This window comes from Motacilla alba, chromosome 24 (assembly GCF_015832195.1).
Source record: "Motacilla alba alba isolate MOTALB_02 chromosome 24, Motacilla_alba_V1.0_pri, whole genome shotgun sequence".
Taxonomy (NCBI): domain Eukaryota; kingdom Metazoa; phylum Chordata; class Aves; order Passeriformes; family Motacillidae; genus Motacilla; species Motacilla alba.
The window spans coordinates 904,884-1,045,661 of NC_052039.1; the positions used below are offsets into that span (position 1 = coordinate 904,884).

General features: G+C 53.1%; 1 protein-coding gene across 2 annotated transcripts; it reads left to right on the plus strand.

Moving 5' to 3' along the window:
* The first annotated feature begins 3,565 nt into the window (after positions 1–3,565).
* On the plus strand, positions 3,566–80,617 carry ETS1 (ETS proto-oncogene 1, transcription factor). 2 transcript variants are annotated; one of them, XM_038161676.1, is made up of 10 exons: positions 3,566–3,711; positions 10,599–10,681; positions 12,912–13,056; positions 56,062–56,181; positions 56,692–56,892; positions 60,203–60,280; positions 61,329–61,574; positions 65,409–65,669; positions 74,871–74,989; positions 75,946–76,161. In XM_038161676.1, the coding sequence occupies exons 2-10, from the start codon at positions 10,610–10,612 to the stop codon at positions 76,159–76,161; spliced, it is 1,458 nt and encodes a 485-aa protein (XP_038017604.1). In that variant the 5' UTR covers positions 3,566–3,711; positions 10,599–10,609. The 2 variants fall into 2 exon arrangements, with proteins under 2 accessions (XP_038017604.1, XP_038017603.1); XM_038161675.1 differs by lacking the exons at positions 3,566–3,711; positions 10,599–10,681; positions 12,912–13,056 and adding an exon at positions 33,347–33,638 and having other exon boundaries at positions 75,946–80,617.
* The last annotated feature ends 60,161 nt before the right edge of the window (positions 80,618–140,778 follow it).

The window sequence follows — 140,778 nt, forward strand, 5'->3', positions numbered from 1 at the left end:
TAAAGCCTGTTTCTACACAGAGCTGATCTCCCTTAGAAAAGTGGGAGAAGCCATGGATGAGCCAGCTCATCACAATTATCTTGGTTGATGTGGAGCAGATCCCTGTGCAGCAGCTCCCGGCCTAAGAGAGCATCACAAAAGTCACTTTTGGGGCAGTTGAAGCATTCAGGATATTCCTGTGCACCCCAAATTTTTCTGTTTTAGTGCATATCCTGCATCTTCACATCCAAGGTAATGGCCATGCGAGATCTGAGCTCCTGTCTGATCCAAGGGTAGAAAAAGCTCCTTTTCCTGCTTCGAGGGCAGAATTTTCCCCCTACCTCTGACATTCAGCATCCTTGGGCTCCATAAAGGAGGGAATTTCATGGGGGTTGGTCCAGAGGGATGAGCCCTGGTGCTGTCCCCATTGGCCTTTGAGGCCAGGCAGCTCCAGAGGGTGTCAGCACCTGGGTCCCAGATGTGCCCAGCTCTGGGAACATCTGGGCACAGGCTGTGAATCACGCCTGGGTTCTGAGCAGGGGCAGAGGGAACATCTCCCCAGGCAAAGCTGCCATGGATTTCCAGGCACAGGCAGCTCCTGATCCAGCTGTGTCACCTTCTCCCAGGACAAGCACTGGTAAGGTTCCTCCAGCTCAGGAATTCTCATTTCACTCTTTCCTGTGGGGTATCACCAAAAGCAGAGATTCAGGCGCTCAGGATAATTTTGTCAGTTCCTTCTCTGCTTTCCCAGAGTAAGATGGAAATGATCCATCAAGGGCTCCATGAAGGGCTCTGGAAGCTGAGCCATGAAGGGCTCTGGAAGCTCATTACATGCAGCTTCTCCCCTTTAGTGCTTTATGATCCACAGGCAGGAGCACAGGGATCTCTCCCTGGAGAGGAACCTGGGGCTGCAAGGGAGTGGAGCTGGGGTAGGTGACAGTGGGTGACACTCAGGACTGGGCTGAATTTTGCCCAGATGATCCACGGTCCCTGCCCAGCTCCAGCAGACAAACCAGGAGCATCTCCAGGTGCAGCCTCCCTCCCAGAGCTGCCGCTCTGAGCTCCACCCCAAGTGGTGATGAGGATTTCTCAGGTTATTGGGAAAGGGGCTGTTTCTGCCGGCACCGGTGTGCTGCTCCTTTCAACAGGAGCCTGAGGGCCCAAATTTAAGCAGCCTACGAGTGCAGAACCTGTGCAACATCCCCAGGACATCCCCAATTTGGTGAAGCCATCAATAACTGCTGCAGGGAAACATTAAGGGATCGCTTTATTTTTTTATGAGCACGGAGCAAACCCAAAGCAGCTGCCATGGAAAGTGCAATGACTTTATGATCAATTCCATGAGCTGCCCGAAATTTAACCCTACTTTTTGTTGGGAGCTGAAGCAACTGCTTTGGGTGACTGATGTGACAGCAGTGACCCTGAAACCAGGCAACCACGTGGAACCCGGTGATCTTCACGGTCCCTTCCCACCCAAAGCATTCCATGACTCTGTGATTCCACGTCCCAGCCTCCCAGCTGGCTGCACAGCCACTCCACAGAGCTGTTAATGTCTGGATTCTGCATCCCAGCACCCTCCAGAGCAGAGCATCCAGGCAAGGACATCTTGCTCACAGCTGCCAGCAGGGTTATCCCAGGAAGAGTTGCCCAGATAAAAATTGATTGCTGAACACATTCCACTCCTTTGGAGCTCAGATGTGACAGAGCCTTTGTAGCAAAGCCCAGGAGGCTGGAAACCTTCCTGGGGAGATGGAGCCCTGTAAATCATTTCCTGTGTTAAAACAGCTACAAGAGGGAGCCGTGCCTGGCCAGTCCAGCAGGTAACTGATTTGGGCCACCTGGAGCTGTGTCTTTCTAAATTCAGGGCTAAAGGAGAGATTCATTCATCATTTGGCAGCTCCTGAAGGACTTGGGAATAGTTTTATGTGCGTAAATAATGGGGTTTTTGCTATTTGTCACTTTGTGCATTTTAGCAACCTCCTGGTCTGGGAGAGGGGGACAGGAGGGACTTTTATCGTGTGAACACTTGTTCAGCACATCTGATTTCTCTGGGGAACATTTGGCAGCAGGAGATGCTACAGGAGCCCTGTGCAGGCAGAAATAATCCACGTGGGAGCAAACACAGCTTTGGTTTGTACTTTGCAAATGCCCACTGTGCTAAGAGTACTCAAAATACCCTGGGTTGTGCTGGGGAAGGAGTCTCCAGGAGTTGTTCCTCTCCCCACACACCGACCCTTCAGCAGTGACAGATGTACAGGCTGCTTGGGTTTTTTGTGAAGGTGCTGCTAAATTCCCTGGAAATCACCCCCTCCTGCAGATACTCTGCAAGCAGGACGTCCCAGGGTCAGTGCAGGGGGCAGCGAGGGCTGAGCCCCACTGGGGCTGGGGACTCTTTGCTGCTCTTCCGTTCCAGTCACTGTTAGGATCTCCAGGGAAATCCCAGCAGCTGCTCCCAGCGCCCCATTTGGTCCTGGAGCAGCACACATGGAGCCCTTGGGGCCTGGGCTTTGTCCCTGGCAGGGGTTGCTCCAGGGCTGCTCATGGAGACAGCGGGATGGGATCCCGCTGCAGCTGGAGGAATTCCAGCCTGGAGCCCTCTCCTGGAGGAAAAGACGGTTCTGCTGCCCCGAGAGCGAGAGGGGGAGAGGCGGGATGGGCACGTCCTCCTCCACCCGGGATTTGGGGTGCCACTGGCGTTTGGAGCTCCCTGGCCAGGCTGTGAAGAGGGAGACAGGGGTGCTCGGCAAAGATCCCGCTCTTCCAGAGCCTCGGGATAATTCCCAGGGGCGTTAGAGGACTGAGATCACTGCACGAGGTGTTTCTGTCCCTCTGCTGGTCCTGGACACCCGGGAATGTGCTCTGCTGCCCTTCTCCTGCCTGGAGAGGCCCCGCACACCTTGAGCACCTGCCTTGGGGCTGGGCTTTGGGGAGATGCGGGTCGGGTCCACCCAGCCCTGGCAGAGCTGGTCCGGTGGCTCCCAGCGCTGCCCAGTGAGCAAATTCCCTCTGCAGTTCCTCGGAGGGGGGCTTCCCTCAGCCTTTAGGGTTTCTAAAGCAAGCAGCGGCCACCAGGGCCCGTCGTTGGTTCCGGGGGTACGTGCCGAGAGCGGGCAGGATTCGCAGCAGGCTGGACCCCTCCAGGGCTGGGGCTGAGGCAGGAAGCAGAGCCTCGGGACCCGCACGGAGCAGGGACAGCAGCGGCGCCAGGGCCCTTCAGGGGAAGGGACTTCTGCCACGGGGCACCTCGGCAGCTGCTGGGCTGGGGTTTGGGGCCAGGGCTGCCACAGCCTCACCTGGCCGTGCTCTGCCGGCCTTCACGTGGTCCCTGGGCAGGAATAAACTCCGCTCACGGGCCCTGGGGCTGCAGCAGCACTGGGAGGGCAGGCTGGAGCCTCGGGTGGGCTTCCAGGGCACGGGAGCCAAAGGCCACCGACGGCGGGGCTGGCAGGGGCTGTCCCCATCCCCACCTCCAAGCAGCGGCTGTTTTGTTTCCCCAGCGCCGTGACAGCGGCCAGAGGTGGCTCTTTCCTGGCTGGCGGCGTTCGCAGCGCCCTGGGTGCGGGGCTGACCACTCCCCCTCTCTTTGAATAGCAGCCCTGCCTCGAACACTATGGTATTTCCATCCTCCCCGGCTCCAGCGCGGAGAGCACCAGGTAGCTGGGAGGAGAGCGGACACGAGTGTGGGAAGCCGTGGAGGATATCAAGCAATTCTCCGGGTCCCTCAGCTGAGCCGTAAGTGGTGGGGGAAGAGGCGCTTTGAACTCTTTCGGGGGCTGGAGGTACCTGGGGACATTTTCAGGACACCTCAGATTTGGGTTGTGGTGATTTACTTTTCCTCTCTCAATTTCCAGTTTCACCCAGTAACTAATTTGTGTATTTGCTACTACAGGATCTTCTGCAAATGTCTCAGATGATGCCTCCCTTTAAAAATTTATATATATATATATATTTGGTACATAAATTTTGTATGGAGATATAGGAGAACATTATTATTTTCCTCATAGAGGTGGAAGGCTATGCACTGGCATTAGTACAGTGAATTAAATTTGCAGTTCCTTTGCTGTTCTGCATTGTAATTCAGTTTTGGTGTAATTCGGTTTGGTTTTGCTGTGAGGGAGGGGAGCTCCAAAGTGCCCAGGAAGGGACAGGCAGACCTGGGGCTGATTCCTGCTTTGCAGGGATGATTGGAAGGATTTGCTATGACCCCTCCAGGTGTTTTCCACGGTGATGCCATCCTCTAAAGGGTCCAGAGTGCCACAGGTGCCAGCATTTGCCTTTGGGAGAAGCTGCAGTGTGTCAACTGCAGGGATGTGCTGCCATTCCTTGGGAAGAGCAGAATCCTGCCCCCCGGCCCAGGCAGTGGGAATTGTGAGTCCCTGAGGAGCCCAGCAAGGCCTTCCCCTTCCCGTTAGTCTGTAAATCACTGCTGTGCATGTGGCCACTCACTGGTGTTGGAGGCACCGCCAGCTTCCCCTCCTGCGCTGCCAGCTGCCACCTCTGGGGCTGCGGGCTGGGGCCGCGCTGCTTTCCTGCCGCAGCCTGTTCCTGCTGCCTCCTGCTCTGCTGGGTGTGCAGCCTCCCCTGCCTGCCGTGGCAATAACGTCCTGGCAGGCCTGCTCTTCTTGGGTATTTTCTGCTCGCCCAGGGGCTGGGGGTATGTGGAAGCCCGAGGTGCTTTTTGTACCCCAGCACTGGGATGTGCGTGTGTCCCTTGTCCTCAGGTTCACCACAGAGCTTTGGGGGAGGGACCGTGTGCCCCTCCAGATCACAAACCTCTTTCCCAAGCTGAGGGACAAAGAAACAGAAGGTGACCCCACGTTCCCCCAGGTTTGGGGCCCTGTGGAAGAGCAGGGTTTGGTGGGAATTTCAGAGTGGGTTGGGGCAGGCTGCTCCAGGTGTCCTGCTGGAGGTCCCACAGGGATCTTGGGGGACTCCCAGCTGGGCTGTCCAGCCCTGCCCAAGGCGCTGTGCCAGGGAGAGGCTGGGCTCTGTGAGATGGGGAAGGTGTGAGAGGGCAGGGATCCCTCTCTGAACAGTGGGACACCGATCCCCTTCATTCCCCTTGTGCTCTGCCCCAGCTGAGGGCCTGTCCCATGGCACTGTGCTGCGAGTCTGCTGCTTCACAGAGGCAAATTCTTGAGTGAAACAACAGCTGACCTAATTAACCCTCCCTTCACATCCTCCTGCAGTTCCAGTGGCTGCTGTGAGCGGGGCAGAGCCGGGTGATTTAATGGCAACAGCTCTGGCATCCCACCTAAACCCTCTCCTGCCTGACCCGCGCTGTCAGCTCGCCGTGCATCTGCTGGGGCTGCTGATGGGGCATTATCTTAGCTTAATTAGCAGCTGAGTAATCGATGGGTGAGCAGAGAGCAGGAGAAATGTAGAGAAAAGCCGTTTACTCCGAGCACAGAGAGCCAGGGCTTTGTGAGACCGGGCCAAACTTTAGCCCCCCTGGCACTCTGCCACGGCCGCTGTCACCCACCCCAGGCAGGGCTTGTCCAGCCAAACGGGAAGGCTCTTGAGATGCCCTCGTCTCTCGCTCAGATCTGACAGGCCCCGGGGGAGGGAGGACCCCGCGCTGGAGCGGCCGGGGATGCGCTGCCAGGCGGCCCCTGCCCCATCCTCTCCAGAGCGCTGGGCCCCGGCACTCAGCGGCCCGGGGGCTCACCTCCTCGGCCTCGCCCCCTCACTTTCCCCGGGTGCCCTTCTCCCGGCCCTTCACCGTCCCGGAGTGTTCCCGGCGGCTGCAGAAGGGCCATTGCTGCTCCATTGTTTACCGCGGCACCTCCTGCTGCCTCGCCCGCCTGCCCCGCAGGAAACGGGTGCGAACGCTCTGAAGTTATAAAATCATAAGAAATGTGGGATTTAGTGCGGCCGATCTGGTCAAACCGTGGTTGTAAGTGTAGAAAGCACGCTCCTGTCCGCTGCTCCTGCCTTAGGGATGCTCCTCTTGTGCGCAGCGGTGCCGGGGGCTGATGAACGGGAGGAGGTTTCCGAGATGCCAGCAGATCAACAACACCTTCTTCCCCTGGGAACGGGCTGGCAGGCGGCCTGGAAAGCGCCCGCATCCCAAGGGTTAAAGCCTGGCGGAAGGATGTCATTTCCACCGGCTCTTTGCCCCACCCCCTCAAAGATGATGAATTATTGCTCGATGCAAAAATGAAGTGGTTATCACTGGGCAGCTCCGGGTCAGCAGGCAGCCCGGGGACGGCGGGGGTGTGGCAGGGGCTGCTGCAGGATCTTAAAGCCTTGATTCGCCTTCGTTAAGCCAGAAATATTTTGGTGGGGCCTCTAATGCTGCCCCATCCTCCTGGCTTCTCGTCAGACCCCATGGAAAAGGAATTTTCTTGGTTATTTGGGATGGAGGAAAGAACTTGAGCAGTGTTTGGTGGCTGTCCCAGGTGTGCCACCCTGCAGTGTCACCTTCCCTGGAGCCCAGCTGGGGCTGAGGGATGTGGGACAGAGCTGAGTGTGGTGCTGCAGCTCAGAAACTGGGGAACAGTCTGAGCGAGCCTCAGGACTTTGCAGCAGAGCCATGGATGGAGCATTAAACTGGGAAACTGAGATGGGACTTGACTCTGCCACTGGGAAGTCACTGTGGCATCGCTTGACTTCCCTCTGCCTATCCTTAAAAAAATATAAAATCAAAACATTGCATGAAAATACTGTGAAGTGTCTTCATATATCCAACAGACAAAGCTCACTTTATTCTAATATTCATTTTTAACTCCTTCCCAACTTCTGCGAGGGGGTGTGTGTTAATCATGAACACAAAAAGCTTTTCTCTTTTTAAACCAATCTTGGTAATTGACTTAAAATTTAAAAAAACCCCAACCTTGTAAAAGAGGAGGGATGGATGTTGAAATTAAATTTAAATTTTAATTTAGTTTAGAAATGACCCAAGAGTATAATAGCTTTGGCTGGTACTTGATCAAGTCCCAAAATAAATGCTGTTTCTCCTACACATGTTTTCTCAATAGGACAGGAATAATAAGAGCAAACAATAAGTCTGAAGTCAAGCTGTTAAATCATTAAGGATTTTACCAAATGGTTCAGATTCCCCTCTATTTACTAGCAGCTCTCAGCAAGCTGTGGCTCTGGATTATCTTGATGCAAATCTGCAGTGATTTCCTCAGTATCAGCCAAATTACCTGCCTGGAGAGCTCCAGCCTAGAATGGAGCTCAACCTTGCTCCCTGACAGCATCCAGGGGAGGGGAGGAACTCCTTGGGCTCTTATTAGAGGAAGCTGAAGAGAAGCAAAATATCGCTCACCATCAGGGAAACTTGCTGACAGTGAGAGACGTTTTGGGCTGTGAAGTAGTTTCCTCCGGGAAGTGGTGGAAGTTCTGTTAAAATTAGCCTGGACAAAGCACAGCAGAGCTCCCTCTGTGCTGTCCCTGTCTCCTTTTCCAGAGCACAATTATTCCATGCCCAGGATCTGCTCACCTGCCTTTCCAGCAGGGTGTGTCACCTACTGGGTGCCATCCCTGCCATCCATAGTGGGGCCTAGGGATGGTCTCTTCTGGGGTTCCTTCTTCAGGGATTCCATGATTCTAGGTCCTTTTCCCAGCCTCCAGCTTGTGTTTCTCTGCCCTTTAACCATTGTCACCCACAAAGCCTGCATCAGGTTGGGGAACTGGTTTAATTTGTGTTTAACCAGGACTTCTCTTGAACCCACAAAGATGGGGATGCAAATTGTTGCTGAGTTTTGTGTTGTGTTCCTGCCCCTCTCTTGTGCTTTTTGACAGCTCAGTTTGGAGGGGAAGAGAAACCAGAAAGCAAACCGGCTCTAAATGTCTCTGAGCTGCTGTCTAGAGATGCTAATTCACCTCTTGCAGGCTGGTGAGGGAGCTGCTGGGGCTGCTTTGCAGCTCTGGTTGCATCCTATTGCTATTCCTTGTTGCATGAAGCCTGTCCCGGGTGTCAGGATGGGTTTGGTGCTGCTGAGCTCAGCGCACACCCACGGCCTCGAGCAGCAGCGTGCGGTGCCTTGCTGGAAGGTTCAGCCTGAGAAAGATGCAAAGGACAGCCAGCGAGGCGTGAAGGCGCTCTCGAGAGCTGCTGCCAGCGAGCTGCCTCCAGCAAAGGGGAGAAAACCCCAAAGCAAGCCCAGCTGCTGCTGCACGAGCTGCAAAGCAGAGAGCAGGGGCTGCTCTTTGACTGCTCCTGGGGCTGCTCTTTGACTGCTCCTGGGCTGAGAGCCCTCACCCCCGGACACGTGGGTGTCACCGCGGCAGGTGAACAGCCCCCGCTCTCTCTGTGCCTCCACCCTGTCTGTCTCGCTTTGTTTGGCAGCATCAACCTTTGCTTTAGGGCAAGGCCAGCCCGTGTTTGCCTGAGACGGTTTCCACGTGCTGAAGGTCGGGGTCAGGTGTGTGGTGGGCTGGGATGGACCGCCTTGCCCGGCGTTAGGGGATGCCCTTCACGCCAGGGGTGCTCCATCCTGGAAGCGCTCGAGGCCGGGTTGGACGGGGCTTAAAGCACCCTTGTCTCGTGGAAGGTGTCCCTGCCCACGGCACGGACTGAGCTTTAAGGTCCCCGGAGCCCAAACGCTGTGTGCTCAGCCAGGCTGCAACAATGGGCTGCACGCACGTTGTCTGCCCCAGCTGCAGGAGACTGAAGCCGAGGCGTTTTAACGCCTCGTTAGGGCGGGCTGGCAGGGCGTGCACAGATGCCGAGATTAGTTAAGGCTTCTCAGCCACACTAACTCGCACTCGGTGTGGTTTTGGGTACAGCGCAAAGAGAAACAGGTTGGTTGTTCTTCCACCACGTAGGGGTAGTTTTCAGTCTTGTGAATTAAAAAAGAGAAGTTTGAAAAAAACAAAAAATCTGCTGGTGTTCGAGGCAGAGTTAGTAATAACCGGCAGGAAATGATGATGATAATTTAATACCGTGCACATGCAGGTGTTTTGTGTTGGGCCATTACTCACAGGGCACGGGGGAGATGCTCTGGGGGTCCCTGTTTGCTGAGGTGCTGAGTGAGAGCCAAAGCAGCTCTGCCGTTCCCCGGGGGTGGAGAACTGCAGAGAGCTCTGGCAGCAGCAAAGCCCCCGGGCAAGGACCAGGGGGAAGGCTGGGACAGGATCCCAGGGCCTCCAGGAGGTGTTCAAGGGTCCAGGGTAGAAGTGGAGGCTGGAGGTGATGTGGGTGTGCTGGTTCTGCTGAGAAGAGCTGAGCACAAAACACGTGGAGCACGAGTCTGACAAGGGAGCTGGGAAAGGGGCCCAGCTTGAGCAAAAGCAGGCTTGTGGGGGCCCTCTTTAATACAAGCCTGGATGTGGCACTGGATGCCATGGCTTAGCTGAAGTGTTGGGGCTGGGCTGGACTCGATGATCTTGAAGGTCTCTTCCAACTCAGTGATTCTGTGAATTCTGGCTCTGTATAACTCCCTGTGAGGAGGGCATCCAGGGGGAGTTCCTTGTTCTCCCAGGAAACAAGGGATAGGAGTAAAGGAAACAGCCTCAGGTTGCACCAGGGGAGGTTTAGGTTGGATATTAGGAAATCTTTTTCAATCAAAGGTTTGCCAAGCACTGGCACAGCTGCCCAGGGCATGGTGCAGTCCCCTTCCCTGGAAGTGTTCCAAACATGTGTAAAGTGGCCCTTGGGATAACCTGGCAGTGCCAGGTTAAGGGTCAGACCGGATGGTTCTGGGATTTTGTTGTAAGATAACTCAGCCAGGTGTTTGCAGCTGCAGTGGCCACAGCCCAAGGCTCTGCAGGAGGAGGGGCTGTGTCCTTAGGGAGGTTACAGCAGCTCCTCTGCATCACCAGGCTGGGAACAGCCCAAGGCTCCAGGGCCCACCCTGCCCGAGCCAGCCCTGCCCAGCCCAGGCTATTCCCCTTCTCTCTGTCCTCCCAGCACCTTGGGGTCACATCCCCAAAACACAGACAGTGCCTTGGCCCTGCGTTCCCATTGGCATTGCAAGGAGAGAGGGAGAAACACCCACAGCTCTGCTAACAGAGCCACAGTGCAGCTCCTCCGCCTCAGCCACACAAATGGGTTCAGTGATGATGGAAAATCCAGCTAATGAGCAGCTCTGGCAGGAGGACTTGCTCAGGAGAGTGAATCCCGAGTGAGGAATGCCATGTGGGACTGCAAGGCAGCCATTCAGCGAGGGGAACCTAAGCTCAAGTGCAAAACCAGAGGATGTGTCCTGAAAGCTGCAAAGTTCTTTGTGAGACAGACTGGACCTGACAAAGTTTTCACAGGAAAGGTGTTGATCTCAACAAACTGCCTTTTTTTTGTTTTCTCTCTCAAAAGAAAAAAATTGGCAACAATTTCCCACCAATTCTCCAGCAAAGGAAATATGATCTCATCTTCCCTCAGAGCAGCTCCCTCAGCTTGCAGGTGATCATTCATGAATTCATTCCCCATTGTCAGGCTCTCCCCTGGTTACACTCCTGCATCTGGGTGCTGCATTGTTGGTACGACCCCTCTAATCACAATATTTCCTATTAATCCAAGTGTTTTTCCTCTTAACTTTTCCAGCCTAAACTCATGAAAGTGACTCCAAGCTCATTAAGTCTGCTCCAAGCTTTATACAGCTGTGGAAAGCATGGATTGAGCTGGTGCTGTCAGTTTTTATGGCACGGAATCTAATGCCTCTCAATTCCTGCAGGCATCTCCGAGATGATGAGTTATTATATGGACACAACCATCGGCAACGCAGCTCCTTATGCTTTGGCTCGGCCTGGAATGATGGTAAGGAATGGACAGGACAAGGGGAATGGCCTTCCACTGAATAAGGGTGGGCAGAGATGAGATTTTAGTAAGAAATTCACCCCTGTGAGGGTGGGCAGGCCCTGGCCCAGGGTGCCCAGAGAAGCTGTGGCTGCCCTTGAATCCCTGGCAGTGTCCAAGGCCAGGCCGGACAGGGCTTGGAGCAGCCTGGGATAGTGGAAGGTGTCCCTGCCCATGGCAGTGCTTGGAGTGAGACAGTCTTTAAGGTCCCTTCCAATCCAAACCTTTCCATGCCTCTGTAAAAGACAGGAACTGGGGCTGATTTCCTACCCCAGCAGTTTGCTCTCAGGTTGCTGTGATTCTCCAGCCCCGACCCAGCTCGGTGCCATCTCCTGAGGATCCAAGGTTTGAGGTAGCTCAGTCCTGAATTCCAAGTGTTTACCCAGAGCTTCTCTGACCCTCTGGAGCCTGCAAACCTCCCCTGGAAATGGGATCCTGGGTTGGATTTCCTGCGCTGGTGTTGGGAGGAGTGTCAGGGGAAGCATTGTCCCGTTGCCTGCTCCCCCTGCTGCCCTTCACCTGGGACCGCTGGGACCAGCACCGAGCAGGGCAGCGACTGGGAGAGGTTCCCGTGGTTTTCTGGAGTTTTGAGACTACTCCAGTGCTCCCTGTCCCGAGCCAGCTCTGGTCTGTTTGCAGCTGATGGGTGGTTGTGTGTAGTAAAGGTTGCAGTGTGATCCTGGGACAGGTTGGTGTGATCCTGGGATTTGAGCCTTTTTTAGGAAAATCAGATCCATATTTCAATAAATCAGAGAAATATATTCAGAGAAATCAGATCTCTACCTAGAGAAGTGGCATTTCTAACCATTTGTCCAAAGAACTGCTGAGCGTTAGAGGTCAGATAAGCTCTGGGCTGACACCTCAGGCTGCACAGCACTTGTGCTAAAACCCAACATTTTCCCCAAACTGGGAAAAAAAGCCCATCCCGAGCCATGGAATATTCCCAAGGCAGCTTCACAGCTTTCCTTTAAATGGTTCCGAGCAAGCATTTGGCTTTTAAATATTGATTTGCCATCAAGGAAATCTATTCCCCCGCAGGGAAATGGTAACAATGATAAAAAATTCAAACATCCTGCATTTATTTATAGGTATGTGCATGGTATTGTCCTCTTCTAGGGAGACAAACATTTAAATGTAATGTATTTATTGTATGGTATATATGTATATGTGTGTATGTCCATGGTAAATATATATATATATATATATATATATATATATATATATATATGTATATACAGATGCACATAATAAATATACATATATGCACACACCACATATATGCATAAATATAAATGTATAAAATAAGTGTGTGCAAAATAAAAGGAAAATTATATCCTAGGATCATTTGTTAAAGCTTTGTTGCCAATCTAAACAAATCTGTTTCTAAATACCTCTACATTTATGTGTAGTAAGTGTATTTTCTTTATAAAGTATAAATTTAGCTTCATATATAATAAAAAGAAATGTGTAATTTATATAGAGTTATAAGCTAGGATTAGATAGGTGTGCATGTATAAATTCTTGTATCACCCATATAATCAGTACATCTATAGTGCATTGTGTGTTAACACATAATAATATGTATATTATGTAATCTTTGGTAATGATACATTATGGTATATAAATGATGTATGCATCTGTGCATTTCATATGAGGTGTATAAGTCATATACCCATGTGTGCACACCACATGTATAAACATCTCTGTGGACACACCAATAAAACCAACATAACCCAAATATAAAGAAAATAATCCCAAATAATATCCCTATAAATAGGAAGAGGAACATAAATATGAGAGCTGGGTCCAGGCTACCCCTCAGTGCCTGGGCAGGGCTGTGGCTCTGCACCCCCTGGTGACCCCCCCAGGTTCTGGGGGGCTTTGGGGCCTCCTGCTGCCTGAAAGTGACATTCCCAGTTGTGGGGAGTGGAACAAACCCCTGCCACAGAGGGTGTCCCCATGGGAGACCCCCAAGCTGCAATCCTGCCAAGCTCAGCCTCACTCTGACCTTCACTTTTCTCCTCATCTTGGTTTAAAAGCGGCCCTTTTTGGCCCCATCCCAACACTCCTCAGCCAGATGAGCTGGGATCTGCCAGAGCAGGACTCGCTGCCTGATTTTGGGGGCAGCCCCCCTGCCCCCCGCACATTTTGGGGTCCCGCTCCCCTGACAGTTCTCCTCTGCTCCTTCCAGAAACAAAGCGTCCCCGGCGCCTGCGAGGATCCCTGGGTGACCTGTGGCTTCCAGGCCTCCTGCTGCCAGCCCCGGCCCTGCTGCCTGCTGTGGGACGAGCCCGCCACGCAGGAGGTGCCCACCGGGCTGGAGCACTACGGCACGGGTAGGACATTTATGGTGGCACGGGTAGGACACGGGGTGGCACGAGGAGGACACGGCGGGGGCACGGGTAGGATACGGGGTGGCATGGGTAGGACATTTGTGGTGGCACAGTAGGACACAGGAGTGGTACGGGTAGGACACGGGGGTGGCGCCTTCCCTGTGCTGGGGGGCTCAGAGCAGCCTCAGCTGGAAAAAGGAGCCTGAATCCTCACCAGGCTCTGTTTGTCGTGTCCCCCCCAAGTGTTGTTCCAGATTTGCTTTGTGCCCCAGTCCTGCCTTCATTTACTGGGGTTTTTGCCCTTAGTGCCACCCTCAGGCACAGCATCACCAGGTTGGTACCTGCCTGGGTGGTGTTAAGGGGCTCCCTCAGTGAAGACTGGCCCAGAAAGCAGAAAAAAACCTTAAATATGGGGGTTTTATATCTACTGTCCACCTATTGAATTGATGCTTAAGGGTGGGAGCTTCCTTCTTCTCTGCCGTGGTATGGGAGGGCTCCTCTCCCCTTTCAGCTGGTGATTTTGCTGGTTTTTGGAATTTTGGAGTTCTGTGTGCACCTCTCTTGCATGTGGGGGCAGCAGCCCTGCTTGCTGCTCCTGGGGTCTCTGGGAGGATCCTGTGGGCAGGGTGCACCCCAAGCTGCTGGCTGCGCCCTCTGCATTTCTCCTGTATTTGCAGGACTGGTGTTGTGGCTCCTGGTTAGTGACTTTGCAAAGTGGCATACATGGAAGCTTGCAAGGAAACAGGGATTCCTAAATTCCCATTCCACTCTGCTGGTAATTTTGGGTCTCTTGTAACTCAATGCTTTGCACTGGCACAGGGTGCCCGGAGCAGCTGAGGCTGCCCCAGCCCTGGGAGTGTCTGAGGTTGGGACACTTGGAGCAACCTGGAATAGGGGAAGGTGTCACTGCCCATGGCAGGGGGTGGCACTGGATGGGCTTTAAGGTCTCTTCCAACCCAGTTCTGGGATTTTTTGATTTCTTGGGAGGTTGGTAGTCACCAGAGCTGGAGAGGAGAGGCTGTGCTGGGCCACCAGCTAAAGCAACTCCCTGCCTGGGGCTAGGGAATGCCTTCCCTGCCTGGGCCTAGCTGATGTCTCCTCCCACACTTTCGTAGTTCGGAAATTGTTAGAAAAGCACCAGTATCTGATTCCTGCCCCAACAGATGAATTTTTATGCTGAGCTTGCACTTTGGGCCGTTTCTTGTGGTGTGGAAGGTGGGGTGGAACGAGATGAGCTTTAAGGTCCCATGCAAGCCAGCCCAGCCTGGGATTGCAGGCCTCCGGGAGCAGCAGCTGGCAGGGCAGATGTTCTCTGGCCTGGGCTGGGTGAGGAGGGAGCAGCCCAGGGCTCAGGTACCCCCGGCACAGCCCGGCCGCAGAACCAAGAGAAAGAGCTCAAGTTTCACAACATGACCTTTGCCAAGGGCCAAGGTGAAGTTTATGTTTCCCTTCAGTCCCACATGAGCCTGTCCTGAAGCACTTAAATCCTGTGCAAGCTCCCCTGTGGCATGTGCCACTCTCCTGTGAGCGTTCCTGCTCCTCAGTGGTGCTCGCTGATGGGGAGGGAGAGCCCTGATGTTCAGAGACTTTCTGCAGCTGAAGGCTCAGCAGAATAGTGACTGCTGGGTCAAATGTACAGTTTGAAATCTCTCCTTGGCAAAGGTTCAGGCATTTGGGTTTTTTCCTTTCTGCTTTGGTGAGCACTTGAGTGTGAGCAGGAGATGGACGCAGAGAGCTGTGCCTGTGGCTGGAGCAAAGCTCCTCTGCTATTCCCAGGCATCCTTACTCCAGCTATTTGCTCAACTCCTGTGAGTGACCTCTCTCAGCATGATGTCAGCTCTGCTCTGATGAAATCTGCCCTGGCAGCATTTGGATTTGCTCAAACATTTTGCAAGTCAGTGCCTGGAAAGTTTTTTTAGGGTTTTTTTCCCCAACCCTCTCCCATTTTCTATGAAAGTGCTCTCTCCAGGGACCAACATATCTGCAGCCCAGATCTTCCTTATTCCACCATGGCTCTGTGAACTTTCTTGTGGCAGAGGCTGGAGCCTGCCTCAAACATTAGTGAAGCCAAGGAAAGAAATCCAAGCTGTTGCTGTCTTCCACAGGTTTTGATCCAGTTTTTAGAGAGTTGGGATGAGCAGGACAGGCCCCTGGATCTCTTGCAATACCTAAAAATTGCTTTTTAGTTCTTCCTGTTGCAATGCAAGGTGTTCTTTCTCTGATTTGTTTTTTCATGTTGCTGGTTCTTCAGTCTAGAGCCGTTTCTAATTTTAAATGAGAGGAAACTCTTATTTGTATATGGGGCCAGGAACAGCCTTTCATTTCTCCTTTGTGTCTCAGCTGCACATGAAAACCATTTGTCATCTATTCTTCTGCTGCACCAGAGGCTATTTTGGTTTTCATGGTCTTGATGATGGTGAAAGAAACAAGTCAACAAGGAAAATGCAAGTGTGAATATATCCTCCTGCAATAGAAACCCACAACATTTCTAAGAGTTTGAGGGCTGCTTGCATTTAGGGAAGATGCTTTGCCTTTGAAGCTTGAACAAGTTTATTTACACTGTGCTTGAAGCTGATAAGATTATTCTGTGATATGGATAAATGAAAGCCTGATGTGGGTTTAGCTCATAGATAAAGCAAGAAGGGGTGAAGTTTTTTGTCTTGAAAGGCCAACATTTGAAAATGGACTGAAGTCAGTTTTATTTGTCAGCTTGTACCACAATGTGTGGTGCACGTGTTGGGAATGTCAGTGCCCAGGGATCACCACAGGAGGGAAAGGCCCAGCCCAGAGGTGACAGAACAAGGCCATCCAGAGGGGAGCTGCCGGCTGCTCTGCTGGGCTGGGGTAACTGGCCACAGGTTTAGGAATTTTTTTTCAAACTAATTTTGCTTTAAAATTTAGCTCTTATCATTTCAAGTGTGTCTTTAATAAAGCAATCAGCTCTTTCTTACCTGTACCACAATGAAGAACAATCAACAGTGGCTGAGCATGCCACCACAATTCCAAGAAGAAGAATGGTCTGAGCCCCCAGTGTAGCACAGGGAGTCTGTCATCAAGGCAGAGTCCTGCAGGCATTTTCTCAGCCTGGAGAAGAGCAGACTCTGGGCAAATGTCAGAGCAGCCCTCCGGTATCTGAAGGCAGCCTACAGAAGGAGGGAGATGAGCTACACCAGGGCACGTAGCTCTGCTCCTTTGCATCAGGTCTGTAAAGGCACCTTGACTGCTCCATCTGCCACCCAGCTGCCCTGTGCCTGCCCAAAGGGCTGCTGAAAGGATGCTGAAAGCCACACTTAGCACCTTACAGTGAATTCATAAGGAAATAGGATCCTAATAATCCTCCCTGGGAATATTTTCTGGATTATACAACATTAGGTGTAAAACTGGAGTGGAAGAAAATATTTGCTAGTGGAATTATCAAAGTGTTGTGGGGCTCTGAGCAACCTGATCTAGGGGGTGGCATCCTGCCCTGGTGCAAGGGTTGGAATGAGATGATCTTTAAGGACCCTTCCCGCCCGCACCACTCTGGGATTCTGTGATTCCATGACAATTTCAGCATGGACTCAGGGCTGGCTGTGCTGCCTTTAGGAGCCAAGGCCACTTTAACAGCCCCTTCCACTCAGAGTGGGTTTGTTTTCCTTACTGATAGGGGAGATAAAACTGTTGTTAATGGCAAGTGAGGGACGGAACCACTCCGACTCCAGCGGAAGAGCTTCCTACACTGTTGTGCTGAATTAGCATCCTTGGACTGAAGGCATTCCCAGCCTTTTGGATACTTCCGAAGCATTTGGGGGAGTGCTCCTGGCTTCACTGAGAAATGGATCACAGAATCCTGGGATGGCTTGGGTTGGAAGGAACCTTAAGGGTCATCTCATCCCAACGCCTTGCCACTGGCAGGAACACCTCCACCAGAGCAGGCTGCTTTGAGCCGTGTCCAGGCTGGCCTTGAACCATCCCAGAGATCTTTTGGAGGGCAAAAAGCAGAGCTGGTGCTTCATGGGCATCAAGTCCTCACAGCCTGGGCTGCCCTGGTGTTGAGCTGCTTTGGCCAGGAGAGCCAAGGCCTTGCAGCTGGAGAAACACCTCGGTGTGCTCTGTCCCCACACCAAGCAAGGGTGGACCCTGTGATCCTCCTCCCAGCCCGGCTCCCAGCCCAGCCAGGGCCACGGGCCAGGGTCCCACGGGGCCGCCCACATCCGTGGCCAAGCCTCCCTGCTTTTCCCCACGTGTCCCCTCCTTTGCCTGCTCTTCTCCCGGTGGAGAACCCCACAGGAAAACGTTTTCTGTGAGCGCTTTCCGAGCCGTCTTCCAGGCCCACGCTCAGAGGAAGGGGGCTTGGGGAGGAGGAGGAGGAGAAGGGGGGAAAGTAAAGCTGACCAGGCCCGGCCCGATGGCTTCTCCAGCTGCAGAGCATTTTCTGAGCGAAGCTTTTTTTTTTCTAAATCTGCTGCTTTTTTTTTTTTTTCATGTCCTTTTATCCTATTTTTAACTGCGGCCTCCTTCCTTTTCTCAGCCTCCTCCAACACTTCCCCCTCCCCTGTGCTGCGCTGCCTCCCCCGCACGCTCTCGCTGAGATGAATGGGAGCCTTCTCACAGGGCATGCACAGCTGCTGCTCCTGCCTGCAGGACAGCCAGCCCTTCCCCGGGCCAGCCAGGCCTTCCCTGGGCCGGCCAGCCCTTCCCCGGGCCAGCCAGCCCTTCCCCGGGCCAGCCAGCCCTTCCCTGGGCCGGCCAGCCCTTCCCTGGGCCAGCCAGGCTCACCCCCGGGCCAGCCAGCCCTTCCCTGGGCCAGCCAGGCCTTCTCAGGGCCAGCCAGGCTCACCCCCAGGCCAGCCAGGCTCTCCTCACCCTCTTTAACAAACATGAACAGGCAAAGGAGGATGTGCAGGAAGGTGAAGGGAAGCAGGATGGGGGGAAATCGGGGTGAGCCCCACAGGGAGGGATGCACTGGATGGGAAATTATGCCATGGCTCAGAGAAAGCCCTGCACAAGATCCTGCCCTTCCCAACCTGCTGCCTGATTCCCTGACCCACAGCTCCCACAGGCCCAGGGGAGGCTCAGGGCTCTGGTGTCACCCTCTGGCCACTGAGGTGACAAGGCCTCTCTGGCTCTGGGACTGTTTAGGGCCTGGCTGGAATGGGGGTCTTTCACTTTTCCTTTGTGGATCCATGGGCTCCAGTTGAAGGTCAGTTCCAGCTGCTGTGCTAGGACACTCTGGGCTGCTGAAGAACACACATCATTTTGTCTGTTAAGGGCACTTTCCAGTCTGTTGGTGGAGAGAGGAGATCCCTCCATGCCTTGGGAATGAATTGCAGGGCTGTGGGATGCCCGTGGTGTATTTGAATCTGCTGGAAGCATGAGCAGCCTCTGCTTTGCTCTCAGGCCAGTGGGAGCTGGAGTGCCTGGCTCCTGTGGATCCTGTTGTTTCCAGGTGAGGAAAACACACCCAGGGGTTCCCATGACACGTAGTGGTGCTGGGACCTGCTGCAGCTCAGCACTTGGAGAGGATTATTTGCACTGAGGCAACAGAATGACAAAAATCCAGGTTTTCAGTTTTCCATTTGTTTCCTGCCTGACTCTGGAAAATTCCCTGTGCTGCCTGTCCAAGACAAAACCCCAGGGAGCTCCCTGTGCCTTGGTCATCAGCAGAGAATGAGCTCAGAGCTCTTTTCCCACTTGAGCTGCAGAGTCAGCTGGGGATGAGGGACTGCGCTCAGAACAGGGCCTTGGGCCCTGGGATGAGGCTGGGGCAAAGCTGGTGTGTGGGTTTTGGGAGAAGCCTGGAGATTTGTTGTGATTCCCAGGTATAACAGGGGGGTGGGAGCTCAGCAAGAGGCAAAACTCAAGTTTGGGAGCTGCAAAAATGAGCAGCAGCACCGAGAGCTCCAGAGTGCCTTGGGGAAGGGACAATGGGATGTCCAGGAAGAAGGGACCTGAGCCACAACCTGGCCAAGGTTTCTGTGATGCCTTGAGGCTGCCTGCAGAAGAGGTCTTGTTTTGGGGTGCCCTTGGAGCAGGACTGACTCCTCTATAGGGATGGAGTGAGCTGGATGTACCTGCTGGATTTTCCAGAGGAGGAAACCATCCTGCACTGCCAAACACTTCAGACAGACCACACAAAGCAAAACTGGGGGGTGGGAGATGTGGTGTTTGAGCTTTCTCAAGAAAATTCCTCAGAACTGTGACCTGTGGGCACACTGGGCAGCAGAGCACCCTCTCCAGAGGGTTTGGTCGCCCGTGGCCAGCCCTTGTGGCAGCACTAAGTGGGGCTTTGCTGGGCTGGTGAGGAGCAGGGAAGGCAGCAGAAGTGAGCAGAGATACTTGGAACAGGCTTCCCAGAGAAGTGGTGGAATCCCTGTCCCTTGAAATGTACAAAAAATGTGTCAATGTGGCACTGGGGGACACAGTTTACTGGTGAACCTGGCAGTGCTGGGGGAATGGTTGGACTGAATGATCTTAGAGGGTTTCTCCAGTCTCTAGGATTGTCTGTTTGTGTTTTCTCCCTGGATGGACAGTGGGATGCCAGGAGAGCACAGCAGGGCAGGCAGAGGGGCTGTGGGGATTGGGGAATCCAGGACCCTGCAAACAGCCTGATCCTTTCAGCTGCTGGCAGCTCAGAGCACCTCTCTCTCCCTCCAGATGTTCCTTGTGTTTATGGCTGCTGCAGCAAGAGCCTGAACTCTCTCATTAATGCGTTTCTCTCTCTCTTCCTCACATCGAAGCCAGAAGTCTCAGCTCCGAGGCTGCAGCTGGGAAGGAGCTGGGGTGAGGGGTGGGAGAGGGGAGGGAGGTGTGCGCCAGCCTCTCGGCCCATTCAACTCCCCCTCCGCCTCCCTCCCCCCGAGTCCTCCCAAAATACACATGCCCTGCAAAAAGAAAAACACTGGCAGATTTTTTATTTCAGAAAGTAAACACTTAGGCCATGGGGGTCTGGAGGTTATGGGAAAAGAGGAAACCATTGGGCTAATCAGGCCGGGACACACTTCCCCTGCTGAAATAAAGCAGAAATCGCTGCCTCACAGGGCGCCGCTGTGGTTAACCCTGGGGCTGCCAGTGCCATGGAGCATTTTCCCTCGATCCCTGGGATCTGGTGCCTTGTGGTTCACTCTGCTGCTCCCAGTGCTGGGAGCCCAGCTCTGCCCACTCATTTTCCAGCAGTCCCTGGGATTTTGGGGCTCATGGTTAACCCTAGGGCTGCCAGTGCCACGGGGCTCTGCGGGCTGGACCTTGCCCGCAGGTTTTCCCTCAATCCCTTGGTTTTGGTGCCTCGTGGTTCACCCTGGTGCTGCCAGTGCTGCGGAGCCCTGGGAGCCCAGAGCTGCCCACATGTTTTCCCTCAATCCCAGTTTTTGGGGTGGAAGGGGAGTCAGCACTGTACAGCAGTCCTGTGGCCCTTTGGGAATGAGCTATTGGGAATTTTTAGTCGGAAATGAAGTTTTTCTCTGGTTTACGAGCCATCCTATAGAATTTCATCGTTATTCTTGCCTGAGAACTCTGCCTGTCGGCTGCAAACCTCTGCAGAGAGGAAATCTCTCTCTGCTTGGATCAGCGGGATTTGGGCAATTTCTGCAGAGCTTTGAAAGGTTTTCAGAAAGCTCTATTTTCCCATCCTTGCCAGATTTGCATGAGGTGTATAAATGATTAGATCATGGATTCTTCGGTCACAAACCGTCCAGGGAGGGATCCTTCCTGCTCTCTTTTACTCCAGAGTCTGTAGAGGACATGGAATGTGGGATCTGGCCGGGAGATGGGAGACCCTGGGTGCTCCCACAGGACAAGGAATGGTCTCAGCCCAGGTGAGAGCCCAGGGGCCCTTGTAGCAGCTTACAAAGAGATCCCAATTATCCTTCTCAGAGCCTGGCCTTGGACTTCCCCCGAGCTCTGCACACTGGGAATGGGAATGGGAGTGGGAATAGGAATGGGTGTCACTCCCAGCTCTCACACCTTTTGCAGTTCTGTGTGCTTTTGGAAAGGCTGGCTCTCAAAGCAGAACATTTATAAATGAATATTAGAGACTGGCCATTGCTGGGAGCCGGGTCTGTTCCATCAGACCTCATCCCAGGGACTGCTGAGTCCCTTTGCATCCTGCCCGGCTGGGATGGTCAGAGGACCCGAGGAGACTTTGCACCCAGATCCCTGTTGCCCCCAGGAACTCCAAATCTTATCCCAATGTCCACACTGCCGGGTCCCTGAGGGAATTCCCAGCACCCTGAGCTGTCCCCCAAGCCTTCCCCCTGCCTGGAGTCACTGAGCAGGGCCTGAAAGCAAAAGCCAGCACGGAACAATCTCTGGCCAAGGGAAAGTGATCTTTCCATCAGAGCTGAGAAGGTTTTCCCTCAGTCCTGGGAGTGTGAGCGGGGGTGGTGAAAGGTGCCGTCACCGGTTCCTTGAGCCATCAGCCGCGCTCTTGCAACATTCCCACCAGGAGGCAAATCCCAGATAGCCGCAGTAGGGGAGCTGCAGACCTGCCCGGTCCCACCCTGCTATCTCAAGAATGCATTTGAACAAGAGCTGTTTCTGCAGCCTCTGGAGGTCGGGGTTTCAGATGGAAATCAGGCTCCAGAGACAGTCCCACGGGGCAAATTTCAGGATTTTTGGAGTTGGTGTTCAGCACAGATAAGCCCTTGAGAGCACAGATACTTTATCTGAGCCTTATCTGAGCTATTTGCATCACTTCAGCTTGAGAAACTGCTGTCAGACGTTTGGGGGAGGGAGGGGGGCAATTAGGATGGTCTTTCGGTTCTTTTAATTGTTATTTCCATCACAGAGACACTTCCAGAAGGATGGGACTGTCCTGTGCCCCAGCACAGCTCTGGGAGCTTGTCCAGGCTGGAGAGGGAAAGAGCAGGAAGAAGTGCCAGGCTTAGAGAAGCGAGGAGAGCATTAGGAGGGATATTCCTTGGAAGCCCTGTAAGGGATTGCATCTCTCTGTTCTCCTTCTAAAATGAGACAGAAATCAGCCCAGGCTGCCCCTGCTGCCAATTGGGAATGGAAGTGATTCCTCCTTTTCTGAGCAGAGCCAGGGCTGAGCTTTCCAAAGGAGCTCTCTGCACCTCCTTTTCCAGAGGCTGCTCTGTGCCTGTGATGTTTCTCACCTTACCTGGAGCCTCTGGGGGAAATACTGATCTCTTGCTGCTCTCCCAGACCCCTCTTCATCCCAGCTTTGCAGCAATCAGCTGTTGGACTGCAAGGACCCTGCAGGGCAACCTCCTCTTCCCAGAGCTTCACCCAAGCTCCCGGTCCTGGTGACCCTTCCCAGCACCCATGGGCGTGGAAACAGAGAAATGCCTTTCTCCCAGCTCTATGTGATTCACTCTCCAGAATGGTTTGGGCTGGAGGCTCTTAAAGCTCATAAGGTGTCTCTGGTCAGGGACACCTTCCACTGGAGCAGGCTGCTCCAAGTCCTGTCCAGCCTGGCTTTTTATGGCAGAAGGGTTCTCAGGGATAATATCTAGGAGTCCAGACTGATCTTACTGCTGGGGTTTGGAAGACCTTGGCTGTATCACTTACCAGAAAGTCTTTCGGCATCTAAACCCCACTGCCTTCCCTTCGAGTGAGATCCCTAAATCCCTGCAGCCGCTCCTGTGAGCCCCTGCACAGCAGTTTCTCACGTTGGAGATGCAGATGATTAATTCAGTGCACATTTTATTGCCATACTTAATTCAGTGAGGTCAGCAGAGTGGCTGAGGGTCCCTGGAGAGCGGGGCTGTGCAAGTGCTTCAGATTACACACAAAAAGAGACGTCTGAAGTGAGCCCTGGCTGCTGGCGTGGCCGGCCCTGGAGCTGCCTGCAGCCTCCCCAGCACGTGCTGGAGTTTCCCAGCCCTCCGGATGGACCTTCCCCCGTGGGATTTGGGATCAATAGGCTTTGGAAAAGCTGCACTGGGTCAGTTGTTGGCTGTTTGACCAGAGCTGGACCGTGGTTCCTCTCTGTGCAGCTGGTCCTGGGAGGGACGGGCCCCTGTGGAAGCAGGCAGGGATAACGGGGCCCTGCGTGTGCTGGGATGATGGCTCCTGTGGGGGACAGTCATGGCACACTCCAAAATGGCTTCAGGGAGGTGTGTGAACAGCTGGGGATGCAGGGTGCACTTTGCACATGGGCTTACTTCCAGGTTTAGGCTCTCACAAGGAGCTTCTCCGTGCCCTGGGAGCTGCCTTTGGAAACCTCTGATCTCCAAAGGTCAGACAGGGCTTCTCTTTCGATGTTTTTCCTTCCCCTGTGATGCTGCAAGGGCAGGTTGGGATGCAAATCCGGGATCTCCACAAATCCCTGTCAGGAGGGTGGAGCCCAGTGGGGATTGGTCTTTTCAGAGGGGTGACAAGGGACTGGACAAGGGAAAACAGCCTCAAGTTGTGCCAGGGTTTGGTGTTTAGGAAAAACAGAGAAAATTAACTGCTCCACCAAAGGGGAGATTTGATTTCTAAAGAGATCCAGCCCAAACTCCTTCTCCTTAACTCAGCAGCAGTTCTTTTTCAGAAGTCAGGAATGCCTTTCTCGCAGGTCAGTGTGATTCACTCTCCACATCTGAGGTTCAAGTTGGGCCAGGGAGCTCTTGCTTGGTCAAACTGATGTCAGTGCTGAGGTAGAAAAGGAAAAAAGAAGAGATGCCCCAAGGGAGCCTGTTCATGGAAAAATTCTAATTTGGTCAGTTCCAGGCATCTTGCAGAGGCTTCTGCGCTTGGGAGATTTCAACCCAGTTTTCCAGACTCCAGAGACAGGACTAATTCTGGAAGGCACTGATGGAAATAAAGCTGGCATCTCCTCCTGCCCTGAACCAGCTCCTCACCACCAACTACCCTGGGGTACCTGTGACATCTCCAGAGCGACCGGAGCTGCTCTTCCCTGCTTTGCATCCAGCCCCTGCCTGACCCCTGCCTAACCCCAGGAAAGCAGAGGCCTCGTGTGTCTGGCAGCTCTGGCTGTGTTTCCATCCAGGCAAACAGCCACTCTGTGGAAGTAGGAGCAGTTTTCCTTGCTCTGCAGTAATCAGACTGACAGGATAATGAGGCAGCCCAGTAGCTTTGCTTTGCCTTCTCCTTGTGCCGAGTCCCAGGCTGGGTGTCAGCTCAGTCCCCGTATCTTGAAGAAAAAAAACCTCTTTTTTTTCTCTTTTCTCCTTGTTGCTGCCAAAACTGACAGATTGTTGGGCAGAAATCATCAATATTTTGTCAAAACCAAATCCAAATATTTCCAGCCAAGCCTCAGCGTTTTCTGGTGCTGATGCTCAAACAAATCTCCGTGGGAAATGCCAGCGGGGAAAGCAGATGGAGCAATGGGCTGCAATGTTCTGCTGTCCTGGCTCTCTGCTTGGGATGTGTGGCTGAGGGGCTGCGAGGAGCAGGGTGGTTGAACCCAGAAGCTAAATTTGGGCTGCTCTGTGTTTATTCAGAGCACAGTGGTGTAAACAGCCGTGCTCTTCTGGCCTGCACGAGCAGCCTGGCCTGGGCAGCTCATCCCACAGAGTCTGGAGCGCAGCAAGCACCAAAATTCCCTCCGTGCTTTCCAGGAGCAGGATGTGCTGCTTCACCCCAGCCACACTCCAAGCTCAGGGAATACTTTGAGAGCTTTCACCCACCTGCTGCTGCCTGGCTGTGATCACCCTGCCCTTCTCCCCCACATTTGCCCCCAGCCCCTTCGTTTAGCACAGCCACACTTCCACAACCATCCCTCTTCCCAAATCCCTGCCCCGGGGCCTCACAGCTCCAGTGGCGCTGGATCATGGCGGGAGGACTTTCCCCTCCACAACCACCTGAAGTCAGGGTTTTTGGGGCTCTCCCACGCCTGCCAAGAGCACCTCGCCCTCACTGGCCGTCGCTGCTGCTCCTCACTTCATTAGCACCAGGGATGTTTATAAATGGCAGGATAATATTTTTCGTTTCCAGTTTGGGTTTCCAGGGCAGCCACTTTCTGAAGCACTTAGGAAGTTTAGAGAAGACAAGGTTATATAAACGGTTTCCCCCCCTGGGCCCTTATTAATCAAGTGGCTGTGGAGCCATTCCCAGAGCTCTGGGATTGAGGGCACTGGCTGGGTGAGGGGAGGCAGCTTTTTCTTGGCTCCTGCCCTTTATTTGGGAGTTTGGGATGAATGGAGCTCTCAGACCTGCCTGTGGGGTTTGAAGCTGCTGGAGGGCTCAGGAGGCTGCTCCTGGGTTATGTTAAACTGGGTTTGGGTCTGGACTCCTGTGTGGCCCCTTCTGGGCCTTCAGGTGAGCCATGACATCTCTTTTAATGATGTTTTTCCTGGCCCTGTGGGTGTATCCCTGTAAAACTTGGTTATTTGGTGTAAAACCTTTGTATTTCCTGAGTGCAGGGCAAATATGATTTCAACAACAGCGTGCATCAAGTTGATCCCTGGTGCATTCCTAAAGCTTCCCAGCCTTTTCCCACCCAAGCTCCACCAGGAGCCACTCCCCAGGGTGGGTTTGGAAAACAGGACCAAGTTTTGGTTGCCATTAGAACAAAACCAAGCTCTGCCTCCTCCTCCTCCTCTGTGTCCTTCCTCCTGCTGCCTCCTCTCCCTCTCCACAAGGGATGAGGAATGGGGATTTTGTGTTTTCCTTGAGTGGATGGAGCTCTGTCTGCAGCAGCAGGCCCAGCTGCTTCCAGCCCGTAGCTGCAGGTCCAGAGGAAATCAGCTCATTAATCTGCTGCCCCACCTTCCCAGTCCTCGAGGCAGGCTCTCCCAGTGTGAAAATGATGATTGAAATAGCCAGAGGTGGGAAATGATGATTTAAAGGGGGTAAAAGGGATACTTGCAACTGTTGCTGGCTGGGGCCTTGACAGAAGGGAACTGAATTTCTTCCGGGTCTTGGGAGCGTGTGAGGAAAGGTGCTGAACATCTGGAGTGATTTAGGAGTTCTGGGCTGTTGTGCTGGAGCTCAGCCCGAGGAGCAGGGCTGGGACAGGGAGAGAATCCTGCCATGGCTTTTGGCTCGAGCTGCTGCAGGTTGGGTGTTCAGAAGGTCCATGTCCACCTCCCCAGGGATGGTTGTGGTGGCCCAGGACATTTCAGGCAGCCCTGGGGTGTTTGATGCATCATCTGAGTGGATTTTCTTCACTTCCCAGAACTCCTTTTTGGATTGGAAGGAAACTCCAAGCCCCAGAGGTCATTTTGTTTCATCTCACAGAACACAAATCAGCTTCCCAGCTTCCCTTTGGCCTCATCCTTATCCAAGACCTTCCCCTCCTACAGAATCCTCCTCGCGGAGGTGAACTAACTGGGTGAAAAGAGCTTGTTAACAAATTACTTTTAATAGGCCTTTTTTTTTTCCATTTTGCAATTCCTTCCCATACTAAAAGTGCAAAAATAGAAAGTTTTTACTCTGGTTGAATGACACAACATTTTCCTTGTTTATTTTCTTTCCACTGCTTTAACCCATCGAGAAGTGTGGGAAAAGGAAAAAAAAAACCTACAACAAACTGCTCTGTATCAGCCAGGAACATATTTAGAAAAAATATTTGCATCTGATTTTTTCTTCCAGCCACCAGCAAAGCATGAAAAATAATAAATAAATCCTCTGTTTTCACGGCTTTTGCTGCAGGCAGCTGGGAGGTGGATGGGGAAGCAGAGTGTGCTGAACCCTCCTGGATCCCAGGATCTCTGCTCAACAGCTTCCTGAGGATGGGATGAGGGAATGGCTTCAGCCTGGAGCAGGCTGGGTTTGATGGGATATTGGGTTAATCCCTGTGAGGGTGGGCAGGCCCTGGCACAAAGAAGCTGTGGCTGCCCCTGGATCCCTGGAAGTGTCCAAGGCCAGGCTGGACAGGGCTTGGAGCGACCTAGGGCAATGGAACCCATGGCAGGGCTGGCACTGGATGAGCTTTAACCTCTTAAACCCCCGAAATCCGCGGTGCTGCTGCCCGTGACTGTCCCGGGGTGACCGTGTCCCTCGGGAGCCGCAGCTCCCTGCCCAGCAGCTGTCTGCTCCCATTCACACCCGCAAGGATTTAGGACCTCGGCGAGCTAATCAGGAGACGCTCCCGGGGAGAGAGGCGTGTTATTTAATTAGCTGCACAATGGGCTGGCTGGGAGGCACGTGGTGGCTCTGATGGCAGGAGATAGATGTCCTTTTAGCCGGCCTAATTGTTGGGAAATAGCGGGGGCTTTGTTCAGCCCCAGCGTGGGCTCTGTGATCTCGCAGAGCCCAGGGGCTGCCCGCTTATAATTTTAGACAGATCTATTCAAGCCTGCCCTGCAGCGCGGGGCCGAACAAGCCGGGCATTGTTGTAGAGCCAGGAGCCGTGGCCAAGAAAACCACCCCGAAAAACCCAAACACGTGTAGGGAGGAATATTTCCCTGGCGCTTATTCACTGCCAGGCCAGGTTGCCAAGCGCGGACAATTGCGGGAGAGGAGGTTTCCAGCGCCGGGCGAGGGTTTTTCCTCTTTGAGAGGCATGGGCAGGCGGATCCCTCACCCAGGAGCCATGCTGGGGGTGGCTCTGCTGGCACAGCCTCTCTGGGGAGGGCACTCCAGGGCCGTGCGTCTCCTCCTGGAATTTCCGTGCTCTGGGCAGGGTGTACATGGGATAATGGTGCTCATCCCTGAATTATCTCTCCAGTGTGCGCCTGTCACCTCGTGGCCTTGGCAGGACAGTGGTTTGGGATGGAGAGACCTTCCTTGGCTGCTGCTGGATCTTGGTTGGTTGTGCCTAGCAGGGTCCTGTGGAACAAGGAATGGAAATCCCAGTTCTCTCTCCTAAATCTCTCTCTGGAGAGACCCCATCGTGGTCCCCAGCCCCTGAGCTTTTCCTTTGGGAGTGCTGAACTCCCAGCTCCTTGGGAAGGGAGAAAGTGTCATTAAAAAATAGGGATGGAGGCCCAAAGGTGGAAATATTGGCCAGGAATTAAACTTCCATCACTTGAACCCCCTGTCCTGGCCCTGGTGCTAACCCGGGGGGTCACTGCTGGCCTGGGGTTTATTTTCCTGAGCTGATCACTTCCAACTGGCTGCCAGCATGGGACTGTCCTGGTGGCTGCCACTTCTCAGGCTGTGGATTCCACACCAGAGCTTGGAGCTGGACTGACCTCCCTTGGGAGATGCTGGTGTGTCTCTTGGACCTCGGTAAAGTGAAACGTGGCTGTCCCTCAGTCTTTGGTGAAGCAGTGGGCGATGTTTTAGTGGTGGTGGGTTTTTGAAAGATGGAAAGGGCAGATAAGCATCAGTGATCACAGTCTGGATGTCAGGAGACCATTTATGAGCAATGATTCCTTTGGCTCTCCTTCCTAATCCCCCCATGTATCCCAGGGGAGGGAATTTCAAGGTCTACCAGGGATCAGTTCAGTAAGGAGAGACTGGTGGATGCCAAGAGCGCAGCCACAAGCAGAGCTGTGCTGCTTAAACCTGAGCTGGTTGCTTCGTTTGTGCTCTGAAGGAGAGAGATCTGAGCAAAGGCGAGAGAGGTGTCCTGCAGGTGGGATTTGATGGGTATTGGCTGCACGTGCTCGGTGTAATTGAGAATATCGGGAGTTCAACAGCAAAACCCTTCAGGATGTGTTTACCCAGAGCCCGGTGCTGTGACTGGAGGGGAGCGGGAAGATGTCCGGAGAGCAAACAGGGCTGCAGAGCAGCTTAGGAGGATTTTCCATCCAGCCCCTGCTTCCAGCAGGGACACGAGTGAGTGACAGCAGCCCTGCCAGCGGCATTCCCGTCGGGATGGCATTGCCGGAGCCCGGAGTAGCTCCTCAGGTTCGGGATCGGCTCCTCTGGGAAGGCAGGAGCGGGAGGCGCTTGGAGATGCTCGGGCAGCCGGAGAGGCTCGCTCGGGGTCCACAGTGTGTGACAGGGCAGTGACTCCCGCAGCCACGGGGCTCCGTGTGCCGAGCCCTGACCCCCGCTGGCCACAAAGCGGCTTTTGTGAGCCCTCCCCGCCGGGACTTAATGAGAGCAGGAGCCGCGGAGGCTCGGAGCCCGGGGACGGCCGCTGACAGGAGGGCATTGTGGCCGATGGCTCGGGGCTGGCCATCCCAGCGGGAACACTGCCCTGCTTCTCCTGCCCCCAGCGCCCAGCCTGGGGGATTCTCCGTGCCTCCAGCCCCGCAGCGAGGGGACCCCGGGGCCGCACTGGGGTGGGGTCAGCACCTCCGGGACCCTGCGCTGGCTCTGGGAGCGGCGCGGCTCCCGCAGCCCGCCCGGGGCACACGCAGGATGTGCCACTAAGGAGCTCTGCTTCCATGGCCGAGCCCAAAACGGGAGGCTGGAGTCAGCGGGGCTAACCCAGCCTCCTCTTACCAAAATACTCCAATACTTCCCAGCTATTACGGCGCTTGAAAGAGTTTCTCGTATCATTTTAAATTCCAGGAAAGGTATCTCCCAGGGGAACGGCCGCGGCAGCTGCCTGCTCTTTCCTCTCATTGCATAGGGCCGCCTCCACACCCAGGGCCACCTCCCTGCTCTTTCCTTTCTTGGAGTGGAGGCTGCTGCTCCTTCCAACAATGTCCCCGTTACGATAAATCCTTTCATGTCTCCGTTTCTCCCTGGAATTGCAGGACAGATTTTTTGGTTTTTGTTTTTCTTTTTTTTCTTTTTTTTTTTTTTCTTTTCTTTTTCCTTTCCCCTTTGCTCCTGATTTTTGTCTCATGCCCTCTGGGTATTGTTTACTTGACAAAACATCAAACCCAATCCCTGACCGCTCGCGGTCATTAAAAATCCCATGGCAGTTTTGGGGAAGGCTCCAATTTGGCTAATTACGTTCTGCCATAAATATCCCCCTGCAGTTTTAATTGGATATGGTGTTCTTCATTTCCTGGCCATTACAGCTGGGTGGATGCTCCACGTTATTACGTGGCCGTTGTATTTCACCCCATGTTTTGGTAGCAGCAGTGCTCGGAAAAGCTCCCTCTCCAGACCAGAAGTTACACCTAATTCCTGCTGGAACGAGAATGGGCAAATGCGAGGGAAAGGAGAAGCTGGCCCAGCTCCACGACATCTGAAGGGGAGCCAGCGCTGCCCTGGGCTGGGACAGGAGTGAATTTGGCCGTGGAGAAGTGAAAGAGCCATCCCAGCCAGGAGAGAGGTCATGGAAGAGCCGTCCTCGCATTCATCACAGCAAAGGCTCGGCTCTCCTAACACCTTTCCTCAGTGCTAAATGAATAATAATTATTCTTGTTCTGTTGCCCCAAGGTTAGTCAGCGGCCCTGGGAACAATGGGGCATTACTGCCCATCCTTTCTTTGTTCGCAGCATTGCAAGCAGTGGGGCTGCGCTGCGGAGGGAGGGCAGATGGTTATCGCCCACCTTTGGGCTGCAGGGCCGTTCTCCAGCCCGGCATCCTCCCTCCCGGCCAGAGCCCGAGTGGATATTCACGTTCCTAACGACACAGTGGAAAACGAGGGTGAGACTTGGATGGGGAAGAGGAAAGATTTTCCTAAAGCCTGTGAGCAGCAAATAGGAACCAGTTGCTGAGGCGAAGTCATGTTTGGCAGGTCTTGGACTCGGAATGGTCACATCCCAGCTGAAGAAACTAATCAATGGATTCCTTCCATGCCTTCTGCGAACACTGAGCCATTGAGCGACTCAGCTGGAGCTCAGAGCCAGGGCTTTCATGTTGCAGCTCAGAAGTGAACACAAATTAAGGCGGCTGCTGGGATGGAGTTCGAAGGAGAGATTCAGCTGCCCTGGGAGGAAACCTCTGTCCACAGCCACTCTCTTCTCTTCCTCCCCTTTGGGGATTTTTGCTCTGGTGTTACTTTTGGAAGCATTTCCAGTTTCCCTGCGTGTAGGGGTTGCCATGCGTTGCGCCAGCAAAATGGAACACAGGTTTGGGGGGGCACAAGGGGGTGAGGCACAGCTCAGAGCTCCTCCGCAGCCATCCTGCGCCAAGTTGGGCTCGGTGTCATTGGCTTTGTGGGATCAGGGCTCAGCCAAGATGCCAGGAGAGTGTGGATCTCTCCTAATACAAAACACACAGGCTGTGAAAAAGGTCTTTATTAGAGCCTCTGTCCTGGTCCAGAAGAGAAGGATCTCCAGTACAGGTGCCCTGGAGTTCAGCCAGTCCTCGAGACTGTAACACTGCAGGAGTGGCTGAGCCAAAAGGGGAGCCCAGGGGGGCAAGGCTACAGCAGAGACACCTCAGGGCACCCGCTGCCTCCTCTTGCTGCATCTCAATCTGTGGCAGCTCCCTCCGGGGCCTCTCTGCCCAGGAGAGCCTTGTGCTGTGTGCCACCAGCAGCCCGTCCCAGCCTGCGTTTGGGCAAGTCCCGGTGACCCCGCCGCGCCTCCTGCTCTGTTTCGGTCTGGGGGTTGTGGTTTGCTGCAGCCGCGCTCCGAGCGGGGCGAACGATCCACCCGGGGGGTCATTTCCATACGGTTGGGACCGCAGGTGCTTTCTGATGGCTCTGTCAGGCAGCTGCACAGAGCGGCACCCCCAGGCAGCCCCCTGCCCTCCCCGCCCTGGGATCCCAGCCCGGGAAGGGAAGGGAAGGGAAGGGAAGGGAAGGGAAGGGAAGGGAAGGGAAGGGAAGGGAAGGGAAGGGAAGGGAAGGGAAGGGAAGGGAAGGGCTGGGGGCTCTGATAGCTGCATCAGGTTTCTCTGCCCAAGCCTGCTCTGGAGGGATCAGAGATCAGATAGAGAGGCAGCTGTTTCTCCTGAATCCCCTTCTGATTTTCAGCTGGAAACGTTCTGCTAAATCTCTCTGTAGTTTCTTCCTTCAGTTGTTGCTGTACGGGGAAGAAAGAAACCCAAACCCAGGGCAGGTGCAAGCACATGATCCTGTCCCGGGGAGGGACCACATTTTATCCTTGCAGCAATCCTCTTTCCACCTTCGGATTTCCACGTTCATTCCTGTGGTAGGTTTCAAACCACCAGCTGAGGTTTCCAGCCCTGTGCTCTGCCTGAGCTCAGGTTCTCCCGAGCCCTCGGGAATCAGTGGAGGGAGGTTTTTCACCACAGCAAATTGCTGGTCCTACTCCACTGCTGCAGGAATAGGTTGTCCAGAACTGAGCTCGCAAGTAAATTGGAAACAAGATTGCCTGTAAAACTGGGAATGTGAGAGGCCATCACTGGGTGAGGAAGAGGAACTTGGGGCTGGAGCTCCCTGCTCAGCTTTGCCAGCTTTCAGCCCTCCTGCTGCCCGATCTGCCTGCCTTGGCAAAGCTGTGTGTGCAGCCAGAGCCTCCTCTCCTTGTTTGGCCCCGGCAACCTCGCAGTTCTTTCAGTTGCACAAACTCCCCTGCTATAAATACGCCCGTGCTGCCTGAGAAAGGCCCCACTGCAGAAGCGAAATGATCTGAGCTGCAACGTTTGCATCTGCAGCTCGTCTTTTGGGGCCTCGGGACGTTTCAGGGGTGTTTGCAAGCGGGACCCCGGTCCATCCTAAGGGCTGGGCACTGACTGTGACCCTGGACAGCTGCTCCCGCAGCCCCGTGTTCGCTTGAGCCCATCTTCGATGAGAGCAGCCTGATCTGTGCCGGAGTCGGAAGCTGTTAAAGACTTTCGGAGTGACAGAACCACAAGAGCTGGTTGCTAATGACTTTTTTTCTCCGTACCGGTAAGCTGCCATCTGTGAGTCATACTCTCCTTCTGCTGTGCCGTTTGTGGTCTCAAGTTTGTGTTACCTAAATACAATCAAACAGATTTCATGTGAAAACCGATATTCTTCTGTTAACTCCATGCCGTGCTCGCATGACACTCATCTTGCATCTTCAAGATGCTTTTTATCCAGTTCCCAACTCTCTTTGGCCTCCCACCTCTACCAAGCAGGTCAGGAACAGCCAGCCCTGGCTGTCACCCACCACAGCACAATGTGCACTGCCCTGGCCCGGCTGTGTCCCTGAGTTTGGATGTGCCTGTGGGTGGGCGAGGATCAGGCTGCTCTAGGCAGGATGATGGGAATGTGAAGGGGAGATGGGACTGTGAGGACATCATGTGAGCATGAAGGGGTGATGGGAGCCGAAGGGGTGAGTGTGAAAGGCAGCGGTTCATGTCGAGACAGGCAGGGCAAACACAACTGGCCCGGTTTCAAGAACCATCGGTTTCGGGCAGTGGCTCCAGCCAGAGCTGCCTGCAACCAGCGTGCTCAAACTCTTATCCCGTCGTATTTGGGGCCGGGGTGCGAGCAGAGGTCGGGGCGGAGGCGCCCTGGATGCGCTGCCCCCTCCGTCCCCAGACCCCCGTTCCCCCCGGCAGCGCCGGCTCCGCTCCCCGTAGCGCCGGGGCCCGGGGCCGCCTCCGGGGCGGGGCGGGGCGGGTCCCTGCGCCGCTGTCACCGCTCGGGGCCGCCCCAGCGCCCTCCCCTCGGCTCAGCCCGGCCGGGGCGGCGGCGGCGGGGACGGGCGAAGCGGAGCGGAGCGGGGAGCGCAGCGCAGGCGGGAGCGGAGCGAGGGAGCGCGGAAGGAAGGAAGGAAGGAAGGAAGGAGGAGTAGGAGGAGAAGAAGCAGGAGGAGGAGGAGAAGGAGGAAGAGCAGCGGGAGGAGGGAGGCAGCGCCGGCCGCGCTGCCCCGGGCGCCCCGCTCCGCGCTCGGCGGGGCTCAGCCGCCGCCCCCCGCTCCCGGCGCGACGCCCCCGCGGCGCTGCCCCAGCCATGAAGGCGGCGGTGGATCTCACCATCATCAAGACGGAGAAGGTGGACATCGAGCTGTTCCCGTCCCCCGGTGAGCGCCGTGTCCCCTCCGCGCCCCGCTCCGCGCAGCCCCGTCCCCTTCTCCCGGCGAAGGCGGCGGCGGGAGAGGTTTAGCGGGGGAGGCTGGACCGCCGGGAAGGGGTGGTCAGAGAGGTCGGTGTGGGGTTTTCTGGGGGTGTCTTTTGGAAGGGAGCACGGAGCGCACCCCAAGTCGCAGCGCAGCGGCGCCGCCCGGGCTCTGCCCGCTGCCGAAGGCGAGTTGACTTTCCGAGCGCTTTTATGACTTTCCATCCCCCTCCTTTTCTTAAAATCCATCCCGCCGCCCCTCCAGCCTCCTTCCCTCACGCTCCTGGCATCCTTGCCGGGATGTAGGGAAGCCGTCCGGCGGGGAGGCAGGAAAGATGCGCTCCCGGGGCTCCCCGCCCGTTCCCGTCGTTAGCTGGGATGTGCGTTCCCCCTATCCCTGGCTGGAAATGTCTTGTGTGGTCCAAGCGCTCGTGGTATTTGGGAAACACAATTCCAGTGCTAAATACTCTGGATTTAGCGCGTTTAATCCAGGAAAAGCCGCCGCTTTGATTTTTTTTCCGCCCTTCTGGAGCTGGAGAAATGGGTGGAGAGAGGGTGCAGAGAGCAACACGTTACTGAGGGGAGGCGAGAAGGGTTTTTTGTGTGATATAGCGGGGTGAGTTCAGCTGCTGCTGGCTGTGGTTACTGCTCCGAGGCGAGCCTGACCAGAATAAGGCTGCTGTTCACACACTGCTGGCGTCTGGCGGCTCGCTGACCCCGGGCGCTCAACTCCTCTCTGCCCTGCCCAGGCGAGGTGGAGGATGGAGTTGGAGGACCCGCAGGAAAAACAAAAACCAACCTTTTTTCCTGCATTAAACGAGTCCTGTTGCTTCATCTCTCCCTGCTGCAACTCCCACTGCGCCAAACTGGAAGTTTGCTGGATTTTGTGCAGCACCGGTGCGGCGAAGAAAATCGAATTAAAGAATAAGTTGTACATTTCTCTGCCGGTTAGGACGTTTCTAGGAAAGCTAGAAGGGAGGTACAGCTCCTGCAGGCATTGGGATTTTGGGCTGCATGTGGAAATGAAATGACAGCTGGGTGCTGGAGCCGCATAGGCGTTGGTGCCTCGCCTTCAATAGATGCTGGTGCAGCATCAGCTGGGCTGCAGAGAGTTCCAAAGGCAGCACCCACCTGGGTTTCAGCCGTCCATGCGCTCCGGAGTGTCCAGCGCAGGAGTCTCCCTTGGGATCCCTCCCTGGCCGCAGGGAGCACCCTGGGCTGCTCAGAGGGTGCCAGCACTCCCTGCCCCGGCAGCAGGGCTGAGCCTGGCTCCCGGCTGGGCTGGGGAGCACCAGGCTTCAAAATGCCCCAGCGATGCTAAGATTGCACCTACACGGCTGAAATGAGAGGCTGGGGGGAGCTGAGGACCTGTCTGTGCCTATTTCCTAAAACTTTGGTGAAGACTCGTTCCTGCCCTTCGGCCCTCGAGGGCAGCCTGTTTGTTCGGAGAGGAGGAAAGCGGGATAGGAATAAACACCTGGACCATCAGGGTGGGGTGGGGTTTGCTTTTCACTCCTGAGTAAAGTATCTGTTAAAATTTGCACTCTCCCGATGTGGCTGAGCGCTCTCCCAGAGGCTCTGGGTGTCTGGAGCAGTGGAATTCCCTGGTGCCAGAAGGAGGATTCGGAGTTTCACCCTGCCTTAAGTTCGTTTGCTTCTGTCCCTGAAAGCTCTTCTGCAGCTGATGTCAGCAAACTGCTCTTCGAGCTGACCCAAAGTTGAAACTTGGGCAGGAAGAGCGCTGAGAAACACAAACCCGAGAGGCAGAAAAGCGCTGCCCCCCCATCGGCCTCAGCTGCAGCCGCTCCTGTGCTGGTGGCTGCGCTCGCTGGGAGCCACAAAGGTCAGCGCTGTCAATTAGCTGGCTTAACCTCATTTCCCCTCCAACTCGGAGAGCAGAAAGCTGCAGCTTTCTGGTTTGGTGGGATTGATGGTGAGGGAAGGAGTGTGGATGCTGCTGGGTTGTGTTCTTGGGATCCAGCCCGGGGAGGAGGGACCATCACTTCTCTCTGCTCCTGGAGGGCTCATGCTCCCTAATGGCTCCTTCAGCCCTGAATCCGCCATCACATGTTCCGATCATCCTTAATTCCAAAACGGGCTGCGAAGGACTCCAGCCTCTCGTCCCTTCACAAAGCTCAGTGCGATGTGATCCGTGGGGTTAACCTTGGGCAGGGAGGGCCCCGCAGCCTGAGGGTTTCAATTGTGCAGGATGTTTGATGTGCCAGGTGCCTGATGCCCCGTAAAACTCTGTCCTCCCTTACCCCCCAAACCAAACCCTGCTCCACCCCACACTTCTGCCTGCAAAACTCCGGGGAGACTTGTGGTGTCCAAAGGGTTTAAAAATAACCTGGAAGGGATGTGGAGCTACAGAAAGCTTCCAAAGCCAAATCCTCCCCCTCCACCCCCGCTATTAGCAGCAGGAATGTGTGAGTGAGATGAGCAGGTCAGAGCCAGAACCCCACGGGGGTGGCTTCTCCTTCGGGACACAGTTCTGTGCGTGTGGATATTCTTAGGAGGATGTGATGGAAGGGTGGCAGCATAACTTGTGGTTGTACATACATGGCTGATCCACCAATGGCTTGGTGGGACGTTTTCGGAGACAGTAAAACCCCAAACCACACAAAATTCAACCCAAAGGGAACTTCACCTGGGGGTTGATGACGGCTGCCCTCCACAAATCACTTTGTTTCCTGCAGCTCGGCCAAGCTGCGTTTGCTGGCTGTGGGCAGGGGGGGAAGCAGCTCCAGCCCTGCTGGGAGCTGTGGGGTGTAACTGGGGCTCCCAGTGCCCATTTCTTGCTCAGGAAGCTGCAGACTTGCCTCCCCCGAGGTGCCAGAGCAGGGCTGTAATCCCAGGTGTCGTTCCTGGGCATCCCAGGTGGAGCAGGGATGCCAGACTTCCCATCCTGCATCCAGCCGCCCCTCTGCCTCCTTTCCCTGGAGGTGTGTTATGGGAGCAGGGGGGATTTGTTCCTGGAAAAAGGATTTGCTCTGTGCACAGGCAGCGCAGAAATCCGGGCTTTTTGGCCCTTCCCATGCCTACCCTGAGGACAGCTGGGACATGGACACGTTGTTTCCATTGGCCTGTGCGTGGGTGGCATCCCAGGGGTGTGCTTTTATCTAGCAGGAGCTTTTCCCTCTGTTTAGGATTTGGGACGACATCAGTTAGGGCTGAAGCAAGATTTTTCCCTTCCAGCCCAAAGCTCTGTAAGGTTCTGGTTCTCCTGCTGTGGTGGTGCAGGGTACCGGGAAGCTCCTGCACAGCTTCCATGCTGCTTGGGGATGTAGGACCTGCCTGAATCGTCCTTTCCCCCTTCCCACAGCCAGGTCAGGCTTTGCTTTCACTTTCAGCGCAAGACAAAGAAGGGAGTTCGATTTAACGCGAGCCTGGCAAACGCAGAGCTCCTCCACAGAGCCTCACCCCAGGCAAGTGGCAGAGAAAATCCCCCTTCTTTAGGTTTTAGGTGGGGATCCTTCATTCTGTCCTCTGCCTTGTCTAGGGAGGACAAGTTTGCAGCCATCCCTGGCTCCAGGTCATGGATCGGGGTCACAGCTGGATCAGCCCGACCAGCGGGGGTCAGTGTGCTGAGCTGCTGGGGGTAAAAGTGCTCAGGGACTTGGGACATTGTTCTCATTATTCTCAAAAAGACAAGTTTGATCCTGCGTTATCCTCGCAGGGCTGAGCCCTCCAGCTGTGTCAGCTGCTGTGTGACTCAGTTTCCCTGCTGCTGAACAGGCGCTGGCTCCTTCATGGCCACATTTTCTTTCCATGCGGGATAAAACACAGCAGAGAGCCCCAGCACTTCCCTCCCTGCTCTGGCATCTTCTCTGTCCCCCTCTGCCTCAGTGGCGCTGGGAGAGCGCTCACCTGTCCTCCCGGGGACACCCAGGATGCCAGAGCCTGGGGAAAGGAAGGCACCGATTGGTGTTTCCAGGGATGCGGGGAATCGCTCCCGGATCTTTCGGCATGCTTTGCTCCGCAGTGCAGCCAAGGTGAGCGCTGGGCTCGGCTGGGGATGCTCTGTGTGGGCTGGAATGGTCAGCAGCGAGGCTGAGGCTCAGCGATGGAGGGCTTGGGGCCGCTCTCGCATTTTCGGTGCTGATTGCCTGCGGAGGAGGTGAGAACTCAGCTGAAGAAGAGCAATTACCTCTGTGTGCGCTGACAAAATGCCCATTACTGTGGTATCCAGCCGGGATGCGGGAATGAGAGGTTCCCAGGAGGGGGGACTGGCTGCACTTGGCTGCCCCCAGCTTCACGTTTTTTAGTGTCAGCTTCCCACCAAAGCTCTGAAAAGGGGTGAAAAGAGAGCAGCTCACGGAGCTGTCCTTCAGGGACACATCCACAAAGCACATCCCTGGTTTTTAACCTGGGTACGGGGAGGGGGGAGATTTCCAGGGAATAGGAGCAAACCCCGTTCCTTTCACGTTTCCATCCCGAGCTCCCCAAAGCACGCACCAAGTGTGTAATTACAGTGTCGTTACATGAAGTGGCCCCTAATTTGCCATGTAATTACAGCGTGCCATGCTTTGATGGGCCTTACAGAATGCAGGGATAACACAAGCTCACGCTGGAATGCTGCACTCCAGCTCTCCAAAGGAGCTGTTGAGACATCCTAAGACTTCCTGAGCTCCCAAATCCAGAGCAGATTGCAGGCAGGCGGGCAGCGAGTGGCTGGGACTCCAGCAGGACTGTGGCACACTGAGCTTTGCCATGGGATTATCGCAGAATCCCAGAATGGTTTGGGTTGAAATCCTTAAAGATCTCACCTGGGAGACCTCCCACTAGCCCAGGTGACTCCAAGCCCCTTCCAGCCTGGCCTTGGACATGTCCAGGGATGGGGCAGCCCCAGCTTCTCTGGGAGCCAGCTCTGGGTGGAACTGCAGGCTGCCGTGGCAATGATGGGAAAATGTGGAAATCTACCGTCACATTCCTCTGGAATGGATCCTGCTGTGTGAGGAGCTGGGGGCAGCTGCATCAGGCTTAGGGTGCTCAGGCTGTCCCGTAGATTAAAGCCTCAGGTGGGTATGAGTAGGACCAGACTGTCTGAATACACATCAGGCATGTGAACTGCCAGAGCTGCCACGCTAAATGGCTCTTGTCAGTTGTGGCACCAGGATCTGCTCAGATTTTGGGGAAGAAGGGAACAAATCCAAGTAAATCTGTCCCAGATTAGGCAGGAGAGTCTTTTCCTTTTTGCACTGCCAGCTGGTCCTTGCATGGCACACGGTGAGGAAATGGCAGGATTTAGGACAGCAAGTGTCATTGCTGTCCCTGATCCAAAGGATGCAGCTCTGGCACCCTCCGGGCTGACAAGTCTTGCTTGCTGGAGCACCTGTGCTGGGTAGGAGCGTGCCAGGGCGCTGAGGAGGTGCACAAGGAGGGGATGATCTGCTGTATTTGAGCACTAAAACTCCCCTGGAGCCAGGGCCTGACTGTTCATTGGGCCTGGGATCCCTGTGGGAATTGGGGTATTCCACAGGGGCAAGGCTGTGCCTCTGCAGGCTGAGCCCTGCTCCCCAGTTTGCTTTTGGCTGGGAGTTCCTGCTGGATTCCAGTGTCTCTCCAGAGCCTCCTGGTGCAGCTCCAAGCTCCATCGCAGCAGGAGCCAGTGGCACAATCTGCAGCTGATCTGAGCAGCACAGCTGTCTCACAGCCAAAATTCAGGCCTGCAGCCCTTTTTTTTGTAACCCCATGCCACAGTTATCCATCTCAGCTCTTTTGTTCCTCTTCCGTGACTAAGCTGCTCGCTGCCTGTGTTTCTTTTTTTTCCTTTCATTGTGTAGTTTATAATCTTCCAACGAGATACAGACAAAAATTTGTTTGCAGCGCTGGCCAAGAAGGCTCTTGTTTCCCTGGCACAGGGCCATGCTTACATCTCCAGTCAAAATACTGCTGGTTAAACAATAAATATTTATTGATTCTCCTACGAGCTCCTACATTTTTCCCAGGTGCAGTGGAATTTGAGGGGGGGAAGCACTTGAGTGCTGCCCATGGCAGAGCTGGGAGATGGCTCTGGAGATAACGGGCCTGGAGTGGGATCTCCTCTTGCAGAGGTGACTTTGGAGAGCTGGGGTGGGTCCTGCTGCACAGCTCTGCAGAGCTGCTCTCATCTCCCCAGCCCAGCTTTCCCAGCTTTGGGGATTTGTGCCTGCAGCTTCTGAGGCAATGATGGGAAAATGTGGAAACCTACAGTGGCTTCATGTGCCTGAATGTCTCCTGGAACAGGGGAGGGACAGTCTGGGATGGACACAGAGTTGGAGGCCAAGTGCACAAAGACGGCAAGAAAATAAATAAATCCTTGAATCCCAGAATGGTTTGGGCTGGAAGGGACATTAAAGCTCATCCAGTTCCACCTCTGCCATGGCAGGGACACCTCACACTGGACCAGGTGGCTCAGGGCCCTGTCCAGCCTGGCCTTGGGCACCGTCAGGGTGGTTTCGGTTTGTAGTTTGGTGTGAGGGCTCAGCCGTGGTGTCTCAGTGTCTCACCCCAGCTCTGGAGCCTTTCACAGGCTGCAAACGTTGCCTGGCAGAGCCTGAGCCCTGCAGGGCTGAGGGGGAGGCAGAGCCCTTGGTGCTGTACTCAGAGCTGCTCCATCCTTCTCCTGAGGGGTGGCTGGCTCAGAGTAGTCCTGGATGGGTCAAACCATCACTTTCTGAACTGAAACGCTGCATTTTTATGTTGAGGTTTGGGGTTTTTTTCAGTCGACTGCCAAAAATCCAAGCTCTGATTTGCTCCTCTGTCCCATGAACATCACTGGCTCATGGGAGCAATGCCTCCTGTGCAGGACCAGGCAGGTGACACATTTTTCCCTGTCCCTTCCCCTGGCTGTGCTGACCTTGCACAGTTTCCTGGCTCTGCAGGCTGTGTCCTGCTCTGTGCAGGGCAGGTGGATCTGGTGTTTGCAGGAAGGCAGGAAGCTGGTGCAGCACAGCCCCTCGGTCCCACATCTGGTTCCTGGAGCTCGTGGATAAATATAACCTGCCAGAGAAATATCACAAACACACCGAGAAACAGCAGCTTGCTTTCCCAGAGAGGAAAATCCCCTCCTTTCTGTGGCTCCCTCTGCTTTGGGAATGAGGATTGGAGTCATTGTGACAGCCCCAGTTGTGGATTGGGATGTGCAAAGTCACAGGGCTCTGTCTGGCTCTGAACTGGGCTTTGGGGCTGGAATTCCCATTCATTCATCTCCAAGTTGCTGCTGGGCACAACAGCAATACCTGCTCCAGCAATTCTCTGCCTTCCAGCTTTTTTCCTCATGTTTAAACCTCATGTTTTTCCTATACAGCCAGAAGAGGAGAGACCTCCAGCTCAGGTGGCTGGGGCAGGAACCTCGGGGTTATTTGGGCTGGAACAATGTCCTGGGAGAGTGCAGGGAGCACTGCTCTGCTCTGGGCTGTAGCTGTGGGTAGGATATCTTCCCACTGAATCCCATTCTGGGGTGGCTGTGGGGCTGCCTCCTCACCCCAGCTGAGCATCCAGAGCTTGTTAATGAACAAAATGCATTTTCTTACACGGAGGGGATTCTAAATTAGCTCCACATGGGTTCTGTAGGTTGTCGCACTTTCCCGGAGGGTGATGGCATGAGCAGGAATGTGGGATTGATGAAAGAAGCCAGACACTGAGTCAAAAGCTCCCCCTCTCCCCTCGCCGTGCCCCCTCTCTCTCCCCCCATCTCATCTCAAATACTTGACGTGATTCCAAGGCATTCTTCTCGTGGCTGGTGGGGAGTGCAGGAGAAGCCAGCCCAGCAACTGAGCTTTTCTTTAAAAGCTTCTTTCTAAAGCTTTGGGGCCTTGCATCCCAAAAGATGTTGAGAAAAGTTTGATGAGACCTTGTTTTTAGGGAAACTGAGGCACAGCACTCCCATTCTGCTGTGTCAGGGAGGTGGGAGCATCCTCAGCTGGGTGCTCCAGGTCTCCCTCTGCTTGCAGGATTCCTGCTCTCCATGCTCTGTGTTCCACTGCCCGGCTCCTCCCTGCTCCCCCCAGCAGCAGGCAGGCCCTGACCATCCACCCCCCGGAATTCCCAGTCTGGGGGTGCTGGGTGACTGGGGCGGGCTCAGCATCCCTCGGGAACCAAGTCAGGCGTGGCAAGATGGGGCTGGCTGCCATTCCCCTGGGGTGCTGCCTCTCCTGGCCTTGCAGGACAACCCTGCTCACTCAGGGAAGCTGCCGCTGCCGGCAGCAGACCCCAAAAGCTGAAGCTGGACACTGGGCAATGCTTTGGGGGTTGTTTTCTGTTGTTTACCCCCCGTTGTCAGCACTTTTTATCACAATAATCAAACTGTGGCTTTTTGACCCACATGAAAGTTTTTTTCAGAGGCGCCTGAATGTGTTTGTGCAAAGCCACTGAATTTTGGTCACTGCTCTGGGAGCAGAAAAGGGGATTTTTGTTTTCTTACCTTTTAGTTTTGAGCAATTGTTTACTGAAACCTGAACCCTCTGAAGGAACAGCTTGCAAAAGCTGAGTAGTCCTGGCTTTTTCCACTGGAAAATTAAAAAAAGATGGAGTGGGACACGTGAAATTTGGGTCTTTTTTTCCCCCTTCTTTTTTCACCCATTATTGTTAGAAGCGGTTTGAAAATGCAATGCCAAGAGCTTTCTCTTTTCAAGTGCTCGAGGCACGTTACCCAACTGCTCCATCCCTCAGACTGCTCCATGAGGTCAGCAAACGCAATTCCTCCTGGTCTGCAGCTGGAAATGAGGAAAAACTCCTTTGCTCAAGCCCTGGCATCAGCCCCGGGCAGCAGAGGAGCCCGGCAGGTTGGGAGCAGCATCAGTGGCATTTCCCAAGCCCTTCCTTGTGAAGGGCTGCCAGGAAGTTCAGGCTCGGGGTCCGAGGCTGTGCCGGGGTCTGGGAAGGCTGGGACAGTTTCCCTTTCCAGAGGCAGCAGAGGGGTCTGGGAAGGCTGGGACAGTTTCCCTTTCCAGAGGCAGCAGAGGGGTCTGGGAAGGCTGGGACAGTTTCCCTTTCCAGAGGCAGCAGAGGGGTCTGGGAAGGCTGGGACAGTTTCCCTTTCCAGCGGCAGCCGCGGGGTTTGGGATGCGGAGCTGTCCCGGTAGCCGCGGCCCGGCGGGGCCGCTCCTCGCTGGGGCTCTTTCCATCCCTTTAAGCGGCTCCAGATTTGAATTTGGCTCCAAAGGCCGGAACATGAAAGGCCCCGGCCCTGCGCCTGTTTGCCTTCGAGCGGGATGACTCGCACTATTCTTGCTTCCAAGCAGCCGAGCCCGGAGCAGCCGGGGCCATATGGATCCTATAGAGTGACCCGACTGCCCGGCGGAGCGCACGGCGGGACGGGGAGGGGAGCGATCGGCGGGATGGGGAGCGAAGGGATCAGGAGAGGCTGCCCCGAGCTGTGTCACCCCCCGGCCAGACCCTTTCCCCGCTTCGGCGTCTTCAAGGACTTCTGCCTTCCGTGGCTGTCGGGCTGCCCGTCCCTGGCACTCACTGAGAGCCAAAGTTCGGCCGAAAGAAATCTCAAAATAAAAGAAGAAGGAAAAAGGGGGATAAGACCCCGGAGGAAAAGGAGGAAAGGGAAGGGGAGGGGAGGATGATGTGCCTTTAAGCCGCGTGTGTAACTGCTCGCTAATCTGGTGACTAACTCCGTGCGCGGCTGCCAAGCCGGGATCCATCCCCAGCCCAAGGCTCGGGAGTCATCGGGTCCCCTCCCTGCCCCATCCCGCGCCCCGCCGGGCGCCAGCCCCCCCGGCCCCCCGCACTCCCCATGGCAATTTATTTACTCATCTGGAGGGCACAGCCCCGGCGGTCTCTTGACTCAGCAGTCCGGGGCCGATGGGAGCTGCGGGAGCAAATTCCAGGCAAGAAATAATCTCATGACTTCTCTCGGAAAAGATTGCTCCGCAAAGATCCCCTGACGGTCACGGAGCGCTCCGTGCCGGCCCCTCCAGCAGAGCCTGACCAGGCTCCCGATTGCCCAACCTCGGGCAGCCGGCCAAGGATCCCGGGGGACTCACTGCAGCTTTCTCCCTTGGAAAAACAGGGATGGACTCGGAGATAGGGGATGGCACGGGGGCCTCGCAGCTGATACCTGTCACCCTGGGACACAGGGAATGGAGAGCTGGCTGGCCAGGGCAGGGAGCCCAGAGCTTGGGGCTGTGTTGGTTTTTGGGGCATTCCTCCTTTTCTTCCCCTCCACTTTCCAGGGAGTGTTTAAGCCCTTCCTTCATCCCCAGGCAATTTTGGTTCCTCCATCTGTGTTTTTGCCCAGGCACTGGCATCACCCCCAGGAGGGCTGGCACCGAGGATGACTTTCAAAGCACATTTTTCTTTTTTTCCCCCCTCCTGTTGGCTCTTTTTCATCCTGCATTTCTCTCATCCTGGTCTTTCTTCCCCACCTCCTCCCCATCCAGAGTAACTGGAGTTCCATCCCTCTCTGAGGGCTCTTTGGGAGGTCTGGTCCCATAGCCAGTGTGGGAATGGGGTGGGATTACACCAAGTTGGGAATTACGGATCTTTACAAACCGGCATTTTTCTGGGAGGAAAGCCCCGGGGGTGGGCAGGGCTGCTGGGCTGACAGCTCCTGTGCCTCCCCCTCAGCTGGGATCAAGGCTTGGGATCACTCAGCTCCTGGGGCCATGCCAGGTCCCTGGAAGGAAGCTGGTCCAATGCACAATGCCCTTGGAGATGGAGGGAGAGGAACCAGCCTTGGATCACTGGGGAATCACTCCTGGAGCACCAGGAGCTCAGGGCCCAGCTCCCAAGGGAATCTCACACCCCTCAAACCACACATCCAAGTCACTGCCAGAGCTCCTCCAGCCTCCTTAGGGTTGATGGAGGATTCCTGGATTTCCTGGCAAGGGCTTCCATCTCCCGAGTCCCAAATGCCGCCCCCTCCACCCCCTCCTCCATTGAGTCTCTCCTAAAGAGCCTCTTGGCGTGAGCAGCCGAATTCAATCAGCCCTTTCACCATCTGCTCCCAGGCACTTCTGCCGGGGAGGGCTCGGGGCCAGCGAGGCTGTAATTCCTTAATAGCTTCCGGATGCTTCGCGGGGTGGATGCGAGGCCTGGGAGCGTCTCGGCCTCTCTCCCCCAGCCCTTGCTGAGCTTTCCAAGCTCAGGCTCCTTCTGGGCAGATCCGAGCACCTCGCGTTTATCCCTGCCTGCCCTTCGCTCTTCCCGGCTGAGGCCAGGAGCTGACATAATCCATCCTGGACAGCGCTTGGCTCTGGGATGGGGATGGCTGAGCCTGATGGGGCAGCCCCAGCTCATCTTTGGCCGCCTCTCCCAGCTCACTCCCACCTTCATCTTCCCAGGGCTTGGTCTGGCCCAGTCCCTGCACTGGTCCCTTCCCTGCTCGGAAGTTTCCTAGAAGTAGGGGCTGGAAAAGAAGAACTTCTTGGGGATTGGGAAAACACTCGCTCCTGTGCCTGAGGATATGGGAAACCCGGATGCTGCATGGTGCAACGCACCTGGGCAAAGCCCAGGAGCCCTGTGCTCAGCCTGGAATGGAGATGATTAATCTTGGGGCTCTCCTGGAAAATCCCCTTTGTTGGTTTTCTTGTCTGCTTAAAAATCATTAAAACCAGGAGAATTGTTCCTGGGAAGTTGTGAAATGAAATCACTTTGGCACCGCTGTTCCTGAGGCTGGCGTGGGCTGCAGAACTTTGGTTCCCAGGTTTTTCCCAGGCCCTTCCTGGCCTCCATTACTGGGGCAGCTGAGCTTGGGCAGGGGATAGGGAGGTGAAATGGTGCAGGGCTGGCAGGAGCATCCGGGGATGGCCTTGTCCTGGTTCCGTCCTGGTCCCAAATGGGAAGCTGGCTCTCCTTCTCCTCTCAGCAATCCCTTGGCTTTCATGGCTTCCAGCCCAGCCAGGAAAAGGCTCCTGTCCTGTTGTGGCTGCTGGGATCATCTGCTGCTGTGCAGAGCCTGCCCAGGGCTGGGGAGATCTGTGGAGTGTGGGACATGAGCGGTGCTCGTGGAGGGGTCAGGTGGTGCCATCGGCATAGCCACAAGCCCAGGAGCTGGGGCTGGCTCAGGTGGCAGAGCAGAAGGAGCACCTTCTACCTCTCCTGTCCAGCAGGTTCTCCCTCCCCTCCTCCCTGGGAGATGCAGCTCGGGAAGGTGCTTGGAGCATGCAGTGACTGCTGTGAGCTGCCCTGTGGGGGTTTCTGCTGCAGGGGGGCTGCTGGGTGTATTTGTGTGTGTCTGAGTGTGTGCTGGTGAGCTCTGGCCAGGGACACCCTCAGAGAGGGTCATGGCATTTGCGAGGGCAAATCTTCAGGGTAGTAAATCCAGGGATGCAAAGGAGCCAATCCATAACCACACAGGGGAATTGGAAACGTGGATTGTTACCTGCCATCTTTTGGCAGCTGCCAGTGGAGTTGACTGTTGGCTCTAAAGAGTTATAAATAATTTTGTTGATTGAAATGATTGATTATCCTTGGTCTAATATTATTTAGGCAGAGCAAACAGTGCTGAGATTTACCAGCTGCTCTCTGACCTCCCAACCCTGATCTGTTTGCAGAAAGCCTGTGCAATTATTTGTTTGATTTCAAAGCTAAATATCCTAATCTTCCCTCTCCGCCTTTGGAAACTGCAACTGGCACCGGGACAGCTCGGGCTGATAAGGGAGGGCAGCCCCGGAGCCCTCGTGTGCAGGGACTTCCCTGGGCACCGAGGGGCGAGGGGGGGACGTGGGGAGGACAGGTGAGGACAGGGATCCTGTGAAGGAGCACTCGGGCTCCTCCTCCTCTTCCTCCTCCTCCGGCCCTGCACACCCTCAGGGAGCGCTGCCCCGGGCAGAGCCCGGCAGGTCCAGGAGTGAAGAAGGGAAGTGTCGCAGCCTGGAAGGAGCGGGGCTGGCCGGGCTCCGCCGCGGTCCCCCCGCAGCGGCGGGACGCGATGCGACTTGCCGCTGCCATTGAGCAATGCCGGCTGTCTGGCTGGCGCTGCCCTGCGGGGAAGGGGTGCCCGGGAAGGCTGCGGAGGAGGGGGTGGGACAGGCAGGAATCTGCAGCTGCCGAGCGATGCAGGGCTCGCCCAGCGCCCGTCGCCCGCGGCGGCGAGCGGAGGTGACCCGGAGCTGCCGGGCCTCCCTCCCTCCTCCCTCGTCATCCTCTGATCCTCCCGCATCGCCGCCTTCGTGCTGGCACCATCCCGTGGGGATGTTCTGGGCTTCAGGAAGCCGTAGGAACGTCCCCAGGGACCTTCCTTCCCCATGAGTGCTTGGACGCAGGTCCTGCTCTCGCAAACATTCCCGGAGGATGAATGGGAGCTGGTGAGTGCAGCAGAGGCTTTGATGTGGACGGACATTTCTGGGGGGTTGAACATCACCCCAGCCCCGAGGCGCTGCCACTGCCCTGCCATGTGCTGCCTCGTGTCTGGCGTGACTCGGCCCGGGGGCAGGGGCTGGGCCTGGACACAGAGGGATCAGTCTGAGCAGGGAAATCGAGGGAAGGCTGGGAATTCCTCGGGACAGACAGATTGGAGGTGTTTGGCTGAGCATCTCTGTGTCTAATCCTGTCCCAAGGCGAGGGTAATTGAGGCTTCTGTTAGGACCAGTGATTTCCCAGCAGCAGGGACAGCTCTGGAGTCCATCAGCCTCAGAAATGTCTCGTGTCCTGGTGATGGGCAGCACAAATGATGGGGTTTTATCCAGGGCACGGAGTCATTGCACATGGATCATCGGCATTGTGGGATGAAAACATCCCGAGCTGTGAGGTCATGCGTGGCTGCTCACAAAGTGTGCTGGCACAGTTTGTTCTTCAGGAGTGTCTGAGCCGGCTCAGAGGGTTGGGATCCTTTGTGAGTGATGAAAGAGCTCAGCTTGAGTGAAGGTTCCTTGGCCTTCCTCCTGCTGCGAGGGGACAGCCCTGCCAAGAGATCTCAGCCTTCCCTTTTCACACTTCCCATCCTGACAGCATCTTCCCTGCACAGTGTTCTGCCAATTATCCTCAACCTGGCCTTACTACATCCCTGCTCTCCCTTGCTGGGAGACTCTGGTGCATGGTTTGGCAGTCCCAGCCTGCAGCAGCAGCTGGAGGTGCTGGAGCTGAATCCTCTTTGTGTCTGTTCCTATTCCTGGACAATGATGAAGGAGAGGGAGATGAATATCTGCAGAAGAGTCTGAGGGTCTGTTTGGATAGATGGAGGAATGTTCCATCTGAACTGCCCAGAGAGCATCCCATGGGTGCTTCTGCAATCAAGGAAAAACCCATGGCAGGGTTCTGGGATGGGTTCATCCTTCTCTTGGGACAAATCCTCCAGTCCCAGGTGCCAGAAATGGCAACATCAGCCAGGGAGTTGAGGAGAGAACAGCAGAACTGCTGGGTGTGACCAGGCTCGAAGGGAATGTGAATGCTCAGGGGTGGTGGGTGTGTTTGACTGGGGCACCGAGGCCTCCCCAAGGGCTGGAGCCCAGCGGGGATTGCTCTGGAAGGCTCAGGCTGGGCTCCTGCAGCCCTGCAAGGCTCCGGGGGCATGGCTGGCACTGAGGCTCCCGGCCCAGCCCAGGGAGAGTGAGGAGCATCAAGCAGCTTCTGGTCGTGAGCCCCGTGAGCACCTGGGCTCTGTGCCAGCAGCAGGGCAATTTCTGTGCTGGGCCGCTCGGTGCTGAGTGCTGGGGCTGGGCAGGGGTTTTTCCCTTTTCCCCCCATTGCTGTTGAGCTCTGTGGGGTGTGAGCAGCGGGGCTGGGTTGAAAGGAGCATCTCCCGGAGGTGGGGCATGGCCTGGGCTGGCTGGTTCCACCTGAGCCGCTTCCAGCCGGGCTGGGTGTCCATTACAGGCTTTTCCAGGCTCCGCAGCGTGTGTGCCCTGCCCGGGGATTAGCGTCTTTAGAGGGCGGTTAGCAGGGATTAGGGTGATTACCGGGGGAAGCCTGGCTCGCAGGTTTGCGCCAGCCCGGGAGGGTCCTCCCAGCCCTGCTGAGCAGCGATCCCAGCCTGGAGGTGAGGTGCTAATCCTGGCTCCAGAGGGGATGCTGCTCCTGGGATATTCCATCGGGAAAGAGGCAGGGAAGGGCTCAAAGGGCCCGATGGCTTTGCCTCCTGAGCAGGAGGGGTTTGGGCAGGTGGAGGTTGCTCCTTGCTGGCTGCAGCCTCCTGGCCTGCCTGTCTCCAGCCTAGAGCTCCCACAGGGGTTTAATGAAGCTGGACTCTGCCCTCAGGCCAGTGGGCTCGGAAAAGCCTGGTGGAAGTTCTAGGTTGTGATGCTGTTAAATCTGAAGGGACTGCAGAGGCCATTTAGAGCTGATTCAAGAGTGGGAGGGTCTGGTGCTGAGCTGCTGCTGCTGCTGGAGCTGAACCACTCCAGCCTTGTAGCATCTCATCCTAGAACCTCCAGGTGGGTTGGGTCAGGAGGGACCTTAAAGCTCCTCTCATCCCACAGGCACCTTCCCTATCCCAGGCTGCTCCAAGCCTTGTCCAGCCTGGCCTTGGACGCTTCCAGGGCTGGGGCAGCCACAGCTACTCTGGGCAGTGCTGATGGAATTTGACTGATGGCCAATCCTGTTTCTGACTTTTTGATGGTTCCAACGAGTGCTGTTAAACCATGGCCACGTTCCCCAACCTCAGAGGCGGCTGAATCTCCCCAGGGTTTGCTTTATCCATCTGTGCTCCTTCCAGCGGCTGAACTGGGGAGGATGGGGTGAATCCCCAGCTGAGGGAAGCCCCTGAGCTGCTGAAGGAAGAGGCGCCGTGGGCCCTGGCCCTGCTGAGCTGGGGGAGCTTTCCCATAATCACAGTGAGCGTTGACTTAAGGGCTGTGGTTTAGCTCAGCTTCAGCCCTGGTCTTTCTCTAGCACTTCATTCCATCTTCTCTCCACAAAAGCCAAGGACAGAGCGAGCTGCCCACCAGGCTGCTCCCCTGCGAGCTCCTGGGACTCTCAAGGATGCCCCTTTCCCAGGATTGCCCATCCAACACCCGTGTTACAAAGGGAGAGCGAGGGAGGAGAAGGAGCTGGAGCCTGAGCAGGGCAGGCTGTGACTGATGGTGGCTGCAGAACCTTTTCCTGGGCTGGTCCCTCACAGCTGCCAGCCCCCCAGAGCCAAACCAGCCCTCCCTCACCTGCTGGCTGCTCTGTGTCCAGTCTTCCTCATGGGCATGTCTGTGCCAGGCCAGGCTGTCCATGGCACCCAGGGCTGAACCTCAAACCCGAAGCTGAGCAGGGCATCCCAACACCTCACCCACAGCTGAACCTTGTCCTCTGGTGCTCTGAGTGCTGAGAGCCCAAACCTGGGACAAAATGCCTTTATCTGCATTTAGAGAGGACAGTGCTCAGGCCCGTTTTTGAGGGGAAGAGCTGGCCCCCATGGCACACCACATCTCGCTAAGAAAACTGCTGAGGGCCAGAAAAAAGCCGGCTTTGTTGGGCTTTCTGCAGTGCTAAGCACTGTGGGCTTTCGGTTTCCTCTCTTGTTTTTCTCTTGAAGCCCAGCTTTCATCTCACGGTATTTATTTTTCATTGCTTGAAGGAGGGAAAAAAAGACTTATTTTTCTTCTCTTTTTTATTTTTTTTGTTTAAGAAATATATTTATTTAAAATTAAAATAGCAAATGTCTGCACCTTTTGTGCCATCTTTGCAGAGGGAAGCAGGGCCGGTCTCTGGCACGTTGCTGCAGGAAGGAGACCCAAATCTCCCCCATCTGCTCCCATCCCATCCCCACAGCCCCGGCAAACACCCCTTGCTGTGCTTATCCCTGCTCCCCATCCAGATTTCCTTCTGGTCCTTTTTTCCAGCTTTCTGTCCCACTTTCCCTTTCCCCCCCTCGAATCTCGCTGCCCTTTGGGTCCGAGGAGCCCTAATTGGAACAGGCCGGCTCCTCTCCTGCTTCCTGCGTGGGAGTGAGAGGCAACGCTTGTGAAAACAGTTCAAAAGTGCACACAAATTTTTGCCTAATCCTGCCTAAATAACAGGGGGCTCAGCCAGGGTTGTTTGCCTGGGTGTCCCTGCTCCAGGGCGGGGGGCACCTGGGAAAGGCAGAGCTGCCCGAGGGGCTGGAGGTGCCTGGGGGTGCTGGAAACCCGAGCTGGGGATGTGGGGACATAATGGGGACGTGGTGGGGATGTCGTGGCTCCACGGTGCCTGGCGGCCTTGCTGGGGAGCGTGGGAAGGGTCTCAGCTCCCAGCCCCCCTCTCCTCAGCCTCCTCTGATCCTGAGAAAGGTTCTGTGCTGCTGAACCTTCCCAGCTGGGGGACGTTGGGAAATCTGTGCTCCAGCTTCCCTCAGCTCCAGCTCTGCCCTGCTTTGGATCCCAGGGAAAGCTGGGACAGAGGGGCTCAGGGAGATGGGCTTGGAGTGGGCTGGGGGGGAAACGTGGCCTTGGTGGCCACAGACTCACTGTGGGCACCTGGGAGGAGGGTGGGAGAGTGAACCCCTGCCACCCCTCTGGGAAACTCCTGCTCCATCGTCACCCAGTAGTGGGGGGACATCCTGGAGCGTGGGCAGCTCCAGAAGGACGGGATGGGGGCTCCAGGGGGATCTCAGCTGCCTCAGGGCTCAAGGATTGAGGTTTCTGAGGGACACAGGCATGAATTCACAGAGCCCTTGGATGCAAAGGATCTTGTTTGAAACTAAACTGCATTTTCCCCCCTAATTTAATAATGGAATCCTGGAATGGTTTGTGTTGGAAGGGACCTTAAAGCCCATCTCATTCCACCCCCTGCCATGGACAGGGACACCTTCCACACTCCCAGGCTGCTCCAAGCCCCATCCAGCCTGGCCTTGGGCACTGCCAGGGATCCAGGGGCAGCCTCAGCTGCTCTGGGCACCCTGTGCCAGGGCCTGCCCACCCTCACAGGGAGGAAATTCCTCCTAAAATATAATCTAAATCTAAATCTAAATCTAAATCTAATCTAAATCCACCCTGTTTCATTTTCAAGCCTTTCCTCCTTGTCCCCGTGCCTCTGCCAAGCCACACAAGGGCCTGGAATCTCCATGGCATCTTGTGCTCCAGGCCAGGGCAGGGGAGGCTGAGGGACCTTGGGTTCGTGCCCTTGGTGTCCATCCATCCATCAGGGCAGGGACAGGAGGTGCTGTGGGGTCAGGTGGCTGCACTCTGACCCTCCCCACATCCATTTCCAGCAGCTACTGGGTGAAACCCCACACAGGGACACACTGGGGCTCTGGTGGAAAAAAAAGTGAGTGGCCGAGGGGAGCTTGGAGGAGTCACTGACCCCGAGTGGAAACTCGGCTGAAAAATGACTTTGCTCCCATCCTTCTGCCCGGACCATCCTTTTTTTCCCTGTCTGCCATTTATTTTCCTTCTGCAATCAGCTGCAAATGGCTCTGGCATGCAGAGGAGTTCTGTGCATTTGAAGGTCAAAATCCCTAAAGTTTGTAAATCTGAATCCTTTAAAAAGATCAGATGTGTGGAAATAGTTTACACAGGCAGCGCCTGGTGGGAGCAGAGTGGGAATTTGGCTGGGAGATGAACTGGTGATCTTGGCCTCTTTGCTCCTGGTTTTCTCTCAGGCTCCACATGCCCCTGCCTGGGGGATCTGGGCTGGTCCCCCTTAGCACAGAACCCATCCAGGGCAATGTCAGGGTGTTTTATCCTCTTGTTCCTCTGAGTCCCATCCCCAGGGATGTCGGGAGCTGAAGGGGCCTGGTTTGGAGAAGCCACGGAGCCTCCAGACCCCTCTTTGCCTTGGAAAGCTGCAGCTAGATAAAAGCTGTTCCCATGCGAGGCAAATCCTGCATCTCTGCTCTGCAGATGCTGCTGACATAACTCTCCAAGGCAACTGCAGCTCCTGGCACAGTTTAAAAATCAAACCATAGCTCCCTGCCCGCTCTCCCAGGAGGGAAATCAAAGGCGGCTCTGTCGGCACAGGACGAGGACATGGCATCCCCACAGCCGGGCGCACGTGGCAGCCGTGGCAGGGGGCTTTGATGGGCTCGTAAAACCCAGCCAGAAATCCCAGTCTGGTCCCTGCTGCTGAGCTTGCTTTTGGGATTAAAGCCCAGCATTCCTAACCCAGGTTTAGGTGGAACAGCTGGGCCTGGTGCTGGCTCCTGTCCCAGCCCCTGCACACAGCCCTGAGCTCTGTGGGCAGCACTAAAGGAGAGGTTTTATTGGTGCAAGGTTTGATTAAAATCTTGCAAACAGGTTTCAGATGGCACTGAAAGCTGATACCGGGGCAGCTAAGCGGGGCTTGTTGCTTTTGTTCCTGAAATTCTGCTCAACTCTGACCTTTAGGCATCCCAGACTGGAGGCGACGGGCTGGAGGACATTGCCAGGGCTGGGTTTGTCTCCATGGGAAGGAATTTCCCTACACCAGCAAAGTTCATAGAGTTATAGGATATTCCAGATATTCCAGGTTGGAAGGGATTCACAGGGATCACTAAGTCCAAGTCCTGGCCGTGCAAGGAGCCGGGTGAAGCCCACCATGCTCCCTGAACATAAACCACCCAGTTTTAAAATAAATACTGAATTATTTAAATAAATTCAGTACCCTCAGAGCAGCAGAAGCAGAATTTAGGGTAAAAACTGTCCATCTGCCCCATCTTTCTAAAGTCACCCAGCCAAGCCTTGTCCCCAAACACGTCTGCAGAGCTTCACACACACGTTTGGTTTCCCCGAGTGAGTTCTCCCTAGCTCTGGGACACTGCTGACCCAACCAAGGCTTCTGCAGGCTCAGGGCTTTAGGGCTGCTCTGTCCTCAGCAGAAATTCAAACAAGTGGCTGCGACCTTGCAGGAAAAAAGCAGATGATGTTTTAGTCCTAAATCTGCCAAGCACAACAGATTTTGCAGAAGCCTTGAAATGCACATTTGGGTTGATTTGGGTGTTTAAATGGAAACCGTCCTCTGGCATGGTTTTTTTTTATTTGGGAACAGATTGTTTGCTTCCCTGTGACCTCTCCCTGGGAATCACTTTTAAGTCTCCCCTGTTTTGACAGGTTGTTTGTGCAGAGCTCAGCATTCACCTTCCTAAACCGAAATCTTATCCTCCCGCTACTGAAAAATTGATTTGCTGGGTTTGTGCAAAGCCAACCCATGGATCCTGCGCGATCAAAGAGCAGGATCAGGGATGGGCCCTTCCTATTTCAGAGATAAAAATACCGTTTTTCACCCTGCTCTTGGTGTCTGCACTGAGGAGCTCACCTCCACACAGGTTTTCATGGTGATTCAGTGTTAAAATTGGGGTTAGAACCGTTTTCTCAGCCTGGCTCTGACTCATCTTCCCAGGGCAGGCAGGAGCTGCTGTTGAGGCAGGCGGAGGGAGCAGATTCCTGGGTGGTCCCTGTGGCCACAGAGCAGGGAGAGCAGAGCATTCAAGTGTAACTTGAGGATGAAGGGAAAGGGGCACCGAGCCACTTTCTCCCAGTGTTATCTCAGGCAGCAGATGGGGAACAGAGATAGCGATGGTGGCTGCTCATTTTCCGTGCCCTCTCCAGCCAAATCCAGTAAATAATGAAGTGTAATTTGCCAAATAGCCTTTGGATGTGGGATTTGCTTTCAAAGGTCCTGATCCTGCCACTGTGGAGGCAATCCTGAATTTGTGTGGTGGGCTGAGGGCAGGAATTGTGTCCTGAGAGACTCCATGTCGGGGATTTCACTGTTCCTACCTGAGCCAAGAGTCTGCAAATAATTTCTTGAGAGCTTTGGGGACTTGGCTGGAGGACGTGCAAAGGGAAGGGGGAATTTTTGTATTGGGGCTGAAAGGTGGAAGGTGCAGAAGTGGGGACAGAGAAGTTGCTCTGCTTGGCTTGGCAGTGGAAGGGAGTCAGGAGCATCCAGCAGATGATCTGGGGATACTTCCAGCATTGTCACCCTCAGCCTGTGCTACAGAGCTGCATGTGGAGGTTTATCCATGGAAAAACAGGATTGTTTAGGTTGGAAAAGCCTCCAAGATCATGGGGTCCAACCACTGCCCACCACTGCCAGGCCACCACCAACCCATGTCCCCCAGAGCCACAGCCACAGGTTTTTAAACATTTCCAGAGGAGATGACTCCACCACTGCCCTGGAATTCTGTTGACCCAACCCCCAGATTCCCACTTGGAAAAAACCCCAGTGTTGGGTTGTTTGGCCTTTAAATGATGCCCATGAGTTTGGCTGGGGAGGAGTTGAGTGGAGCAGGAATTCCAGACTGGGCAGCTGGGCTGGCTCTTCCCGGTGGCTGCAGCGCTGCTTCCATCCCTGACTCCGTGTTTTATCAGGAATACACCAACACTGCCTGGAACAGGCCCTCAGCAGCATGTTGCAGGTGTAAAGGTTTATTAAATCAGGAGTTTAATGAACTTGGAGCGATGGAAAACTGTGGTGGTTGAGTTTCCACAAGACACAGAATTTTTGATTTTTAATGTTGCCATCCAGATATGCATGAGAACACCAAAGACTTTGCCCATGGTGTCATTTTTCCACTGAGTTTTCATGGAAAATTTCCACTAGGCTGCAGAGCTAAACCAACCTCAGGTGGAAGATTTCCATCTCTGCTGACCAAGGGCAGTTTTTGGGGTGGTGGTTGTTCAAGACTTTCCTTCTCCATCAAAGATGTTTTTCAGGAATACTGAAAGTACAGGAAAAAGAGCCAAACCTCTATTTTCCCTCAAATGGTTGCTTTTATTTGTGAGATTCTTTGGCTACAAAGCTTCATCTCCTTCCAAATAAATTAGAAAAAGGGATTTAAAAAAGGAAAGGAAGAGGTTTGGTCCTTGTCAGGACTGACTCCAGGCCTGGCTCTTGGCTTGGCCCCGCTGTCCCATGGGATGGCTGGTGTTGGCCATGACTCACCCTGGCTCCGTGCTATGGATGTGCATGACGTAACTCTGGGCTAATGTGGGATTTTCCAGCTCTTTGTTTCCCTTCCCCCCCAAAAATGGATATTCTGCCACTCCTCCATCCTGTCTCAGCCTGCTGTCAGCTCACTTTTTCATGGACTCTTAGAATGATGGAATGGTTTGGGATGGAAGGGACCTTAAAGCCCATCCCATTCCACTCCTGCCTTGGGCAGAGACGCCTTCCACTATCCCAGGTTATTCCAACCTGGTCTTGGACCCTTCCAGCAGCCACAGCTTCTCTGGACAGCCTGTGCCAAGGCCTCCCCACCCCCACAGGGAAGAATTTCCTAGGATAAAGAATTTTCTAGGATTCTTTAATTTTATCCTTGCTTTTCTTAGCACTGGGATGACAGAGTGGTAATTCAGGGATGCTTTTCTCCCTCTTTCTTGCACACCCTGGTGTGGGACTCTGCCTTCCTCAGTGCCCGGAGCTGCTGAGCCATGTCTCAGGCTCCAGACACACCTGGAATGCTGAAGCCCAGCAGGCTGATGTCTGGAAAGGCCTTGGTATCATCATCCACAAGCACATTATCATAGCACATTCCAGAAGCGTAGGGACACCATGTGCACCTGGCTAGCATTCCCTGACATCCTTCTCAGCCCCGTGTCCTCATGGCTGTGTTTCTCTCCTGCTTCTTTCAGACATGGAATGTGCGGATGTGCCTTTATTAACACCCAGCAGCAAAGAAATGATGTCCCAGGCACTGAAAGCCACGTTCAGCGGCTTTGCCAAGGAACAGCAGCGGCTGGGAATTCCCAAAGGTAAGACTTGGCTTCCTGTGAACAAGCACAGTGCCTGCAGGGCTTGTGTCCTCCTTCCAGGCTGCCCAGAATTCCCTGTCTGCCATCTCCCCTGCTGGTTCTCCTCAGGTGGTGTTGCCTTTCAAATACCACCTGAAGCTTCTTGGAAGCTTCAGCTGGAAAAATGTGGACAAGTCATCTCCACTAAAGAAAGAAGCAGCAGGAACCTTTTACCAGAGGCTGGTGACTGGGAGAAACCAAGAAACTTTGAGAAATGGGTGGGAGAAGGGGGTCAGAGAAGTGACGGGATTTTTAGAAATCCCGAACAAATCCAAAGCTTGTTCCTTGGATGAAACGTGTCCACATTAAGGCTGATCCAGACTGGGCATGGTGTTCCTTGCACCCTGATGCCAGTGGGCTGCCAGTCCCTAGGGATGAGGCTGCACCAGTGCAGGGCAGCTGCAGCACTGTCTGCATCCTGTTCTCCTGGGAAAACTGCCTGTGGGTGCTCACGGCTGGATCCCTCTGCAGACCCCCAGCAGTGGACGGAGACGCACGTGCGGGACTGGGTGATGTGGGCAGTGAACGAGTTCAGCCTGAAGGAAGTGGATTTCCAGAAGTTCTGCATGAATGGAGCTGCCCTCTGTGCCCTGGGCAAGGAGTGCTTCCTGGAGCTGGCGCCTGACTTTGTGGGAGATATCCTTTGGGAACATCTGGAGATCCTGCAGAAAGGTCAGTCCTGGGGTGTCCCGGGAGAACAATTCACAGCATCCCTGCCAGCCTGATTCTGGGGCTTTCCACAGACCAGGAGGTGTTCACCTTGAGCTTGAATCCCAGGAAAAACATCTTCCAAAGCCCTCATTTTCAGCAGGATTCCAAATGGGCATCCCGACGGCAGCGGGCAAGGCGAATCCTGGCAGTGCCTCAAAGAGGCAGAGTGTTTGTGCCAGCTGCTTGGCAGGGATCCCCAGTGGGCAGGGACACTGTGACTGCCTGGAATCCATGGTGGGATTTTCCAAAGCATTTTTCCTCAGCCTGTTCAGCTCTTGTTGTGAATTTTAGTATTTCCTCCACTGGAACTGGGTACAGGAATACAGCCAAAATCCTACCCAAATTTCCCAGTGGCGATTGGAAGCTGCTTTGCTTTGTTCCATGTCCCAAAAAAGGGTGTTCCATGTCCCCAAAACCAGCATTTCGGGGAGGAGAAGCCATCTGTGCCATTCCCTGCATGACAGCATCCAAGGGCATTAATTTTCAGTGACTGGGGACACTTTGATTTCGGGTGTTGATTTTCCGTGTCTGGATGCCCAGGAGCACTGTGATGTTTTCTACGGAGCAGGTGAGGAGCTGAGCACCTCTGCCTGAGCCACAAGCAGGAGCTGCAGCACACCTGGGCTCTTTTTCCAGCTCCCTTCTCTGCAGAGCTATTTGCTTTCCTGGAATGTCCCCTGTGCAGTCCTACTGACCCTGGTGGCAGGAAGGAGAGGGGGAGCACAGTTATTCCTTCCAGGAAACCATTGACAAATGGATGTTAATTGCCCATTACTAATTTTACTGCTACCTGTGGTTTGCAGAAGGTAAACATGGTCCTTCCTGGGCTCTGGGCAGGCCGGGCTGTTTTCCTGCTCTTGGGCTCTAAATCTGGTCTGTCCCTTTTGTTTTGCATATTTTTCATGGAGTGCTTGGATCAACTCCGAGCAGTTTAACCAAACAAAGCCAAACCTTGTGGTCAGCCCAATTTCTCCTTGCAATGAGCCATTGCTTGCACCTTCCCACAGCCCTTCTTCCCTGCTGTCCCTGCCCATGGTTGGGAGGTCTTCAAGGTCCTTTCCAACCCAGCCCTCCTAGGATTCTGTAATTCTGTGATTTTTTGGGCCGTGCCCACTGGAGAGGGTGGGATGTGCTGCAGGTACTGACTGAGGCACCAGGGCTGGGTTTGCAGATTCCTTCCTGCAGAATCCCCACACATGGAGATGGACTTGATGCTGTAAATTTGTGGCAGAGTGGAATCATAATTTCAGACAGCACTGACACATGGGGGTATTCAGACACTGCAGTATTGATGGTACAAAGGCCTGGGGCAGGGAGGAGTTCTTCAAAGAAGCTGAAAATCTTTGTGCCTGCTGCAACTCTTCTTCTGAAAGGCTGAAAATGAATAAAGCTGAATTTCTGTGTCTTCACATTGTTGGTGCTGCCCTGGGTATGGTGGTTGAAGGTTATCTGACTTTCTCCCTCTGACAGGACTGTCAACCACCACACCTGGGAGCCCAGAAATCTCCATGGCCTGGTTGGTTTCACTGCTGACTTTGTCAGTCTTGCACAAGCAGGGCTCCTCTGGTGGGCTCTGAACACATTTCCAGTGAGGTATTTGGTGGGTGACAAAGAGCTCCCAAGAAATAACCAGCCTCCCCCCAGGACTGGTTTCTGCTCCCTGTAAGTGCTGGGGCTCATCTCCAGCCCTGACCAGGGCTGTGCTGGAGCTGTACAGACAGAACAGCGCTGTCCCTGCCACATCTCTGCCCATGCAGGAGGAGCTGGGGCTCTCCCTCTGCCCCTGGAAGAGATCCAGGCGTCTCCAGGCTCAGCCAGGGCTCCAACTTGTCTCTCCATCTTCCCCACCATCATCACTGGGGTTGTTGGTGCTGGGAGTGGTTCTTAACCCCGAAATGCCTGGCTTTACCTGTGCTGCTGGCCCAGGGTCGTGCTGGGACAGGCTGTGACTGTCCCCTGAGCTGACACTGTCCCCGTGAGCACTGCGTGACTCATGTACCACAGGCTGCTCAGGGTTTAAAAACAGCACAGGGGTGCCTTTTCCCTGCAAGGATTTGGGTATTTTCAGGCTCACTTTTCCATAATTCTTCCTAAAATAATCTCCTCGGTTACCAGCAGTCAGCAGTGCCCTGCACTTGACTCCACGCACAGCCGAAGGTTCTCCCCTGCTCTGTGCTCACCCCCTGCCCCTTGGCAGACACTGTGGAGAGAGGAACAGAGCATTTCTCATTAGCCCTCTGTGTTTGCACAACCCCTCCTTCTGTTAGGGAATATTTTCCAGCCTGCAGTCCCCAGGGGAAAGGGACAAATTTAGGCTCCTCACAGGCGAACGTGCGTTATCTGTGCTCGGCTTCTCCAGAGCCTGGGCAGAAACAAACCCAGCCCAGAGCTGCCCAGGGGCCTTGCTTTGGCTAAAGGAAAGAAAATCCCCATCCCAGCATCCCTGTCAGAATGCCACGCTGGAATGAGTCAGGTGTTCATGGAAAAACTGTTCAGAGTAGGGGCAGGGTGGCTTTTACAGGGGAAAGCAAATTCAGCACAGCCCAGGAGGAGCAAAGTGCTTGGGAAAAGCCACGGGAAGCAGGGAGTCCATGCTTTGACATGCTCCATGCTCTCTCCCAGTGAGTTATGCCTATGGAAAGCTGAAATTGGCATTTTGACCATGTATACATGGAGGAGTCTATGTCAGGAGTGGGGTCAGGGACAGTGAGACAAAGCAGTGTGGAACATGGAATGTTCTGCCTGCATCAGGTGCTGCACAGACTGGGAATTCACACAGATTTGGGGTTAGAGGAGCTGGCTTTGGGATGGGTCACCCACTCCCTTGTACACACCTGCTGCTGGTCTAAAAATAGGGCTTTTCCAGGAAAACAACTGTCCTTGTGTGGGGAGTTTTTCCAGGAGCTCACACATGGAAGTGTGCTCAGCAACCCCCAGGAGAAGGAGAGCTGACAAAGCCTGAGGCAAGCAAGGAAATGCTGCAGCTGGGAGCTCAGAGCCTCCTGGGGCCCTGCTGAGAACATTGCCGCTGTTTGGGTTGGGTTGGTTTTGTTTAAACTCAGTCATACCTGCAGCAGGAATTCCCAAAGGACCCCACATGCCCCAGGTTCCTGTGGGATTTCAGCTCTGAATTCATTTCTGTGTCTCAGAATGTCCCAGTTTAACCTGGGGAGGAGATTTTGGGAAGTTCGGGGCTCTCTGTGTCACAGCAAGTGTTGCACAGCTCTGTGTGCCTTCGACTGGTGACATTTCCTTCCTTTCCTCTTTGCAGAAGAGGTGAAACCGTACCCAGCAAACGGAGTGAGCACCACGTACCCCGAGTCCCGCTACACCTCAGACTACTTCATTAGTAAGTCTCAATTAGCAGTGTCAGTTATCACCCTTGCCATGCCTGAAGCACCTGTGAGCAGAGGTTTGTTTGTACCACAACAGGACTGCGCCCTGCAAAAGGGAATGTTGTGTTTCCAAGGGTTTAGGGTTGATTTGGAATCCTCCTGGACTTTTTGGTGGCTGCCTTGTGTGCCAGCATCTGATTTCTTCAAGCGCTATTTGTTTGAAGCTGTAACTCAGCAGATTTTGAAAGCAGCCTCAGCACACCTCAGTATTGGGAATTGTAAAAACCCTCTTAAAAAAGGGAGGGAATGGGGGGAAAGGCTGAATTCTGGATTGCCAGGGAGGAGCCTAGCAAGGAAAGGGATGAGTCTCCACCTGCACTCCTGCACTCCCCACTGCCCTTGCTTTGGAGATGTTCTTCAAGGGCACTGGAAATCTGGGAGATATTTCATGAACCAGCAAAAAGCCTAACTGACCCAAAGAGGAGAGTTTTGGATGAGGTGTGAGGGAGAAATCCTTCACTGTGAGGGTGGGCAGGCCCTGGCAAAGGGTGCCCAGAGAGATTGTGAACTCTCCCTCCCTGGAATTGTCTCAGGCCAGGTTGGACGGGGCTTGGAGCAACCTGGGATAGTGGGAGGTGTCCCTGCCATGGCAGGGGTGGGATGGATGAGCTTCAAGTTCCCTTCCAATCCAAAACCTTCTGGGATTCCATGATTCTGCAGATGGAGATTCCAGGCTCTGGCACTGGGGAGAGGTGGCTGTGCAAGGACTCACCTTTCCCAGCCAGCAATGAAACATTTTTACCCTGTTGCTCCTTTGCTGAGACTCCACTCCCCAGGGTTTTCCAGCTTTTTCCTTCTGGCAGCTCCCCTGGGAGGAGTTTGGCGCAAAGCACATTGAGGACGGTCGGGGAGTGTCTTATTTCACTAAATTGCTGCATTTTCAGACCCCCTCTGTGTAGCTTCTGGACCCCTTACCCAAAGCAGTGCCCAAGGGAGGGGGTGTGGGATGCTCTGGGTCCTTGGGGTGGTTTGGGCAGGCTCTGACTCCTGCTGTGCCCCCAGGTTACGGCATCGAGCACGCCCAGTGCGTGCCCCCCTCCGAGTTCTCCGAGCCCAGCTTCATCACCGAGTCCTACCAGACCCTGCACCCCATCAGCTCGGAGGAGCTGCTGTCCCTCAAGTACGAGAGCGACTACCCCTCGGTGCTGCTGCGCGAGCCCGCCCCGGACGCGCTGCAGACCGACTACTTCTCCATCAAGCAGGAGGTGGTGACCCCAGACAACATGTGCATGGGCCGTGCCAGCCGAGGTAAAGCTGGGCTTAAACCCGGGCCTTGCGGGGAAGGAATGCGGAGAGGGTTTCTAGGGTTTAACAGAAGGTTTACACGGTATGTGTTTGTAGGTGAACTGGGAGACAAGAAATGCTGAGTTAGAAATGCCATGGAAGAGGACAGATATTGGTGAGAGAGAAATTGAACTAGAAAAAGAGTTTTAAAGGATAGCTTTGTAAATAAGACTAGACACTTTGGAGAAATAGAACGATGAAAGTTCTAGAAAAAGGTATTGTCCGACAGGGGCTGGCTTGGATTCCTGCTGTTCTCACCCTCTCTCCCGAGGGAATGGCTCTGGGAGCACTGGGGGAGCTGTGCAGTGCTGACACAGTCCTCCCCCAACACATGCTGGCTTCCCTGGTGGCTCTGAGCCCTCCCTGCCCTTCTCCCCAGGGAAAACGTGAGGAAGGCTCTTTCTTTCCTCTGCTGCCTGTTTTTACATCCTCTGCAGAAAGGACACGTTTCTGGTGCTGTGCCTTGATGTCGAACCTGAGTGAAATTTAACTGAGCTTTCATGTTATTAGGGAGGACAAACTGCTGGGTGCTTGTAGAAATCCCATTTTTAGGAGCCCAGGCAAATCCCCACAAATTCTTCACAAGTTCTCATCAGGAATTGCTGTTGAAGGCTCTGACGAGTTTTGTACTCTGTGATCCAAAATCTTTGTCCATTATGTCCAGGGATTTGATGGCTGCTTGTATGAAATACTTTGCTGTAGCCAATTCCTGAGCTTGGTTCCGAGGTGCAGATGTCAGGGGCTGGGGCAGCAGCACAGCTAAGGACCCCCCAGATGCTGCACCCCAAAGAGTTATAGGTACATGATTCCTGTTTGAGGTGGTAGGATTTAAACACCTGAACACTTTGGAGGATCTGAGCCCAAATTCCTTCCCAATTAATGTTGTGAAACTGGGAACACGTGGTGCCCAGGTGTGTGATTGCTTTGTGATCACATCAGTGATGCCAGGCTGGGGATGTGGCTCTGCCTCTGTTCAAAGCAAAAAGCTGAATCCATCGAGCTCAAAGTCCCTCACAAGTGGGATCATTATCTCCAGATTCCAGGTAGGGAACCTGGGGCACAGGAAAGAGATGTGACCTGCCTGCCATCCCCTAAAATGGAATCCAGGTGTCCCCAGCCCCAGAATTCGTTACAGTGACGTGGTGCTGTGAGCCAGGCTTGATGTGCAGCAGTTAAACCCATTTATCCAGAGAGCTGAGGATGATCTGCCTTCCCAGGAAAGCCAGAGCTGCTTTCCAGGCTGCATGGCACGTGCAGCTCATTTGAACTTCCTCACTCTTTTTCCAGGCTGGGAGAGCCAATTACAGGGAAGTTGTTTTTCTTGCTCTTGCCTCTCCTTCTGAGAGAGGTGACCTGAGCCAGAAGGGCAGCAGAGTTTAATTTTGGGGAAACTTCTCTTTTTGGGGTTGTTTTTCTGCCTAAATTTCAGCAATGTCTTTGCCTTTTCTTGACCTTTTCTTTAACACAGGTGATTTCATCATTCTCACAGTGCAATGGTTCAGGGAGCCTTTTGCAACTGTACCCTGAGCCTCTTCTCAGTGGCAAACCGAAAATGGTTTCAGGGGAGGGAACAGAGAGCCCTGGCTGCTGCTGTTAGCAAAGACCTGAACACAGATTGCAAGAGGCTGTGCTCACACCAGTGCTGCATTTCAGCCGTGGAAGGGCCTTTGGGGGACACAAATCCTCCCAGGGGCAGGGGAAAGCCTTAATATAAAGCAGAGCCCAGTTAATTTATATTTATGTCTCTCTTTACCTTGCACTGTCTTACAAGGTTAGGCTGACTCAAAGTCAAGCCCTTCAGCATCGCCTCAGGGTGAAGGTTTTCCAGACACTGTGGGGCCTTTTCCAGGCTTTTGTGGGGCCTTTAGGAGGAAATGTTGGGGTCCCACAGGAGTTGTTTCTCCCTGCCCTGTCAGCGAGGGCGGCTGGTTGAGAAGTGGAGCTGCCAAACTCATTTAAGCTGGTCCTGAGTAAGTGCAGGGCGTGATTGTTCCAGCTAGGTGGAATTTAGGTGAATTTTCAATGGATTGACACAAATCACATCTCTGTCAGGTTTTAATTCCTTTTCTAAATGAGCCTGTGCTGCAGGATTGCTCAGGGAATTGGTTATGCCAGTTAATGTACGCACACAGAGCAGCGTTGTGTTCTCCTTAGCAGGATTCGGGGAAGGACTGGAGCATGAAAATCCTCAAAAAAACAAAAAGAAAATAGAAAAGAGTTTGGAACAGGGCTGTCCCAGCAGAATGAAGGCAATGGATCCCAGCTCCCAATGATTCCAGGCCAGCGATCAGGGCAGGCCCTGCAGTGGTTGAGTCTTTTCACAGCAAGTGCTCTTCAAACTACAACACAACAAATATTTGGGGGTGTGTGCCAGCGCCCTTCCACGTTCCCTGTCTCCTGGGATTTGCCTCTGGACCCGGGCTGTGGGTAGCTCTGCCAATGGAAATTTCTCCAGGAGCTCTTGCACAATCCCAGCAGCTGTTTTTAGCTGGGTTTGGGAAATTAGTGAACTTGAATGATCCTGTTAGCTTGTCAGGAAAGATGTTGAGCAATCAGTGGAGTAGGGAGATCAGAGGCTTCAATTTCAGTTTGTTCTTTGGGGCCTTTTTTAGCTCTGTTTCAGTACAGGGCTGGCTCTGGGGGTGTAAATCAGCACTGCTGAGGATCTGGCCTCTCATGTTCTGGCTTCAACTAAAAATACCCCAGAGAGTGACTTTGACACAAACCAGCTGTGCTCACCTTAGCAGAGCTGGAAAAAGCTGCTGGAGCTCTCAGCCATTGGCTCTGCTCCTCCAGCAAACCTGCTGCTGGCTGGGGATTTGGGGCTGGCTGGAACAGATGGCAGCAAAAGGCTGCTGTGTAGTTTGGGAAGAAGCATCCACATTCAAGGAGCTGGGTGTGCCTGAGCAGTGTTTGAATGGGGCTGGCAGATGTAGTGGGGATTTATTAGAGATCTCCAATATCCTTCAGCAGCAAGAGAATCACTGAAATAAGAGAATCATGGATAGGTTTGACTTGGGAGGGGCCTTAAAGTCGGTTCTACCTCCTCCCCTGGGCAGGTTCACCTTCCACTGTCCCAGGTTGTTCCTAGGCCCATCCTTGGCCTTGGACACACCCAGGGCTGGGGCAGCCACAGCTTCTCTGGGCACCCTGTGCCATGGCCTGCCCACTCTCTGAATAAAGAGGTCCTGCAGTGCCCATGTTTAGGCTCCTGAGCTCAGTCTTGAGTATCTAAAGTGAATTTTGTGTCTGAAATTGCCTTTTGGAAATGAGGGACCGTTTCCAGCCAGCCCCAGGCACCAGTCTTGGGTAGAGAAGCCAGATTTGGGTTTTTCCCTTGTCTCTCTCTGCCTTGCAGGGCTCAGCCCTGCATTGGGTGGCAAAGGTAAAAATACTGCAGCTCTGGGCTGTGTTTACTTTGGAGATGGGATGTAAAGGAACAGCATCAGTTGCCCTGTGCCTGCACAGTGCACAGGTGAAGCAGCCCGTGCTGGCCAGGGGCAGTGCCCTGTGCTTGCCAGGGGAAGCAGCCTGTGCTGCCAGGGGCAGTGCCCTGTGCTGCCAGGGGCAGTGCCCTGTGCTGTCAGGGGCAGTGCCCTGTGCTGGCCAGGGGAAGCAGCCTGTGCTGGCCAGGGGCAGTGCCCTGTGCTGGCCAGGGGAAGCAGCCTGTGCTGGCCAGGGGCAGTGCCCTGTGCTGGCCAGGGGAAGCAGCCTGTGCTGGCCAGGGGCAGTGCCCTGTGCTGCCAGGGGCAGTGCCCTGTGCTGCCAGGCCTGTCTCACCTGCTGCGCCTCCCCCAGGTAAGCTGGGAGGCCAGGACTCCTTTGAGAGCATAGAGAGCTACGACAGCTGTGACCGCCTGACGCAGTCCTGGAGCAGCCAGTCCTCCTTCCAGAGCCTGCAGCGCGTCCCCTCCTACGACAGCTTCGACTCCGAGGACTACCCTGCCGCCCTGCCCAGCCACAAGCCCAAGGGCACCTTCAAGGACTATGTGCGGGACCGGGCCGACATGAACAAGGACAAGCCTGTCATCCCTGCTGCTGCCCTGGCTGGCTACACAGGTAGGGCACGGTCCTGGCAACCCCTCTGTGCCCCCCAGCCCCTCGGGCAGCACCTCCCCGTGCCCAGGGACAGAGTCTCGGGGCACTCTGGGCTGCCCCACTGGTGCAGGGGTGTGAGGGAGGGTTTGGGGTGTCTGGGGTCAGCCCAGGGCAGCATCTCCTTGGAGTGTGGCCATCCCACACATCCCTCAGCTCATGGGGGATGTGGCACCTGGCTGGGTACAGGGCACTCAGTGCCTTTGCCCCTGGCTGGCTGTGGAGGAGCTGGGGCTGGTTTGGCTCCTGAACAGGAGGTGCTGCAGAGCCTCCAGCCCCTGTGCTGGGGACTGATGGGCTCTTTGTTGTGCTTCCCCCCTGGGCAGGAGCAGGCTCAGCTCCAGCACTGCTCTGTGTGTGGGGATGGATCCTCTCCCTCTGGCACAGAGGAGGCCTCGCTGTACCTTGGTGTGAGGCAGGGATGGGGCACTGCCAGAGCCATCCCAAACATTTTCCATTCCCTGTGCTGGGAGGGATGAGAAGGTGATAGGCCATGGAAACTCTGGCTCTTTATGACAGCCCTTCAGCAATCTGGCATCTCCAAGGAGAGAAACTTGGTGGGATGGGACTTCCAGCTAAAGCTGAGCTAATCCTTTCCAGCCCTTCTGTGCCATGGCTTTTCCCTGTGCTCTGAGGAAAACTCTGGGCAGCCTCCTGCCAGTTGCCCTGGCTCTGCACCTTCAGATCTGTCCTGCCCCAGCTGGGAGCCACTGGTGGAAAGAGTTTGTGGCGATAAAGATCATGCCCAGGTTCAGAGCAGATCCTGAGGCGCGGCTGTGCCCGAGGGTCCTCCCACGCACGGCTCATCTGGGGCTGACACCGAGCTTTGTGAGGGTGGGAGAGGTGCAGGGGGGAGGAAAGGTGGGCAGATAATTTTAGGAGTGTAAAAAAGGAAGTGGTTTGTTGCTATAGCTTTAGTTAGAAATGAGAGCTCAGCCCTGCCTGCTGAATGAGACTCGGTAGAGTCCATGCCAAATATGAGAGTGCTCTGCATTCCTGAATGGACTGGGGCTTGGGGTGTGCTGGGGAGGGAGAGGAGGGACTGTGCCCTGGGGCTCATTCTCTGCTGTGCCATGGAAATCGATGTTCCTGAGAAAAGAGACCACTGAGCACAAGTTGCTCTTTTCATTCCTATTTTTATTCCTATTTTCTCCTGGCAATGCCTTTCCCTGTGGCACCTGGAAGTGCTTTGAGTATGCAGCAGCCCAGGATGAGTTTGAACAGCTGGGGAAACCAAGGCACCGAGGTGCTGGCAAATTCTTTTCCAAGCTGGATATTTCCCTCCACGTTTGCTGTTGCTCATGGAAAAGAGTTCAGAAGAGTCACCCCTGGAGAGAGGCGAGGAGCTGAAGTCAGTGGCTGGGCCCTGTGTTTTTCCAAGGAATATGAGCACCCCAAAGGCTGTCCTTGGAGCTGTGCCTTCAGGAAGGGGAGACTTGGGTTTATACAATGCCAGAGCACAATTCCAAACAGTTTCCTCTGTGTAACATTTTCCCTCACCTCATTTCCAACCCCTCTTGGAGCTGGGAAGAGAATCCCTTGGCCCAGGCACTTGGGTGGGATCAATAAGTGGGAAGGCCTGATTTCTGTATTTATTTTTGAATTGCTTCACTTGATAGGCTTTAAATGTGGAGAGGAAAATCTGGGATCACTGGGAAATGCTTAAGCTGGAGCTCTGTTTGCCTGCTCCAAAGGCTGCTGAGCAATATTCAGGGGTCCAGCCGGCAGAGCCAGCTTTCGCCATTGGGAAAGGGCCTGGGACAGGTGATCCTGGCAGGCAGTGGCTCCAGAGATGCCCTCTGAGCCATTTTAAAGCCCCAGACCTTTTCCAAGCAAAGGGAGCCAGAGCCGGGTGACTGTGAGAGCAGGGCCTGGGGAGAGCGAGTAGAACATGTCGGGTTTCAAACTGGAGGAGAACTGGGCGCTCCCCACTCTCTGGGTTTGTGTCAGCGAGGAAAACCCCACTCAGGCTGCCCACTGAGAAGGGCTGGAGGTCTGGCCTGGGCCAGCTGAGCCCAGAGTGGGGACTCGGGCAGGGCTCAGAGTGGGGACTGAGGCAGAGGTCAGGCCTCTTTGTGCATTGCTATGCTTTACTCTTACTTTACTCAGGGGAGGAAGTGCTGTCTGGCAGCCAGAGCAGAGGAACTCAGAGTCTGGGTTCTGCTTGTGGCTCTGCCGAGGAGGTGGAGCCTCCCAAGGAGCAGAGCAGGGCTCTGCCAGCCCAGGAGCCCAAAACACTGAAACCTTGGGGCTCCATTTCCCACCTGAGGACTCCCCCAGCCCCAGCCCCAGCCCCAGCCCCCTCCTCGTGGTGGCCCTGCTGGATGTGGCAGGGTGAAGAGGGACATGGCATCCCTCATCCCCAGAGCTTTCTGTCCTGACTTTAAGGACCTGACGATCTTGTTCAGGTTCTGTTGGCAGGCTGTTTCTGTGGTGCCCAGGGAGGTGGCCCCAGCAGATCTCTGATGGTATCTGCCCCAGAGGCGCGTTTTGGGGTGAGAAGGTGCATTTTGGCGGAAGCTCCGTTTGTGTTTGATGTGTTCTTCACCCAGCTCTGAGCGGCCTTTCAGAGCTGCCTTATCTGCCCCCACATCTTGACCTATTTTAACAAGTTGCCATGGTTGCTCACAGAGAGGTTGATGCAATTTTCTTATCTTTTTTTTGAAGGAGAACTGTAATTGCTCAGGAGTTGGTGAACTTCAGTTTCCACTGCTGCAGGGAGGGCCAGCCCTGGACACCTGGGTTTGGAGCTTGGACAGCTTGAATTTTACCTGAGGGCACGGCTGGAGCTGGGCCAGGGCAGGGCAGGCTGGAGCTCAGGGAAAGGTTCTTCCCCCAGAGGGTGCTGGCACTGCCCAGGCTCCCCAGGAATGGGCACGGCCCCGAGGCTGCCAGAGCTCCAGGAGCCTTTGGACAGAGCTGCCAGGGATGCCCAGGGTGGGATTGTTGGGGGGTCTGTGCAGGGCCAGGGGCTGCACGGGATGATCCTGTGGGTCCCTCCAGCTCAGGAGGTTCTCTGATTCTGAGATTCCACATTAAGCCAGATTTTATTTTCTTTGCCATGACACAGAGTGCAAACATGAAATCCAGGCAAGGGATGGCTCGGGATGTGTGTTCACTGCTAAACCTCACGCTGGCTCAGCTGAGCTCAGTCTAAGCTCTGTGGTTCAGCAGCAGAGCCATGTTTGGTGTGAGTGGGCAGAGATCCCTGAGCGCAGCTGGGCTAAAATGAGCCCAGCTCTGCCTCCACATGCCCTGGGGCTGTGCCTGGGCTGGATCCTGAAGCCTCTGGCGATTCCCATGGCCACCAGCATCCTGCAGGAGCCCTGGCTCCAGGTGGATAAACTCAGCTGGATCTCTGTGCCCTGTGTTGGTGTTTGCAGCCCGTGCTGCCGCTCCCCTGGTGCTGCAGGGCCACAGGAGGCTCAGACCTCGCTGCTTCACTGTGACTGTTCAGCACTGAGCTGGTTTTGGGTTCCCTCGAGCAGCTGTGTGGTTTGGCAGCCAAGTTTTGGGGTTTGTTTGCTCTGTGGTGGCCAGGACTACCACCCCGGGGCTTTCCATGCACGGTGTCAGTGCTGCGATGGCCCAGAACTGCTGCTCCACATCACTGAGCACCCAGCAGGGCCATCCCTCGTGTTCCAGAGGGGAGGGGAGAGGGATGGGAGAGTTGAGGTGAGTGCACACCGAGCCCTGATCCTGCAGATGCAGGCTGGGGTTGTATGGCTGCTGCTGCCTGTGCTCTGCTCTGGGCCTGCTTAGGGAGGTGCTGATCTGTTAAAGTCAGTCCCAGCACTTAAAGAGTTAATGCCCCTTCCAGCTGATGTCACCCATGCCCTGAGTGCCCCTCTTGAGCGTCCCTGTTATCCTGCTGGGCAGTAGGACTTCAGGAGGCCCTGCAGGAGCAGCCTCCTTCACAGGTGTTATCCCACCCCAGCACTCTCTCCGCTGAGCTGGACCTGCCCAGGCCAGACCTTGCTGAGCCTCGCTAGCAGCACCCACGGGGCTGTGCCATGGGGCCCCGATGGCCTCAGCCCCGAGCAGCGTGTGAGCTGGCCGTGCTGCAGAGGCTGGAGCCTCCCCAGGCTGTTTGAGCGATGCTTATCTGTGACCCAGCAGTGAAAGCACAGCTGCTGTTTTGCAAGAAAGCCGAGGCGGTGCCAGGGAAAGTGGGTCTCTCTCAGGACAGCTCAGGTGCTGCTGCCCCTCCCCCTGCTGCTGTGCTCTGCTCTGGAGCCTCGAGATCCCCGCCGTGCTCTGGCCATCAGCACCCAAAAGTCTGCCAGCAGCTGCCTTCCTGTGCCCTCTCCTGCCTCACTCCAGGGCTCTGGCTGTCCTTGCCTTCCCTTCCCCAGCCTGTGCTGCAGCATTCCTGGATTCCAGCACCTTCCCTGCCTGCACAGCTGGAGCAGAGTGTCCATGAGGGCATCTGCAGCCAGGGCACAGGAGCTGGGGAATGCAGGCACCCCTTCCTGTGCCCAGCAGCACAGCAGCTCCTCTGGCCCTGCTGGGATGCAGGGGATGGAGTCACCCTGCTCCTCCTGGCTCGTGTCCTTCATGTCCTGCTCCTTCTGGCTCAGGTCCTTCCCCTGCCCTTGCAGGTGGCTTCAGGGTGACCACCCAGCAGCTCCTGCCCACTTTTGATTCAGGCACGGCCCAATGGGCTCAGAGCCCTTCTGGCCTCCCCAGGGTGGGGACTCCAGGGTGGCACCAGGGCCGGTTCAGTGGCTCCTGCCCCACCTGCCAGACGTGCAAACGAGAGCAAAGCCAGCCCCACGAGACGCTGCCCAAGCGTGGCAGAGCTCAGCTCTCCCCAGGGCTCCTCCAGCCCGGGGGCAGCAGCTCGGGCTGGGTCTCCTGCAGACACGCAGCTGGTGCTGCTCAGCAGCTCATGGCCTGCAGGACTGCTGTCAGGGAGTGACACTGACCACTGGAGCTCACACAGCCCCTGGAGCTCTGCCAGGTGCCCCTGGAGTCAGCCTTGAGTTCAGGGACAACGCTCTCAGGCACAGGGTGGGACTCTCGGGGTTGTCCCATGCAGGGCCAGGAGCTGGAGTCGATCTGTGTGAGTCTCTTCCCACTTGTGAGGTTCTGTGAGATCAGTCCTCCCAACACCCCCTTCCTGAGAGCAGAGGAGCTGCAGCAGGGAAGCAGCTCTGGCCTGGACTGGCCCCCAGGCTGCTCTCCTGCCTGCAGTCATGGCCATGTTGCTCCCTAAGGAAGGAGGAAGGGGCTTCCTGGGTCCTTTCCTGCTTTTTCACACTTGTTCTTTGGAGATGCTCCATCCAAGCTCCGCCACTTTGCAGTGTCTGATGCCTGCACCAGCCTGGGCAGGAGCTGGGCAGGAGTTGTGGGAACTGCTCTGACAAGGGAGGGATGGGGACCAGCACTCCCGACACTTTGGGGGATCTGGGGAGCGTGGTGCCATCCAGGGGGTGGGCAGGCTGGGCAGGTGAGTGGGGCAGGGGCTGTTTTGGAGCCGTTGCCAGGGCTGATTGTTTTGTGGGGTTGGAACCACAAACCGCAGAGCGCCAGGCAAAGGTGCCTCGCTGGGGGTTGGTAGGTGGGGTTTTTTTTGTCTTCTTGTCTTGTTTGAACCAAGGGAAACAAAACAGAGGCCGTTGGGAGGGGTGGATGTGTAAAACTGTCCCGAGAGACACGACAGGGCTGGGGTTGTGCCCTCCTTGTGCCGTGCCTGTCTGCCCCAGCCGGGTGGTGCCACTGTCACCGTGCCACTGGAACGGCCCCACCCGTCAGAGTTTGGTGTCCCCGTGGCTGGGAAGGAGGTGGGGGACCTGTCCTGACCAAGGAGGGATGGCACAGGGATGGCGTGGCACCAAACCCTTCGCTCTGGGGACACCATCAGGGCTTGGTGCTGAGGAAGCTTGGTGCTCGGGGCTTCCCAGTTCCCACAATTCCAACTGACACCCGGCCCAGAGGAATATTTTCCCCCTGACGCCGCAGAATTCCTGTGGTGTGACAGTCCCTGCTGAAGGACCCTGTTCAGTGCCACCAAGGCCAGACAGGGCCCCCATTGTGGGTGCTATTTTTAGCAGCCCCGTGGGTGCAGGAGGTCGTGGCGGGGTGGGAGGACACCCTCACCCCTCTGAGTCCTCCCCTTGTCTTTTGTGGAGCAGGGGCTGCCCCCAGTCCCCAGCCAGGGCTGGGTCTGCTCTGGGAAGCCCTTGGATGTGTGTGGAGGGAGCAATGCCATGAAAGCTGCCTTGTGCCCCTCCACCTCACGCTTGGAGCTGCACCCCAATCCAGGCTGTGGGAACAGGGGGTGTTTTGGGATAACCAAGGCAGCAGATGCCGTGGTGGGAGGCACCCGCTGGCCTTGGGACAGCCTGGCTGTGTGGAGTGGTCCCAACCCATGGGATCCCATGGAGTGATCCCAGCCTGGCATCCTGATGGGGATTTCCAGCCCTGGCTGGGGTGAGGGGAGCACAAGGGATGGAAAATGGGCGCTGCTCCCAGCTCCTGTGGATGAGGATGTTTGGGTGCAGGGACAAGCCTGCGAGCTTGCCCTGTGACACTGAGGGGAGTGGCATTGCTGCATGAGCCACCTTGAAATCCCATGGGAAGATATTCCCTGCTCCTTGCTGGCTGCAGAGTGGCTCATTTGTGGAGCTCCCCCTCCCAGCACTAATTACAGCTGCAGCAGATGATGCCCTGACCCCCAGCACTGCTCCCTGCTCTGTCTCCTCGCTGCCAGCGCTGATTTGGGGCACAGGCCTGGGCATGTGCCGGGGTTTGGCTCCTGCCACCTCGCTGCCATCTCGGAGCAGTGCCACATCTGCCAGGCTCCACTGCCTCCCCCTCGGGCAGGGAGGGGGTGTTTACAGGAGCTGGGACATGCCTGGAGCCCTGCACAAACACATTCCTCACATAATTGCCTGTCCAGCGAGAGGAATTTGGGGTTTTACGCGTGTCCTGCAGGCAGCTCAGAATAGACCTTGGGAATCCCTGTTCCAAGGATGACACCACTTCCTTGGAAATCCCAAAATACCCAGCAGGGTGGCACTGGGGGCGGTGGCAGGAGCCCTACCTTGCTTGGTGCAGAGACGGCAAGAATTCTTGGGTTTCCCAGCACCTCTTCCTGCCAGCTGGCAACCAAACAGGAATGGCACTGGCCACTGGCTCAGGGTTAGGCTGGAACCTCCAAAGATCCTGCAGGGCCAGGATGGCCCGGGGGTGTTTTGAGGGCATTTCCTCACCCAAGAACCCAGCACCCAGGTGATGAATTTCCATGCCTCTTATTTTGGGGAAGGAATCCACTAAAAATCCTTATTCTGCAGCTGGGCAGGAGAGAAATCAATGGGAGGGGATGGACCTGGCCTTGGGCACTTGGGCTGTGTCTCTGTTTACTCAGTTTGGGTGTTGGATGCTTCCTGGCTGTGTGTGGGGAGTTGGTGTAAGGCCAGATGGGCCAAGAGAACTCATCCCCTTGGGAATTCACCTGTGGAAGACCTCAGGCAGCCACTAAACCCTTTTCCCAGTGTTTTCTCTGCATTTAGAGCTCACTGCTGTAAATAGACCTGGAGATGTGGTGGCACTTCAGGCCAGGCTTTTCACTCCTCCCTTTCAACAAGAGGCGAAGGCGTCATCTGAATTTCCTCCCTCATTTTGGCGTGGATAATCCAGCTCCATCCCTACTGGAGAGCGTGGCTGTGGAGTCAACATCTTGGCAAGCTCCAGAGGAGCGGCAGGCCGGAGCCTTTCCCCGCCGAGTCCCTTCCCCTTTCCAGCAGGATGAGCCGGGAGCTCCCTGCCCTGCCCTGCCTGGGGCTGTGATAACCCCCGGGCCTGGCGCTGACAAAGCCCTGGAGAGGTTCCACAGGGAAAACACGAGGGAAACAATTTGCGAAGGGCTGGATGGGGCACGGCCATTCCCGTGTCCGGGAGCCAGCTCTCTCATTTCATCCTCCCCAGCAGCTTTGGAGTCATTTTAAACTTTGTGGAGAAGGGGAGCATCCCTCCCTTCCCTCCGTGGGTTATCCCACAGCCACAGCTCAGACAGCATCCATTGTCATTCCTGGAAATAGGCTGGGCTCCATCCCTTTTTCTGAGCCCAAAACTCATTTTTTCCCTGCTTGAAGCTTTGCTCAGTGCTGTCAGCACTGGGATTACCCCAGCTAATCCAGCCTGTGCAACTCCCTGTGGGATAAATAATTTCCTCTGTCCTCTGGCTGTCTCATTATAATTATTGTCATTATTAATGATCTATTCCAAGTGGGGTTTAAATCATGGCAGGGTCTCTCCCAAAACACCCTACCCACAGCTAAGTGCAATATTTGGGGTGTGGCCACATTTGGAAGTTGCTCATCAAAGAGATTTTAGCTCCAGGGCTTCTCCTCTACCTTGGATTGGGACACAAGCCCACGGGAGAGATAAATATTTCAAAACTTCTCCCTGACTCCAGCCAAACCCCGCCGCAGGCTCTCACCGGGGGCACCGGGACAAACTGGTGATGGCCCAAGTGAGAGATTGGAGGGGAGGTGGAGAGCAGGTGTGGAAGGAGAGGTGGAATGCCCATGGCATGGGATGCTGTGCATCACCCTGTGCCTCTCCAGCAGGGTCAGGGGAGCAGCAGCCACAGGGAGGTTCTGTGTGGATTTGCTGAGGCTGTGCCAACGAGGAGATCCTGGGCTGGGGAGCTCTGTGTGCCCCCGCCCTCCCCACCAGCCTGCAGAGCCCATTCCTGCAGCAACACGCCCTGGAAAGAGGCCAAGGAATTCTCGTACCTGGGTCCCCCTTATCTCGATCAGCAGCACAGAGCAAAGAGTCACGCTCGGGAAGCGGAGTCTGCCGGAGTTCAGCCGTGGCCGGCGGCTCTTTGGCACAGAGGGGTTGGCGCTGCTCCGGTGCCAAGGCAGTGACTCCTCCTGTTTGTGTGCCAGAAAAATAATCCTATTTATGTAACTCCACGTGAAGCATTCCAGGGCATGAATATTCAGCTCTTCCTGCAAACAGGAAGCTCTGTTACCTGTAGGGTTTAACTCCCAGCTCAGCTCCTGCCCTGTGGCTGCTGGTTGCTCTTTTTTGACAGGAGAAGGCTTTATTTTACACAGTGAGCACCTTTTGTATGGGAATTTCCCCCCTCTGTGATGGAACAAACTGTGCTTTTTTTGGCATTAATATCCCATGTTTCCTTTGTCTTTCTAGGCAGTGGACCCATCCAGCTGTGGCAATTCCTGCTGGAACTGCTCACTGACAAGTCCTGTCAATCCTTCATCAGCTGGACGGGCGATGGCTGGGAATTCAAACTTTCAGACCCAGACGAGGTAAAGTGCCCTGGAATTTAGTGCACAACCCAAATTCCTCAGAAATATTGGTGTGGATAAGCCTCTCCTCCCTTTGGGCAGCCACTTTGTCCTGGCCTTGGGTACGTTGTGAGGAACCAAGGAATCAGAGTCGAACTGGAAGTTTGTTGAAAACTGGGATGCAGTCACCTTTTGGAAGCAGGGGTTTGTGCCCAAAGTTGGTGGGAAGTAAATGGAGCACTTTAGGAAGAGGAGCAGTGGCAAAGCTCTTCATATAGGCTGGGTACAGGTGAGGGGTAACTGTCTCCTGCTTTGGGGAACAGGTGGGATCTTTGTCCCCTCCCCTGACTGGAAGGTGGGGGTTGGTCTCTTCTGCCAAGTACCAGTGACAGAACAAGGGGAAGTGGCCTCAAGTTGCCCTAGGGAAGGTTCAGGTTGGATATTAGGGAACATTTCTTCATGGAAAGAGCTGTCCAGCCCTGGCACAGGTGCCCATGGAGTCCCCACCCTGGAGGGATTTAAAAGCTCTGTGGATGTGGCCCTTGGGGATGTGGATCAGTGCTGGGCAAAAGTTGGACTCCATGATTGTAGAGGGCTTTTCCAGCCTAAATAATTCCATGAGTGGCTGGAGCCTGCCTAAGTGCAGAAGTGACTGGCACTGGGCCATTCCGTGTTGGTGTTATCAGGTTTAGAAGTGGCAGAAGGTGGAGGAGGAACCTTGGGAAAGGGGTGAAGGACTTGGGATATGAGGATATATCTGGGGCAGCACATGGAATTACCCAGATAAATCCTCATGGGGTGCTCTGCCGTGTTCTGCCACTGCACAGAGGTTGGTTTTCCCAAGCATCAATTCTTAATGATGAGCAATTCTGTGAATTCTGTGAAAATCCTCCCCCTTCCTGCTGGGAAGGGAACATCCACACGGACATGCCAATCAAGCCAGGCTGACCTTTCCTCCCCATCCCTGCTGCCTGCAGGTGGCCCGGCGATGGGGCAAGAGGAAAAACAAGCCCAAGATGAACTACGAGAAGCTGAGCCGCGGGCTGCGCTATTACTACGACAAGAACATCATCCACAAGACGGCGGGGAAGCGCTACGTGTACCGCTTCGTGTGCGACCTGCAGAGCCTGCTGGGCTACACCCCCGAGGAGCTGCACGCCATGCTCGACGTCAAACCCGACGCCGACGAGTGACAGGGACACGGGCACGGCGCTGTCCTCCGGGAGAGCCCACGGGACTTGTTTGGTGGTTCTTTTTTTATTGATTTTCGCTGTTCTTCTGCTCGTTTTTTTCTGAGGGCCGCTCAGATTTGAGGCTTTGAGGATGTCAGGGGAGAGGGGGGAGGAAGAGGAAAACTTTGGGGAAGGATGGGCTTTTTGTTGATTTCCCAAAAGTTCCAAGACAGACTTTTCTGGGGGAAAATTCTGAGTTTTGAGAAAGCCAGGAAAATGTAGCTCACTTAAAAAAACCAACAATCCCCTCCCCACCCGGCTGTTTAGAAAAACATGCAATGGAATGGATCCCTTTGGTTGCTCTCACACAAACTGACAGGTCAGGAATGACAATATTCCTGAGGATTTGAGGAATTTTAACTTTTTTCTCTTGGAAAACCAAAATGGGTGAATATTCTTGCTTTGGGGAGGGGCAATATAGGAAAAGACCAAGAACTGTTGTTCTTGTTCCATCACCTTTCTGTCCATTGTCTTCTTTTTCTACAAGAGAGAATTTTTCCTAGGAGGGATCAAGACTTTTTTATTTTTTTTAAAGTTTTATTTTATTAAATTTTGTGCCAGTATTTGTTTTTTTTTCCTAAATAGTCTTAAGCTCTAAGATGGTCTCAGTATTGCAATATTGTGTGTGTTTGTTTCTGTTCTGCCAGCAGAGAGTTTTATCCCAGGGAGAAAAAAAGAGAAAAAGGAGGAATTAGTTTATGTAGACCCCACTGGAGAATTGGAATGCTGGGACTGGGATGGGAAGGAAAATGAACTCCTAAGTGGCTCCTGTTGATGCTGGCTGGGGGTGCCACTCCTGTTTCCAGCCCCACACGCTGTGCTGATAATGCTGGTTGAAATCCCTGCTTTTTTTTAATGTCTGGCTGCACAAATCCTCTCAAAATTTCCACGGAAAATGTCTTTTGGCATTTTCCAAATCACTTCTTTTGCTCAATGAACACTTTGGTGCTTACAGAAATTTTTTTTGGGAGGGGGAAAGGAGAGAAATTCCCATGTTTTCAATGTGGTAAATGGAAAATATGCAAGTTAATTGAGGGGGAAAATCAGGAAAAAGTTCAAAACCCAAAGGGAAATGCTTTTTCTTCCCTGTTTCAAGCAGCTCTGTCTTTATGGCCGTGTGTGGGCACAGCAGAAAGGAAATTGTCCCTGCAAATGGGCTCTTTATGGCTCTTGGGCTGCTGCTCCCAGCAATCCTGTCAGGGTGAGAGTGGCACGGAGCACGGTGTCACCAGGGGTGGCTGTGGGATCAGGCCCAGGGCAGCTGCTCCCTCTGGCCTCCAAACCCTTCCTGCAGCTGGTTTTCTGGAGGGGTCACTCCTGCTGTTCCCTGCGCTCCCTGGGATGCTCTGGGCAGGCTGAGGACAAGGTCCCACCACCCTCAGGGGCAGTGGTGGGACTTGGAGGGTCAGAGGCTGTTCCCATATCCCAGTACAATCCCAAAGCCAGATCCCCTCAGATTTGGCCTCCCAAGGGAATCTTTCACCCCCCCCTGGGTGTTTGCATTTAAAGGCAGCATTTTGTACTTAACCAAAATCCCTTCTCTGAGTGTCTTGGGGCACAGAGTTCATTCCAGAGGTACTGGACAGCTCTGGGAGTTGGGGTCAGAGCCTTTCTGGAGGGGCTGAGGAGTGATTCCTGCCTGATCCCAATGGATGGGGTGGCAGGACAGGGATCTGTGTAAAATACCCAGAATATTCACAAACCCCCCTCCCCACAGAGGGGCAGAGCTGAAGGGGAGCCCAACCCCGAACTGATGCCCAGAGGTGCTGGGCTCTCCTGTGCCTCTGGAGCAAGGGGACCCAGCACCTTTGTATCCTAAAACTGGGCATTTTAGGGAAAGTCAGCCCCAGAATTGCTGTGTCCTTACAAAGGTGGAGCTGGAGGGAAATGGAAGGCCAGGAGGGAGCTGCTGCCAGGGGGTGGAAGCAGAGGGGGCCCAGGAAGGGAGGTTGTTACACTCGGGTGCTGCGGGTTGTCCGAAGGAAAGGTGGGATGGAGGGAAAGGAGGGAAGAGGGGATGGAGGAAGGTGAAGGGAACCCCAAAGGAGTAAAGGGACACTGCCCACGGAGAAGGGGATCTCAGGCTCATCTCCTTGGGCAGGCAGGGAGGAGGAGGAGGATGGAGGCAGCCTGGCCAAGCTGGAGCAAGGAAAGGAAAATTGGGATATCATGGATGAGACCCCCAGAGGTGAGGCTCTGGGACAGATCCAGCCTGAGCCACAGCTGGGCAGCTGGCCAGGGAGCCAGGAGAGGTGTGAGGGCACAGAGTGCACAGGGAGGAGCTGGCAAAGAGCATCCCAACAGCAGTCAGAGGGGTTTTGGGATGTTCAGGGTTGCTGCAAAGTGCCCTGAGCTTGCCCATCATGGGTCACTGCAATCCCCCTTGCAGCCTTAGAAAGGGACTCCCAGACATCCCAGCCCCTGCCCCTGGCATGGGCCATGTCCCAGGACATCCCTCCTGCTTTGCTTGGATGCTTCAGCTGAAAAAGAAATAGAATGGGATAAAATTTCCCTCCAATAGAAGGAATTGCAGGTTTGGCTACAACCTCACACCCCTGCCAGGCTAAATCCCTCATCCCCTGTGCTTATTCCAGGTTTCCAAGCTGAGCCTGTGTGTTCCCAGTGATTCTGGGGAGATGGTTAAAGGTAAGGAAGGGTGAGCCAGGGGAAGCAGCTCTGGATTTTTGGAAGAAGCCTCTGGCTGGAGTTTCCCCATTGTTTCTCCAGCCCTTTGCCCTCCCAGCTCACAGCCTGTGAACAGTCCCAGACACATCAGCTCCATCATTTCCTATTTTCCTTTGCTTTTATTCCCATTCTAGAGGCCATCCCAGAGATGGGTGCTGTTTATACACTGGAAATGTGCAGATTTTTCTTTGTTTCTTTTGCTTTGGTTCCTTTTTCCTTCTGCTTTTCATTGCTGCCTTTGGCAAGGGCTGTGCTGAGCCGGCCGAGCTCAACCCAAAGCCTCTGAGCTCCTTCCAAGTCCACGAAAATTTGGTTAATTCCCACCTGCTGGCCCAGAAGGATGGATTTGAGAGGGATGATGGAGATCTGCCAGAGCTGGGACTCCTTCCTGTGCTGCTTCCTCCACACAGGAGTGAATTTCCCCCTTGCAGACACTGTTGGAAAAGGGGTCATTTTGTCTTGGTTTGGAATGTCTCAGGTGCTTTGGGTGAGAATTTGGGATATTTTCTGTGTCCTGGTCATTCTCTGCTGTTTTCATGTGGGGTGGTGTTCCCCTGGCCCCTCTGGCAGAGCCTGAGCCCTGCTTGCAAACAGTTTTGGGGCCCTTGGCAGTTGATATTTGGGAACTCAAAAATAAGGGGAAAAACCCCATAAATGACAAAACCACCCCAGTAATGACAAAGCCCACGAGCGCTTTGCTGCTGCCGGTCCCTCTCCATCTCCATGTGTGGGATCACCATAATAACCCTTGGACTCTGGGGTGTGTCCAAGTGGAGATCCATGTCATTCCCACACTCCCACCATCCCCATCCAGACGGGATTGTTCAGGGGGAGAAATAACAAAACAGGGCAACAAATAAAGAGCAATGTAAAATTTCACTTTCTCCTGTCTTCCCAAAGCAACACCTCCTCCAAAAAATGGTCCCAGAAAGCAGCAGTAAATCCAGATGCTGCAGGAAACATCTCCACTTTCTAAGTTTTGAGTTTTTGGAGGGGTTTTCTCCAAGGTTTTAGGATTCAGTTGCTGGTTCCTTGTGAACATTGCAAAACTGGGATACCTTGGTGTGCTCTGCTCCCTGCTAGGGTCTGTGTAACACCCAGGAGCTGTTGTCTACATTCCAAAGAGGTTTAAATAAAGGATAAATCTATGTATACATATATGTTATAATGGAATATCTCCAGGAATTAACTGCCTCAGTAAAAAAAAAAACAAACAAAACAACAAAACAACAACATAAAAACAAAAATAAGGAAGTCTTTTTTTGTTTTATTTTGGTTTTACACTTTTTTTTAAGCTGATAAACTTAGAAGAAGTAAAAAAAAAAGAGATTGTTATATTGTGCTGTTTGACTATTTTCCAACGTGTATTTTCATATAATTTATATTTTTTAAAAGTGGGAAAAAAAAGTTTAAAAGTGAGATTTAAAAAAAAAATAAAAAAACAAGGAAAAAGCAGGTGCTTTTTTAAAAAAACCTGAGCTGAGGTAGCTTAGAGATGTAGCGATGTGTGTGTGTGTCCGTGTGTTGTGTCTGGTTCCGTTTGGTTTTTTTTAAAGGATTCAAAAAAAAAATAAAATCCCTCCTCCATTGAATTCCTAGAGAAGGAGGGGATTGGTTTTGTTTTAATTGCTGATGCTGGCACATCATTTTGCTGGAGAGTTTTTTATATACTGTAGCCTTATTTCATATCGTATTTTAAACCATGTGAAATTAAGAAAAGAATAATTCCTAACCCTTGGTGTCCGTGTGATTATTCCTTGTTTTTTCTCTTTAGATTTGGGGCAGAAAGTGGGAAAACAATGTAGAAAATCCATCAATTTCTCTGTTTTGCCCATTACTGAAGTTGGGGTTTTATGGGAAAGAAGGGCCTGGCTGACATCATGGTGGGGTGATGCTCCCCACAGCTCCCTCTCACTTTGGGATCGTGGATCCACACCAGGCTTTCCAAACCCTCTTTCATCCAAGTCCTTGCTGGGAGCGTGGGGTATCTGTGGTTCACCAGTCCAAATGAGCTTTGAGAGGGGCATTTTCCTCAGCAGGATCTCAGGGAACGGGTGTGGCCACCTCTGCAGGTCCCGTGGCCACCAGCGGGGAGCTGTGCTGGGAATTCGCTTTCCTCCTGGAGACCTTGGGCTGTGGCCCATGGGGAGGAGAAATCCACCTTGGTCCTCTCCAAGTCCTTCACCACTGTGCTTCAGATCCTGGAAAAAACCACATTTGGATCCTTTATGGAATGTCCTGGGTTGATACCTTGGGTTTTGAGTTTTCCTGTTCTGTTTTGGTGTGCAGCTTTTAACTTTATATTCAGTAAAAGAAAGGATCTTTTCACAGGGTGGTGGAGACAAAGCAATGCTATTCCAGCTGGAGACTCAAGGACAGTCTCTTCAAACTTGAGGCCCAAAGCATAAACAACATGAGAAGAGGAGGGCGGGCAAGCAAGCAAGGAGAATGAAACTTCATCATTTGAAGCTATTAATTGGACAGTTAACTCCTGTATGGAAATGGACTACAACTGATAAAAATGTGAGATCTCATGACTGAGCCCTCTTTTGCTCCTGTCTTGGAGCCATCCGGGCAGAGCCAGGACTGTGGCTCTGGTCCTGGCAGGGCCTTTGAAGGCACTTCAATCCTCTTTATTCCTCTGAACTCCGTCTATCCTCTGCTCCAGATCCTTAAGGCATCAGGAGGGACTCACAACGATTCCAACTCCCAAGCCTAGACAGGATTTGGGATACTTTTTCCAGGAAATTTTATGCTGGTTCTGGTGATTCCTTGTCCTCATCGAGCCAGGAGGAAGCTGAGCTGTGCCCAGTTGTACGGGGCCGGATTGGAGCTGAGCCTCTGGAAGTGGTGATTAATGAGTCCAGCATCTGGGGGACGTCCATGGGCCAGGAGCTGATGCTGATCCATAAAAGTCTGCGTGAAGGGAAGTTCCCAAGGGACACCAGTGACGCTGGATTGGCTGAGTCAGCACGGGTCGGGTCAGAGCCATTGCTCAGGAATGCGACACTCGGGTTTGTTGGACGCCGGGAGCAGTGGACAAGGCACGGGGGATGCGGATCCAGGATAAGGAACTCTCTCCATTTATAACAACTCGCAGCCACGCAGGGAACAGCATCCCGGGATACCCAAGGATGGGGAATCCCGATGGTCCTCACGGCAGCCGGGGCGTGCCCCCGGCACATCGCGGCACTCCCGAGGCTCAGCCGATCCCCGACCTCGGAGGGGACGGAGCCGAAGCGGGACGGCCCTGGGGCAGCGCTCCATCCTTTCGGGGCTCGCTGGGGCTGCCGCGGGCCCCTGATCCCGGCGCGGCTTTTTCATCGCAGCGGGAGCGCCGGGGCTCGTGCTCGGCTGTCCCGGGAAAATAAACATCCAGCGGCTCCTTTCGGCTCCTTTCCGCCCCTTTCCCAGCGCAGCCGCTGCGGGAGCAGCCAAAGCCCAAAGGGGTGAACCCCAGCTCTCGGGGGGAGCAGCCAAAGCTCAAAGGGGTGAACCCCAGCTCTCGGGGGGAGCAGCCAAAGCCCAAAGGGGTGAACCCCAGCTCTCGGGGGGAGCAGCCAAAGCCCAAAGGGGTGAACCCCAGCTCTCGGGGGTTTTCCCTCCTTGCAGAACCCGGGGATGCCGCAGGTCCCTTTCCCCCGCAGCCCGAATCCCGCATTCCGCAGGGATTGCAGCCTGTGGAGCGCTCCTACTAAAAACACCCACGGGCAGCCCCCGCGCACTCATTAACGGCCCCGCGTTAATTAACCCCATTAACCGCCCCCTGCTCCCCTAGAGGAAGCCCGGGGGGGGCACACGGAGCAAATGCGCCCCCGCCGATGCCCCTGCCCCGTCCCCACCGCCCCTTTTCCCGAGGGTCTCCATGCCACCAGCGGCTGCAGTGAGATTTGGGATGGGGAAGTGGAGTTTGGGGAGGAAGCCGAAGCTTTTCCCATGGAAAAAAACCATCACAGCCACAGCTCTGCTTCCCCAAAATCCATCCCCATCCTGGAACCAGGCTTCTAATAAAAAACCATGGGAATTTGGAATCATAGAATATAGTATTATAGAATATAATTATCTCTAGAATATAATTACCGAATATAGAATAGAATAGAATAGAATAGAGTAGAATAGAATAGAATAGAATAGAATAGAATAGAATAGAATAGAATAGAATAGAATAGAACTAGTCAGGTTGCAATTCAGGCTGCTCTAAGACCTTTGAGTCCAATCATTTTGTAGAATCATGGAATAAAGGAGCTTCATGATAGAATTGAGCTGAGAGGAAGGGGTTTGCTGGGAGTGATGTCCTCCCAAGCAAGAAAATCCTGCCTGTGTGGGGAATTGCACCTGGAGGAGGATTTTTCCAGTGTGTTGGCTGCTGTGTGGCTGCTCAGGTGTGGGACTGAACAGAGCCAGAGCGGGCAGAAGAGTTTTCCCAGACTCCAGCATGTGATTATCCAGGGATGCACATATCCAGCAGTGCAGTGGAGCAGGAGGCAGCGTATCCTGAGGGATCCCTGTGGAATGGAGGGGGTTTCTGGGCTGGAAACACCCTGAACTGCTGCTCCAAGGGGAGACCAATGAGGAAAAGGGACATTTTCAGGTTGGTGTCTTGAAATGAGACATTGAAACTGGTGTTTGAGGGACACAGGGACACTGAGATGGAAACAGGAACAGGAATTGCTGAAGGCTGAAGTGAGGGAAGGGCTCTGGAAATCCCTGAGATCCCAGGGAGGTGGAAGGAGGCAGTGGAAGAGAAGGATGAATTTAAGGGGGGCAGCAGAGGGATGCAGAGGGAGAGGGGGAAAGACAAGGATGGGGTGCTGAGCAGCAGGGGATGAGCTTGGCTCCTTCCTGGGTGATGGTTTCTGGATGATCCTCAAGATCCCTCCCAAGCCAAACCATTCTGTGATTCCCTGTGGGGTGTGCACACCCTTCCACGCATCCCGCTGTGGATCCGGGCACAGCGAGCACGTCACACCAGGCAAACGCAGATTCGGGGCTGCTGGCAGGCACTGGGACACCTTTGGTGCCCATTCCCCCTCCCAAACGCAGATTCGGGGCTGCTGGCAGGCACTGGGACACCTTCGGTGCCCATTCCCCCTCCCAAACCCAGATTTGGGGCTGCTGGCAGGCACTGGGACACCTTTGGTGCCAATTCCCCCTCCCAAACCCAGATTTGGGGCTGCTGGCAGGCACTGGGACAGCTTCGGTGCCCATTCCCCCTCCCAAACGCAGATTTGGGGCTGCTGGCAGGCACTGGGACACCTTTGGTGCCCATTCCCCTGCCGGCCTGGCCGTGCCGGGGGTGCTGCCGCGGGATGCTGGGGTTGCCTTTCAAAGTCAGCACTTTCCGCTGTTTGCTTTCCTCCCCCGGCTCCCTCCCGCCGAGCCCCGGCCTCTGAACCTCGTCCAACAGCAACTTTCCGTCTCTTCCAGCGGCCTTGCCCCGCTCCCGGGAGCGCGGCCGTTCCCTGGCCTCGCTTGAAAGGCGCTCCCACAATGAGCCTTTGTGCCAGGCTGCTCCGGAGGGCAGGAATTCGGGACTGCGGGACACGAGGCAAACAGCCTGTGCCGGAGGGGCTCGTGGGGAGCCGGGCCAGGGCTGCTGCCCCAGATTCTGTATCCCTGGGTAGGGATGCTCCCCAAAGTGTGGCATCCCTGGAAAGAGGATGGTTCCCAAATGTCCCTGGGATGCTTCCCAAAATTCTGCATCCCTGGGGTAGGGATGATCCCCAGGATGCTGCATCCCTGCAGAAGAAGGTCCCCAAGTACTCACCAAGAATCCCTGCACAGGGGTGTTCCCCAGAATTCCCCATCCATCAAAGAATGATGATTCCTAAAATTCTGCATCCCTGGGTGGGGGTACTCCCCCAAATGCTGCATGCTTGGGGTGAGAATGCTCCCCAAAGGTCTTCATCCCTGGGGTCAGGATACCCCCATAGCTGATGTATCCCTGGACAAGGACACTCCCCCAAATCCTGCATGTCTGGGGTTGGGATACTCCCCAAAATTCTGCACCCATCAAAGAAAGATGCTCCCCAAAAACTTCATCCCCAGAGTGTGGGTACTCCCCAGAATTCTGCATCCCTGGAGTAGCGTGGCTTTCTGAGATGTTGCATCCCTGGGTGAGAGTACTCCCCAGAATTCTGAATCCCTGAGGTGGGGATGCTCCCCAGATGCTGCATCCCCCTCCTGCCTTCAGCATCATTTTGGGAAGGGAGGAGGACACTCCCAGCCTGGTCATGCTGAACAGAGCTCATCTTTTCCTTAAGACAGGGCTATCTTTCCATGGGGTAAATTTCCCAATTTCCCATTCCCTGAGCTTGACTTGCCCTTGATGGACCCAGCAGAGCCTCTCCCTCCTCCTCCATGCTCATTCCTTACCTGTCTTCCCACATTCCCCTCTCCTCCAGCCCTCCTGCCATCCCGAACTCTCCTCCCCCCTCCCGGGCTCATCCCTGGCATCCTCCACCCCCATCCTGCCGCTCCAGCTCCGGCACAGTGGAAAAGGCACGGCAGGAACGGTGCCGGGGATTTTCACCCCCATTGATGACATTTCCCAGCTGGAAAGCACGAGGTGAAGCCAGAGCCATGGCCTTGGCTGGGGCAGACCACCAACGTGCCCACCACAGACCTCCAGCGAGCCCCCGGCTCCCAGCCCAGATCCAGGGCTTGGAGGGAGCTGGGAGCAGGCTGGGAAGGCTGGAGGGGAGAGCAAAGCCTGCTCAGCTCCAGCCCTGCCAGAGAAGGGTTTCTTTTGGAGCAGGGAATCATCCCCTGCAAGAAAAAAACCCTAAAATTCCCCACACTGAGATTTTTTCTTTGGGGTTTTTATGTTTTTCCCCTTCCCTGTCTTGGTTGCTCCTGCAAAATTCCCATTGCTGTCCTCCTGCTGGGGGCTCTGCTCCAGGGGGGAATCCTGGCTCAATGAACCCAGAAAGCCAAGCGGGGGGGCCTGGCAGCAGGAAAAGGCTTTGCTTCCTGTCTGAAGGGCATGAGGAGCTGGCAGGGATCCCCCAGCAGAGGTCTGGGGTTCAGGATCTGTGACTTGGGGAGCTCTTGGCAAGTTTGGCCTCTTTCACCATCTTTGCCTCAGTTTCCCCAAGTGCAATCTCAGATCCCAAACCTTCCCAGCCCGCCTTAAACACGTGAACATTGGGGGTATCTGTTTGGGAGTGGGATGGGATGGGATGGGATGGGATGGGATGGGATGGGATGGGATGGGATGGGATGGAAAAGATGCTCCTTCCAGCCTCACCACCACTGTGATGTTTCATTTTTCCAGTCCCCTGAATCCTCAGCCAGGATCAACCCAGCAGGGCAGAATAAACCCATTCCCACACTGCTGCCACCTTCCCCCACCTCTATCTCAGATATTTCCCAGGAAAGTGGGATGGGGGACATGGGGGATGTTATTTGGGGTTTCTCTGGAGACACCACACCCAAAACCTTGGAGCTGGAGCCATCAGGATCCTGTGGGAAGCCTGGTGGGATGCCCTGCCCAACCAGCTCAGGGCATTTGCTGGCTGTGAGCAGCCCTTGCAAGTGGTTCTGTGCTCCCAAACACATCCCAAACGCTCTCCTAGGAACATGGGGAACATCAACATGGAGGATCAAAAGTTAACCTGGGTCATTTTGGACCTTACTGATGTGCAAAAGCTCTGCAGAGCCTCATCCAGCTGGATCCATCCTGCTCTTTTGGGGTCAGGGCTCTGAAATGGGGTTGGTGACAGTGGCTGCACCTCGGGGACAGTAAAGGCACCTGGAGGCACTGTGTCCCCATCCTGTGCCCCAAAGCCTGGGACAAGGTGACCCTTTTGGGCCTGAAGGTGTTTTTGCAGCACCTGTTCCCAGTTCCCTGCCAGCTCCTCTTTCCAAACCCCTCCAAGCTCTCCTCCTCAGCACTGCCCAGTCTGGCCAAGTGGAAAGTCCTCCTTGGAGGAGAACTCCCCATAAATCATGAGGATCTGCATCACCATGCTGGGTTTTCATCACAAAATCCCCCCAGAAAATATCAAGTGGGGGAAATCTCACTCTCAGCACGAAGCTGGCAGAGCCCTGGTTTGATTTTTCCCTCCTCCATGAAATCCAGCCCTGGCTCAGCTGCTGGCACAGGGTGAGATGGATGTTTATTTTTCCCTCTCCCCTTTTCTGGATCCTGGGGTTGCTCCTGTGAGGTCCCACTTTCATGGCAGAGCCAATTCCTGATGATAAAAATAGAAGGCAGGGGCTTCCTGCCAGCGAGGGAAAGAGAAGAAAGGGAGATGAAATGCCAAATAAATGAATAAAAGTGACAGAGTGGCACTCACGGAGCTACAGGAGGATTTGAGGATCCAAGGAACTTCTGACTGGGTGGGATCGACCCAGGAAAAGGGATCAAATGGAGCAATTTTGTCACCATCCTTTTGTGTCACCACACAGGGCAAAACCCCTTTGCTGGTCTGAAGCAATGGATTTATGCCCTTCGCTGTGAATCCAAACCCTCCAGCCCCTTTCCCAGCTGCATTGGGATTCTCTGCCACTGCTGACCTATTTGAAAGCCGTGCCAAACGTTGGGCTGGGAGGTGCCAAAGGGTTTGGATCCCATGGTATCCAGCCTGCTGTGGGTTCTGTGGGGTGCCAGCAGCTTCCTGAGGGCCCCTGGGACCCCCAGCACCCAGGGGTGCCTTTCCAAGGGGTGGATGAGACGTGTGAGGCTCTGTTTGGTGCTGCCTGAAGTTTACCAGGGTTTGGGATGATCTGTCATGGAATCCTTGAGAGTTTGGGCTGGAGGGGACTTTAAAGCTCATCCCATTCCTGCCCGTGCCATGGGCAGGGACACCTTCCATATCCCAGGCTCTCCAACCTCCTCCAGCCTGGCCTGGGTCACTTCCAGGGGTCTAATGTGTACAGATCCTTATCTTCCCACTAAAACAGGAATAATAACCAAAAAATGGTGCCTGGTCTCACAGCTCTGCCAATATAATTCTGATTTTGGGGTGAAAATCAGGGTATGTGAATGGGGAGCAGCAGGAGCATCCCAGAGCTGTGACAGCTTTTGGGCTCCAACAGCACCAATATTTACAGCGCAAGTGGAGGAGCAGCAAAATTGGCAGCAGTTCAGGAGAGAGCGAGGAAAATTATTGGAATGAGGCTCTGGGAGCTCCACTTCTCTCCCTGTGTGTTGGAAAGGATTGATCCAACTCACAGGCTCCCTTCCTCCACGGGGAAAGGAAATGTGGCCATGAAGGGTTGGGAGGCAAAAACTGATCAGTGAACAAATACGGAGAGCCACGAGGAACAGAGAGAGAGTGGCACTGAGGAAGGTGTTGATTGGTGAGGTTTGTTAAGCTCTGGAAGGGTTTGCTCAGGAATGCTAATTTGTGCCTTATTGGAGACCGGGGCTTGTTTTTGCTCCTCACCCCCCAAACATGTTCTGCAGCTCAAGAAAATCATTCCTTGCAGCAGGACACAGCAGCTCCTTGCAGGGATCCCACCTGGATGCCAAGGCTGAGATGCTGACAACTAACCTGGGATTTTCCCACAAGTTTTGGGAGAGTTTCTGCAACTGAACCTTATTTTGAGCTGGAAGTGTACCTCAGTGCCAATGGCACATCCATCCTGGAGTGCTGTGTCCAGCTTGAGAGTGCAACATCAGAAGTGGAGCTGCTGGAGAGTCCAGAGGAGACCACAGAGATGGTCCAGGGCTGGAGCCCCTCTGCTCTGGAGCCAGGCTGGCAGAGCTGGGGGTGCTCACCTGGAGAGGAGAAGGCTCCAGGGAGAGCTCAGAGCCCCTGCCAGGGCCTGAAGGGGATCCAGGAGAGCTGGAGAGGGACTGGGGACAAGGGATGGAGGAACACAGGGAATGGCTCCCACTGCCAGAGGGCAGGGCTGGAAGGGATATTGGGCAGGAATTGTTTCCTGTGAGGGTGGGCAGGCCCTGGCACAGGGTGCCCAGAGCAGCTGTGGCTGCCCCTGGATCCCTGGCAGTGCCCAAGGCCAGGCTGGATGGGGCTGGAGCAGCCTGGGACAGGGGGAGGTGCTCCACTGGAACGAGCTGGGCTCTAAGATCCCTTCCAACCTGAACCACTCTGATCCACTCCAATGATCCCTCCCTAATCCCAGGATTACCACGTTGTAGCAGTAGCAAAACGGGATTTTGCACGTTCCCTTTCCCAACCACCTCGTGCTGCACCAACCCAACCCAAAGCTGGTGCCCATCCCCAAAACCTCCCCACCTGAACCCAAAATTCCCGTCACAAGCAGACAGACCAGGAAGAGCTGGATCCGCCTTTGCCTGGTCACGGTGAATCATCCGTGGTGAGGCTGTGCCAGCTGCTTGCTCAGCCACCAGCAAGGAGGGAAAATCTCCAAACAAACCCAACAACTCAACAAAAATCCGTTTGCAATTCCTCTCAGGAAGAGCCACTCTGTGTACGCACAAGGCTGGCAGGAAAACATGACGCTCTTTCTGTAGGAGCATTCCTGGTGTCAGCCCAGGGATCTGTGCAGTCCTTCTCTGATAAAATTAGCAACGAGGAATGTGCAATTCCTACTGGGATGGCTTATGGGAATGACGAACAGAAACAGAACAAATCTAGGTTTGGTGTGTGGATTTAGAACTCTCAGCAGCTGCCCCGCTGGATTCCCCCTCTGTGAGCTTCGGGATTGTGGGAGAGGGGGAAACGAGCACAGGCTGCTTCCAGCAGTGGCACATTTTAGTGCATTTGGTTTAATAAACAATTTGGGTTGTGATTCAAACTTGTTTAACCACACAAGAAAAGCTGAGAGGAATCGCTTGGGGGCTGGTTTGTACTTGCCTGGGGTTTGCACAGATCTGCAAGTGGGCATCCCTCCCCAGTGTGGAGATGGAGATGATGCCTTGGAGACAAGGGCTGGATTAGCTCAGGGATCTGCTTACAAGAAGAATTTGAAGGATTTCACCCCAAATCTTGCCTTGTCCATGACCAAAACGAGGGAGGGACACCAGCACAGAGCAGGTGATTGTCCTCCAGAGCTGTGTGCTGGGAGGACCCACATCCCACCCTCTGGAGAGCACATCCCACCCTGTGGAGAGCACATCCCACCCTCTGGAGAGCACATCCCTCCCTCTGGAGAGCACATCCCTCCCTCTGGAGAGCACATCCCACCCTGTGGAGAGTACACCTCTCCCTCTGGAGAGCACATCCCTCCCTCTGGAGAGCACATCCCACCCTCTGGAGAGCACATCCCACCCTGTGGAGAGCACATCCCTCCCTCTGGAGAGTACACCTCTCCCTCTGAAGAGTTCATCCCACCCAGTCTCCCAGCCCCACTGACAATTTTCTCAGACATTCCTTCTCAGCCCTAGTGCTCCTCGTTTGGGGTTGCTGTGACTCCAGAAATAAACACAGGAGGTTCTGCTGGGGGATAAAAATGCTGTGTGGTTTTCCCTGCCCAACTTCTGTGCACTCAGCTTCCAGATGCTCCGGAAGGGTCAGCTTTGGGAGAGCAGTGCTTTAAGCCCTGCTTTTCCCAGCCAGTGGGGTCCCAAAATTCCAAGCCTGATGTTGGGAGCAGGAGCTGATGGAGCTGTGGAGAGGGGGAGTGGGCTTGGCAATGTGAAGGTGCAATGGGAAGGAATTCTGGTGTTCCATGTGCTTTCCTTGTGGATGATGAAGATTTTTCTACAAAGGTGGATTTGTTCCAAAAGCACCAAATCAGGATAAGTCACATCCTGAGAGAGATCAGAAGCTCTGACAAACATGAGCTCAGTTTTGTCTTCCCTGTTTTCCTCACAAAACACCAGGAGTTGTTGGAGACAACTCAGTTCCTGGTTGCTTTCCTTGTCATGCTCTGGCGACACAGACAGGCCCAGCCCAGGCCTGTCCTGGTTTGTGCTGGACAGCCCTGCCCAGGAGCTCCATCTCAGCCACGCGCAGCCACCAAAACCATGGGCATGGCCTCTGACTCGATCCTGAAGCCCCAGCAGCGGGATGGGATGGATCTTGGGAGACCCCAGATGAGGAGTCCTGTGGTGCCTTCCTGGGGATGGAATCTCAGCCTCCAGCAGACGCCGTTTTGGGAACATCCCTCGGAAAACCAGCCAGGGAGGAGACCAAGAGGTCTCCTTGGGAAAAGAAAAGCCTGGATGGAGTAGGAAAGCTGGTGACCAATGAATGGGAGTCCAGCACAAGGCCTCTGAGCTGGGAAGATCCCAGCCTGCGAGCAGGGCTAACCCAATCCAGATTTCCGTCGGAAATAACTCCGGGACACTTCCACCACAAACCATGCGCTGCTGCTGCTTGGATGGGTCCCTTGGATGAGTCCCTACGTCGTCAGCCGGGCTATTTTTTCCCCATCCTCCCTTCCAAGCATTGTTCCAAGGCCCCAGCCAGCTGAGTGCCCTGGGAAAGAACTTTCCCAGCACTTTCCCTGTCCTGGGAAGGACACGGCGGGAAGCAGACGAGAGGTCTCGCCGAAGGCAGTGGGAAGCACGCAGGGGATGTGGGGTTATTCAGGAATGTGGTTCTGAGCAGGGAATGCTGGCTCTTCATCCCCATCAGCAGAGGGACAAAGCTGGGATCCTGTTGGTTGCTCAGGCTCCGCACACGGAACTGGGCTGGGAAGCCAAAGCCTGGCTTGGGAAAGACAATATCCATGTGCATTCCAGGAACGGGGATGAACATGAGGGACTGTGACCTCCAGCAGGGCTGAACAGGCCAAGGCAGCCTCAGCTTGTTCTCCTCTTCCCAGCTGGATGCTGGGAGCTGTGGAATGTGTGCCCTGGAGTGCCATGGCTCTGGCAGCTCCTTGGAGACTTCAGCTGACACACAAAAGGAAAGCCTGGAAAAATTCTTCCTGGAAAGGCAATAATCCCTCAAGACAATTCTCCAGGTGAAGGATGGGATTCCTGATAAGCTCTTTGTAAAAGATGTTTGCGTTCCATAGAAATTCTGGGATTGGCATTACAAAAGAGGGGAAGGAATCAGCACAGAAATACAAATTGTGTGGGAGAGGAGGGGGAGAGTCTGGCTTTGAGCTGAAAAAATCAGTTTTCTGGGAGTGGAGAGAAATCGAATGAAATCAAAACATATTTTGATCAGCTCTCAAAAGAATTCCAGGATCTTTTTCTCCCAAAGGATTTTATAACCCAGGAAGCTTTAGGAGCATGGCACGAGGGCTTTGGAGGCACCCAGAGGGAGAGAAGGATGGATGGATGGATGGATGGATGGATGGATGGATGGATGGATGGATGGATGATGGATGGATGATGGATGGATGATGGATGGATGGATGGATGGATGGATGGATGGATGGATGGATGGATGGATGATGGATAGATGGATGGATGATGGATGAATGGATGGATGATGGATAGATGGATGGATGATGGATGAATGGATGGATGATGGATGGATGGATGGATGGATGGATGGAGGGATGGATGGACGGATGGATGGATGGATGGATGGATGGATGGATGGATGGATGATGGATGGATGGATGGATGGATGATGGATAGATGGATGGATGATGGATGAATGGATGGATGATGGACGGATGGATGGATGGATGGATGATGGATGGATGGATGGATGGACGGATGGATGGATGGATGGATGATGGATGGATGGATGGATGGATGGATGATGGATAGATGGATGGATGGATGGATGGATGGATGGATGATGGATGAATGGATGGATGATGGATAGATGGATGGATGGATGGATGGATGGAGGGATGGATGGACGGATGGATGGATGGATGGACGGATGGATGGATGGATGATGGATGGATGGATGGATGGATGATGGATGGATGGATGGATGGATGATGGATGGATGGATGGATGGATGGATGGATGGATGGATGGATGATAGATGGATGGATGATGGATGAATGGATGGATGATGGACGGATGGATGGATGGATGGATGATGGATGGATGGATGGATGGATGATGGATAGATGGATGGATGATGGATGAATGGATGGATGATGGACGGATGGATGGATGGATGGATGATGGATGGATGGATGGATGGATGATGGATGGATGGATGGATGGATGGATGATGGATGGATGGATGGATGGATGGATGGATGGATGATGGATAGATGGATGGATGATAGATGGATGGATGGATGGATGATGGATAGATGGATGGATGGATGATGGATGGAAGGATGGATGGACAGATAGATGGATGGATGGATGGACGGATGGATGGATGATGGACGGATGGATGGATGGATGGATGGATGGATGGATGAATGGATGGATGGATGGACGGATGGATGGATCCATCTCTGTGAGAAGAGGGAGCTGACCCAGCCAACCAGACGAGGTTTTGTGGTGTAGGGCATTGCCACTGATGTATCCCAAATAATTTGGTGTCCATCCAAGGCTTTGGAGACGCCTGAGAGAGATGGGTTGGATGGATCTATCTGTCTGGGTAGGAGAGGAGATCCAACAAACCTGACCAGGCCTTGCTGGGGCAGGGCAAGGCCATCAACACATCCCAAATAATCCATGCTCTTCCATGGCCTCCTTGTTTTTCTGGACAAGAAGAAATCCTGTTTCCAGGAGCTGCAAACAGGGCAATCCCATGGGATTTTAAGGCATTTGGGGGTTTTCCCCACAGGTCCAGGCTGACTGAGGTGAGGGCAGCAGAAATTAACTCCCTGAGCACCCCTTGTCCCCTCAGCAGCAGCTGCCTTGGCCTGGAGCCTGGGAAAGGATTTATAGGGACAAGAGCAAAGGATAAATTTCACCTCTGGATCGCTGACAGCTGGAGCTACCTGGAAGAGGGAACTTCCCTTTTAATGTGCTGTTATTGGAACATCTGTTGGAGAAGGAGTTCGGGGAGCCTGGGCATTTCCTCCTGGGGCTGATCCAATGAATCCAGCATTGGGAAAACCATGAACACAAGCAAGATAACTGTGGGGGTGGCTCTAAGGTGCCTTCAGCAAGGGTGGTGGAGAGTTCAGCCTTCCCAGGGGAGATTTGCATGGATTGTACAGCATTGCTTTCATCCCAGCTTTCCTGATTCCTCCTGAAATCCCCCATCCCCCAGGATTCGGGAGCAGCCAGCTGTGGTCTGTGGGAACGAAGGAAAACATATGAAAGTATAAGGAATAAAGCTGTATTTAGAGATGCTTTTCCCAGGAAGGGATTGAAGTTAGCTGGGAATTGCTGGGGGTGAGGAAGAGGCTGGTCCTGGTGGAGGCTTCCTGGATGTTTCCAGGATTTATAGGCACACAGGGAAGAAGGAAAATGCTCTGATCCACTTTGCCTTTGCCACCACAAACCTCTCACCACCAGCCCTCCCCATATCCCAGCAGTGGCTTTCCTACAGAAGAACCCGAGATCTGAGCAGGAGAAATCCTCAGCAGAGAGCAGGGAAAGCAGGGGGACTCCCAGCTTCTCTGGGGGTGCCCTGCCCTGCTCCCATCCTCCTGGAGAGCAACTTCCAAACTCCTGCTGGAAACGTGACCCTGGCTGCCCCGCAGGAATGAAGGGGTTCACCAGAGCTGGTACCAAAATTCCCCAAATCCCTGAGCAGCGTGGAAGCCCTGGGATCTGAGCGTGGTCCCTGGCATTAATCACTGTAATGGAAACCAGAGCTGGCTCTGGGCCCACGGAGTCCAGGCAGCCCCTGCCGAGGCGTTGGGAAACTCACAGGCTGAGAACGGGCAGCAAGAGAAATTCCAGGCAGGGCTTTGTTTTTTTTTTTTTTTTAAATTAAGTGGAATTTCAAAATTGGAAAAACAGAAATGGAGTAAAAATAAAAACAGCAACAGCAAAACCATCAGCGAGCTGCTGGGCCTGAAGCTCCCTTCTCTTCCTCCTCTCCCACCCTTTTCCACCTTCCTGGATTCCACTTCCCCCTCCCTACACGAGGTTCAGCTGGGATGGTGGGAGCAGGGAGGAAGGACCTCGGGGCAGAGAAAAGGACAGGTGGGACAGGGCTGGGAGCAACCTGGGACAGGGGAAGGTGCCCTGCCCATGGGACTGGAGAAGCTTTAAGGTCCCTTCCCATCCAAACCATTCTGGAATTCCATGACTCCAAAAGCCTCTTCTGATCCACCTGAGGAGGCGTTTCATGGCCTGGGGATCAAGGGGCAGTGGCTGGTGTCAGAACCACACCTTCCTACAAGACCTCAGTGAGTCACACTGGGATTTATGGCTGGGCTTGGTGACCTTAGAGGCCTTTTCCAACCAAAGTAATTCCATGATTCTGTGATTTCAGGTGCTGCTGCTTGGCAATAAACATCTCATCCCAACCTTTGGTCAGGAGAAGCAGAGATGTCAGATGGTGAGAGGATTCGGTCTAAATCCTTGCTTCTGACCCTTCTCCATCCCTGGGCAGCTCACATTTGGATTTTTCCCACTTCTCCAGCTGTGTCAGGTGGGATGAGCTCAGGTAAAGATTGCTGCAAGTGAATGGATCACATGAAAACTTAGGAGAGAAGGATTCTTAAAACACTTCATGAGGCTTGACTTCATTATCTCCTCTCCCCACTCTCTAGGAATTGGTTGAAGATGACAGGGAGGGAAATCTCTCCAGAATTTTACTGGATGATGCCAAAACGTGAAAGAATTTTTTTTTTCAAATCAGTGTCCAGAATCATTTGGAGTCACTAGGATGTTTTGGAGAATCAGGGCTTGACATCCAGACAAAGAAAATTGCAAAGAAAATTGCAATCAGGGAAAAAAATCCACTCCAGCTCCCCCATCCTCCCTCCTGCAGCTTTTTCCCACCAGAAGAAAACTTGGATGGTTTATAGAACTGTTAAATAATGTGATGACAATCCCAGCCCCTGCTGCAGCCTCAGGCTGATCCCTGGGGGATTCTGAGCTCCAACCAGCTCCAAACGCCCTGGTCCTTCCTCCTGGAGGAGATTTCTCTCCAGCAGAGTTTTCCATGAGGAGTGGGGGAATTTTCCCTTTTTCTTTACATTCCTGCTGCTGGGACATCACCCGTGGAGGTGGCTCATGGAAATGTCACTTTAAACATTGGGATTTTTGTTAAGCTCATCTGGGCAGAAAGTTTTAGCATGTCGCAAACATAAACAGGGAAACTGAGGCACACAGTGCCTGCATTCCCAGTGATGTCCCCAGGGAAAAAGGCAAGAGGGATTGCCCCTCCTTTTTACTTTTGTTGTCACCCTCTCTTTCCCAGGAATATGACAAAAAGAGGCTGAAAATCGTCTGTTTAATCAGAGCTTCATTCTTAAAGCTGCCCTGAAAGCACAGCTTGGTGTGTTTGCCTTATCCCAGCACCCCAGGGCCTCTCCAAGGACGGGGCTGTGTTTATCTGGGATCTGAGAGAAATACGGGGCAAAGCCCAGCAGCTTCTGCCCACGCATGGCAGCGTTGAAACAGCTCCTCCATCCCAGATGGATGCAATTAGGGGCAGGCAGCAGAGAAAATATTCCACAGGTGCTGTGGGACCTTTCTGGAAACTTCAGACGCTGCTTTTCCCAGGGCTCCCCATCCCAATGTCCTGAATTATGGCTGTTTTCCCATGTGTGCAACCCGGCCTGGGGGGTTTGGAAACACTTGGATGGTGCTGGAGGAGATTTTATCTTTTTTTCCCTTTCTGTCTTCTGCTGCTTTTCCTGATTTTATGCCCGGCTCCATCCCAAAAAGGTGGTTTTCTTGGATTTTCCTCAGTTTTCACAGGTTTGATCCCAGATGTGCAGCCAAGCACCTCCCTCTCACTACCCTGAATTCCTTTCTCTGGCACCTCTCTCCCCTCATAACTTTGAAATAAGCCCTTTTTTTGCCCCAGTTATCCTACATGGATAAAAAATCCCAAGTTTTTGCAAGGAAAGCACCGCAGGGAAGCTCTGGTCACTGGTGGCCGTGAGAACTGGGGCTTTTAGGAGACAGTTTTTGACTGGTTTGTTTGATTTATTTTTCCTTCAGTGGATGCAAAGTGAGTGGGGCAGCCTTGCTCCATGCGGAGAGCATCCCACGTGTCCATGGGCAGCAGCTTTGATTTTGGCCAGGGTTGTGTGAAAACTTGCATGAAATTTTCTGTCTCGTTCCCAGGATATAAAGGGGAATGCAAAATGCAACCCTGCTCTGTGTCTCAGTTTCCCCACCTTAAAAATGATACCAAGAATAACTTCTCAGTGGTTTTTGGGGTTTTTTTTGGCAGAAGGGATCCCCATGTTCTTCATTTTAGGACCAGGGCTCAGAGCTGAACAGCACCAGTGGAAAGGATGGAAGGATGGGGAAAAAACACCAAAAAAATTGGGGACAGTTTTTTTCATGGCCATGCAAACAGCACAACAAATTCCCAATTTTTGCAGGGGCAGGAGGAGCCAGTTTTTGTCCCTCCCAGTATTTTTAGCAGCTGCTGCCTGGGGCAGCTCTCTGCAGCCACTGGGCCCCGTGTCCCGGTGAGGACTTTGGTGACAATGCCCCGTGCCCGGGGTCACTCCCTGCGGGCAGGGCCACACTGGGAGCTCTGTTTGCCATCTGCCCTCGCTCTCCCCTGGCCCCTGGGGTCAGCAGCACTGCTCCCCTTTCACCCCGGAGCAGGGACAGCAGCAGCCTCCTCTCCATTCCCCACGGCTGCCCAAAGCCCCACGAGGAGTTCTGGTGTCGGGATGAGCTCCAGCCCCCACGGAGGTCACACATTTGGTGCCCTTTGACCCTTTGATCCCAAAGAGAGCGGCTCTGCCCGTCGGGGAGGCATCACCACTCCAGTGCGTGGCTGAGCCCGATGGCATCCACCTCTCCTCCAGGAATCTGGGGTCCAGCAGCCAAATACATGCTGAGTGTGGAGATGTTGGGCTGCAACACAAGCTCAGCCCCGTAGAAGCCACCAGAGAATCTCCACAGCAGCTTCCAGAAGCCTGTAGGAAACTCTGGGACTCTTCCCTTGAGGGTCTGGCTCCTATTCAAAGCGATCAGCTCTCCTCCTTCCAATAAAATGGCTTTGGCTGAGAGATGAGGGAATCTGGTCCTCAAAGGAGACGTGGGGATGGAGGTTGAGCAGCAGCAAAGTCCATGGCCTGGGAGCTTTGGAGTTTTTACATGAAACCACCCCAAAATGTCAGGAAAATGTCTTCCCTCCCGTCCAGTGTGTGGATTTCACCTCCTGCCTTACTGAGTACCCCCAGGTGAGGACAGTCAGGTCCCTGTGGGTACCTCCAGGCTCGGGCAGGAGGATGGAGCGTCCCTGGGAAATCCAGCACGTGGTTTTAATTTTCCTCCTGCTCCGGAGAGAAAAGGAAGCCCAGGAGATTTATGGGCTCCCTGTTCTTCCTGCAGGTTTATAAATAGCCCTTCTCAGGTGCTGGGCACATGGGGGCCTTGGGGGAATGCCGAGAGGGATCAAAAGCAGCACTGGCTCCCTCCTCCTCTCCTCTCTGCACGTGTCTGATCCCTGCTCCACTCCAAAGGGCCACAGAAACCTCTCTGCTTCAGACTGGGGATTCACTGGGGTGATTTAGCTGCCTGAAATCCTGACATCCCAAAATGAGCCCCCTCTGGAGCAGCAGGACTCCCCTTGGCTTGGAGTTTTGTCCTGGGAAGTTTAGGGTCTCTATTGCTGTGGGGGAGAGGGAGAAGCTCCAGGAGCCCCCGGGGGGACCCCACCTCACACAACTAAAAGGGTCTTTGGGCAGAAGGAAAGCAGCTCTGGGAATTACAAATAAAGCAAAATATATTTAAAAATAAACCCAAGGAAGTTGATTCCACACCATCATTGCACACAAGTAGGTCAATAACTCTGTCCATAACTTTGGGGTTTAGCATTAATTTTTACTTGAAGCAAAATCTATGGTTTTTACTGAAACATTTTCCCAGTATTTTTTTAAATGGAAAGCTTTTTAGTGCTAAAAGAAAAGTTTAATTTGACAATGGAAAGTTGAACCCCACTCACAACCAACTGCTTCAGGAGAGGAAATGGAAGAGCTGGGGAAGGCAGATGGGGCAGAGAAGGGAAAAGGGTTTTGAGAAAGTGAGGAAAATAATTTCTATGGTTTTGTTCATTACTCTTTTACCTAAATTTCTGTGTCCTTAATTACAGCATCCAGCTTCTTTGGGAGGCTGGAAGGCAACACTTGGCTCTTCCAAGGAGCTGTTGAAGTGAATTCCCAGGAAAGGGAAAAGAGGATTATTCATACCAAAAAGTAAAAGCCTCTAAGGAACCTTTGTAAAAAGAAAAGAACAACTTCAAACCATGCAGAGCTCAGGCTTTAAGTGACATTTCCAACTTGAGTTTTGAAAAACCACCCAATTCCCCCCAAAACTCTCAGGGTCACCAGGACAAACCTGGGGAGATGCCACCTCTTGGTGGCAAACCTGCTTTGGTGGAGCAAACCAGAACACAAACCCCAACCCATGAGTGGGGACAAAACTGCCAAAAATCCTCTGTGGGAAAAGTCCCAGCACCCTCAGGAAGGTGTCGTGCCAGAAAAAAGCTGACTGATGGTTTTCTGCCAACTTTTTTATGCTCTTTAGGGAAAAGGGCATTTTCCCCCACGGATTTTTAGAGAAAAGGGAGTTTTCCCCCAGTGCTTTTAGGGACAAATGCAGTTTTCCCCCAGTGTTTTTTAGGGAAAGGGGCATTTTCCCACAGTGCTTTTTAAGACAAGGGGAGGTTTTCCCCCAATGGTTTTTAGGGAAAGGAACATTTTCCCCCAATGTTTTTTAGGGAAAGGGGAGTTTTCCCCCTGTGCTTTTTAGGGAAAGGGAGCTTTCTCCCAATGTTTTTTAGGGTAAAGGGAGTTTTTCCCCAGAGATTTTTAGGGAAAAGGGAGTTTTCCTCCAATGCTTTTTAGGACAAAGGGGGATTTCCCCCAATGCTTTTTAGGCAAAAGGGAGTTGTCCCCCATGGCTGAAGCTGGGGAATATTTCTTTCCCTGCTGCCAGCAATTATCACACGATCCTTATCTCCCGTTAAGGAGTTACAAACGCGGCTGGGGCTAATCCTCCTCCTGCCCTGCAGCACCCAGGGACACCCCAGCCCAACCCAAGATAACATTTTCCATGGGGAAACAGCTTCCAGAACGGCTGATGGCAAAATGGTGCCAGGATTAACCTTTCCAGACCCCTCTTGGAGTTTGGAAAGTGGTTGGGGATTTTTTTCTCGGAGATGTCAGGCCCAGGAATAAATAGATGAGAGAAGTTTTCCAGCACTCGATGATTCAAATCTCCTTCCCTTCTGCTTACAAAGGGGTTTTTTAGGGATTTTTTTTTCAGATGCCTTTCCTGATCTCAGCGCAGATTCTCAGCAGAGGGGCTGTAAATGGAGGATTAAAACTCTCCAGTAAACAACACTGCTCCACACACACTGGGAGAAGACTTCCAGGTGATATAACTCCACCAACGTCAGCAGGGATGGAAAATCCTCGTCAAGAGAATTGCAAAATGAGCAGCTGCTGGTTTAAAGTCGCTGGTTACTACCAAATGATGAAACAATGGCTTTTTAACTAATTAGTGTGGTTTAAATCTGGCTTTAAATCCTATTTTTTGCCCGAACTCTGGAGTCTGGCTGCCCTCTCTGCTGCTGGTTTGGGTGGGCAGGGGCACCTTTAGGGCTCACAATGAATGAATCCCAAACTTTCCAGAGAAAACAGGATCCTACAGCACCGTGCTTCCCCCTGCTCAGAGTGCTGGCCCCGTGGCCAGCTGGATTTGGGGGATTTGAGCACTTGCCCCACTCCCTCCTGCCCCCACAGCCCCTGCCTGTGCTCTCCTGGGCTCAGCAGAGACCTTTTCCAGGCTGGCACTGTCCCTGGGCACGGCCCTTCCCACCATGCCAGTGCCCCAGGAATGGGCAGGACCCCTGAAAGCAGCAGCTGAGCCCTGCTACCAACCCCCTCCCCAAAACTCATCCCTGGGTTCAACCCCACCTTGGAACAGCCCCAGGAGCAGCTCCAGCCCTGCCAGCAGATCATGGAGCTCCAAGGTGTCCCCAAGAACAGTTCCAGCCCTTCCAGCCCATCCAGGAGCTCCAAGGTGTCCCCAGGAGCAGCTCCAGTCCTTCCAGCCCCTCCAGGAGCTCTGAGGTGTCCCAGGAGCAGCTCCAGCCCTTCCAGCCCCTCCAGGAGCTCCAAGGTGTCCCTAAGAGTTCCAAGGTGTCCCCAAGAACAGCTCCAGCCCTTCCAGCCCATCCAGGAGCTCCAAGGTGTCCCAGGAGCAGCTCCAGCCCTGCCAGCTCATCCAGGAGCAGCTCTTCCAGACGCTCCCAGGTGTCCCCAGGAGCTCTGAGGTGTCCCAGGAGCAGCTCCAGCCCTGCCAGCCCCTCCAGGAGCTCTGAGGTGTCCCCAGGAGTTCTGAGGTGTCCCAGGAGCAGCTCCAGCCCCGTCAGCTCATCCAGGACCTCTGAGGTGTCCCAGGAGCAGCTCCAGCCCTGCCAGCCCCTCCAGGAGCTCTGAGGTGTCCCCAGGAGCAGCTCCAGCCCTGCCAGACCCTCCAGGAGCTCTGAGGTGTCCCCAGGAGTTCTGAGGTGTCCCAGGAGCAGCTCCAGCCCCGTCAGCTCATCCAGGACCTCTGAGGTGTCCCAGGAGCAGCTCCAGCCCTGCCAGCCCCTCCAGGAGCTCTGAGGTGTCCCAGGAGCAGCTCCAGCCCTGCCAGCTCATCCAGGAGCAGCTCCTCCAGACACTCCCAGGTGTCCCCAGGAGCTCTGAGGTGTCCCAGGAGCAGCTCTGGGCTCCCCCCGAGGAGCTCCCCTGGTCTCCAGCCCCTGCAGGCACCAGGCAGGGCTGTGGGAGCGGGGCTTAACCTGGGCAGGGATTAGACTGGAGCAGAGCTAAGCCCGGCCTGGCAGGCTGATGGAAAGCAGATGCTGCCCTCGGCAGCCCTCGGGTCCTGAGGGCCTGCTGGGAAAAGCAGGAGCAGCAGCAGCTCCTGGAGGTTTTCTGGTGGGAGAGATCCCCGGGAGCTGGAGAGCAGAGGGGGAAGGCAGAGCCCCCCCGGGAGCAGGAAGGAAGCAAAGGGGGAAAGGGAAATAGAGAGAGAAGGGCACAGAAGGACGGGGGAAGGCGCCAGCTCCTCCACAGAGGAGGCTGATGGAGCAGCACTTTCCTTGTTGGGAGCAAAAATTTCCAAAATAAATTGGTGTTTTCCTGTTCTTCCCTGTTTCCCTTCCAAAAATGATGAGTTTCCACCTACCCCCAAAGCCTTCCCCACACAGCACGTATGGCAAGCAGGGCCATTTTTAGGATAATTCTCATTTAACCTGAGCATCTTATTTTTTTTTTATAAGTCAAAAAATAACCTTGCAAAAATGTGGTTTAGGTAAATGGATTTTAAAAAGCCAGGGGAAGGGCTGTATATTCTGTGTAATTTTCAGTTCTGGCAGCTTTTCCTGTCTTTCAGGATAAACTCAGGACTCGGGGAGCTCCTGGCTGCCTGCAGCCCCTGTGAGGGAACAGTGATTGAACCCGGCAGGAGCCCTGGAGTGCAGCCTGGGAGGGGGAGGGAGCAGCTCTGGCCCCGCAAAGGTGAGCAGGGAAAGGCTCAGCTCCTTCTGCTGGCACTCCCACAGCTGCAGTTGTCTCTGCACAAGGTCTGGGTGATCTATTAAACCTCTCAAATCAGGATTTAATTTAGTTTTAATAAGACAGTTTGGGAGATGTTAATTAAATTGAGTTGTTAAAGCCACATGGGCTGGACTTGTCTGATACATTTCCTTCTTTATTAAGTCCATTAAAAAATAAGGAAAGATAGAAGGGGGAAAAAAAACATTTGGATGCAGCAGCACATTCAAAGAGTTTCTTTTTCCTTTGTTGAATTGAACATGTGGAGATGAATAAACACCAAAAACCAGGCAGGTGAGCTTGAATCCTCCCAAGATCAGCAAGGCTTGGCTTAAGGCTGAAGCCAAAATGATGAAATCCATTGAACCCAAGTGTCCAACAGACCTCTGCACCCTTAATCCCAAAATTTCCTCCAAATTCCATCCTCACTGCTGGATTACCAATGGGAGTGCTGCTGGATCATCATCTCCATCCATCCACACTCCAGCAGGGAAAACTACAGGAATGCAAGTTTTTGTCATCTTACCTAATCAGATTTTTCTTACCTCTGGCAAAAAGTGCTTCTGGGAATGTCTTCAGCTGCAGGAATTGTCAGGGTGATTGGGTTAAGCTGAAGAAAAACTCCCACGTGCCTTAGAAATGACAAATACTTTATTAGCTGGAAGTGTAAGCAGCTCTAATTAGCTAAGCAGGCCTGAGTTAATTGATTTATAAGCTTTAGAGGATGTAATGCACTGGTGAGACAATCCAAAGGGTCCTGGGGAGGAAATCAATCCTGCACTTCCCAAATTATCCTGTTCTTTATGTCTGGGCTCAGCACAGAGAGCCCCTGCTCCTGCCCCGAGCACTGCAGAGGATGTTGAGCCCACCAGGCTTTATCCCAGCTCTCTCTTGCTTTATTCTGGAATTTCTCTGGATTTCTTTCCCCTTCCAAAGCCCCTCTGGCAATTATTTATGGTGTATCAATGCTGGCAGCTCCTGCCCCCTCCCTGCCAAGGACTCCTGGTTGATTTTGGTCCTTCCCCACCCTTTTCTGCCCAGTGCATGGATGGAAAGGGATTAACAGCACCAGGGAAAAATCCTGGGGATCCTTATATCCACCGAAGCTGGAAAACACAAGGAAACACTGGAAAAAACCCCAAGAGTCCCTTATTTCCATGCCTGTTCCCTAAAAAGAGCTCTGTGCTGGATTTCTGATGGCTCCCAGTGCAGACCCCCTCTGCTGGCCCCTTCTTGTGAGGATTAAGCTTTAAAAAGCAGGAAATCTATTAAAATTTGTATTAATTAAATGTATCCCTTGTGCCATACAGGAGTTCACTTTTCCAGGGTGGAAAAGAGCCAGTTTTTGGCTTCCTCCTTCCTCTGTCAAGGTCGGGATTGAAGCACTCGGGATTTCATGTTCAGACTCAGGTGTTTATTTTCTCTCAGCAATGTTACAGTCTCTCAGCAGTGAGCTCTGCAGCGTTTCACTAACCAGATACAAAATGGCTCACCATCTTTCTCTACAAGGTCTTTTAAGGCTAAACTGTCCAATTAAGAAATGACACCTAAATTATTTTCACTTTTAACCCAATAAGCAACCACCCCTGCCCCACAATGTGGACTTTTTTATCCAATTACACAAAACCACCAAACCCATGGAGGAGAAGGAGAAGAAGAAGGTGGAGAAGGTGAAGAGGAAGGACCAGCCTCTGCTCTAAAACCTCCATCTTGCCTTATATATATGACTATATTCTAAAACCCCAAAGTTTAAATTTCCCTGTGACATCACACCCTTCTCTCCAAACCCCACACCCACAATCCCAGCTCTGTCATTCCATTTTGGGAGCCTTCTCCACAGGCTCAGGTCAATGCAGTGTTCTCCTGGGGGTCAGAGCCTGTCAGCACAGAGAGTCTGAAATTCTCAGCATCCAGGGTTCCAACAGAAAAGATCCTTAATCCCAACGGCATTGCTGGGGAAAGTGAGGCAGGAATGGGACAAGCTCTGTGTGAATGCTCCTCATGCCTGGTGGCACTGCTGGATTTGATGGATGTGCTCCCAAGGACACTGGATTTAAGCTGAACACCTCCAGAGCCAGGTTTTGCAGGAACAATTGGAATTCCACAGCCTCAAGCTGGACTTTTCCCAATCTGCCTTGAGCCACCAAGGGTTCCTGCTGATGCCCCTGTTCCCTGGGGATGTCAGTCCCCTCCTCCCAGCCCTGTTTATCCTCCCATCTCAATATTCTGCTTATCCTGGCTCCTCACAGCCTGGATGATCCCACGGGGAATAGAGGGGAAAGGGCTCAGGGCTCGGAGAACTTTCTGAGAGGGCTGCTGAGGAAAGGACTTGGATTTTCCTGGTGTGGGGAGAGAGATGATCTGCATATAATGAAAGGGAAATTCCCCTGCCCATAGCTGCCCCTCACCAGTCAGTGAAACCAAGATCTTTCCCTCTCCAATCCCTTCAATTCTTGTTTTTTCAAGAACATGTGAAGCCATCAGGGCTCGATGGCCACAGAGCAGGGATGCTTTGGGAAGCCTCCTCTGGACACGGAGGAACTCTGGGGGTTTTTGGTCACACCATCAATGTGTGACCCTGTTCTGTCTCTGCTTCCCTTCACTAATTAGGGATGGAATTATGCCCCTGGATCCCTGGCAGTGCCCAAGGCCAGGCTGGACAGGCTTGGAGCAGCCTGGGACAGCGGAAGGTGTCCCTGCCATGGCAGGGGTGGCACTGGATGGGCTTTAAGATCCCTTCCAACCCAAAGCAGCCAGGATTCCATGGATCTGTGACTACAGGCTTCAGGTCAAGGTAGAAATTTTATTTTCCTCCACATGAGGGAAGGAATCTCTGTTCCAGAGAGCTCATCCATAGCACCAGGACCACCCACACTGCTGGGGGCTTCTGCAAGGGCTCACCTGGGAAGTCCAAAGTGGGAATTAATGCAGAGAAAATTCTTGGCATAACCCCATGGTGGAATCTTCCAGCAGCCTCCTGGCTGCCATCTGGAAGGGACATGGATCTCCAGTTTCACCTCCACCAATTTCCTGGCTCAGCTGAGGCAGGTGGCCAGCACCATCCTGCTTTTTGCCCCAAGAAAATCCAATTTTCCTGCTGGAGACTGCCCCATCCCGCCACGCCTTGTTCCTGGATGCACCAGCTCCCCCAAAAGCACTGCCAAGGAGTCCTTTGCCCAGCTGCCCTTGCAGAGTTCTCTGGGGGCTGGGCGTGATGCGGAGTGGGATTTGTGCTCCTAGAGCAGGTCTGGCAGAGGAGGGCAGACTCCCAGCCCCGAGGAGCTGCTGCCCACGCTGGCACAGGCCACGGGTGGGATGCTTGGGTCGGGTCCATCAGCTCCACTTCACAGACACTGACAGCCAGACAGGGGCTTTCCATGGAAAATATTTTGCTTCAGAGGTAAAATAAAATTAGAAAGTAAAAACTAAAATCTATTTTTTAAAAAATATTTGTTTTACTTAGGAGTTCTCGTTCTGCCAAAACCAACACACCCAAAACCGTTCCAGGAGCTGCTTGATCCCGTCCCTCCCAGGGAAACCTGTGGAGTGCATGCCCCAGCCTTCAGCTGGGCTTCCATCCTGCTGCCATTCCCAGCAAAGGGAATTCAGATCCTTACATGAGGCTGGTGTGATCCCACTGCCTCCTTTATCCTTGTTATCCATCCCTCTCCCCATAAATAATGTTACCAATGACCTAACAAATTAGACAGCACATTTTATTTTTATATTAAACACTGGCTAACAGGAGCTGCATGGAAATTCTAATTTTTTTCCCCAAAAATCCATCTGGGAACCAAATCTGAGCCTGGATGATGTTTTAGGGTCACAAAGTGTTTCAGGGATGTGGAATAACTTGAGATAGCCCAGATTTTATTGCTTGAGCAGTCCCAGGACAAATCCTAGGATTTTATTTTTGTATTAAATTTTGGCTAAAAGGAGATGCATGGAAATTTTACAATTTTTTTCCTATTTTGGGCAAAAAAACCCCCCAATGTTTGCAGGCAGCTGCCCTCTCCAGACGTCCCAGTGCCAGGCGAGCTGAGCAAACACTGAACAACCCAAAACAACACTGAAAAACCCCAAAACCTTGGGCTGGGCTCCGGGGTAGGAAACATCTGGAATTCTGTTTGGCTGGCCTGTCAGGGGCTGATAAAGGATAAATGCGCAGCGACAGCCGTGGGCTCTGCACATCTGCCAGGGCTGCAGGTGGGGTTTCGGGGGGAATTCTCCCTGGACGGGCCAGGAGCAGGAAAACCCCCCCAAACCCCGCAGCTCCGTGAGTCAGGGCCATTGTTCGTCCGAGGGGAAAACACGGCTCGAGTTCCTCCAGGGGTGGCTGGAGGCCACCAGTGACGTCCCCAGCTGGAGCAGGGCTGAGGGCTGGGGACAGCAGCACAGATAATGATTTCTGCAGCCTGGGTGAAGCAGCGGCTGCAGTGGGGGTTTCCTGCAGCGCTGCCCCACCCGGCTCTGCAGGGGCAGATTACGCTGCCAGGGCTCCTGTTGGCCTTTGGGGCTTGCCTTTGTTCCACTCCCGGGGCAGGGACCCCTCCGGGCTCCAGGGGCTGCCCAGGGGGCTGGTACGGGCTAGGGTTTGGCCATGGGGTGACCTCTGCCAGCTCTGGGGTTAATGATGGCTCTGCTCACCAAAACACCTGGGGAAATGGGGATAAATCACCCCCTGTGCCTGCAGAGGGACCAGGGTGCGGACTGGCCACCCTTCTGCCCACTCCGCTGGTCACACCATCTTCAGAGAAAGCCCTGGTGTTGGCTTACCTCCTTTTTGCAATTTTCCTCTTTCTAGCACAAGAAAAACACCTTTTCCCTCTGCCTTGGCTCTCCCTCTGCCGGAACACACCGTGGTGAGGACTGGGGATCCCTCACACTCATCCACCTGAACGAGCAAGAGCAACTGCAACCGGGGTCAGGCCTGATTTTCCTGCCACACCTTTTGCCATTAAACACCGAGCTCTTCTTTGTCAGCCTGAGCTTCAGCCCTGCGGCAGAGAGGAGCCCACAGCCCATCCTGCTGGGGGCCAGCTCTGTCACAGAGGTCACCACGGGCTCTCGGCAGCCCCACGTCTGCCCTGGCCAGCGCTGATTTACCTCCCCCAACAATAAAATCTATCTGGGAAAAAGGTCTCCGCTGCTGGAATGAACAGTTCTGCACACAGGATCAGCACAGAACGGAGACCTTTTCCACTTTTTAAAATGCAAAACACATCCAAGGCTTGTCTGTGTTAAGGCATGGCCATGGCCTACTGAGCAACAACACTGCCTGTTCTAGGAGACAAAAAAATCCATTTGGGGCCCAAATCTGAGCCTGGACATTGTTTTGGGGTCACAAAGTGTTTCAGGGGTGTAGAAGAACTTGAGACAGCTCAGATTTTATTGCCTGAGCAGTCCCAGGGCAAACTCTCCAAGGTTTGAAGCTGAAGGTGGCAATAGCAGTAGGGTGTCTCAGAGTTCATCTGGGTTAACCCAACTATTCCCAAACCCCAGGGGGTTTATGCCTTCGCTGGGTCCATTCCAAGGAACCTCCTTGCAAAAAAGGAGGTAAGCCAACACCAGGGCTTGCTCTGCAGAGGGTGTGACCAGCAGGGTGGGCAGAAGGGTGGCCAGTCCCCACCCTGGTCCCTCTGCGCTGCACAGGGGGTGATTTATCCCCATTCCCCAGGTGTTTTGGTGAGCAGAGGCACCGAGCCGTCCCCGCTGGCAGCAGAGCAGAGCTGCGCTGGGCGGCTCCGGCTCCGCCCGGCGCTGTAAACAGGAAGGCGCGGAAGCGGGAGCGGAGCCCGGCTCATCCCGGGCCGAGCACACAATGCCGGCCCGGAAAGGGGGATTATAAATACCCGGGGTCAGGGCCGGGCTGCGGGAACAATGGGCAGCGGGACGATGGAAAAGGCTGCAGGGGACGAGCGCGGGGCCAAGGCCACCCCGCCGGGCGGTGACGCAGCTCAGCCTCGGGGCTGGGGGTGCAGCCGCTGCCTGCAGGGTGACGGGGCTTGTGGGGTGATGGTGTTCCCAAAGCACCGGCGAACCCCCAGAAAGTCACGGCATGCTGGAATAGTTTGGGTTGGAAGGGCCCGTTAAAGGCTGGGCTCTCTGCAGGGGTGGGTAATTCAGGGGGAGCTGGGGTTTGGGTTTGGCAATTGCAGCTCCCCGCTGCCAGATTCGGGGTTCCCACTCCCCCAAAAGGGGTGAATCCATCCATGACTGCTGAATCCATCCATGGTTGTGGAAGGGGCTCGGGGGAGCCAGTGCCAGGCTGGGCTTAAATTCCCACCAAGGTTTAACTCTGAACGTGCCGGCAGGCTGGGGAGGAAGGGGCACACCTCTGCTCCACCCCGAGCTCCCACACTTCACAAGCACACCCTGAATTTATCCAGGATCCCCACCCGGGAGTGTCCAAGGCCAGTGGACGGGGCTTGGAGCAGCCTGGGATAGTGGAAGGTGTCCCTGCCCATGGCAGGGAGTGGAACTGGATCAGCTTTGAGGGCCCTTCCAGCTCAAACCATCCCAGGATTCGCTAGGACCTTACGCCAGTGCAAGTTTCATTAGAGGGGTTTGGGAGGTGCTCATGGATGATGTGGATAATGGAATTTGCTCTTGCCCAGCTGAGCGGAGGCAGCAGGATTCAGCGTCCCATGGGATTTTCTGCGCCCGTGCTTCCCGAGGACACGGGAGGCTGCGGGGCTCCCCCGCTGCCTGCTGCAGCCCACGGAGCCTCCTGTGCCCCGTGCCGCTCCACAGACGTCAGAGGAAGCGAAACCCCGCAGAGATAAAGCCCGGAGCGGGGATGCTGCAGCCGGGCTCGGGGGAGGTCAGCGGCAGCCCAGCGGCGGCACCTCGATAACCAGAGCCGGGTCAGGGCCAGCAAGAATTCCAGGAAACATCCTGGCTGCGCGGGATGGCTCTGCAGGGAGCCCGGCCCTTCCTGCGCCCCGGCCCGGGGATGCTCGGGAGCTGCTCCAGGAGCTCTGGGAATGGCAATTCCTGCGTGTGCGCGGATTTCCCACTCCGGAGAGACACTGGGAATTCCTGCGTGGATTTCCCACTCCGGAGAGGCGCTCTGGGAATGGGAATTCCTGTGTGGATTTCACAATCCGGAGAGGCGCTCTGGGAATGGCAATTCCTGCAGGCGCACAGATTTCCCACTCTGGGAATGGGAATTCCTGCGTGGATTTCCCAATCTGGAGAGGCACTCTGGGAATGGGAACTCCTGCATGGATCTCCCACCCTGGAGAGGCACTCCGGGAATTCCTGCATGGATCTCCCACTCCGGAGACGCACTCTAGGAATGGGAATTCCTTCGTGTGCGTGTATTTCCCACTCCGGGGAGACACTCTGGGAATTCCTGCATGGATTTCCCACTCCGGACAGGCACTCAGGCAATGGGAATTCCTGTGTGTATGTGGATTTCCCACTCCGGACAGGCACTCTGGGAATTCCTGCCTGGATTTCCCACCCCGGAGAGGCACTCCGGGAATGACAGCATCCCACACTCCTGCTGGAAGGGCTCTTTAACCTCTGGCTGTGATCTGGTCGGAGCATTGCTCGGAGCATCACCGAGATCCCCATGAGTTTGGCCCTGGGAGTGCCCGAATTTAGGTCAGGAGCAGGGCTGGGGGCTGCTCTGCTCTTTGGATTTGCCCTCCCCCATCACTGCTCCCACTAATGTCCCATTTCCCATCTCCAATCCCTACTGGTGTCCCCGAGGAGCTCTAAGTGCTGTCCCCTGGGAGTGCTCAGGGAGGACTTGGAGGTGCAGAGGCTGCTGGAGGCACAGATACCAATCGGGAATGACAGATAAAGGCTGGGATAACATCTCCTGACATCCCTGCTCCATCCCTGTGCGATTCCAGCCTCCCCGATTCCCCCTCTGTGGGGGCTGGGAAGGACTCAAGGCAGCCCCTAATCCTAGGCCAGGGCTGTGGGGCTGAGATCCCAGGCTGGAGGAGCCAAGGCTGTCCTTGGCTTGTTCTGGGAGATAGGCTGCAGAGTTGAGGATTTGGGAAGCTTCAGGTTCAGAATGCATTCCCAGGCCTGGAACACCCCCAGCCCACTCCTGGGGACCTTCCTCTCCCTGTTTGCTGAGCTGAACCCCAAATATCCAAGGAAAAGCTGTTCCCTTCCTCGTTTCATGGAAAAAGAGTTTAAAAAATCCCGGGAGAACTGATTGTGACTGTTTAGCCCCAGCTCCAGGAGGGCCCTGCAGCCCCTGGGAGTTGCCCATGGCAGGAGGGCCACTGTGAGCTGAATTCCAGCCTGGGAAGGGGAATGACATCCATGCAAGTTGTATTGATCCCAAATTACTTTAAATAGGTACAAATGTGCTCAAAAGATGGATTATAAATAAAATAATGATATTGTCAGCTGCAAACAGGGGCTGAAATTTCAGAGATTTGCTGTTGCAGGAGTCTTGGAGGAGCCTCTGGATAAAAATCCTCCCAAATAACTGCTGGGTCCTAATTTTTATTTTATTTTATTTTATTTTATTTTATTTTATTTTATTTTATTTTATTTTATTTTATTTTATTTTATTTTATTTTATTTTATTTTATTTTATTTTATTTTATTTTATTTTATTTTATTTTATTTTAAATTTTCGGAAGGGATCCAGTGATGCACAAGCAATTTTTAAGCACTGGATATTATAAGCACAAGGAAAGCACCAGCATCACTTAAAGCACTTTCTGGGCCCTCTAGTGGTGCTGGCTGTGCTGAGGGTCGGCTCTGCTTCCCAAAATAACACCAAAAATCCCAGTTGGAACACTTTGCCTGCTGTCTTCCCTCAAGTAAGGAGAAAAAGGCCAAATGTCTCCTTTTCCCTTCTTTTCTTAAAGCACACTGATGGGAAGAGCTGGGAATCTGACGGGTTGGGATCTTCCTCCTGCACTTTTTGAACCAAAACCAAGGAGTGAAACTCATTTTAAAATTGACAAGAAACCCTTTGGAAACTCTGAAGGGGGAGAGGTGCAGCGGGAGGGGAAACTGGGCTATGCAGGACCAGCCTCTTTTCCCAACCTTTACTTTTCCCACTTTCCACTTCAAAGGAAAATGATGTTCCCAGGAGCTTTGGAAGCTCTGAGGGACGAGGGATTTATGAGTTTCTTTCCAAGCCATGCTTCTAAAATAAATAAAAGTTGAGTTCGGCTGCAAGGGGCAAAATATTTGAGTTTTATTTCCTGCCTGGAAGCTGCAACTGGTTCAACAAAGGGGAGAATGGGGAAAGGTGACTGGGAAAATACCTTCCTTGGGGATTTGGGAGCTGAATATATGATAAATATATGAGATATAAAATATATGAGATAGAGATTAAATATCTATATAAAATTGAGATATAAATAGATAATAAAGTATTCCCCATTTGCCACTCTGGCCATCATATCCTATCCCAGTTTTTCATGGAAAACAGCCACTTTTGTGAAGGATGGCATCTTTTCCCTAAAATTATCGGATTAGACCTCTTCTGACCCAGAGATGGGGCAACTGAGAGGTGTTTTAAAAACTTGTACTCCATTTTCAGTCTCATGAGGAGGGTGAGCGATACAGATGTTGTAATTCACACCGTCACAATCAGAAGCCAGTTATTTCTTAATTACAAAACACTATATGTGGTTTTTAGCTTTTCAGCTTTAACCACGTGTCCTGGTTTAGGGCAAATTTGGGAGAAAAGCTCCAAAAGGGGGCCCTTCCAGAAAGCAAACCCACACAGCCCCTCCCTCCAACCGGTTTGGGAAGGATTCCTCAGAGAGAAGTGGAAAGAACCTGTTTATTTAACAGGCACAGCACCCCCCAGCACACAGAATGAACAATACCAGAGGATAACACTCCTTCACCACTCTGAAAAGGATGACAAACTCAGAAAGTCTCTCTTGGGGGGTGGTTGCTCTGTTGTCAGTCCCTCGGCGCTGGGGATGGCTGCTGCAAGCCACGAGGTGCAAGCTCTCGGTGTTTCCAGGTCCCAGTCCAGAGCAGGTTCGAGTAGTTCCAAAAAGGGAAAGGAAAAAAATAAACCAGTCCAGAGGAAAAGATTCGGACTGCTTAGCTAAACGAACTAATGAGCAGAAGCAGGAGCAAAAGCAAGAGCGAAGCAGGAGCAAGCAGAAGCCAGAGCAAGAGCAAAGCACAAAGCGCAGCAAAAAGCAAAAGCCGCGCTATGCACACCCTGTCTCTGTGTCCCGCCAGCCGTGGGGGAGCGGGCTGATAACAAAACCCAAACCAAAACTCTGCTCCTCAGAGCCAGTCTTGAGGGCACAGAACAGAATATCCAGCATGAACAGAACACACGAACGGGGATACAGCATCACACCGTCACCCTGGGACACCACCCCGTGCCGTAAATGCCTTCAAGCCAGGTATCTAAAGTGACCCTCGAGGGTCCCGCTGCGATGCAGCTCTCACAGCTGTGCTCCTCTGAGGGACACACACGGACACACCCCGGGTGACCCTTCTGCCAGGCCTTGGGAATGCTCTGCAATCCATGTCCCACCCGAGGCAGCCCTTTCCAGCGGCGGCAGGGCAGAGGCAGCGTTCTCAGTGGGCTCTGGAGGGATTTGGGGTGGCGTTCTGTGCCTGCTCCCTCCTGCCTTCTCCACAGCCTTGGGGGTGGCGGGTGGGACAGGAGGATGCAGGGACAGACAGGAGATATCCCAAACCACATTTTGTTGGCTATCCAAGGGAATACCTCCCATGGAGATCCACAGTCCAGCCTCAGAGGGACTTCCCAAAAAGTCCTGGTCTCCTTTATTAAAGAAGATTCACAATTATTTCATATTATTTTATGATATTTATACATTATGTTATATATTATTTAAAGCATTTAATATATACAATGACTATTAACATAATATAAATAATACACAGAATATATTTATATAAATTAGGATTTGGGCAGGGTTTTCCCCATCTCTCCATCATTCCAGAGGGAAGATATAAATATATATAAAGGTCTCCTTTATTAAAGAAATTTTTCCATTATCTATTATTATTTTATAATAATATTATATTATCTATAATATATAACAATATGATGTTGTTATTATTATAATTATTTATTTTAATATAAATATAGCTATTATATATTATATTATTAGATGTTTAATATTATAATAATTATGATAATGTTATCATAATATAGACACGTTATTTATAATATTTACATTGTATATGATTTAAGTTATTTGATATATACAATACACATAATGACTATGACACATAATATACTGAATATATTTCTCTAAATTAGGATTTGGGGAGGGTTTTTCCCATCTCTTCATCATTCCAGAGCAATGTTATCTATAGAAAGGTCTCCCTATTAAATAAAATTTACAATTTTTAACATTATTTTATAATATTTATACATTATATATTATTTAAAGTATTTAATATATACAATACATATAATGACTTTTAAACATAATGTACATAATATACAGACGATATTTATAAGAATTAGGATTTGGGCAGGGTTTTCCCTGTCATTCCAGAGGGATGATATATATATATAAATGTCTTCCTATTATAGAAAATGAATAATTATTTAATATAATAGTAATAGTATTATTATCAAAATATAATTACATCACTAAATTAATAATGATTTATTATAATAACATTTATAACTATTATAATTATATAACAATAATAAAATATTTTATAACATTATGCATTATATTATATATTATTTAAAGTACTTAATATATAAAATATGTATAATGACTACTATATGGAATATACAGAATATGTTTATATAAATTAGGATTTGGGCAGGGTTTTCCCCATCTCTCCATCATTCCAGAGGGATGATATCTGTATAAAGGTCTCCTTTATTAAAGAAAATTTACAATTATCGAATAGTATTTCATAATAATATTATAATATTTATAATATATAACTATAGCAAGATGATGGTAATAATATTATAATAGGTATTTAGTGTAATATACGATATAGATATTATATATTATATATTATATATTATATATTATATATTATATATTATATATTATATATTATATATTATATATTATGTATTATATATTATAATATTCGATAGAATATATAATATATTAATTTTAATAATATAATAATGACTATAAACAGTATTTACCGAAATAGTTGTATTTTATATTATTTAAATTATTTAATATCTACAATACATATAATGACTATTAAACATAATATACAGAATATACAGCTATATTCCTATAAATTAGGATTTGGGCAGGGTTTCTCCTATCTCACCATCATTCCAGAGGAATTATATATATATATATATATCAAAACATCTCCCTATTAAATAAAATTCACAATTATTTCATATTATTTTATAATATCTATACATTGTGTTGTATATTATTGCAATTATTCAATACCTACAGTACATATAAAGACTATTAAACACAGTACACAGGATATTCAGACTATATTTCTGTAGCTCAGGGTTGGCCAGGGTTTTCCCCACGTCCCCATGGTTCCAGAGGGATGCTGGTGGTCCCTTCCCAGGGCTCCGGGCGCAGGGGGGAGCAGCCGTGCTGTTATTTTTGGATTGCGTTACACAGCTCCCAGATGGAAAACCTCCCTCCCCGGGGGTAATAAAATGGATTAAAAAAGGGAAAAAAAAAAACCCTAAAGAAGAAAGGTCCTGACCCCATCAGCAAAGCAGCAACAGCATTTCTTGGGGAGAAAATCCTTTTATGAGGTGGGGAAGAGGAAATTTGGAGCGGGGGGGATGGAGTGAGAGGGAAAAGGGGGATCAAACGCGGCAGCTCCGTTCGTTTGGAGCCTGTGGGGTTTTACAGGAGCGTGGGGAAGGGATATAATTCCAGCAGGCCTCGTTAATAAACCGCTTTTCTGCGTGAAATCGGGCAAAGAGGGACCCGGCAAAGTCCTCGGGCCCGGGATGCACCAGCCCTTCCCTGCTTGGGAAACAGCAGAGAAGGATGGGGGCTCTTTGCTGCTGGGTTGGCATTTGGGGCCAAGAAACTCCTTCCAAGACCATGAAAGCATTTCCTCCCGGAGGGAAAGGATTTGTGGCGGATCACAATAAAAATGAACAGATCCGTGGAAAATCAGGATTTAACGCAATGCAAATTGTCACTGGGGGTGGATGCTTCCCTCCCAGCTTTCCCTTTAAAAAAATCTGGGAAATTTGAATATTTCTGATCCTGGAGGTTCCTAAAGAAGCACCTGAATTGGGAGGGACAGGGAGTGGCAAGGAAGGGGAGAATTTATTTTCCTCTGGAATTCCTGCTGCTCCCAGGCATCCTCTGGTTTCACCGAGGTGCAGAAGGCACCTGCTGGGGATGCCTAAAAATATCATTTATTAAACAGATCCTTTAGGATTTATTTATCCAGCATTTATTGGGATATTTGAACAGGCAGAGCAGCTTCTCCTCTTAATGAGCAAAACACGGCTTTCCATGGGAAAATCTCCTTTGCCTCCAGAAAAGGGGAATCTGTCCAAACAAGGGGTTGATTTTTAGAGCTGAACTTGACCTTTCCAGCACAATTCCCCCCCTCATCGAGCAGTCCAAGTTTCCCTGGACACAGGATTATTTTCTTACTGGTTTATCACCAGCCCCTCGTTTATTCCACCAAGAAATGTGCTCCAAAAATCCTTCAAGAAATGTGGAATATTTGATCATACCAGGATTTTTCAAGTCCTGTGCTGTGCTGCAGTTTCACATTTTTTCCAAGCATGGATTTTCTTTGCCACCCTCCTCTAAAGAAATGATGCAATTCCTGCTTTGATCCACAAAGAGACTAAAATCCTCCAAAATAAACTTTATTTGAGCCTCTGGGCCCGGAGTTTTGGAGTTTTCATCTCCAACCTCAACCCCTTCCAGCAGATTTGCAGCGAACTGTGAATTTTTATGGCAAGACCATGGAATCACAGAATCCTCTGGGTTAGAAAAGGCCACGAAGATCATCAAGTCAAACCTTTAGCATTCATCAAGGAGCAAACCTGGAGGAAGGACTTGGAGCTCATCAATCACTTTCTCCTCCATGCCAGAGGTTTCTGCACCCTCAGGAGCTGGAGCAGGAGCATCAGCCCAGGTTTCTCCACCTTTAACAGGAGCAGGAGCCCAAATCCAACCCCTCCCCCTGCTCTGACTCCTGCGGTCCCAGCTCCTGGCATGGGAGGAAAGGAGGGAAGAGGGGAAAGGAAGGGCTCAGCTGTACAAAACTGCCCAGGTCAAGGAGCATCTGGAGCTGGTTTTAGGTCCAGATTGGAGCAAACTTTTAACAGACAAAGTCTGGGTAAACCCAGACTTGCATCACTGCAAACTGAAACTTTGCTGCATCTTCAGGAGTCAATAAAGGACCCACATTTTGTGTTATATTCATATCATATTTCATATCTCCAGCAGCCAGTAAAGGACACGAATCTCAGATCATATTTACATCATATTTTGCATCTTCAGGAGTCAATAAAGGACCCACATTTTATATCATATTTTGCATCTTCAGGAGTCAATAAAGGCCCCACATTTCAGATCGTGTTTTTCATCTTCGGAGCCAATAATGACCCACATTTCGGATCGTATTTTGTATCTTCAGAAGCCAATAAAGGCCCCACGTTTCAGATTGCATTTGTGTCATATTTCACTCATCAGGTGCTCAGTTGCCACGCAACCTTTATCTTGATCTCGAGAGTTTCACTCAGCTCCTGGGCAAAGCAGCTGCAAACCAAACCCCAAAAACTCAGAAAAACCCATCTTTGTGCCTGTAAAGCAGGAGCTGTCACCGAGCTGACCCAGAGCAGAGGTGAGAGGGGAGCTCTTGTCACACCCACCCCAAACCCGTGTCACCGATGTCACCGCTGTTTGCTCGGGGTTTTGGTGCCCCTGGCAACGCTCAGAGCTCAGCAGGACCCACAGAAATCTCTCCTCTGCATCTGCAGCGTTTGCTTTTTGGAGAGGTGCAACAGAGACAGAGAGGTTTGGAGCTGCTCACGTGTCTGGGTGTCACCCAAAACCTCCCGGGCCTCTCTGAAAATGAAGCCAAATATGGCCCAAAATGTGGGGCCTTTGTTGGCTCCTGAAGATGTGAAATATGATACAAATATGACACAAAATGTTTGGCCTCTATTGGCTCCTGGATATAAAAAATATGATTCAAAATGGGGGGGCCTTATTGACTACTGAGGATACAAAATATAATTTATTAAAAATATCATTTATTAAAATATCAATATGATACAAATATTATATGAAAAATGGGGCCTTTATTGACTCCTGAAGATACAAAATATGATACAAATATGATATAAAATATGGGGCCTTTATTGGCTCCTGAGAATACAAAATATGATACAAATATGATATAAAATATGGGGCCTTTATTGGCTCCTGAGAATACAAAATATGATACAAATATGATATGAAATATGGGGCCTTTATTGGCTCTTGAAGACATAAAATATGATATTAATATGAAATAAATATATGGGTCCTTTAATGACCCTTGAAGATAGAAAATATGATATAAAATGTGGGTCCTTTATTGACTCCTGAGGATGCAAAATATGATATAAATATGATCTGAGATTTGTGTCCTTTACTGGCTGCTAGAGATATGAAATATGATATGAATATAACACAAAATGTGGGTCCTTTATTGACTCCTGAAGATGCAGCAAAGTTTCAGTTTGCAGTGATGCAAGTCTGGGTTTACCCAGACTTTGTCTGTTAAAAGTTTGCTCCAATCTGGACCTAAAACCAGCTCCAGATGCTCCTTGACCTGGGCAGTTTTGTGCAGCTGAGCCCTTCCTCTTCCCTCTTTTCCTCTTTTTCCCTCTTTTTCTCTCATTTTCCCTGTTACCAGCTCCCTCCAGGTGCTTTTGGGGTGGCAGGTCCCAGTTTCAGTCCCAGGGCACCCAACGGCTCTTTGGGCCTGGGGGTTTCAGGGGCACCACCCAAAATCTCCTGGACCTGGGCACTGAACCCTCCCCGCCACCCCTGCCCTCCTCCCGTGGTGGATCTGTGGTGCCTGCACCTGAGTGAGGGTGAAGTTCTGAAATCACCTGGAACCTTGGAATTATGGTGATGCCTCAGGTTTAGCTTTTATATTTTCATGTTCTGTGCTGCTTTAGTGTGTGGGGCTGGGTTCACATCAGGGGATGCTGAGCTCTGCACAGAGCAGGGAGACAAAACAATTCCTGCTCCAGCTGGGCACCAAGGACAAATGATCCAAATCTCAGCCCAGGAGCACAAACAGCGTGGGCTGGAGAGAGAAAAACAAGCAGGATGGGAGTGCCTGGGCTAAAGCTGGAACGGGACAATGAACTGCAAGGTGCAAATGGAGCAGAACTGAGCCAAGGCAGAGACCCTGGGACCTGTTGTCCATTTTGGGACCACTTTGGTTCATCTTGGGTGCAGCCCTGGCTGGGCTCTTGTGCTGCCCAAGGTGCATCCATGGAGGCCTTTGAATAAATCCCTGCTTTATTCTTTGGCTCTGTCCAGCCCTGTTCTAGGGCAGCCTTCCCAAGGCATCCATGGCCTCCCAGAGTGCTCAGGGCTGGAAAGGGACCTTACAGCTCATCCTGTTCCACCCTGCCAATACAGGGCACAATCCCACTGGCCCAGGTTGCACCAAGCCCCATCCAGCCTGGCCTGGGACACTTCCAGGGATCCACTCAGCCTGTGCCACGGCTCCCCCCTCATCCCATGGAAACCCCGATGCTTTGAACCATATTGCCTTTCTAATGTCTCTGGTTTATTATTTTACTTCTGTCCTTATGGTGAACAAATTCCTTTTTTTTAAAATTCTCCCCTATTCTGCAAATATTTACTCAGGCCCTCATTCCAAACCATGGAAGGGCAGAAGGTGCTGGAGGGAGCTGTGGGAAAGGGACATGGAAATAGGAGACCTTCAGTTTTGGTGCCCTCTGAGGGGATTTTTGCTTCTCTGGCCTTTCCCCACCCTGCACAGCAAAACAAATCCACAAAATCATAGGGAACATCCTTAATCGGGGAGAAAAAAACCTCAGGAGGCACATCCAGGGCTGGGAAAGGTGGGGAGAAGAGGAGCTTGAAGGTGACTGCTCCTGAGAATTCCCTCATGGACTCCTGTGACTGCAATGAAATGGGATGGGATGGGATGGGATGGGATGGGATGGGATGGGATGGGATGGGATGGGATGGGATGGGATGGGATGGGATGGGATTCTCCTGTGGGAATATACATGTTCACCCTTTCCCTGCTACTGCTCAAGATCCCTGGTGCCCACTGGGATGCCCTCAACATTCCCTTTGCCTCAGCAGATGCCATAAAACCAATCCACCACGGGGAGTACCAGGAATGGATCCACAGCTCCAGCCTGGAGTTTCCTGCCATGCTTTATTCTGATTGAAGAGATTTTCGCCCCCCTGAATGTGGTCCATACCTACAAATATTCACCAAGGAATATTCCCTGGAAAAGGAAGGGGTTTGGCCAGAGACATTTCTGGAGAAAACTCAACAATTGCCTTTTGTCTCTGCAAGATGATCGATTATAGATCGACCTGCAGGGGTTGTGAGTGACTCCAGCCCCTCCCAGGGCTGCTTCTCCCAGGGGATTTGTGTGTCCTGGCAGGATGGGATGGACAATGACCACCTCAGAGCCAGGATCTGCAGGGCCAGGCCGGCAAATCCCTTCGGCCCCACTCCAGCCGGGGCTGGCTCCTGTTTATTGGCAGGGTCCTGACCTCGCCCCGTTTATTTTCCCGCCGGGATCTGGGCATGGAAAGGGGATTTGTAACGTGACACTCACAATAACACAGCCGGGACAGGCGGGACAGGGCTCCCACAGGCACAGCTGCTTCCCGGGAGGGACCGGCAGCCACGGGAGATGCTCTGCTCGAGAAAAGAGGGGGATTCTTCCACAGTTCTGCTTTCAAGCTCCTTTTTTATTGGATTTTAAAAGAGGAAGCTCCTGTGAGCTCCAAAAGAGATCCTTTGCTGATAATAGAATGGACCTTTTTGCCTTACAGGTCTCCAAAACCAATAATCATGGCCGTGGAGATGCGGGCTCAGATTGTAACCAGGGCCAGAGAGAGGCTGTTGACCATGGCAGGTCAAGACTTTACAGTGATTTATGTACCTTTAAAGAAAGAGTATTTTGATTTGGCTTAGCAAAAATCGGAAGATTTACAAATTGCAGAGTTAAATTACCCAGGTGCCTGGGTAAAACCAGGGATGGGAGGGCAATGGGAGGTGGCTGCTCTGTGCTGAGCTACATCAAATAATCCGAGACAAAAAGGAGCCTCCCAGAGGGTTTCCCTTGGCTTGGTGGGAGAGTTTGGGTGAGTTTTCATCTCTAAACTTGTTGCTCTTCCCTCTATATGGATTGTGGGATAAAGGGAGGGAAAAAATAAGGAGAAACTGCCAAACTGTGGGAATGCTGTGCATGGAGAGCCTGGGATTGCATCCCTGTTCCAGGCCTGAGGGGGAGAAAGCAAATCCTTGGGATGCCAGAGAGGAAGGAGAGGCCTGGAAAGGGCCTGGAGCACATCCCTGTGCCAGGGACCTAGCTCTGTTTGTGGCTGCAGCATATGGGACATCCCATAACTCAGGCAGTGTTCCTCACCTGCCACGATGCAGACCTGGATCAAAGGTTCTCAAACCTCTCATACCCATTCCACATTCCCAGTCCAGCCAGGAAGGGTTCCAGGAAGGGTTCCAGGAAGGGTTCTTCCAGGCCTCAGTTTCCCCAGGAAAGCAGCGTGTGTGGCCGTGTGGATCCCATCATCTCCATGACATTATTCCCTCTTTATTGTCTTCATTCCTCGTTATTCTCTTAAACACTGCACAGGAGATGCTGAACCATGGAAAACACAATGCCCTGGATGGTTTTCCTGCACTCTTCCTACTTTTCCTGCTCCAGTTTAAAACTGAAGCCTTTCCATGTGCACTGGAACAGCTCATCCCACCTCTCCTGTTGGGGTTTGGAGAGGATCTCAAAGCTCCTGACTCTCTCTACGCATCCTCTGGGGATGGGCAGGGATTTTCCAAGCTCCTGAGGTGCCCGAGGTGAGGTTTTTGGGAGGGAATGAAGTCTGGAAACCTCCTCAATTAAAAGGAAAGGTGGAGGTTCATCTGTAAAATTGGGATTTGTGGCTTTTGGGAGAAATGTGAGGAGTGAGAAACACAGGAACAGCTCAGGGGACCTGACATGGGTGGGAACAGATATGGAGAAATTCCGCTCAGCTTTCAGAGCTCATCCCAGCTTCCAGCACCACTGGAATGAAGCCAGAGGGGCTTTGCTTAGATTTGAATCCCAACTAAGAGGTGCTTCCCAGATCCAGCCCTTCCACACCCCAAATTTGTAGGGGGCTGTGATACCTGCAGTGATGCCCCACACCCCCATCCCCAGGACACCCCCAGATTCCCTCCCTGCTCCTCCCACTCTCCTGCTCCCCTCCAGTGGCAATAGGGACAGAGCTGCTTCTTCCTTTGGGATTGGGGTCAGGGCCCCTCCTCCTGTTCCTCCTGCCTGCTGCACTCCTCTTGAAGCTTTGGGATGCTGAATGTGGGAAACCCAAATCCCAAATGAAGCAGAGCCTTAGGGAAAGGGAAACTCTGGCTGTCCTTCCCACAGGGTCCCAGGAAGGTGTTTCCAGGTGAGCCAAGAGGTTAAATCCCAGTGTGCCTGGAATCTGCTGTGGAACTCTGGTTTTTGGGAAGCACCTCTTTTGTTCTTGTCCATCTCCACCAACCTGCAGACAAATTCTGTAAGAAACTGAATTCTCCCTTGGTTAACTCCTTAAAATTGGGGGGGGGTGGCTGAGTTTTCCCTGGAATTTTTTGTCCGGATCAGAATGTTCCCTCTTGAACACCTGCACAGCCAGCCCAGCCCTCACTGCTTTTAGGGCACTGTAAGCAGTAAAAAAGGGGCTGTTTCCACCATCCTGTGTGTTTGGATTGCTTTTCTTCTCAGCATTGTTTTCTATTAAATTCAAACAACCCAACCACCTTCCTGGAAAGATGCATCCCTTAGATCCAGAGTTTGCCAGTAATCCTGGTTTAGGAGCCCCAGGAATGAGGAACAAGGCTGCAGCTCTTAGAAGTGACATAAAAAGATGCTTTTTGCCTTTTTTTTTTTTTTAATGAAACCTTTAAAATCTTTTGGAAAAACCCCAGTTGTCCCTAAAAATTCAGAACCGAAGAGATCACTGATGATTTTTCAGACCCTGGTGATGGATTTCTGTGCTCCTCTCAGGAAATTCCAAATGAAGGGAAATAATTCATCCAGGGCAAAAAGGGCAACTGTGAAAGGAGAAAACTGCTGGGAAATTTTAATTTCCAGGGCTTTGGACCCCCCCATGTCTCTATTTCTTATCAATCCTAGGAAAAAAAAAAACTTCCATTTGTCCCCAGAAATGTGTAGGGATGTGTCGGGCTTTATTTTCTTTTTTGCCACAGTTGGGATTCAATGTGTGAGATGGAATTTCTTGTTGGGACTCAGATGTTCATTAGTTCTTATCCATGTTGCAGTCTCACAAACCCTGAGTTCTACAGCACTTCACTCTAACAGACTAAAAATGCAGCCCTGTCCCTCCCTACGAGGCCTTTTAAGGCTAAACTGCCCAGTTAAGAAATGACACCTAAATTATTTTCACTTTTAACCCAATAACCAACCCATGCATGCAATGCGGAGTTTTTTATCCAATTACACAAAACCACCCAACCCATGGAGGAGGAGGAGGAGAAGAAGGTGGAGGAGAAGGAGAAGGAGAAGAAGAAGGAGAAGAAGGAGAAGAAGAAGAAGGAGAAGAAGAAGGAGAAGAAGAAGGAGAAGAAGAAGAAGAAGAAGAAGGAGAAGAAGAAGGAGAAGAAGGAGAAGGAGGAGGAGAAGAAGGAGAAGGACCAGCCTCCACCCTAGAACCTCCATCTTGCCTTATATATATGACTATGTTCTAAAACCCCAATCTCTAAGTTTCCCACCCTGTGACATCACACCCTTCTCTCCAAACCCCCCACCCACAATCCCAGCTCTGTCATTCCATTTTGGGAGCCTTCTCCACAGGCTCAGGTCAATGCAGTGTTCTCCTGGGGGTCAGAGCTGTCAGCACAGAGAGTCTGAAATTCTCAGCATCCAGGACTCCAACAGGGATGCATTTCCATGTGCTGGCACATCCTAGAGACACGGAGCCCCTGATGCCCAGTGGAAGCAGCAGCTCCATAGCACCCAAAATTCCCTGGTGAAGACAGAGCCGGGAGATGGGAATGTTCATAAGGAAAGGAGTTTTTTCCAAGGGAAACGGAATTTTTTTGGATCCGAGGGAGAGCAGGCTGAGGGATTGCAGGGGAGGAAGGGGATTTGCTGTGGCTCTGCAAGGCATCAGAGGGATGCAGAGAGGGCTCCTGGGGGTGATGGATGTTTGGGGCTGGATCCAGGGTGATGGATGGGGGTGGCCCTGGAGGCTGGGAATGTTTTGGCAGCATTTTCATCCCAAGCCCTGCACTCTCCATAACCCAGGAATGAGCTCCTGTTCCCCTCTGGACCGGGAGACCCAGGGAAGCACCAGGGCAGGGGAGGTGGGAGCTGCCATCCCTCTGCAATAACAAGGTGGAGAAGACCCTCCACGAATTCCCAAAAAAAGGCAAATTAGTGGATCTCACTGTCCATCCCCTTCCCAGACCTTCCTCCCACCTCCTCCAGGATATTTTTATCGGTCACGAAGTGAGGCAGAAAAAGCCCAATTCTGTCACTTCCTATTATTCCCAAATAAAAACCAAATGTTGGGCCCAGAGTTCAGATCAGGGGAAAATCCACAAATCTCTTGGCCGTCTGGGATCTTTTGTTTATCGCTGCTTTTAATCCCATTTTTGGGGTCTCCTGGGCTCAGGGAAGATAAATGAGGTGTGTCAGGAGCTCACCTGATTAACTTGGCCCATTCAACAGGGTTATTCTTCTCCAAGGCTGGGCTGGAAAGGGAGCAGCAGGAATCTGGGAGTGCAGAGTCCCAGTCCCATGAAGGCAAAAGAAAAGGGCTTTGGGGTTGGTCTTTTTTTCTGCCCAGGACACTCTGCAGGGAGAAACGTTAGCAAAGGTCTTCTGGATAAAGTATTTTATCCCTGGATTTTCACTGCAGGACAGATTTGGCCTTGTGCTGCTCTCATCCCCCCCAAGGAAAGCAGCTTTTGCCACAAATGTCCATGAAATCTGTGCTGTAGGCATTGCAATGCCACATCCACCCTATTTCCTCTGCTTTTTCTGAGCTCAGGTGGAAAAAGAGGGAATTTTGCCATGCTTTATGGGATGGAAAGGGGGTTCTGCAGGAGCCAGAGAGATGGAGACCTGGCATTCCTGGCAAAGCTCCAAAACTGACCCCAAAATCCTTTCCCATGGGTCCAAACAGAGGTGTGGGGATCTCATGGGCACTGCCTCCTATCCCAGCCAAGGAAATCCCTGAATTTTCCCCAGGACTGAGGGAGCCAGGACTTCTCCTGGTATTTTTCCCTGTGGAAGCAGAGGCTGGCAGATGCAGGAGGGGGATGCTGTGCCTGTGTCCCACTCCTGCTGCAGGAGCCGAGTGAGGGATGGGGAGAACAGGGATGGCAGCCCTGGGATCTGTCACAAGCTGGGGCCGGGGAAGGGAATGGATTAACTCTGCTTGCGGCTGCAGTGAGCTCTGCCTCCCAGACACGGCTCTGGGCATCCCTGCCGGGAGATGCAGCAAACCCCGCCCCGCTGGAGGCTCAATCCCAAATTTTATCCCCCGACCCTGGGGCATCTCTGCTCTCTTTCTGCACATGATCGGTTTTAATCACTTCATCTCCCCATGTCCTTGGAAAAAGCCTCCCTCCCTTCCCATCTGCTTTGGGTTAGGATCCTGCCTGGCAAGAGGGCCCCGGGATGCCCCGGGAGGGTCGGCCCCGCTGCTCCTGCCCCTCCACCAGCTGCATCCCATCGCTCCTGCACCCACCCAGCGGCGCTGGGAGAGCCGGGGTTTCAGACAAAGCCCACCCTGCACCCGCTGCGGGACTGCCAGGTTCAAAACTCCCCCTCCAGCAGGAGCTTCCCTTTATTTAGCAGCAAGCCAAGTCTTTTTAGTCCAGGTTAGAAAGGCAGAGTTGAGATTCCCAAAATATTCAGCTTTTCTCCGGCGCTTGGGCTTTGTGGTGGGTGAGTGGTGCTCGTGTCCCTGCAGGATTTGTGCCTTTGGAATTCCTTTGGGACAATCCCACATTAAAGGCACGCCTTTAATTCCTGCCCCAAGTCCCAACAACCCTTCGGGGTCACCCCATCAGCTGAGACCTGATGTGGCAAAGACACCATCCCACCTCCTCCCGGGAAATCCTGGAAATCCTTTTCATGCCTGGCACAAGAGGGAGGCAAAAAGCCACCAGCAGCCACAAATTTGGGTTGGAGACCTGGTTTGGGAGGGAAAATAAGGGAAAATATTGCATTTCTGTGATGAGAAACACAAGGTTTTAGCTTTTCTTGCATTGAGGGTTGAGTAGGGAACTGGATCCAAACAGCCCCTGGAATTCAATGTTCAGTTTCCACTGATGGATTGAAGTAGAATTTTGTCTCTTGGTGAATTAAATCCCTTTTCTCATCAGCCCAGGAATCTGATCCAGCAGGCAGAGCTGCAAAAGGCAGGCAGCTGTGCCAGGGCTGCACTCCTGGATCCTGACCTGCATCCTGGGATTTCAGGAGCCCAAACCCGGCCCGGATCCCACCTCACTCCAGCAGCAGCGCATCCAAAAGATCCCATGTCCCTCCCTGATCCCATCTCCCTGAGCACTGCAAGCTGGAGAGAGCACAGAAGAGCCTTTAAAGCACTCAGGATGGACTCAAAGTGTGGCTGCAACGAGCTGTGAAATCTCTGGGCAGAGCCAGGGCTGGGAAAAAGCAGGGGAAAATCTCTTCCAGAGGTTCTGAAGGGCCAAAACCTGAATTTCATGGCAAGAAAAGAGCAGAGAGTAATTCCACTGCAGGATAACGCTTCCTTTCCCCCTCCACAAGTGGGATCAAGCTCCAGAGAAGATTTCTGGAGGGGCTAATTGCTAAAATTAGCCTGGAGAAAAGTTTGGGAGATGGGGGAGGGAGAAGCATCCATGGTGCTGGAAGAGGCTGAGCTGCCCTTGGGCTTTGTGTGTGGGGTCCAAGCAGAGCTTGAGCCACTTGTGTTGGCAAATTTGGCTTTTTTGCCCCAAAACTGGGATGCTGGCAGACACCATGCCTGTGATCCGGCTGGGGAAATTACTGTGGATATGAAACACTGCCCTTGGTTTCAACTTGCTGACACTGTGAAGATGGTTTTAATTAAAACTCGTTAACAGCAACCTGTTCCTGAAAATGAGCGTGGCTAACCCAATTATGGAGCTGGTTCCTTGGAGATGCTGCTCTTCCCAGAAGCCCAGCCTGGACAAGGGTGTAAATCCTCAGTCTGCTCCAATTCCCAGCTACAGAGGGGGAAAATCCTGACAGGAACGAGGAGAGTTTGGGGTGTTGGTGACTTTGGGGAGCAGGAGCACAGGGAAGGAGGATGCTGTCACACACCAAGAACAATCCTCTCCAGGGGACCACTTCTCCTGGGAGGTCTGTTCTCTGTGCAGAGCAGTGATTCGAGCTCTGCTGCAGTTTGGGGGTGAAATGGATATTTTAGGATAAAATATCAGCTTGTCTCTTGGGCACGAGCTTCAGCCTTGAGCTCAGCTCTGGGCTATGGAGCTCCCTCTGTACAAATCTTTCCTCTGGGACAGGGGAAGGCAAGCAGGAACATCCCAGCAACCCCAGGGAATAGGAAACCCCAGTGAGCTGCAAAAACAGTTCAGTGCAGTGTCAGCTGCTCCCACAGGTGAGCTGGTCCCGAGAGCTGGCTCTGGGGCCTGAGCATCCTCAGCATCCCCTGCATCCTCAACATCCTCAGCATCCTCTGCATGATCAGCATCTGCACTGCCAGGTTCTTTGGGTGCCTCCTCCCTCTCCCCCATCCCCATTCCAATCCTCATCCTACCCCCATTCCATCCCCATCCCCATCCCCATTCCAACCCCATTCCGTCCCATCCCTATCCCTATCCCCATTCCATCCCCATTCTATCCCCATGCTCATTCCATCCCTATCCCCATCCCATCCCCATTCCAAACCCATTCCATCCCCATCCCATCTCCATCCCCATCTCTCCCTCCTGCCGGAGCCCCGGGCAAGCAGCAGGAATTATGCGTGGCCCCTTCCCCCGCTCTCCATCCCCCACAGGCAGCTGGTTCCCATTACCAGGAGGCTGACAAGGTGCAGGAGCCTCCTTGGCAGGGAATTGTGACGGGAGGCAGAGGCCGGCCGGGTGTCTCTGGTGGCGTTCCGGGGCTGTTATCGGCCGGCGCGACCCCTCCCGTCGGCCCGTGCTGGGGGCACCGGGGGCTGCGGCGGCTGCGCCCCGGCTCCCGAGCGGGGCTGGGATATTCCCCAAGGCCGTCTGCTCTTGGATCAGTCCCGTGCTCAGCGTTTCACCTGTCTGCAGGAAACCCACCCCTGCTGCACCCGGCCTGGACAAACTTCCAGCCTTTTATCTGGCGGCAGCAGAAATAACCCAGCTGTGTGCTGGGGGGAATAATCTCTGCAGGCCTTCCTCCATCCCGGTGTTTCTTGTTGTGCCAGGATCCCGGGCCCCTGCCCTTCCCCTTGGCACAGCATTCCCACCGCATCCCTGGCTGCCCTGCTTTGGGTGGGATGGTTTTTCCCAACAGGGCACCCGTTCATGCAGGAGGTCAGCCAAGGCTTAAAGATTAAATATATTTATTCAAAAAAGCAAATAAATAGCTGCCCCAACTCCTGGGTGTCCACAGCTTCTCCTGTGCCTCCCTGGATGAAAGCAGCTCCATGGCCGCAAACACGACCAGCACTTCCATGCCCCCAGACAAATTAATCACCTCCTTCCCAGGCAGACACATTAAACATCATTTTCCAGCTCTGCCCAGGCCCCGCGAGACGTGCTGGAAGCCGCGGCAGCTGGAAACGCCCCGAGCTGTGGGGGAGAAGGAACCACCGGGGGGTCTGGGGCAGCAAATGCCATTTGTCTTCCCTCTTCTCCGAGCACGCTGCACGAAGCTGTTCCTAGGCTTTAGCTGGGTTTGTGGGATGACGTCATCCCGTGGGATCGCTTCGGGATGGGTCAAATTTGGGGATCGTGAGTCAGAAATGGGATCGTCCTCCCTGGCCTGGCTTGGCAAGGAGCTGCAGCCTCCCCTTCTCCCCTCCCTCTGAGATCTCGGCGGTTTGGTCTCCCTGGAAACTCCTTGGTTTTTTCCAAGCACCAAGCACGGCTTATCCATTTCAATTGTCCTTCATCAGGCAGTAATCAGGTAATTACCCCCTTTAACTCTGGCCCAGGCAGCTCCAGCACTGCACATTCCCATTGCCAGCCTCCTTAGTGGGGAGATGCCATCCTTCTGCATCGTCCCATCCTTCTGCATCATCCCATCCTTCTCCAACGCTCCATCCTTATCCATCATCGCATCCTTCTCCATTGTTCCATCCTTCTGCATCGCTCCATCCTTCTGCATCGTCCCATCCTTCTGCATCGCTCCATCCTTCTCCATCGCTCCATCCTTCTGCATCATCCCATCCTTCTCCATCGTTCCATCCGTCTCCATCATCCCATCCTCCTCCATCGCTCCATCCTTCTCCATCGTCCCATCCTTCTCCATCGTCCCATCCTTCTGCATCGCTCCATCCTTATCCATCATCCCATCCTTCCACTTCGTTCCATCCGTCTCCATCATTATATCCTTCCCTATCATTCCATCTTCTCCAAGTGCCCTCCTTCTCCAGCTGCTATCCTTCTCCAAATGCCATCCTTCCTTCTCCAGCATCTTTCCAGCTCTGGCCACCCTGCCAAGACCCTGTTCCCTCTTCCAGCTCCTGACCTGACAAGGCAGGGGCAGATTTTGGGGAGCAGGGAGATTGCTGGTCTCAGTAATAGAGGGGATAATGCCATAGAACCCCAGAATCCCAGAATGGCTTGGATTGGAAGGATCCTTAAAGCCCATCTCATTCCATCCCCCTGCCATGGGCAGGGACATCTGCTATCCCAGGTTGCTCCAAGCCCCGTCCAACCTGGCCTTGGACATTTCCAAGGATGAGGCAGCCACAGCTACTTTGGGCACCCTGTGCCAGGGCCTCCCCACCCTGTGCTGCTCCCCCCCAGCCACACACACTCATCTCCATCTCAATCCATTTGCATTTTTCCAATCAAACCCACCAGTCTTGTCCTGTTTAACATCAGCCACACCTCACTGCCACACTTCTGACATCTTCCAGGACCAGGCAACATCTGCATGTCTGGAAGAGGGAGAAGAGCTCCTGCAACAAGCTCCTGGCTAATTTTTTCCAAATTTGCTTCATTTTTCCCGGCAATCCTGCCTCAATTTGTGTGGATGCTCCTCTGGAGCCTTCCTGGAAATCCTCCATAGCAGCACAAGCTCCTGGTCATCTGGAGCCAAAAGCATCTTCTCCCACCTCTCCCCTCAAAACCTTCCTGGAGTCCAGCACTGAAAGGAACAAGGATTTGGGGGCCAATCACCTCTTTATGGCGGTTCAAAGGAAAGCAGCATGCTAAATTCCTGCCTGGAAGGATCAAGTCCAAGGGCAACCTCTGAACGGGGCCTTTGGCACTGAACCCTCATTGTGTGGCTGCTGTGCCCCAGCTCTGCCCTGGGGTTTTCACACCAGTGCTGGATTCAGCTGTGGGTTCAGGGGTGGATTTTATTTATCCCAGGTGTCTGTTACCAGTTTATCAGTAAACATCAGGGAGAGTTAGAAAGGGGTGAGTGTCTCCATCTCCCCCACAGTGTGGCAGGAAGAGGGTTTGGGGTCTGGCCAAGGGCAGATAGATGGAAAATCCCAGTCCAGGGTGAATTTGTCCTCTGGAGGTGGCAAGGGAGATGCTGTGCTGCCCTCAGCCTGTCCCTGCATTGTGTGCTGGGACACTCCAAGGGTTGGGAGCTCCTTCACCCTTAAAACTGTTCCCAAAGCCTGGACAGCATTGCTCTGTCTGGATCCAAAGTGGTTCTGAAGGTGGATCTGTCTGGAACGTGCTTGTCCTGCTTTGTGTGTTAGCAGCAGCCAGTGCTCCAGCAGAGGATTGGAGCCAATTTCAGTGTCCTCTGTATTCTATACATGTATATTTTTTTCCAAAGACCACACTTTTTCCCAAAGCAGGACCACTTCCCAGTGTTCCCTTTGCAGTGGCTTCATCCCAATAATCCCCTTGGGGATGAGCAGGTGCTGAGCCCTCACTGATTCCACGGGGATGGAGGATGAGCAGGGCTCCCAGGATGATGTAGGATTTGGTTTTCAGGGAAAAACCCCACTATTCCATGAACAGTTTGACTGAAGCAGTGGTCTCAGGTTGGAAAAGCACTTCAGGATGAAAGGAGTGATGTAAGTGTCAAATATTATCCCAAAGAGCTCTGTGAAAACTCCTGGATGTTTTAGGAGCGCTGCCAGGCGAGGAGCTGAACAAAACCAAGCTCTTCCAGAGGATTTATTTTTGGAGGCTTAACATTGTTTAAAGAGCAGATGAGAGCACACAGCCCTGCCTCCCGTCCCCTCACATCAGGAGCCGGGCAAAGCTGGGACCCCCAAAAGGCAACAGGAGGAAATCTGGGATCATGCCAGGACGTTCCTGTGCACAGGCACAGCAGGTCTGGCACTGCCCAGAACCTGCAGCTCCAAGGCCTTGAGGTGCTCTGGAGTGGCTTGGGAGCCCCCAGCCTGCTCATGGTTCCTTGGGAAACCTCATGAAGTGGTGGGGACAGGACAGGGAATGGGTCTCCATGGACAGAGGGCTGGGGTAGATGGGATTTTGGGAAGGAATTCTTCCCTGTGAGGGTGGGGAGGGGACGAGATGGAATTCCCAGAGCAGCTGTGGCTGCCCCATCCTTGGCAGTGTCCAAGGGCAGGTTGGACAGGGATTGGAGCAACCCAGGACAGTGGAAGGTGTCCCTGCCCATGGCAGGGGTGGGACTGGCTGAGCTTTAGGGTCCCTTCCAACCCAAACTGTTCTTCAACCCAAACCATGACACCTGACACCTAGGTGCAGAGACAGAGCTTGGGGGACTAGAGGAAGCAGAATCCACTGAGCCAGGCTGAGGTTGTGCCTGCAAAGCTCCCTCCTGTCACTGCGTGATCCCAATCAGGGCACCATAAATCTGGGATTGCACATCTCATCAGTGGGACTGCAGGGAGAGCAGGAAATGAGCCAAGTTAATCAAATTAGATAAAAGACGAGTCTGAAAATCCCCTCTGGGGAACAATTTTATTGGTGTTTGCACTCCTGTGGAACATTTTTGATGGGAAATACTGGAACAGTGATCCATCCCAGCAGCACCAAGTGGTCACTGCACGGTCTGAGGGAAGGGGATGCAGGAGAACATAAATTACAGCAGCACAGTCCTGTTAATCTGGGCTGTACAAGAAAAAAATCGAGGCATTTCTCACTGCAGTGTTCTCCCTTTGCTGAAATTCCACTAAAGCTGCTCTTCTCTTCCTTGCAGATCAAGCAGAAGATTTTGGTCTCTCCTGTCAGAGCCCTCGTGCTGCTGTTGCTCTTTGCTTGCATCCAGCACAATGATGAGGAGCCAAATCCCTCCTTTCCCTGCTCTGGGTGACAGAAATACAAGAGGAATCAGCAGGACACATCTTCCTGTCTTGATCTCACATTTGGTTAATTCCTCCTGCCTGTCTCTGGATCTCCTTGACAGAAGGAATGAATATTTCCTTACATTCCTTCTGATACTGATATTCTGCCTTCTCCTGCAGGTCCTCACAGAAGCCTGGCCAAAACAGAGAGGAGGAATGCAAAGAACTGTGGATGGATCCCATTAATCCCAGAACTTCCAGACCACCCAACAATACAGAAACCAGATGGGGCTTGATGGTGATTCCACCTTTCTCACTCTATCTGGGGTCCTGCTGTCCTCACCAGGCTCACTGGTGCTCCCTGAGCTTTGACAGAGCTGGGATCTCATGGAGACATCCCAGAGCTTTGCCAGGCAATGCCCAGGGCATGTTTAGAAGCCTCTGGAGGAGCCATCTCAACTCAGCAGCTGCTCCTTTGACATTTGGAGCACGGGGTGCTCGTCCTGCTGAGGACTGGATGAGACCCAGCCAAGTCTGAGGCCAGGCTGGGATGAGCTGGTCCCACAAGGAGCTGATGGTTTCAAGCCAGGCTGGCATGAGTTGATTCCATCTCTAAGCAAATAAAAGACAAAAGTCTTGGAATGTCTGTGCCTGAGTGTAAGCCAGATTGTTTTCTCAACTCCTGTACTGGAGGTTGTCAAAGCCAGGCTAAGAGAGGGGAGAGCTCCTGGAACGGCTTCATTAATGCATCCAGGTTCACCTGATGAGATACAGGGATGCAGAGCCTCAGGTCCGTTTTTAGTGGTGGCAGGGCTGTGTTTCCCCCTGCTGCAAGCCCTCCACAGATCAGGTTCCACACCTGGAAGGGCAGGGCTCAAGGAACAGCTCTGAGGTTCTGTGCAGGATCCAGACACTGACACTGGAAAACACTCAGGATTTTCCAAAGCATTTTCCACCACCCAGACCCACCAGCTCCTCCCCTGTCACCCACCATGAACTCCCCACCCTCTTTTCAGCCCCCTGGAGCTGCTGGAGCCCTGTTTCCCTCTGGGTGCAAAGAGCTGGAGAGAGTTTGACTTGCAAATCTCGTTTCAGTTCCTTGTTGAGAATTGAGCATCTCAGCAGCGCCGTTTCACTGATGTTCCTCCAGCATCCTCCATCCCCTGCTGCTAAAAGAGGTGCCATGGGGATTTGGGGATGCAGCAGAGACACCTGGATTGCAATGCCACGGGTAGATCCACTTTAATGACCTTGATCTCCAAATATCCATGACAAACATTCCCATTCCCAGCTGCTCCACAGCTCAGTCTCCACACATTCCCCTTTAATGCGCTTTTTTAGGAGAAAAATCCACACCCGCCTTCAGGACTGAGTAACCTGAATGGGGTTTTCAAAAATTTTTACATGTGGCATCTTTTTGTATAAAAAAAATACACCAAGCTCTGTCAGAAAGTGGCAGTTTTGTCACAACTGAAACCATTTGCAGGAAAGGGCTCTCAGACGAGTTTCCTGTTTCAAAAAGAAAACAAAAAAACGCTCTTTGAATGTCCTGAGATTGTCAAAAACATCCTGTTTTGACATTCAAAGAAAATTTGTCTTTTGTCTGGCAACAAGTTTGTTAAAGAATAAGGGTTTTGAGAAAGAATGGGGGAAAAAAAAACCCCACTACCCCACCCCAACCCAAATCTTGCTTCAAGGATCTGGGTGAGCTCAGGTCCAATTCCAAGCCTGGGATTTATGGGTGTTGAAACAGAGCTGCTGGCTTTGAGAAGCCACCAGGTGTTTGGTGGCTCAAAATATGGGAAAAAATTTCCAGCGTGGTTGGGTCACCTCTGTGGTTGAACATTGATACTTCAGAGATCCAGGTTTATGTGGGAAAAACTCAAAAATAACATCATCTCCTCCCTGCAGGTCCTGGTGAGCAGTGGGAGCCTGCTTTACCCTTGGAAAGCAATGGAATATTGATTTTAAGGAAGTAGAAAAAAGCAGGTTTTGGGGAACTGAACGTGGGTCTGTCCAAGCTGCCAGTGCTTCTCGTCCTGGAAGCATCTCTGGGATGCTCCTGCCCCTTTGGACCACTGGCACGTGCCAGAATTTCCCACCCACTCCAAATCTGGGTGCTCCCAGCTCCCATTCCAAGCCTGGATGTCAGGGATGGGATCCCAAGGCAGTTGAGCCCAGGGGGTTTGCAGCCATCCCTGGATTCTGGGCCAAGGCACAGGAGTGAAAGCAGCAGCAAGGAGCCAAGGGAAGTTCAGGCCAGGTCAAAGCAAAGGGATTTTGTGCCAAATTATTTATTTTCGGAAGAAGCAAATGGTTCCTTGACATTCAAGAGGAGATTTTTGGGTGAGGAGTAAACCCTCCTGGGCTGGCTGCTTTTAAGACTAAAATATCCATAAAAATTTTTAAACCCTACACCAAACATTCTTCTGGGGAATGACAAGAAGGAGTAAGGTTTGTCTGGACATTTTTTGCCAAATTTGTTCAGAATTTTAGGTTCAATCTGAGCTGGTGAACAATTTCCTTCTTGCACCTCCTCCAAATTTGCCATATTTCAACAATTTTGAGCACAGCAAACATTCAGATTGGAGATTATCCCCACAGCAGCGGCTCTGAGAGGTTTTAAATACCTTTGTGGCTCTTAGGGATTCCTGGTAGAAAATGGGATGCAAAGAGTTGCTGTATTTCATGATTTATAAGCCCTGACACTCTAAATTCATTAGGCACCAGTGGACAAAATGCAAATCCAGGAGCAGGGAAGGAGAACACGGCACTAAGCAGATTCCAGATGATGGATATGCAAGTTCCCACGTGATGAAAGAGCCAAGCTATGCAAGGTGTCTGCAGTCACAAACCAAAGTCTATTAAAGCTCCTTGTTCTGGGAGTATCGAGCAAAGCTCAGGAGAAAAATTGGATAAAATAAATGCTTTTGATTTCCTAATGTGTTTTGAGCTCAGGCCAAGGGCTCAGCTGGTTTTCCTGGGAATTACACTCGGCTGTGTGCAGGGAAACAGCTCTTTAGCCTGGAACAATCTCTGGAGCTGCTGAAATGCATCCCAGCTGGGGGATGTCACCCCGGCCTCAGCAAAACCTCCTTTCTCTGCAGATGGAAATGGGATCAGCCTGGGAGTGCTCCATATCCAGCAGCAGCCCTGAAACTGTGGGGTTGGTGCTGCTTAAAGCCCTAAGTCCCCTCTGTGGCAGAGGTGCTGCTACAACTTGTAAGGGCTGAGCAACCTGGGAGCATCTCCTGGAAGTGACAGGAGGGGGCCAGGAGATGCTGTGGAACAACCCTGCAGGGTTTGCTGGAAAATGGGCCCACACCAGCTGGGTTTGGGCACCCTGGGGATGAGATTTGGTTTCTGTGCCCCTTGGGGTCCCAGCTCTGTGCAGTGGGCTCAGCAATATTGCACCTCATGTCTCACCTCTTCCACGTTTTCCTCTGGAAGTTTTGTTCTTCCCATTCATTTCTTTTTTTCCCCCCTACTTTTCCCCTTTTGCCAACATTTCCTGCCTGTAAATGACAGCAAGAAGGAGTTTTTGGGGGGAGCAGGGATCATATGGACATTTTTGGGCTCTGATAGAGGCTGGAGGTGCTGGCAGCTCTGTCAAAGCCCGGCTGATGGCTTTGTGATGTGGGCTCTGGAATGTCCCATCTGGGAGGGAGCCGGGGCCAAGCTCACCCACTCACATATTTTTCAGGGATGTGTTCCTGCACATATGTTCAGGCACAGGAGAAACCTGTTAAAGAGATAACCCCAGCACATCCCAGCTCCAGCCTCCTCCCAGGCCCGCTCTGGATCCTTCTGCTGCTCCCAGCCCTGGCCATGGACACGGACCAGCCCTGCCAGGAGGGGAGAAGGGGAAGCTCTCCCTGGAGCCAGGATAGCCCCACACCACAGTCTGGAGGGCAGTGGTGCCAGGAGGGCTCCACACTGGGAGCAGCAGGTGGGTAAGGGCTGGGAATGCCATCCCGGAGCTGTCTCTGTGCTGGTTCTTGGCACTGAGGGCTGGATCCTGCCCTTCTGCGTGGAATTTGCAGGATTTGTCTCTCTGTCCTTGAGGAAATGCCATCTGAGATAGAGAAGAGGCAGGGAAGGGCTCACAGCAGTGCCCCACTCTGCTTTGCAGGGGGAAAAATGGTCCTTTGGTGGGCTCAGGGACACGAGATGAGGCTGAATAACAAGGAGGACAATAATTATCTATTAATTATCTATTAATTATGCCTCAGCCCAGCATCTCCCGGGTCTGGACTGAAACCTTCTCACCAGAAATCCTGGGCAAACAGGAACAAGAAACAAAACAATTTCCCCAAAGCCTTGGAAACTCCTCAGTTTCCTTGAGATCATCAGCTGAGATGGATAAATCCCAATTTCCAGCAGCCTTTTGCCCCTCCATCCCTCAGTTTGTCCGTGTAGGGAATACCTGAGGACATGGTAACAGCCTGGAATATTTAACCAAGAGGAGGAGAAGAATCAGGGTGTTCTGCAAGAGTCTGCTGAGGCATTGGGGGGTCCCCATGGGAGGAACAGCCTAGGCAGGGCTGGCACCTCAGATTTTTGTGGCAAAGACCTGGCATGGGTATTTCCCTCCTCACACATGGATATTTTCCTATGCACACCTTTTGTACCTGGGTTTGCATGCTCATCTGCCACGCCTGGGTGACCCAGGTGGTCTTTTCTGACAGATTTTATGAGTTTGGGAGCTTTGGGAGTTTTAGGTTCAGAGTTAAAGCCTTCAGGAGACCAAAAACTTTGAGTTGAGTTGGGTTGAGTTGAGTGCCCAGAGAGGCAGGAAAGATGCCAGGAATTCTTCAGCACATGGATCACCCCAGGGGTTTCATCCTCCTCGCACCCCAGGCAGTTGCGGTGGTGGCACTGCCACCGGGGGAATCACCTGGTGGCCTCAGTGCAGGGCATGGGAATGGCTTGGAAATGGCCCTTAGTGACTTTGAGGGGATGCAAGTCTCCCTGATGGATAGCTCTGATGGAGCTGGGAACAAAGGCTTGGCCACGGGTTTCATCAGCTCTTCTCATCCCAAGGCTGCCAGACTGCTCCAAGGTCGGGGAATTAGAGATGGATGTTCAAGGAGGATCATTTCCTTCCCTCGCTCTGCTATTAGGGGAAAACGTTCCTGTTCATCCATTTCATTTTCCACCAGGGATGGCCTGGCTGGCCTGGAGCTGGCAGCGGCCTCCCCTCGGAGTGCCAAGACTTTTTTGCACACAGGCAATAAAATAAATCACCGGAGGTACTCGCGGTGCAGCGCGCTCTCCCTCACACCTCAGCACCAGGAGCCTGCAGCCAAACCCTGTGGCTGTGGGAAGCTCAGCCATGGGCTGTGTGTGGGATCTGTGCCTCCGAGGGCAGGGGCTTCATAACCCCATTCCTCAACCCCCCCTGTGCTCCTCCCTTGCTCTCACCTGGTGTTAAATCAGCCTGAGCTGAGCATGCAAACACAGGGCCTGGGGAAGGTGAGGTTGCAGGTGGGAGGCTGCTCAGGAAAGAGGCTCGGATAACAACCTCAGGACTGAATTCCAAACCACCAGCTTCAGGGATGCATTTGCACTTCAGGCCAAGCCTAAAGAGGGTAATACCAGGCACATAGGCAGGCCTGGCTTCTCCCTCCCACCATGAGCATCCCCCAGGGAGGCTCTCAAAGTACTTGGCCAAAATTTGCTGGTGGGAATCCAAACAAGAGCCTTTCCAGAGTTACAAACCCTGGGCTTGTCAGTGATAATGAGGGGAGAGGTTTCCAAATGCCCCTGGTGCTCGGGGGTCCCCCCTCCATCCAGGAACACCCAGGAGGGTCAGGGGTAGAGACAAGGAGGGAGCAGAGCTGGTCCCTCCCCACAGTCAGTTGGATCATTTATCGGCCATTTGCTGGCTCCCAGGCATTGGCAGTTGGTTTGGAAAGCAGCAGCCAGAGCAGGTTTGCTGTTTGCTTGCTCTGAGCACTCCCACCTTGCAGCCTCTGCTGTCCCTGAGGGATGCTCCTGGCTGCTCGGGGAGGGATTTGGGTTCACAAGCCCAGCTCAGGAGTTAAACGGAGGGTCACCACTGACAGGTCACCTCAGGGGATGCTCTTGAAGACTTCCATCAATGAGCAGAGGAGCAAATTCCTTGTGGGCACTGGCAGGGCTGCCAGGGCTTGGTGCCCAGGCATGATGTGCCTGCAGTGGAAAATGACCCCCAGCTTTCTTGAAATCATTTCTTTGGTCCTGGCAGCTCAGAGTTACAACCAGGCAGGGTCTGTGCTGGGGTGCCAAGCGCCATCCTTGCTGCTGTGGGCAAACCCAACATGGAAAAAATTCATCCTGGTCCACACCACGGGTTCTGAAAGCTCCTGATTTCCCACATCAGCACCAGATACTCTCCCATTTTCCCACCACAGCACATCTGAGCTTCTTCCCTTCACACATCTGAGCTTCTTCCCTTCATACACCAGGAGGTGCCTGCCCCTGCTGCAGTAAGCCAGCTCAAAGGGGCTCAGCATGACCCATCCACTTTCACACCCCAAATATCCCCTTGGCATGCTTTGGAAATCCATCAGTCCTGACTTCCCAGAGTACTGTGTAAAAGAGCCAGCCTCAGATATTTCTGGAAGAGGAGCAAGAGCATCCATTAATGAATAGCTGTCCAGGCTTTTCCAGCAGCATCCAGAGGAGGCAGCCAGACATTCCCACACACTGCACAGGGCAGGGTTTCCTCGGAGCCAGGCAGAGTCCTTGGATGTGCAGATGTCCTGGAGCTCTCTGCTGTGCTCATTAACATGCAGGGAGCAACTGCAGCTCTGGGAATTGTTCCCTTCGCCACCTTTCCCTGGGGCTCTCCGGGCGGAGCACTGGCATTCCCTGCGTGCCCTGGAGGATGTGCAGGGATGTGCTCGTGCAGGCTTTGATGTCTGCAGCATTCACCATCATCTGTTTTCCGATCAGCTCGTCCTCCCCGCGCAGGGGGATTGGATTCAGGGATACTCCTGCCTGATCCCCATTTCTGCCGGCTTTGTGCCACATCTGGGAATTCCCGACGTGCACGGGAGGGCAGGACGCCGTTAATTGGACAGCGCACATTGTATTAATTACTGGTGGTTAATAACAACCTCCTGCCCCGATATTTATAGAATAATAAAAGCTGTCCAGGACGCTGCCCTCACATCTGCTGCAACTGGCAAACACATTTTCCTTTTCCTCCCTTTCCCGAGCGTGCTGATGGCTTTCAGATTTCCAGGGGGCAACGGGAGATCTCTGGCTCATGGACACATTGCTGGTGGCTCCAAAATGAAGGGGGAGCTGGGATCTGCACTTCAAACAGGCCTGGGCTCCTCTATTCCTCCCCTTGGCCATGGTGGCATCATGGCTCTGGGATGAAAAGCTGGGATTTTGGTGTGTTTTGCTGGCTCAGCTGTTTACAAACAGTGCAACTCCACTTTGGAAACTTTCCCCCTGAGGTGTTGCAAAAACTAAAAACATCCTTGTATCCCTGCATCCATCAGTGTTTCTAGCTCCCATGAGAAGGATGTTGAGCACCATCTCTGCAGGGCTGGGAATGGGTGGTTTGGGTCTACACAGAATCATGGAATTGTGGAATGGTTTGGGTTGGAAGGGACCTTAAAGCTTCTCTCATTCCACCCCCTGCCATGGCAGGGACAACTTTCACTTCCAAGCCCTGTCCCACCTGGCCTTGGGCACTGCCAGGGATCCAGGGGCAGCCACAGCTGCTCTGGGCACCCTGTGCCAGGGCCTGCCCACCCTCACAGGCAACAATTCCTAATTCCCAGTATCCCTTCCAGCCCTGCCCTCTGGCAGTGGGAAGCCATTCCCTGTGTCCTGTCCCTCCATCCCTTGTCCCCAGTCCCTCTCCAGCTCTCCTGGAGCCCCTTCAGGCCCTGGCAGGGGCTCTGAGCTCTCCCTGGAGCCTTCTCCTCTCCAGGGGAGCACCCCCAGCTCTCCCAGCCTGGCTCCAGAGCAGAGGGGCTCCAATATAAGGCAAAAAATGCCCTTTCCCTCTGTAAGGAAGACTTGGGAGGTGAAGTGCTTCCAGGAGGGGCTAAAAGGGGGTGCTCAATTTTTTTAGGAGAGGGCTACTCCCTTGTCAGAGACTCTGCTCTACTTTCTGAGAGCTGAAACGTGGAATTTGGGGTGCTGCAGGCAACAGCAGGGCTGATGCTGCTCTGAGATCTCCAGGGGGGTTCCAAGGTAGGACTTGAAGGGTCCTGAAGGGTCCTTGAAGGGTTTGACCCTGCCAGAGGATGGGAACAGAGCCAGGAAAGGCTGCTGAGCTCAGGCATCTCTCCTGATCCAAAAGAGGGGCTGGAGAAGGACCTGTCCTGGAAGAACTCCATCTTTCCCATCCCATTCTGGAAATCAGCTGTTGCAGAGCCAGGTGGGCTCCTGGAGTGGATTCCTGGCTGGAACAGCGTAAATCAACTCCAAGGCCCTTCCCGTGTGCCCAGCACCCTGCTCCCCTCCTGGGCTGGGTTCTAAAGCTCATGGCAAATCCTGAAAGAGTCGGGATTTCTGTGCCGACAGCAGGCTGGGGAAAGGTGCTCCAGGGATGGTGCACTGGGGTGGTGTCCTCACCCTAAATGAGTAGGGACCACTTATGGTCAGCACAGGGAATAGGATGATATCAGGTGTAATTTTACAGAAACTCTGGACCAGTTCTGGCCCAAGGTTGATGTGATCCTGCAGAAATCCCAAGGAAATGGCAGTTCCTGGGGCAGTGATCCAGTCCTGATGGATCATAGAGCCTGAGGAGCCGAGCCCAGGCTCCCAGAGAACCCCGAAGCAATAGAGCTGGGGGACAATGGTGCAAATACAGGATCACAGACACACAGAATGTCCT

Excerpts from the sequence above, each read along its gene's own strand:
- ETS1 (XM_038161676.1), top strand. The coding sequence starts at position 10,610 with ATGATGAGTTATTATATGGACACAACCATCGGCAACGCAGCTCCTTAT. Across the intron at positions 56,182-56,691 it reads GCGGCTGGGAATTCCCAAAG|ACCCCCAGCAGTGGACGGAG; the intron begins GTAAGACTTGGC and ends ATCCCTCTGCAG. Across the intron at positions 65,670-74,870 it reads TGCCCTGGCTGGCTACACAG|GCAGTGGACCCATCCAGCTG; the intron begins GTAGGGCACGGT and ends TTGTCTTTCTAG.